The sequence below is a fragment of the Podarcis raffonei genome, chromosome 10, assembly GCF_027172205.1.
Source record: "Podarcis raffonei isolate rPodRaf1 chromosome 10, rPodRaf1.pri, whole genome shotgun sequence".
NCBI lineage: Eukaryota > Metazoa > Chordata > Lepidosauria > Squamata > Lacertidae > Podarcis > Podarcis raffonei.
Window position 1 is genome coordinate 57065269 of NC_070611.1, and position 127109 is coordinate 57192377.

Genomic DNA, 127109 nt, shown 5'->3' on the forward strand with positions numbered 1-127109 from the left:
GGTTGCCGAGCCTCGCTTCGTGCGCCAAGCGTGGTTTAAATGTCCCGCCGAGGAGGCGGGGCGGAAGCGGGCCGGTGCGCTCCTTCTCCCTCCCGCGGCGCGGCTTAGCGTCTGACCGGCAGGGGGAGGCGGCAGAGGCGACGGCGGGACGGTGCCTAGCGGGGCTCGAGCGCCGGCTGCAGCCTCAGCTGACCGAGGAGCGCCGCCGCCGCTGCCACTGCTGTTGCCACTACCGCCGGCGCCGCGTCCTCGTCTTCCTCCCGCTCGGCGAAGGAGGCCGCCACCCGGGCGGACTTGTGCCATGGAAGGAGCGCGGCTGCTGGTGCTGATGCGTTAGCGGCGCTGCCCCTGCTGCTTGGGATCCTGCCCGAGAGAGATCGCGGACGCCGGCGGAGGGATGAGCGGCAGCGCGGCGCCCCCCGGGCCCGGCTCGGGCTCGGCGCCCTGCCGCTTTGCGCACTACTTCGTGCTGTGCGGGATCGATGCCGACAGCGGGCTGGAGCCGGACGAGCTGGCGGGTAAGCCGAGGAGGGAAAGGGAGACAAAGACGGGGGCTGGGGGGGGGTCTGACCCTGTCCCCGTTTCTCCTTGCGAGGCACACAGTCCCTGCTCGGCCCCGGTCCGCCGCTGCCTTGCTCCTTCTCTCCCTAGCGCCTCCCCACGGAGCCTGCTCGCATCCCCTCCCCTCCATAGCTGTGCGCTGCTCCTGAGGATCGGGCTGCTGCTCCGCTTGCGCTGCGCCCACCCCGGCGGAGAGAGCAAAAGACGACTCGGTGGCTGCGTGCGCGCGGTCTCCATCTGCGCCCGGGTTGGAGCGCGGGGGTCTGCGCTTTGCGCCGGCCAGGCCCCGCGCACACGCCGCCCGAGGCTCCATTGCTGGAGACTTTACTTATTGTGTTCGCAGCTCCCTTTTTGTTTTTATTTCCCTCGCCCGCTCCCGCAACAGCTCAGGAGGAGCCCTCCTCCAAACACCCCGATGGTGCTCCTTTCCACAAGCGCCTTCCGCATTGCTTTTCCATGCACGGATCTCCAGATCTGAGTAGCCAGCCTGGCTCTCCCTGCCCCTTTCTTCTTCTTCTTCGTCCTCCACCCGCTTCCCAAAATCGTGATGCTTCCAGACTGCAGTGGCCAGGTTCGGTTATGTCACTGCCAGGAGGACCCACGTTTCAGTGCAGTCCTCCTCCTCGCGGCTCTGGCTTTATTCCCTGTTCCCCACCCCCCAGTGCCCTGTGCTGCCACCAGGCCTTAGATAATGTGCGCTTGCGAAGGTCTTGAATGTTGCAATCGCCTCCCCTTCGAATGACCGCTATCTTGGGTCCAAAGAGCAGGGAAAGCTACCTTTGTAACTACTTTGGGAGACTGCAGTGCTTTCTTCTGTTCTCTGGAGGGCTGGGAAAGGGTTGCTTTAAGCCACTCTGCGCTGGGATTAGATAGCCAAGTTAAAACTCCTTGTTGCCAGCAGACAGAATGATGCTAATTAATATTTCAGTTTTGTATTTTGGCTGGCTAGATAGTTACAAATGGAAAAACATACCTTAAGATGTTTTGTTTTATTTTTTTGTACCATAGCTTTAGGTTTCTTTAAAATATATTATTATTTTTGGAACGGCAGTAAGAGGTATTTATTTACACATTTTGTTACATTTTAATCACACTGTTTATCCAAGGAACTCAAGGTGTTTGGACCCTGGTCTCCCAGGCCCTAGTCCCAACTCTTTAACCATTACACCATGCTAGTTCTTTACATAACAGTGTGAATTATGCATTACAAATTGCAGGTAAGCTTGTGATATTGTTTGGGCCCATGCTGAGGTTCATCACTGCTAATATTACTCATTCTGTGCTAGTCATTGTACCAGGCAGCCTACAAAAGTTAAAAAACACGGCTATGTACACAAGCTTAATCTAGAAAATTCCAGTGAGGAAATGTGTTTAAGAGGCGTCTAGTGAAAAATCCACTCCCCCCCCCCGCTGTCATCCTACAATCCAGTGAAATCAATAGCTCCTAGTCAAAATCATTATTTTGCATTAGCTGCCAATTTGACAAAGCCCCCCCTATATTTTTATCTATCCAAATGCTTACAGACAGCAGACCAGTCTCCCTCCCCCTCATCAGATATCTGGGTATATTGTCCTTTTAGCTGGAATAGTTTGCTTGAGAATGATTAAAAAACGAGTCTCTCCATCATCCCTAATCCTGAAAGTGTTTGTTGCATTCTGCTAAAAATACTGCTCATATGATTTAGAGTGATTTCAATAGGATTTGTCAAAAATAAATTGTAACTGGTTTAAAGCTGGAGAGACGCCAGAGGCTTTTCTCCGCATAGCTAGCTGTGGAAGTAGGAGAAAGTCTTTCAAAATATAGAAAGGGGGTTGTAAGAAACTACAAAGACACCTTTTAAAAACAACCTATGCTGGATACATGGCACTTGCATCTCTGAAAATAAAGTAGGTTAAAATTAAATTGTGCATCTCGTTCAGAAAACTCTCCAGATTCTGCAGTATGATGATTAGCCAATAAAGAAAAAGGGAGAGCTGTATTCAAACTTAATCGGGATCCATTTGTATGTGAAATAAAAGTAGCTGACTATTGTTGCTAAAGTGGTAATTCAGGTATAGAGAATCTGTGGTCCTCCAGGTATTGTTGGACTCGAACTCCCATCAGCCCCAGCCAGCATGGCCAGTGGTCAGGAATGATGGGAGTTGTAGTCCAGCAGCATCTGGAAGTAAACAGGTCTCCCCACTCCTGAGCTATTTACCTGCTTACCTTTTGCATGAGCATTGTGGCCAATTCTGAAGCTGAATTTAATAATTTTAGTAAAGTTTTTGGAATGAAAATAGCTTCTGCTCTGTACTTGCCTTAATTCAGGGTTATTAACTTGACACAAGGAAATTCTGAAATGCTTTTTATGATATTTGTCTTGACTAGGCTGACTCATGATGGTGAACTGTTCTTAAATTTTCAAAAGCAATGGATATAAAGAATTCTTCAGCTTTTGCTTGAAGTTGAGATCAGCCTCATTTAAATTCTTTGCATGCTCTTTAAAAAAACTAATTTGCCACATTGAGTGAGCTGGTGGCGAGTTTTCATTTAAAGTCTTAATTGTACACTTGCTGTGTGGATGACATTTTTGACTTGAAACAGGATGGTTTCAGAGTACTAATACCTGGTAAGCAATCAAATGATTAGGGCCATAATCATAATCAGTAGCCCCTGATTCCATTGAGAGGATCCATGCATAAACAGGAATCCTTACCTGAATATAGATTTCATCTGTGTTCATTGCATTCAGTTGGATTTGATATGGGATAAGGGGTGATTGTGTTAATGTACCAGCACAGAAATTGCTTCCCCATAGTCTTCATTAGGAAAAGTTAGAAGTTCTTTGTGTTTTGGTGCAATTAAGTTGCATGTAACTTTGCTTTTAAAGCACTGCTGGAGCTGAATCTGGGTTATGTACTTGAAGTCTCATTGAGTTGTTTTTTTTATAAAAAAGCAGTAATTAGCAAATTGTTTCTATACAATTTTTGAACTTTACAATTGATTTGACATTGCCATTTTGTATACGTTGCACATTGTAACTTTTAGTAATTTGATGCCCATTTATGTGATGAAATGATCTAATGCAATGTATACATCTGTGACGGAATCAAAGCTATTGTAATAAGGTTTTGGTTTCCCACCTGGAGCCTGAGTGTGTGTGTGTTGGTCTCAATCTCAAATATGGCTTCCGTTTACATACATGCTTGTTTCAGAAATAGAACCCTGCTGGTTCCTCTAGCATTGAAGGTGCACCAGGGTTGATTTGCATAGTATGACCTTTGGGAGTTTTAACTAGAGTAATTTCCAATTCCTCTTTCTGAAAATAGGGGCATTTACATGGTGGTGTTGATTAGGAAGTTCTCACTGCTTGTAAGTGTGAATAGTCTTGTTGCTGTTTCCTGAACTGCAAAAGAAGATTTGCAGTATCCTGAAGGCTAAATGCAAAGAAGCACAGCAGGTATCTAAGTTGGAGAACCATTGATCTAAAGTTACCTTTTATATGCTAACTTGCTTTCAAACTGATGAGTAGCAAAGATGCTGCTAGATCCCCCCCCCCCCTGCTGATTGTCTTTGCCAGGTTGGCTTATCAAGTTGGATATTACAGTTTTGCAGAATGTGTACAGATGTCATTAAGTTCATTACATTCCAAAACTTTATAATAGTTGGCCTTCTGAAGTCAAGTCAAAGGCCACGATTCTATCGCCAGCTGCTTTTGAAGTTCAGTAAATGGTTTGTGCGTCTGACTGCTGTTCAAGATTTCTTTCCATCATTTGCCCACTTAACCTGGCAGTAAGCTCCATTGAACTCAATAGGACTGACACCTTAGTAGACTTGTACAGGATTGCACAGTTAGTTAATAAAGTGTGTGGTTGGTTAAGTGAGAACCAGAAAAAACTTCTCTTGAGCCCCGAGAATTTGGGGGAATCTCCCATTAGTCAGAATAGGAAGAACTGGGCTGCCTTGACCAGTGGTTTGACCCTGTATAAGACAACTTCATGTATTCGTGTTCTTGGTCCTCCCACCAAAACATCAGTTGCTTACAATTGTACTGCAAGCTTTAATTGACTTAATTGTTAGATTAATCAACTAAATGGTTGCCTTTCAAGGAAGCTGAAGACAAGCTTGCTGTTTGCTTAAAAGTACAGTTTTAAAAATATTGTTTAGCTATAAATGCTTTTAATGTATTGATAGCCACCATGAGAGCCATTCCTAGCTGGTTGGCAGGATGTCAATTTCAGAATGAATGGATGAATAAATAATAAAGCTCTAGTTGATTAATTGGCCTGGCAAATTTAATTGGCGGGGTTGAGATTCAAGGGCACACTTGGGTTTGTTTGTATTTGCAAGCTATTTTTGATTTATTATTGTGTAATGGGGGATTCAAAAGGGAAATATTGAAAGCTCGCTTCCAATAGAAGTGTCCATATTAATGTTTTCTTTATTGCATATCTTCCTCAATGTGCACGGTGCTTTGCAAGCCCTAATGGACAGGTTCCTACATGAGAGGGCTTGCAGAGCAGAATCTGACATGGGAGGCAGTGGAGGAGAAGGAAGGGAAGGGAAGACAGTATAAACAATAATAGGTAGTTATTTCAGCTACTGATGAGCACAAGGTTCCATCTGGGAATGAGTGAGTGAAGCCTTGGAACAACTGCCACATCCAAATCCCTGAGAGCTACGGGTGGCCAGGGTGGGAGGTGGAGTCTTCTCTTCCCTACCCTTTCATTGTTCATTCAACTGCAGTGGTTGGCATAGTTTCAGGGCATGTTTGGCATCATGCTGGGGGAAGAGGAAGCTGGGTCTGGATTTGGGCCTTCACCGCCTGCAGATCATGGATGGTGGGACTGTGGCGGAGAGCTGTGCTTTGTGCCAGGGTCCCTCTGGTGGCCCTTCTGCTGAATCCTATAGACTCTTAGCTTCCTGCCCCCCTGCCCCCGAGCATAGGATTGGCCTCATTTATCATTTACATCCTTTCCATGAATCCTGGTGATGGCGGCTATTCTAGATAATAAATAAAACAACAATGAGACAATTAAAAAACACCAAAGGGTTATTCTCAAAGCAGGATATGGGGACTTAGGGGGGTTAGAAGATTAAAACAGATCTATTTTAATCTATTTTTGTTGGCCAGATGAAACGAAAATCTTGCTCTAATTCTAATAGACCTTGCACAACTTTGGGGGACTGTGTTATAACGTGCTTGGAAAGGAGTCGTGCTTTGACACTTCAGTTGCTGACAGGCAAAGTGAGTCAGCATTCCACCGTTATCTTGAACCAGGTGACCTCTGCCCTCCATGACTGAGGCAGTGAATGGAAGTTCATGTTCTTCTAGCATTGTCATTTGTATAGGGGAAAACAGAAATTAGCACTTAACTTTTGGAGGAGACCGAACGCCTTGTTTGAATAAGAAATCCAAGGTCCATTTTGCAGTTAATGTTTTATGAACCTACAAAGCTGAATCACTGGAGAGGCAGCCAGCATGAGAGGCAGCCAGCATGGTGCCCTCAAATATTGTTGGATTACAGTTCCGATCATCCCATACCATTGGACGTGTTGGCTAGTTGGGTACTCCCACTGGGGTCTCTTTCTTATACCAGGAAGAATACCTGAGAATATTTCAATAGGGGATTAGAATTGGGAACTTAAGCATGGAAAGTATATATTCCCCCACTGAGCTGTAGTCCTTCCTCCTGACATCTGTTTGGAAACCTAAAGAAAGAATTACAAAAGATTATAGTGTCAGTCAGTGCTGTCAAAAACAAAATTAAATTAAAAAGTGTTCTAGAAACTTTAGTGATAATAGATGTGCACCCATGTATTCTTCAAATAACTTTTTGCGATTTTCTGTTGATTTCCCATCCAGGGTCAGTTAGCTTAACTTCAGCAGTAGAATGGCATCATGTTCCTTCAGCCTCTTCACTGAGCCAATCTTAAAATGATTTACTGTGACATGAGCTTTTGTAGTCTGCAGTTTGCATCATCAGATGCATTAAGTGGACTGTGGACTTCTGGGCTGCAGCACCCTGGAGTATAAACGGGGGGGGGGGGGGAGAGAAGAGCAAAGGAAGTAACGAGAATGAAAATACTGCATCCTTATGGTTCAAGTGTCAAATGTGGTTATTTATCTGACTTCCCTACTGCCTCTCAATCCATAAGGATCCACCAAATAGCTTTCCTAAAATAAAACAATACTGTACAGTAACAATGGAACTGCTTCTGTTCCTTCCAACATATGGCATGGCTTTCGTGTAGCATATTCTACACCCCTCCACACCCCTTTTTTTTATGTCCAAGGGCAGAAAAGGAGGAGCCTTTGGCAGTTGCCTTGGATAGATTGCTGAGTGATTGTTAATTTATTACAATGCTTGCAAGGTGTGAGGAGGGACAAAGTCTTGCAGCATTTTAAAGACTGAAGACATTTTATAATTAGTGCCTTGCTTCTTTTATTTAAAGGGCTTATACGCTACTTTTCAGAACTGTCGTCTGACAAAACTGTCAGCAATCACTAAGATACATCTATAAAAAATGATTTAAATACAAAAACTATTGTATCTAATTACAATAAGACCAAATAACCACAGACTAAAACAGGCTAAAACTAGCATCGGGTGCATGGTCCAACCATTCTAACTGAACTGTTGACCTTGCATTTTCATCCCCAAAGTCCGTTCAAAAAAAGTACCGTATTTTTTGCTCTATAAGACTCACTTTTTCCCTCCTAAAAAGTAAGGGGAGATGTGTGTGCGTCTTATGGAGCGAATGCAGGCTGTGCAGCTATCACAGAAGCCAGAACAGCAAGAGGGATTGCTGCTTTCACTGCGCAGCGATCCCTCTTGCTCTTCTGGCTTCTGAGATTCAGAATATATTTTTTTTCCTCCTCCAAAAACTAGGTGCGTCTTGTGGTCTGGTACGTCTTATAGAGCGGGAAATACGGTATGTCTTTAGAATTCAGAGATGGGGGTGGAGGGCAGATGTTTTCCAGAAACCTCTCCCCAATCCCAGAGGTGTCCATGGTGCCACTACATATGAACTCAGTATATGCTTTGTATGATAGAGCACCAGAGCTTTATTAGTAGACAACTATTATAGAGCACTTCTTGGACAGATGCTTTTGACTCATTTTTTTGAAATGTGGGAGGCAAGGTGGGAACTTGTTAATGAAGCACCCCTTTTCATTGTCCTTAATTTATTTTTAAAGTGGTACTCTCTCCAAATGATGCATATATCTTTCAGCCTGGTTGCCAACTAATTTTTTTAGTTGAGGGCCATCTCTAGCTGCAGTCTCCAGGAAGATCACCCCTGTTCCTCACTTTATATGCCTTTCCAGATGCATAGTATCTTCTGGTGGGAGATAATCTCCTTGATTATGTGCTTTGTGTTCTTTTTTCTGCACTTTTCGTGTATGTGTTGCTGTGAGTCCTTTGATGTATTAACTAGCAACAATGCTTTGCCTTGGTTATCACTTAATGATTTTCAAAAAATGACCTACAGGTTGCTCAGAGATGAGGACCTGAACATATGTTCTTATGTTCTTACAACCTGATGTTCTTAGGACCTTGTGGCCCTCCAGATGTTGTTGGACTCCTGTCAGTCCCAACCAGCATGGTCAATGCTTTGGGGTGGTGGGAATTGCTGTCCCACAACATCTGGTGGGCAACATGTTTCCCTCCCCAGGTAGCTCATGCTTGTCACCAGAAGGGATGGAAAATGGATGGCTAATATCATAATAGCATGGGGAAAACTGTTTTGCAAATATATATGTTGTTTGAATATCAGAAATGCAGTTTGTGCAGTATTCTGAGTTGCAGGCCCCTTTTAGTTGAAGTTTGCTTGAAGGAAAAGTTAGGATTAGAGCTGAAAGAGGAAGCGGGAAAGAGCACCACTTTTCCAACTTCCTCCTTAAGTTCTAGGAATTTTTCAGGAGACCAAAAAGTAACCACCATCGCCAACTCATAACCAAGATGGAAGTCATTTTTAAGGGAAGGAGGAACAGGGGCCTTGTGGGCACAAGAGTTCCATAATGGGGAACTCTGCCATAGATGCTGGGTATTGAACTTGGATGCCTTGAAGTAATTGCAGGTTTCTGGAGACTATTTGTCTAGTACCCAGTTGCTTGCTTCTGTGCTTGGTGCTTGTCATACAAACATGGTGTCAGTGGTACTTTATGCTGTCAGCACAGAGAGCATCACTTATTGGAGGCAGTTGCTATTCAGGCTGTCTTATAACAAAATTACTTGACCCACATATAAAGCGGCATCTCTTGTTCAGAAAGCTATAAATTGCTACGACCAGACTGGGAGGAATGACTGCACCTCTTGCTGTTCCATTTTCATCAATAGGATGTTGATTCTTGGAGCTCTTAGCAGAATCAATAAAGATGCTGATAGAATCAGACAGTGTAATACATTTCTTCACGCTTGACATGTTGTAATTTAAGATTGAAATGCCTGTACCTGCAGTCTGCTGTGTTCTTAGTTTGAGGAATTCATTTTACCTTCTGAGTCTGAATTTAGAACTGAGTTCAAAATTTGGAGTAGCAGTACTGCTTTCATTGAACTCTTCTTACCTGCATCTGGGTCATCACCAGGACAATTGTTCTGTCCTGAATTAGGGTGAACTTATACAAATACCCTTCTAAACTGGGTGTCCTTAGTAGTCTGGTATGTGTGACTTGTATGAACTCGCATGATCAGAGCCATGTGACTGAAAATGTGGACAAGCACATACAGAATAATTTTTGTGTAGCTGCTCTTTTCAGGTTCCTTTCTCTCCTCTCTTATCCCTAGCCTCTTCCTCCCCTCTTGCTGGCTTATTTAAAATAAGTGCAGTGAATTCCCATAATATTACAGAAGTGCCTAGTCTGGTCTCCAAGCCAATAGAACAGGGATGGAGAACCAGTGGCTATCCAAATGGTGTTGGACTCAGTAACTCCCATGATCCCTGAGTTGTTAACCTTGTGGGCTGAAGCTGATGGGAGTTGGAGTTCAACACTAGTTGGAGAGCCACAGATTTAAGAGACTGGCTAAAGGCTACTGGAATCTATGTCACACTTAGGAAATCTGAGCTCTCCCTGTCTGATCATATTAAGAAAGCGTCCATGTCAAAGTCACAGTGAATTTAGCGGGTCTTGCTCCTAAGCATTAAAGTTCCATGGGGTTGTCTTCATCTGGAAAAATGACCCTGCTGAAACTCCATTCAATCCCTTGACTCAGCTCATAAATAGGCATGGAATGAACTTCTATCTTTTTAGCTTTCTTCTAAAATTTGCAATTGAGGTTAGACGTGTACGAAGGGTTAACCACCTAGAATGATCTCAGGTAAAGGCACTTGAGGGGATTCTTTTGCACTGGCCACAAAAACGATACTTTGCCATTGTTGGTTGCTGCAAGTGTTAGGATGGCTGCAGTCTTTCCCAACTTTGGGTCTCCAGCTGATTTTGGACTACAACTCCCATCATCCCTAGCTAGCAAGGTCAGTGGTTAGGGTTGATGGGAATTGTAGTCCAAATACAGCTGGAGACCCAAGGTTGGGAAACAATGGGTTAGAGTGTGGTGCTGAAAGCACCAAGGTTGCAGGTTTGATCCCTGTATGCGACAGCTGCATATTCCTGCATTGCAGAGGGTTGAACTAGATGATCCTCCGAGTCCCTTCCGACTCTGATTCTGTGACCAGCAATATACATTTGCTTTAACAGCCATACCTGAGGTGGAGTCTAGCTTATAGTTACTGAGAAACACTTTGCTAGGGCACATTGACATTGCTACCACTGTTCAATAACAGGTTCTCCTTGACGCTTCAAGCAGGTGATTGGGGTGGGGGAGTGTGGAGTTGCTTCTTCAAGATTTTTTCATAGTTCAGTTGTTCTGTTCCCAGTGGTGTTTGCTCTGCATACCAAGTACGTGGCGATTAGTTTGAAATGGGCACCTTCCTTTTCTTGTGCATCCTAAAGACATCACTTTTGATGCTCTTTTAAATCTCTCTTCAAACTAATTCCCCGATTAATAATGTCGGGAACCTGTTAACACAATGACACATCTGAAGAGTGAGCTTGAAAGGTATTTTCTTGCCAGTACTCCTGCTATGTAATATAAACATCAAGGATAACCTCAGTATAAATGCCCCTGCTTTGAAAGAGTTTTTGAAGTTTCATTTGTCACTGAGGCGGGATGCTTGTTCTTGGAAATTCCTGAGAAGAAATAGTGTCTCTGGCTATATAGAACTTTTTTCAGTGCTCGTGTTGTACAGAAATATTGCTGTAAGGGAAAAATGTCATTTAGAAAGAAGAATTCTTAGGAAGGTAGAAGCCTAGTTTCAATTATAAAAGGGTCTGGAGAGTTATCATAAAGATTCCTTTTTGTAGAAAACATAACAAGCTGTGACACGTTGGCCAATTTATGGTGAGATTCTTGGGTAGTAGAATCCCCTTTTCTTAGGCTTTTCATGAGTTGTGTGTTCATAGCTTTTGTGGGCTTTTCACGTAACAGGGAAACTTGAGACCATGTTGTATTGATGGAAGATGAGAAATAGGTGGCCAGGGGAGTTGCGATCTTTATCTGGATTTTTTTGAGGATTATCAAGACTGAGATTTTAAGCTGACAACGGCTCCTATTGCAAAAGTGTTTTAGTTGCATCTTAGGTCATCAGGTGCCATCTTAGGTTATCTGCAGATACTTTCATTGGCAGCGCAAGGCCTGCCCACTAGGAATGTGAGAACTTTGCTGTTGATAAATTATTATTATGCAATGATGAGATAGATGCTGTGCATCTAAAGGCCATTGGAACACACAATTTGAACATCCAGCTTCTGGGAAATGGAGGTCTGGATAGAAAGCAAAAGAAGAGACAATCTGTAGTCAGCAGGGACTTGTTACCTTAACTGGTTGCTCTCACTTGTGAGCTGACCTCACCTGGAATCTTTACATGTCTTTACTAAATAAATGAAATGTATGGGCTTGTGGAGTCACCTGGGAAACTCTGACCTGTTGGTGTAAGGAGAGTTCGGTAGTTAATATGATTGACATCTGTTCTTCTAGCTGGTGAAATCCCTGCCTGGTATCCCTCAGACCGTCAGTTTAAGACTTTGTATGGGTTAATTCATCACAGCTGTCAGTTTTGGTGGGTGCAGCCACAGACTAACCATGAGTCACTACTGCAATGTGGTGGCTGAAATGCCTAATGCAATCCTAGACTGCATCAGCAGAAGTATAGTGTCAACAGAAGTAACAATACCGCTGCCCAATCCTCATAACCCCCATGAAATTGGAACAAAGGTCTACATTCAGCCCTGTCGCTGCAGGTTGCCCATCTGTGGTCATCTAGAAGAACATCTGGGTGAGTTCAATAGAATTTTAGTAACAATCTGCCTAAAATAAAAGGTTGTGTAGATGGCAGATCAAAAGTTATATTAAAAGGGATTGAAGATTTCCTTCTGGGACTTTTGATGATAAATATTTAACAACATAAATGGAAATCAATTTAAATGGTGCACTTGGCAGATAGTGGGTTTTTGTTTTTTTATGTTGCTTTTTGGAAACTGTTTATCCAGAACACTCAATATTCAGTTTCTTTGTAGACCAGGCATAGGCAAACCCAGCCCTCCAGATGTTTTGGGACTACAACTCCCATCATCCCTGACCACTGGTCCTGTTAGCTATGGATGATGGGAGTTGTAGTCCCAAAACATCTGGAGGGCCGAGTTTGCCTATGCCTGGTGTAGACATTTGATATTTCGACAAAAGTACTACATTAGTAGGTTCTGCACAATTGCCACTCATCTTGATGAAGGACACAAAGCACAGATTTCCATCAGATTGTTCTCAAAATACCTTCCTAACATATCTGAGTTTGTTTAGCTTCCCTTTTTTGTTTTTCAGACTTTCACAGGTCTGTCACGGTGCAATGAATGTTATCATTCAGTAAGGGACATTTGACTCTTTTGTTACATGGAGGAATTATTTTAGGACAGCTATAACCTGCTGTTTAAGTAAATGTTAGCAAAACAGCTGTTCTGTTTTGAAATTGATTTAGTTTAGGTGCGGGGGACCTTTGGCCCTCCAGATGTTGCTGAACTGCAGTTCTCATCAGCCCCAGCAAGGATGGCTAACAGCCAGGAATGATGGGAGTTGTATTTCAGCAACATCTGGAGGGCCAAAGTTTCCCTGCACCAGCCTTAGTGAAATCAAAATATATCCATTGTATGTCAAAAACACACTGTCCTTTCAAATGCACATGTTTGTAGACATGACCTATATGGCATTAAAAGTCTGAATATTGGAAATAAAATGTGCTGTTCTTTTTCCTACTATGTCTCTCTATCTGCCTGGGTGAAACTCCAGTGCCTTGTAAAATGTATAATTACCACTTTATGGCAACACAAGCAAACCTACTTATTAGCTTGTGATTATGATGATGTGCATAGTCTGCTGCAAGGGGGGCAGGAAGCGTACTTTAGTGCTTTTCTATAGTGACAGCCTGTTTATAGCCCTATGTACAATGTACAGTTAAAGTAGCATCATGCCACTTTAAATAGCCATGGCTTCCCTCCCCAAAATCATGGGAGCTGTAGTTTGTTAAGGGTTACGCGAGTTGTTTGGAGTACCCTACTCCCCTCACAGAGCTACAGTTCCCAGAGTGGCTTAACAGGCCATCCTTCTTCCAAAGCTACAGTTCCAGGACTCATTGGGGGAAGTCCTGAATGTTTAAAGTGGCGGTTGTTGGCATCCATTTGTCTCAAGAGACAATGGAGTGCGCCTCCAGGGGTGAAATCAAACTGCTCCTTAGCAGCACCAAAGTGAGCTCCCTGGGGCCGAAGCCTGGGCAGTGAGTATGGAGGTCAGACGACAAGACCCCCCTCTCGGCATCACTGATGTGGTCCAAAGGAAAACGGCAATACCTTTGGCACCAGCATGGCTGCAGGAGTTGCCAGAAGGAGGGGTACAAGGCACCATCCAACTACCTTAGGGACTCCATTCCAGATTTGTGTAGGGTTTACTCCTTCGCCTTTTCATCTCCCAAAGGTATCCTGCAAGGCAGTGGAGGTTTAGGATCAGAGTTTCCCTTCTCCTAGATGGGCTGACTTCCCAGGTTGTTGAGCCCCATCTGCCCCTCACTTCTTCTACAGCCTGTGCAGAAACCACCTTCTTCACCATTGGACTCACGATTGGTCTTGTCCACTCATTCTGCTGGAGCTTGTCTTTGCATGCATAGGAAGTCCCTAACTCACCAGTCAGCTACCCAATTGGTTTATCTGGCCATTTGAAGCTGTTCCTGGGGTGTGGCTGCTGTCACATGCTGACAGCTTATAGGAGCCACAGGTGAGAGCTGTGTGCGGGGTGCGGACCAAAGGTGGGCAAACTACCCCAGAAGGAGCATGACGTGTCCCCCACCAGAGATACTACCCATCCCCTAACACCCCATACAAAGAGGTATGATACTGCTTTAAATGTATAGTGCAGATGGGGCCTAACTAAAGAGAATTTCCTTGTCTTCTCTGTGGCCTTTTTGGTGCCTAATAAAGACTTTTTTGATGTTTATCCAGGCTTTTAAATTGCATGAAATCTAGGATGTGTTATGCTTTCTTGGTAATATATATTGCTGCCTTTATTAGTTGGTTTTTAATCAAATGACATTGCATTTTTAGCATGTTTTGTTTTAAAGCCGCCCAGGGGAGACCCAGGGACAGTGTGTATCTCCAAGACAAACTTATTTTTTAAAAAAACAAAAACAAACTTGGAATATAATTGCCATTCCTTTAAAGATTCAGTTTGGGGACGGGATGTGTATTCCCCCCCACCTGTTTCTTTTGAATGTGGGGAATCCTGGCTGACATGTTCTTAAGCATGGAAGTAAGTAACCTTTTCAGGACAGATGTCTTGGGTGCACAAATACATAAAGCCAGCTGAGTCTCTTGCTCTGCCCTTAACAGCAGGTGCAATGCTAGTGAGAGAGGTTGTCCTCACCATGACCGCAAAAAATGTAGTGCCCTGATTAATTCGACTGTTGTGCCCTCCAGGAGGAACAAATGTCTTTGTAATGTTTTGTGTATTCTTGGTAGATTCAAGACCGCATCAGAACTAATGCAACAGGGAGCTGTTTTTTTTATTAAAAAAAAGTCTTTGAAGCAGATGGGGAAGGAGAAATGTTTCCTTCTGATTTCCCCACCCCCCACCCCACCTCCCCAAAGGAGAAGTCTTTTTGGAGGTTGCCAGGTCCTTTGTCTCATTGTCACTACATTATGAATATTCATAGTAGCACTTCATTGCCTAAAAGGATGCTGCCCACAGTATTTCAGGAGTTCACAGGAAGTGACAGTAATTAGTAATCTTTCCTATATTTCAAATATTACATTATTTTTTTTTTAATAGATGTGACTTAGGGATGCAGTCGTGCAACTAGGTTTGTTTCAGAATCCACGCAGTTGCATAGCTGAAAGGATTTTGAATGTGCACTTTTAAAACACAGTTTTATGCATGTTTACTCAAAAGTAAGTCCCCAGGAGTAAATGGTAAATAACTCATTTGAGGTCTTTTATAATAAAGCAGTGTAAAATTTTATGAAATAAGTAGGTAGATAGTCCCAATGTGCCATCATTATTCCCCTGTAAGTGTGTTCTCTGTAAGTGCTCCCTGAAGGAATAGCCTGTTCATGATTCTCATGTGTCGCTACACTTCTTAAGTTGCTGATCTTGTGTACAGGACCATGTTTAGGAGACTGAGAAGTGCATTGCTTGTACTGGCCTTTAGAACTAAACCTGGTGATATAATCTGGGCAGAAATTTATCTTACTGCTTGCATTACTCTGCAATGTGTAAGTCGTATTGTTTGCCCTCATATGTTCTTCAATATTTGTTTCCCAGATGTGGTTGCACTATAATTTCCATCATCCCTTTCTGTCGGTTGCATTAGAGCAGGCATAGGCAAACTCTGACCCTCCAAATGTTTGGGACTACAATTCCCATCACCCCTGACCACTGGTCCTGTTAGCTAGGGATGATGGCAATTGTAGTCCCAAACATCTGGAGGGCCGGAGTTTGCCTATCCCTGCATTAGAGTTGTAATGCAACATACATATGAAGGATACTAAAGGTAAAGGTAAAGGTACCCCTGCCCGTACGGGCCAGTCTTGACAGACTCTAGGGTTGTGCGCCCATCTCACTCAAGAGGCCGGGGGCCAGCGCTGTCCGGAGACACTTCCGGGTCACGTTGCTAGCGTGACATCGCTGCTCTGGCGAGCCAGAGCCGCACACGGAAACGCCGTTTACCTTCCCGCTAGTAAGTGGTCCCTATTTAACTACTTGCACCCAGGGCTGCTTTCGAACTGCTAGGTTGGCAGGCGCTGGGACCGAACAACGGGAGCGCACCCTGCCGCGGGGATACTACTCTGATATAAACTCTTACTGAAACTGAGTGAAGTTAACCCCTGGTAAATTACTCCTCCGTGTTATCCCCCTGCTTCCCCCCCACCAGAGTGCTTTTTCTGACTAAATATATTCTATTTGAACTCTTGACTTTCTGCTACTTGGCAACATACTCGTCAGTCTCTGATCATAGTGCAGACGTTACACTTAGCCATGGTTTGCACTAATCATAGTTTGCTGTCATATCTTTGGTTAAGATCTTCTAAGATACAACTAGGTTTTAACTTGCTAAGCCAGTCTTTCCCCTGAAGGGTATTATAGAGTGAAACCAAGGCTTGTGCCTTTGCAGGCAGAGAACCAGGGAAACTCTCTTAACCATGTACTGAATAACCATGGCTTGCAAACCATGGTTCTGCACTCTAAATTGCAGCTAATCCTTAACCATAATTTTATGTACAGTGGTACCTTGGTTTACAACCATAATCCGTTCCGGAGGTCCATTTGTAAACCAAAACAGGTTGTAACCCAAGGCGTGCGTTCGCCAATGGGGCCTCCCAATTTTTTTTGTTCATAATCCAAAAAAAACCCCGGGTTGTAATCCAAAAAAAGGTTGCAAACTGGGACACACACTTCCGGGTTTGATGTGTTTGTAATCCAAAACGTATGCAAACCAAGACGTATGCAAACCAAGGTACCACTGTATTTGGATGGAATTTTTAACCATGGTGAAGACAAAAATTAACTATGACTTATTGTTTATGTCTGCTTTGGGTCTGCTTGTTTATTTCATGCAGGACTGAGTTTGCCTCTAAAGAACCAACTTTCAGAAACAAATGCTCTTAACCACTAGTCGCAGCATCTCATGAATTGTGTTTAGCCTATTACCTATGATGTCATGAGTTCAGCTGTGCTGTTTAAGATGGAAACTCAATCTGTCAGTGTCTGCAGCTGCTGTTCTAAATAGAACGCCGTTGTCATGTGATGAGCAGCATGGCTGTCAAAACATGTCGAGAGAAACGGGTAACACAAATAGTCCTTGTACATAAAATATTTATGGAGGGAAATGCAAACTTTTGAGCAACCTGGCAGGCAATTGGCATTGTGGAGATTAAAGCGTTGCAGCATGAAGGTTAAGGAGAATGTAGTGTGTAATTTTGTTCAGTTCTGCTCCGGAAGAATGGGTGTGTGGGAAGGGGATGAATCTGCATGCTGATTTCTGTTGGGCCTTGACTCATTCAGTTTCAGCGCACAGCCATTGCCTTCCACCATTGTTTTCCCGCTGGAGTCTTTGTCTTCGAGTTGATCACATTGCCTTCTGTGAGTCCCTGGACACGTCTGTATTTAAGGCAATAAACTGACCAGGCTGCCAAAGTGGTGAATCATTCTATGCATAATGGTAAACAGCGATGCCATACCATTGATTTATTTCTTTACATTCACCCTTCAAATTGCTAGTTCAGTGGCAACAGCTGTGTATTTTTTGGGGGGGGAAGGGAAGGAATCAAATACCCCAAAAGGAATCTGCTTTAGCCAACAAACCTGGAAGTCAGATTTTTAAATATTACTACAGACAGACAAAGGTTTGTTAACTCCATGCTTATATAATCACAAAGAACTTAAAAATGCATTTTACGGGTATAACTGTGGGCCAAATGCATTGGGTGCTCAAATTTAATAGAGCGTGATTAATGGTTGGGGATAATGGGGGTTTGTAGTCTAGCAACATTTGAGAGCACCACATTGACTACACCTGGCTAAGGCCACTTTTGAAAGTTCCATGGAAGTGAAAGGGATAGCCAGTTATCCACCAGCCATTTGCCTTTCGGCGAATTTTTCTTGGTCACCGTTACATCAGCTGCTGTTCCCTTCAGAAATGGCTCCCCCTCATTTCTTGTGTGGCTGCATTTCACAGTGGGATTCTACCACTTGGGATTCTACCACTGAGATGATAGCCATGGAACTTCTGTTTCATCTAGGAATGGTGGTATTTATTGCTTCTTACACTTCATAGTAAGGACATAACCAGTATATAGGATGCTTACAACAGAGCAGAAGGCAGTAGAGGATGCTCATTACTGCATCCTCGACACATACCTCTCTGATGTTCGCACATGGAATATTTTGTGTGTACAAATAGGAATAAAAAGCAATCCCTGAAGCAGTAATGTAGTGGACTGCTGTCATTGTATCCTGCGTTGCAGCAGATCCATCAGTGAACAAGATGTTGTAGTAGAGGACTTCCAAAGTCTATATGTACCTTGCATCTATTAAAAAAGCCTGCTTGCTTCCAGCCTTATCAAGTAAGGGTTGGCAACTGCAGATCTCTGAGCCAAATCCAGTCCTCTTATAAGAGCTTTGTGACCCAAGATACTACCTCTGTAGGTGCATTCTCTCACCCACCAGCCCCGGACTGGGGGAGAGAATGATGCACAGGAAGAGAGGACATGTAGCATGCAGTGCTAAGCTAAGACAACCATGGCTTAGCCCAGAGTAGTGTTGCAGCATCAGGACTGATGGAGGTGCGCTGTGGCTGCAGTCTTCACTCCAGGAACTCTCGTTTGCTTGCCATGAGGATTGAGAGGCAGGAACTGTTCTTCTATGAGGAACGGTTACAGCATTTTGGAGCAGCGCAACTCTAGAAAAATATAAGTGCATCAGTCCAGTGGCTGTTAAACTGGGTTTGAAGATTGGTAATGGTGAATAAGCTTCACTGAAAGATTGTTTTCTTGCTGCTTTTGATTCCACCGCCACCCTGCAATGTATAGCTGTCAGGAAAGTGTCTGGGTAAAACATCTAGGATGCTGTCTGTCTGTGCAGAACAGTCCTGAGGCCAAATGGTTCCTGTCCAGTGCTGCTAATGAGGCAACACATAGATAACATCTTTGAGCAAACATCTTTTAGAACCCTTACAGCATTCTGAGTTTTTAAATTGATAACTAAGCTGTTGAAGAAACAAATTGAGCATTCTACAAGCTGAAAAATGTAGGAGCTTGATTTTAAAGCTCTTGCAATGCCCTGTGCCCTTGGATAACTTGCAGACCAGTTTCTTCTTATGCACTGAGTGAGTTTTGCAAGCACATTCTGCATTTTGCAGCTTGCAGGAGTTTTAAAGGTTTTTCTGCACTTGTTATGCCAGATTCATTTGTCTGGTTCAGCATAGTGACAGAAAGAAACAAAATGAATTTGTTAGGGTCAGTGCTTCACAATGTGAAGCTTGACTTTGATAGGCAACGCGGCCGAGTTTGCACTCCAAACAAAGCATCTGTAGGACTTTACAGGCTGCCATCTGCTTTTGAAAACCTTTGTTAGCAAGGAGCGATAAAGCAATCTGCACACAATTCTTTTCTTTCTCCCCCCCCCCCCCCGCTTGAATGTGGGGAGAATTATTACTTGCGAGTCTTTGTCTGTATGAAGTAAATCTTAACTGAAGACTATGCCAAGGGGGGAGACTCTCAAAATAAAAGAAAGGGAGATTTATATTTGGCCAGTTTTGCTTGTAGTTCATTGAGTAGATACTCAATTTACCCACGTCCTTTTTTTTTTTTTTAAAGCAACAGTATATAGCATGCTCTAAAATAGTCATTTGAAAGCTGCTCAGTTAATATACAAGGGGAAACGATCCTATTTCCAGGCCACACCCAAGATGTCTTCCCAAGTAACCTTCACACAGGTCTACTTTGCACATAACATGAAGCCAGCATGTTTTAGCAGGAACAAGTCAGTGTGTGGGTACCCAGAAGGAAGATTGCCTCCATTTTGTTCCTTCCTGGGCGCTGCTGCGCTAAGACGTAATTCAGCTCAGTGTTGCTTGCAAAACTGGGCTCATAGTTTTTCTCATACAAATTCAGGGAGGATACGGTTGTCAGCGCAGCTAGTCATTATGGTTCTATGCTGCATCTGAGATCATACAGGATGCCTTTCAATACCACTTCTCTGGGTAGAGGGTAGTGGCAGTGGAGGGCTAGGGCAAGTGTGGGAAACATCAGCCTGCTGGCCGAATGTGGCTTTCTAAGCTTTCTCTGCCTGGCTGTTGAGACTCTCTCTAGGCTACACCCCCTGCTTGGCCCTGCTACTCACCCTCCATGAGTGTTTTTGACTGTCTGGAATGTGCCCTTCAATTCTGATAATGCATCTTGCATTATCAGTGTGCCAGTGTTACAAACTGGGATATAAAAGTTAGGAGCCAAATGGCTTCTGCCACCTGGGTTGTGGGCACCAAAACAGAATGTCCAGTTGCCACTTTGGGGGTGGGGAGATCAGCAACACTTTTTATTTATTATTTTGATAAGCATGAATGAATACACAATTCACATCAGTAACACATTATTAATATCACATTTTTAGCAGAAATGGTTAATGCATGTTTAATTTGCTGTTTACAATAAAAATATTGATACGATACTTCAGTTTTCAAAACACTCTACTCTTTATTGTTAAACTCCTTAACATATTGTCAGGAATCTTGAGTGTCAGCCAGGTGCAAAAAAATGGCACCCAGACTTTTTGAGGTGCTCGCAATATGAATAATCTTTAGGCACAAAATGCGCCTGGCGCCCTGCTAATTTCGAACCCTGGTGTGTGCAGAAGCTAGCCTGCCGTACAGAGGTAATGTTTCCATCCATTGCTCCACCTCCTTTTGTCTCTGGCCCTGCCCACCATAGGCATGTGACCACTGGAAGGCAATGGGACCTTTGGGGTTAAAAAAGAGATTTCTCAGTCCCTGGACTAGGGCATCCATGCCTTCCTTTTTATGCCTTCCCTGGGCCTTTTGTCTCCTCTGGGAAGTCAGAGTTCTGGTCTGATCTAGCAGGGCTGCTCCTAGGTCCTTAAAGAAGGGCCATTTCTTAGTTCAGTTACACAGATTTTTAAGGATGCTTCCATCCAAAAGAGGTGGGCATTATGTTTTACCATGCAATACGGGTAATGATTCTTAAAATGAAATGCTATGCCTTGCCTAATAATATACTGTACATTATTTTTGTGACACAAACTGGCTTAGCTCCAGACATGGGAGGCTGTTGCAAAGAAAAGTTTCCATCATTTGCTGCGGAAATGCACAGTCTTGGATTTAAAGGCTCCCTGGGGAATGGGAGTTTCTATTCCCAACATTTACACAAATGTGCAGGGCGGACACACTCGCCCCCCTCCAAGGCACGGGAGACCTTTTGTGCAATTACACAAAAGGTCTCCCATATTTTGTGCAATTACACTGCTTCTATCACACAGTTCATTGCTCCAAATGCTGAAGCAATCTAATAATTACTCAGTTATTAAATCATTGTTGGTTTACCACAAATACGTTTGAAGGTAAGGGAAGTTGCATCTTGTAGCTGATGCCCAATAATCACGTCCTCAAGATGATAATTTGAAATATTTCCTTCCTTCAGTCAAAATCTCTGTATCTCATGGATGAGAAAGTAAGTGATGTGGCTCTCGCTAAATGTCTAAGCGGATTTGTCTAGATATGTGCCGTGGAGGGATTAGCCCATATATTAATTCTTCTGTACTTAGATAGTCCAGTGCTAAATCTTTCTGAAGGTTGAAACCATTCTTCAATGGGGAGGAGGGAGGAATTCCTTTTTCTGTAGTGTGGCAGGTGTGTGTGTGTGTGTGAAGGACCACAGGTTCCCAACTCCTGAGCATGACAGGATGTTGCTCGTTCAGACAGAAGAGACTAGGAATCCAGTTTGCCTATCTTTTCAACCAGGTGATCTGTGAATTCTCATTTCTGAATCAAAATGGTACAGTAAGTGGAACACATAGAGAAAAGAGGAAACTGACAGGTGTTGCATTAGAGTCAGGAGCTTGGAATTTCCAAGGTCCTATTTCCCAGAGCATATTGTTATTGGTGAATAGTAACATGGTGCTTTTTTAAAAAAAACCTTGGGTATCAATTATCCTATCTCAAGGAAAGATTTAGGCTAGATAGGGTTCTTAGACTTTCTATCCCAAGGGCCCACTTGAAGTTGGTTAGAAAAAGCAGAGGCCTACCTGTCACAAAATGGTGGTGCAGAGATAAAGCCGGTCACAAAATGGTGGCAAATGGAGGCAATCAGACTGGCAATTTATTGCTATCTAACCCATCTTTGGAAACAGCTTTTTTTGGGGGGGGAGGCCGCAGCCTTTTCCATGTAGCAAGGAGTTTCGTGGCTCAGCCTTCCTCAACCTAAGGATGGACCTTTGTTCTGGAGGTATGTTGACTCAGCCTTCCCAGTTTAGGCAGAATTTGCTGATTTAAGACTCTTAAGTGGATATGGCTTTTTCTTCCCACCCTACATGCCTCTCAAAAATATTGGCACAACTGGGGGCAGGCCAGGCCAGTGATGAGGCCACTGGGCAGGCTGTGGCACTGAAGCCCACCAGATAGTGGCTCCAGGCCCACTGGTGACTCCAGGTTCACAGTTTGAGAAACACAGGGCTAGATTATGGGGTGTGTTTGAACCCTATGCTGCACTTTCACAGCTGGCACTTGAAAATCTGACATGCTACTGCTCTGCACCAACACATCAAATGCCTCTCTTAGGCTACTGTCCACTGTGGTAGCTAGATGAGGACTCTCGGATGTAATTCGATCTTCTCTAGCCCAAGGTAAAGCTGCATTCCCATGGAATTCAGATATGGATCAATGCATTGCTTGCAGCATGGCAGGGGGAAATGAAGTCATGGTTTCTTTCTGTATTTCTTGTGTAGCTTTTTAGCACGGCAAAATCTGGCCACAATAAGAAGTTTTAAATCAGCTTAGTGAAAGCAAGGCTGTAAATGCATGTGGAAAAAACTATGGATTGTAGCTTTTTCACATATCGTCAATAAGGGACAGGAAGGCTGGCGACATGTATCATCTCCATCACTTAGCTAAAGCAGAAATGCAATTACAAGAATGTTACCCATGGGAGCATCATATGGCTTTGACAGTCCTTGGAGGGCATGAGTTCGGAAAAGAAAGGATGGATTACTTTGTTCCATAAATCTAGCTTCTGAAGTGTGTTATTGATCCTTCACTTAACCTTTTTTTCCAGAACTCCCATATCTATTGGAAAACAAATGTGGCAGAATGGAAATTACTCATTGAAAGCAGCAGGCAGTCGCTGTGACGTCTTGGTGGGGTGGGCTTTGAGTCTTCCGTAATATATGGCTTAAAGCATCTTGTCTGCCTTTTATCTCTCTTGTTCTGATGGCTCTAATTTAAGGGGTGAAACACACTGTCAAGTTTCTTTTTTTGGTTTTCAAATAGGCGCTTGCGATCTGAGCTAGTGTGGTGCATTAGCTAGAGAGTGTCAAGCTACAGAATGAGGACACCTGGGTGAAAATTCCTGCTCATCTGCAGAGCTTAACTGGGGAATCTTGGCCCAGTCACTGTGTCTCACAACTCTTCGTTGCTGTGAGGATAAGATGGAGGGCAATGACCATGTGTACACATTTATTTGGGTTTTCTGGAAATTTTTGAATGAGCTTTCCACAGCCCTAAATCCAATGATGTTCTACTTTGACTCATTTTCTTAGTTCTGTCTACTAAATGTATATGATGTTAATTTCACATATGGTGTAAATCAGGGGTCAGTAAGGTTTGCAGGCCATGGGCCAGATCACTCCTATGGAGATCGTCCGTGGGCCGGACTGGCGCAGCGTGATGCCGGAAATCGCACCTGCACAGAAGCGATGTTCGGCATCTGGACATGCGCAGACGTGATTTCCGGTATCTGTGCGTGTGCAGACGCCATTTCATAGAAAGTAGAACATTGTCCAAAATGTGTCCCTTTTCCCACCACAGTCTTGTCGTGATTGGAACAGTGATAGCCAACATGGTGCTCTCCAGATGTTGTGAACTGCAGCTCCCATCATCCTCCACCATTGATTGTGTTCGCTGGGACTGACGGGAGCTGAAGTCCACAAACATCTTCAGAGCACAACTCCTGGGTGTATAATTCTTAAGGGAACAGGTTCCTTCTTGGGAACCAGACCTGGCAAGCTGAGCATCCAGCTCTTTGCCAAGAAAACCATGGATCACATGAGTGACTCTCATATTTTCATAAGTTCTGGAATTTCCATAAGTTCTGGAATTTCCGCCTGTGGCTGGGGAAGATCCTGCCGTAGAACAGACACCCCTTTTTCCTGATCTGATGACCAGGAAACCAAGATCACCATACACTGAAGTTCAGTGCCCTCCCTTCACTGTGAGGTAAGCACAGAGTGTTTAAATATCTTGGCTCCAGGGCCGTCTTAAGTATATCCGGTGCCGTGGTGCAAACATCCCTCCAGCGCCCCCCCCTCTATTTCCCAGAGTTGCTGACCTTTTTACCTCGCTGCTAGCAGCTTTGCGGGGCTGGAGGAGGCGGGCAGCGGCTGGAGGGTGGCTTCTCCGGCGGGGAAGAGGCGGAGGCTCCGGGCGCGGTGCTGCTTGGGCGAGGCGGGCGAGGGCGGCGAGCTGATGCCGGGGGGTGCCACGTCCAGCCTCTTCCCTGGCCCCCTCCAGAACTTGGCGCCCCGGTGCCACTTGCCTCTATGGGCAAGACTCTTGCTCTACTGTAGAACCAGTTTTGGCCCCTTTACTCCCTCACTCCTTGGCAGTGGGGCCTATACATGTGTGTCATCCTCCTTCTTGTTGCATCACTGGGTGCTGGAAGGCAAGGTGCAGAAAGGCAAGTATCTGGTAACCGAACTGGTACTGCAGCTGTTCCTTGGACAGCCGTGGTCATTCTAACCACTGTTAACAGACCAGAAATGCTATGTCTGCACCAGGCTGTTGTTAAAACGGCAGTGTTTCTCCTTATGGGGGATTTTTAATGGTAATTAGTATAATACATGCCAAGCTTTCCTCCCCCCCCCCACACCCCTGAAACCATGTTTTGATACAGATGCACAGATCTAGATATTAATGCAAAGCTGTTATATCTCTGCATGCACTAGAAATGTTGACAGCCAATTTTCACTCTTCCCAGATTGACAAATAAATGTCAACGAGCCGCTTCCCCCTCTTCCACCCTGCTCCATAGAGGTTTAGCTTGTCAGTTTGTACATGACAACCAGGAATGTAAAAGCTGCAATCAGCATAAATGTAGTTTAGCTTTGGAATTAAAAAAAGTACAGTACAACATTTTTAAAGCATAACATTCTACCTCTCAAACATACTGATTGTGTTGGTCACATCTGGGCAATGTAAGTTCCTTCTAACTTGTAAGGAAATGTTTTTGCTTTCAGAAGATTCTGTTTCTAAAGTAGCTTGTGTTTCTTTTTCCCATTAACTTTTAATTTTATGAAAATTTAAAGCCTCAACCATTTCAGTTAGTCCCTTTAAGTTCTGTTTTTGTAGTGTATTAAAATTGGCACTTTGAAAAGCGTGGTTGATGGCTTTGTGATCTAGTCCTTGCAGGGCTAACTTTCTAGAGACTATGAATCTTGAGCAGTTGTCTGGTGAAACTGTGGCTGAGTCACCACAGCAGTTAATACAGGCATATAACAGATGCAAGAGTTGCTTGTGCCTACTCACTAACTATTACGGTTTCAATAGTTGGGTAATTCATTAGACTGCTCAGTTGAAAGCATAGCGACTGTTGAAAAAGGTGCCCCATATTAATTGCTCAGCAGATAAAAACGCAGTACAGTGGTACCTCGGGTTACAGATGCTTCAGGTTACAGACGCTTCAGGTTACAGACTCCGCTAACCCAGAAATAATACCTCAGGTTAAGAACTTTGCTGCAGGATGAGAACAGAAATTGCGTGGTGGCAGCAGCATCGGGAGGCCCCATTAGCTAAAGTGGTACCTCAGGTTAAGAACAGTTTCAGGTTAAGAACGGACCTCCAGAACAAATTACGTTCTTAACCCGAGGTACCACTGTAGAAGCACAAAGTGTGTATTGGTAAACACAGATAGCCAGTGTCATCTTAAGAGGAGTTTGCAGCCCTTGTAAAACGAAATCTGTATTGGTCTCCAAGATGCTTCAGTGCCATTTGTTGAATAACATAAAGACTTTATTATTTATTCCATTTTGATGGAAATTTCTTTTTCATACACCAGCAACTTGCTGTTTGTTTGAATGACAATCATTTGCTGTTTCTATCTCTGAGAATTTGCCTCTATCAAACTTGGGAAGATTTGCCCTTCAGTTAATCCTGACCTTTCTATACTTCAGCCTGGTCTAAATGCGCAGAAGAGAATTGTAAATCTGGCTTCCATTGCTGTTTCTATGACAACTTTGGGAGGTTTCTAAACATGTCAGGAGTGCCCCAAAATTGCATCTGTATTGTGACTTGATATTCGTTTTAAATTGGAGTGTTTAAGGTGTCTTTTTGATTTCTGACAATAAAATGAGTACTCTTTTTATTGAAGCCTCCATCTAGCATTCCATTATATGTTGCACTGAAGTAAACATAAATAATTGTGTAGGGCTTGGTTCATGCATTTTCTCTGTATGGGGCTGTTTCTACATTCAACCCTTGTGCATAGTTGAGTTCTGCATACTTCTTCAGCTCTATGGGTAATTACATTCCCCCACTCCTAGCCTGTGTCATTCACACTTACATGGAGAAACATCCAAATGCATTAGGGAGAGTTAGCATCTTGAGAAGAACAGACCTTTTCTCATTGGTGGAGAATGCAAATATTCCACACCTCTCCCGGCTTCTATCAGTTTGAATGGATGTAGCTCAGCAAGAGTGCATCACGTGGTTCCCCTGATAATGTTATCAGCTTGGATATAATTGGGATTTTTTTCCATGCACCATGTAAGCTGTCTGCAAACAGGTTTAGTTTCCCCAAAATTTTAATAAAATGTGTGCTGCATTTATCTTTTTTTTTTTTTAAGCCAGCATCAATTGGTGCCTAATTTACTTCTTCACTAACTAGCTCAAAGTTGTGCTGTGGGCATATTGTAGTCCTGCACAACTGATAGTTTTGCACACATGCACCCCCACGTTTTAATCCATACTTATTGCTGACAAGCAGGGTGGGGAGTGGCAATGAAATTCCGTGTTTTGATGAGAACATATTGGTACCTACTGTGATGCTGCCTGCATGGGCTTCCCTGTAGTAGTAGTAGTAATTGGAATGCTTTGCGCCCGCATTTCAAAGTGAACATATGTGAACTCTGTAGGCTTAGGAATATTTCCAAATCTAAATCATGGAAAGCAGCTTGGCTTGATGTGAACTAATCTGTTATGTGTGTGGGATTTCTTTGTCACATTGGAGTAAAAAAAAATGTCATTTCTAGGTTATTTACATTTGGAAAAATGTGATGTGCATACCCCCCCCAAACCAAGGGTCCATCTTATTCATTATTCTGCTCCCCCAGTGGCCAACCAGATGCCTGTGCGAAACCCTCCCTGTAGCAGCAATACATGTGTGAAATTATGGGAAGAGCTTTCTGCTCTGCATGCAGAAAGTCCCAGGTTCAATCCCCAATATCTCCAGGCAGGGCTTGGAATGTCCCCTCCCTTTAAAAAGCTGCTGTCAGTCAGTGTAGACAGTACTGAGCTAGATGGACCAATCGTCTGATTCTCTTTAAGGCAGTTCCCTGTGTTCCCAAGTTCTGCAAGTACATGGGCTGAGTTGGTGGTATTTATCATTCCTGTCTGCTGGGTATCTTCTCTCCTAGCAGAATCTCAGTGTGGTCTGCAGTTATGGAGAGAGGGCTGGAACAACATGCCTCCACCCGCCCAAATTTGGGGTGGCACAGTGTGGAAGCAGCTCCCCATACATACATCTGGAGAAGTGCATGGGTGAGGTCGTGTGCTGGCAGTACTTCCATTTGAATGGTCAAAGGAGGGGTGTACAATAATGACATGCCTGTTGTGACAAGACTAGGAAGACATTTTTCTGGATTTTTCCTTCCCTGAAGGAAAATCAGTTCCTCTCTGTGTATGAGCTGTTCCGCTGCCGGATGTGTACCACTCTGCAAAATCTATATATTTGCTCAATTCGTTTGAGGGCTTAAATGTGATTCGACGACTTCTGCTGTCAGATACTTGGGTTTTATTGTGTTTTATTTGCACACCGCTGCTAGCTGAAGATTCAGTCTCTTGGTTTTCATCTGTCCGCTTTTTAAGATGTGCCTTCACTTGCTTGTGCAGGCTTTGGTTAGAGAAGTAACACCATCATAAAATCAGTCTGCCTTGCCCTTGACTACTGCTTGAAAAATTTAATCAAATCTAGAGAATTCTCCACACCCCAGACTACTGGGAAAACGATATGCTTTGGTCTCTGCAATAGAACAAGGTATATGTTGCTGGGTACCAGACAATGGCATTGATATGCAACAGGTAAAGTTCACTACCCACTTGGTGAGGGCAGAAAGTTGGAAGCGTGATGCACTTTCCTACTTCCTCTTTCAGCTCTATGTGCTTTTTAAGGCTCAGATTAAGTTCTATGGGAGCCAACTTTTTCCTTGGAGAAACGAAGTGCCCGTTTCCCTTTTCTGTCTCAGGGTGGAGTAGGGCTGATGTGGCAGATTACGAGTTTCTTTTATTTAATGAAAATATTAGATTTAAAAATCAAGATATCCAAGCAGTGCGCAAAAAGAAAGTTGATATGAAACAATAAACTACTGTATGCAGATACTTTACAGCACATGGCTTCCCTCAAAGAATCCTGGGAACTGTAGGTTGTTAAGCTTTGTGATGGGGAAACTACAATTCCCATGATGCTTTGAGGGAAGTCATGTGCAATGGATGTGCTTTAAATGCATGGTGTGGATCTGCCCTAAGTAGAAGTGTGCTACATCCGATTTTTTTCTTTCATCCTTTCCTGTTTTATAAGTTTATAGTGTTGTAGCTGCCAACTCTTTGTAGGCCAATGACTACACAGTTGCAGCCAGCTAAAGGGGTGTGTGTCTGTCCTCTTTTAGAAGGCTTTTTAGGCATGCTTGGGGGGGGGCTCACGAGCGTTTGCCTCCTGCGTGGTCCGTGACAGTGATGGGACCTTCTGCCTAATAAGTTGCATTGTGCTTATGTATTTGACTGGCAGCTTTCCAGAAGACCAGTGGCAGTTCTGCTTGTTGCTGTCTTGGTAGATTCCAGTGGCTTCTCTCTCTGTATGCCTTCTGAATATCTTTGCTTTCCTTACTGAGCTTTCCCTCCTTTCCTTTCTTAAATGTACACATTTTTGAACCACTCATTAAACTTTTCTTTGACCCATCTGATCCGTATTAGTATCCTTATTAATTTATTAATTTTCAACTTTAATTTATAAATAAACAAGATAGGCGTATCCCTGAGGAGACAAGCTTTCTTTTCCCCATCCCTTCCCCACGACATAACTCTGCATGATGCTTGCAGCCGTGAAATTTCAGAGAACCATGTTGTGTTTGTAAATAGTTGCTGAAGAACTGCAATTCATTCTAACACTGTTACCACTGGATTAAAGCCAATGGATGTTACTTTGTGACAGCGCTCTTCTTATCAGTTGTGCTCTCTACACTTAATGGGTTAGTTTATTTAATGCATTTTTTTTTTTTTGCTAAAGTGTATACTGTAAATACCCTTTAGCAAAAATAAAAAATAGTATACTGTAAATGGGACGTGGATAGCGCTGTGGGTTAAACCACAGAGCCTAGGGCTTGTCAATTGAAAGGTCGGCGATTCGAATCCCCACAACAGAGTGAGCTCCCGTTGCTCGGTCCCTGCTCCTGCCAACCTAGCAGTTCGAAATTACGTAAAAGTGCAAGTAGATAAATAGGTACCGCTCCGGCGGGAAGGTAAACGGCATTTCGCCAGAAGCGGCTTAGTCATGCTGGCCACATGACCTGGAAGTTGTCTGTGGACAAACGCCGGCTTCCTCGGCCTATAGAGCAAGATGAGCGCCGCAACCCCAGAGTCATCCACGACTGGACCTAATGGTCAGGAGTCCCTTTACCTTTACCTTTATACTGTAAATACATTAAATAAATTAACTCATCAAGTGTAAAGAGCACAACTCATAAGAAGAGCGCTGCCACCAAAGGCCTCTTGGAGCACCCACCAGAAATCAGTCACAAGATGGCCCCTACTCTCAGGTTCACAATCTAAAGAGACGCAGCACACAAGGAAAAAAGAATGGGAGGAGAGAGGGGAAAGCAAGCTCAAGCAGAAATACTTCTAAGTTCCTGTTCTTTTAACAGTTATATGGGCTCTGGGTGTCTTTCCCTTGATAAAGAATGGTTCTTCAATGGAAGCACTCTTCTCTCCCAGATCAGATCCAGGAGCAGGGCAAGTGACCGTGTCCGACCCTGAAGAACAAGGCAGCTTCTGCCACACAGTTCTTCCTCAGGCAGCTGCCTTGATTCAAACAGCCTGTGCCCTAAGTATCAGCAGCACAAGCCTCTTGGTGCTATGGGAACTAGCAGTGAGCTGCTGCCTTACCCAACAGCTGGCTCTGCAGAGGGGGAAGCTTATCCTTGACACGGATCACATGCTTCAGGGCTTTCTTGTTTAGATAGACGATGGCGCAGAGCCCACGTCTGTGTTTTTAGACTTCTTATTTGCAGGTCTCTTTAGAAAACAAACAAACCATCAAACAAAAGATTTTCTATTCTGGGCGAGCACTTCCAAGGTGTGCAGTGAAATGCCTTCTCTGCCCCTCACCCCCAAGGTTTGCTTTTAACTTCTGCCGATTATCTCTCACCCCAGCGACCTGACTCCTAGCACTTTTCAGCTAGGAGTCCTAGTTCCTAACTACTACAGCATTTTCCATGTTTGTTGCCGTCCTTTTGTCTCTAATTTTAGCCCAGGGTTCTCGTGCGTGGAGGGCGGGGTGACGGCAGCTGTCGGTCTGGCCCCCCATCCTGCTCATTCTCCTTCCTGGCAGGGACCCTACGCCCAAATGGTTTCAGGACTAACCTGGCATTAGGCCAGATCCGGAGGCTTGCAATTGCACGGCGTCACCAGCAAAGACTGGGGAGAGGCAATCGCATGCATGAATAACGGCACTGCCTTGGATGCAGCTCTTGTGCATCAGCTGGAGGAAGGAAGATCGGGTGTGGGGCACTGCTGGAAGTATTTTACTCTGCCTGCCTGCTCTTGAGTTGCCAGACCTCTGTGGCTCCCCAGTGGGCTGACTCATAAACAAATATAGCCTGATCTGTGGGGCACGGCAAATGGCAGCACCTTCCACAAAAGGGCAGCTTTCTGTTTGGAGAGTGTTGGCCTCTTCCACTTCAGCTTAGCCTCTTGTTTGGTGTGTGCCAAGGGATGGCACTTTCGGAATGTAAATTCTAGCCTTGCTCTTCCTTTTAGTGTGCCGGTGGAGCTGGCCGTGCCAACCGAGACAAGGATCTGGGCACAGAAGGAAAGCTGCGGCTGGGGATAGACTATTAGTATGGATGTTTCATGGAGGGATTAAGAGGACATACTAGCCAGGAAACCGTATACAGTAATGATGCTGTAGCGAAACCAGATGCCTCTTCATATTTTAAGCTTGTTCTTTTGAAGAGCATGAGTTCCCCCCATGATATTTTAGCAGAGAAGCTGGTAAATTGTGGGCTGGATGATGTAACTGTTGCGTGGATTTGTAGCTGGTTGGCTGACCTAATCCAAAGAGGGCTCACTGATGGCTCCTTGTCATCCTGGGAAAAAGTGACAAGTGGGATGCCACAGGATTCTTCCCTGGGCCCATTGTTGTTCAATGTCTCGTATAAACGACTTGGACAACGGCATTGAGGGGATGCTCGTCCAATTTGCAGATGACACGAAACTGGGAGGGGTAGCTAATGTCGTGGAAGACAGAATTGGGATTCAGGATTAGAGGACTGAGCCCAAACTAACAAAATGAATTTCAATAGGGACAAATGTCAGGTTCTACTCTTAGGATGAACCAGCTGCACTGGCTTCTGTTCATTGCTCTTTTTCTTTCTTCCACAGGCACCAATATTTTTATGGTTTTTATGTGAAGCAGCGTTTGCCAACCTGGCACCCTCCAGATGTTTGGACCATGGCTCCCCGCAGCTGATGGGAGTTGTGGTTTAAAACATCTGGAGGATGCCAGCTTGATATAGCTGCCTTATAGCACTGACTTATTATCATCCATCTTGACTTCTTTCTTGCTTTCACTTCTGGACTTTTACACTCTTCTCAGGATTATTCATTCTATAATGCTCTTTTAAAAACGTACAGCCAAAATCTGCATGTTGCAGTGTGTTTTATTTTTTCTACTTAGACTGCACAAAATGTTTGAAGGTTGGCAGCTGTTCTAGAGCCTACCACATTAGCTTATCTGGACATCAACATGCACCTATGAAGATGAGACTTGACACAAAGCTAGACATTTTAAACAATACTCAACTGGAAGCAAATCTGATTGTAAACTGGTCCGGGCCTGGTGTTCACAGACCCAGAACCAAGCTGTTGACAATCACTGGCTATTGACAGTCACTTCCTTTCCTTTTGAAAGAGCAACTTAGCGAAAAGAAGGGAGATGCTCCAGCAACAGGGGTGTCTGGTGACAGGAAGGGATTGGTTTGTTTAAAAGGAGAGGTGCATTTGGTCACACAAAGCACAGAGGTGCCTCCCCGTTTGAACCCTGAAGCCTTCTGCAAACAATGGTATTTGCAACAGATTTACAGTTATGATATGAGATTGCATAATTTGTAGAGGCTTTGGGATTCTTTGTACATTATTCCGCCCCCCTACAATCAGTGAAATATATCACCAAGCTACAGCATGTTGCTCTTGTAAAAGCCTAGTGTTTTATGGCTGCATGTAATCTACGTTTTGATAGAATCTAGCCTTCATAGCTAAGTTCAGCATTGCCCTTCAACTACCAGCCTGAGTCTTCTTCAAACTTGGGCTTTTGGTGTTGTTGGATTCCAGTTCCCATCATCTCTGATAAGTGGCTAAGCTGCCTGAGCATGACACAAGGGGACCTAAGGCAGAACAACTCTGTAATACATAGAATCATAGAGCTGGAGAGTTGGAAGGGACCACAAGGGTCATCTAGCCCAACCCCCTGCAGTACGAGATTATGCGTCTCATGCTATACCAGCTGAACTATCCACATGTTCTTTTAATTTTTTGAAGAGTCCTCTCAAGTTCTAAACATGAGCAGAACGGAGCAAACTTTTCTAGTCTGCTGTATTTGTTTGCACAACCTGATTATTGAGTGCAGACTCTTTAAGTGCGTTTTTGTGTGTGTTTTGTTTTAGCTGTGGCACAGCACCACTACGTAATGGTACGCCTGACAACCAGCTGTGTGCACCGGTTACCTGACCATAAGTAGCTACTGTAGTTATCAACCATTATTTATAAGCACACTGATTATAGTCATTACCTTGAAACACAAATGATAATCACTGTAATAGAAAGCTGGTGCAACACAGTGGCTTAGAAAGAGTGAAGGAATCCGTATTTCCTGACGAATGGGAGATCTGAACTTGCCCTGTGACCGTAGGAAAGCTCACTCTGTTCTCAAGGTTGAATCCCTGCCTCCCGCAGTACAAGGTTGGTAAAGTGTGCCTACCTTAATAGCTTGTTTGTAAGGATTGGGGTAATTGTAGAATTTTTGGAGTTGGAACGGGCGTGTTCAACCCTGCAATGATAATGCAGTTCTCCTTTAATCTAGTTTTTAATAAGTCTGCATTTTGCTGTTGCTTGTGGTTGAGGGACTGTTTGTTTATCAGGGACTGTTTGTGTGTATAGAACTCAAGAGTTTGTTTAGGCCCTTTACAGATTTCAAGTTGCTTCATAAACATTTATTGCAGTGGTCCATGTGTCTTGGGAGTTTTGGGGGTCATTTCACCAATATTTCAAATATGTGCCGTCCTAGTGATATGCCTTTCTGTGCTCCTCGGGGAAGGCGCAACATATTGTCTTGTGCCCCTGAGCAACGTGTCATTTTATAGGGCAGCTATAGGGCAGTTTTGGCTTTAATTGTCAGGAGGTAGCCAAAGGATGGGCAGATGGCTCATAGTGTCTGTATTTAGGTTTCTTGGCAGCGAGCCAAACTTGACAGCTCAGTTTGTATTAAAAATACACAAAGAGTTTCAGATCTGGGGAAAAAAATATCTCACAGCTGCAAAGTCTGGGGCAGTTGTTGGAACTGATAAATATTTACAGTGCTTTAGAGGCTTCCCCCATGTGTATTGTGCGTGCACATAAATGCGTTCAGGGAACAAACAGGCAAATCCCTGCAGTCAGTTCTATACCCAGACAGTTTAAACCCAGAGCTGTCATCTTTCAGAAGACGGTGTTAAGATTTCCATCAGTCTTCCCCTCCAAGCTTCCTGTTGTGCAGAATCTAAGACCCTTCTCCAGGAGGCTTGGAGGAGAATGACAAGGGAGAGAGCAGTTTTCAGTTGTGGCTCCCCCTTTGCTGAACGCTGTAGCCCCCGGTGAGGTCTGCCTCATGCCTATACTGGCATGTTTTCAGTGCCAGGTAAAAACTCACCTATTTTTATTCTCAGGTTCTTGATTGAATAGAACAATGTTATTTGCTGCTAGTTGTGCTGCCCAAGATCTTGTTGTGCTGCTGTTGGGTGGATTTTTATGAACTGCATGTGTTGTTAAAATACATTATAATAAAAAACATTCTTAAGAGCAAGCAGATATGTTGCTTAGAGACCTTGTTTGGGTAAGAAGTGGCAGGTTCAATAAATAATAGTAATAATAATAATAATAATCATCATCATCATCATCATCATCACATGTATATATGTGGTAACCTTTTTTTTAAAAAAACCCACTTGCCTATGCAGAGTTCTTTGTGGTCCAGCATGTTGTCGAAAGGGTTCTTAACCCCAGTGCTAGCCCCTTTGTTGTCCGCCTGTCAGCAGTCTTTGTCCTAAAGAGAAGCTGTGCTGGATCAAGCCAAAGACCAGGCTAGGCTGCATCCTGTTTTCTCAGTGGCCATGCAAGGCCTAATGCAGTTGCCCTCTCTCTGCTTCTGATTCTGAACAACTAGTGTACAAGAGGTTTACTGCTCTGGCAGTGGAGGTATCTAAACCAGGGTTCCCAAACTTGGGTCTCCAGCTGTTTTTGGACTATGATTCCCATTATCCCTGACCACAGGTCATGCTAGCTAGGGATGATGGGAGTTGTAGTCCAACAACAGCTGGAGACCCAAGGTTGGGAAACCCTGAATTCTAAACGAAAGGCCCCGAAATAATCTGATACTAGGTTATATTAAAGATTACAAGTTCTGCTGCATGTCCCAATTGCAGGACATCATATGGCTTAGGGCAGGGGTAGGCAACCTAAGGCCCGTGGGCCGGATGCAGCCCAGTCGCCTTCTAAATCCAGCCCGCGGACGGTCTGGGAATCAGCATGTTTTTACATGGGTAGAATGTGTCCTTTTATTTAAAATGCATCTCTGGGTTATTTGTGGGGCATAGGAATTCATTCATTTCTTTCCCCAAAATATAGTCCGGCCCCCCACAAGGTCTGAGGGACGGTGGACTGGCCCACGGCTGGAAAAGGTTGCTGACCCCTGGCTTAGGGACACTTTGGTCATAATCTATCCGTGCTGTAGAATGCCCTCCTCAGAGAGACCTGCCAGGCCCCTTCCCCTTTGCTATGCTGAAAAGGCATGGCTATTTTTTTTATAGAGCATTTTGTGGAGGCACTCCATAACAGTGGTCTGCTGTATCTTACACAGCTCTGTTGCTGGTGGTTTTTAATGTATATGTTGATTTGCTTTATTGACAGAGGTGTTGTTGCTTTCCAAAAATAGCAAGGCTCGATACAAATATCGCTGAAAAACAAGTGTATTTTTAATCTGTCTGGCACTTTGTAAATTGGTTGTTTCACGTTCTCTTTTTATGTGAGGCTCCTTTGGAAGAGTTTGGTATTTAAAAGCAGGATAAAAGTGCCCTAAATAACTAACTAAATGATATAAATAAATAAGTAGGTAGTCTTGCTGCAAACACTTCACTTCTGCTACCTACACATTAACCATGAATAAGCCACCCTAAAAACACCCCAACAGTTCATGATATCCCATTGTGATATGTCAGGTGAAGGTGTGAATGGGCTTTGTGGGAAGTAACCTCTGAAGTAACCTGGTTTCTTGTATCCCACTACATTGGTGGTTTTTAAAATGTATTTTTTATTAATTCTTTGGGGAAAAAATTTATCACATACATAACTCCAAACTACAGTTCTACCCCACTACATTGTTGACATCTCCTAGGATTTTGCTTTTAAAGAGAATTTTTTCCTAGATGAGTTGAAAGGGCTTGACAGTCATGCCTAAGCTCACACCCTTGATTTTAACTGACATGCCGATGGAGGGGAGGAAACATTGATGTGCTGGCTGCTGGAATAAGCAGTGACTGCCTTGGAAAAATGGTTCTTGAAATGTAGACTTAAGAAACAGGGTGTGGTGGTGGTTTTTTTGGGGGGGGGGTCATCTCTAGGCTGTAAGCCTTTTGCAATCCTGCTTGATTGTTCCACGCAGAGATTGGATAACATTTGGAGAAGGGCTGTAGCTCAGCAGTTACATAGCTGTCAACTTACAGATTTGAAAATAAGGGACCAGGAGCCTTGAAAATAAGGGATTTTAGTCGGCCAGCTCCCGAGCCAAAGGCAGAAAACCCAGCCAGTCCAAGCAGCCAAACGAAGCCTCAAGTGGTGGTTCCCACAGCACAGCAAAGCGGCAAAGGGGGTGCAGCAAGGAAAACCACCGTCACCTTTCCACTGGGAAGCACTGAGCAAAGGCGAGTCCCCAGGCAATGCGGCCGATTTGATTGGCACAAGGCATGCAAGCTCCACCCCCCAGTTGTTCTTAGACTCCTTATTGGGTGAGCAACACAGCCAAGAAACACAGTTGGAGACTCCCTCCTCCCTGGCTGGCAGGGAGGGAGAGGAGCTGCTTCCTTTGAAACCCGGGAAATTTAAGGGAAATCATCAATAAGGGACAACAGCAGGACACTGCGCTGGGATAAGGGAGTTTCCCGCCAAATAAGGGACGGTTGACAGCTATGAGCAGTTAGCATCTGCTTTGCATTTGGAGAGTCCCAGGTTTGATTCCCAGCGTCTTGGGAATGTCCTCTGCTTGAAATGCCGGTCAGAATGGACAATGCTGAGCTGTTAGGTAGCTTCCTTTGTTCCTCATGCTAGGGTTATTTCTACTTTATTCCCATATTTTATAACCTGCTTTTTGCCCTCTAACTGGAGCCCCCAGGCATGTTTATGAAACTACAAACGTATTTTCTGAATATTGAATGCATTCACTAACACGTTGGGCTGAAAAAGTGGCTGTGTTCAGAGGTACTCATTGCATCTTGCTTGCAGCCTGTGGTTTGGAGCTGACCAGGGCTGTCAAACTCAGCAATGCAGACCATGGTTAGCTGTGAAAAGGAAAGGTGGGAGAAGAGGGGGAAGAGGAAGGAGCATGTCAGTTCTCAGAGCAATCCATGGTTTGCTTTGACAATGCTACAGCTGCACAGTTTCTCCGAACTATAACTTCCCTCCTCAAATATAGACTGGACAACGTTTTAGCATATTTAACATGTTTCTGTAGTAGAATTTTAAGCACCAAACCACTTCATTTTCATGAGTGTTGTACATCATGTACCTGAACTGCTTATGTAGGTGCTAGGATTACCAATGGTGATAGACAGCATCTTTTGTCTCCCACTTCCATATTTCCTCTGTGGCTTTTGTCTAGTCATAAACAGAAAACAGAATATATGGCTAGTATGGGTGTGACAATATAAGCAAGTTTCTCAAGCCTGTTATACAGTGGTACCTCGGGTTACATACGCTTCAGGTTACAGACTCCGCTAACCCAGAAATATTACCTCGGGTTAAGAACTTTGCTTCAGGATGAGAACAGAAATTGTGGTCCAGCAGCGCGGCGGCAGCAGGAGGCCCCATTAGCTAAAGTGGTGCTTCAGGTTAAGAACAGTTTCAGGTTAAGAACGGACCTCTGGAACAAATTAAGTACTTAACCCGAGGTACCACTGTATTAGGGTTTGAGGGGGGCAGTGGGTGGTGTTGTGAAACGGTGCTGGACCTGGACTTCAAATCCTTGCATTTATGTTTGAGATCTGTTTACAGATCCATTCTCTGCTTCGAAGCACATTAGGTTGCCTCCGACAGAGTTGGGATCCTTCTCAGCCTCAAGCTACCTCTTGCCTTACTGTGAAGATAACGAGGGGAACCAGATGTGATCACGCTGAGCCCCTCAGGAGGAAAGGCAGAATCAGGCTTTGGGGGATTAGGTCATAGGTCAGCCAGAGGAGATGTGTTGATGGCAGCCTCATAAAAGCTAGTGTCATTCCTGGATTGGAAAAATCTCCACTTGGAGGTGGCGGTGATAAAAAGGCCACCACTGTGAGCATTAACAGTCTGGAAACATTTTGAATGGATTTATGGCAGCCGTCCAGAAATGGCCTGTGCTGCAATTTTATGGTTCATGTCAACAAAGACAATCAGTTAAATGAAATTAAACCCTGCTGTTGACTCATAGCTGTATAGTTCTTCTGAATTAACTGTGCATGCAAAAGATTGCAGGTTCATTACTTGGCAATTCTAGGTAGGGGTGGGGGAGGGCTGTAGCTTGGTGGGGGGGGGCATCTGCTTTGCATGCAGAAGGCTGCAAGTTCAACCCCCAGTATCTCCAGGCAGGGCTGGCAGAGATTCTGCCTGAAACCCTGGAGCGCTGCTGCCAGTCAGTGTAGACAATATTGCGCTAAATGGACCAACAGTTTGGTCTGGTTTAAGGCAGCTTGCCTATGTCCATTCCTTGTTTCCTATGATACAAGATAATAAGATTAACTTTGGGTTGTTCCAGGTGATCATCCCTCATGAACTTGCCTTCTTGCAAGAGTGACAGTGCTGTCTCTTTTAATGGGTATGTGTGCTGTATCGAAGCTTCACTCCGTGGGTGTGCCTTAAATAAAACGTTAGCAATCCTATGCTTAGAATGCTAGGACAGAGAGGCAACAGAAAGGAAATGTCTCAATTCCATGCGTGTTTGGCGTGGAGAAAAGAGAGGCTGGGGGCGAAAAGAAAATTGCTCTCTCCCATGCTTAGAATTCTGAAAATGCCAGTTCTGCACCTGCTTATTGGTGCCTTTTGGTATAAGCCTTGCGTGTGCCAAGAGTATTATAAAATAGCTTGCAGCTAGCAGTCGAAATGCAGTGGGGGTGGGGCGTTGAAGCCGATATATGCATGAAGTGGAAGTGATCGTAGCTCTGAAAATTATGCATATGATACGAACTGTAATTGAGCTTTTAGTTCCTCAAGGCAAAGCACAGTTTATGTATGTTGGGTCTCTATTCTGCAAGCAGCCGTGTTGTTTGTGCTTGTGTGTGGCTTTCACTTGAATATTGTTCAGCTGGAATCTTAAGGTTTGGTCTACCTTTCAGATTGCAACACCGCCCCCCCCCCTTGAATGTCTTTGTTATTCTGCTGGCATTTGGATGTGTAGCTATATTAAGAAACCAAAGCTCTTGGTTGGTGTAACGTTACTCTCCAGGCAGACAGTGGAGATCCTTCAATTGAGGTCAGAAGGTGGAGGATGGGAAGGAAGTCTAGAATAAAACGCTCTTCTCAGATTGTATTTTTGAAAAGCTGTTGTTTAAAGCAGTCAAATTATTCTCTGCTGGAGACAAAACACACACACGGAGAGTAATTTGAAAAGGATTTCATGTGCTCTGTGAATTGTGTTATAGACCCAGTGAATCAAAATATGAAGAGTTTTATTGTACTCCGTGAATTAATATTCATTTTAATGGGTCTTGCTGATCAGTTTACTTTAGGGATTTGCATAACTTGTAGACTCAAGCAATCACAGTGAACTCCTTGCGTTAAGTGCATGAATACTTCATAGCAAAATGGGGCAGCCCCTTATTTATAAGCCCAGTAGACCAACATTTGATATAACTGAGCTCTTGGGGAATGAATGAAGGAGCTTTATTTGAAAATATTTGGGTGTCTTGTTCCTAAGTGTATTTGTAGGTCTTGCCTGTGCGTGCCTCAGTTCTGTGTAGAAGCTAATCAAAGAGGAATGGCTTGCGGTAATGAGATCTCGGAGGCCATATAAACACAACCATTTTTGTCTGTCGTTATAGCACCATTAGTATACTGCTCGTGTATTCATTTCCATCAGCAGTGCAGGTTGACACTTCTAAGTGTTCAACCTGTTCTGTCTCTCTCTCACTTTTCTGTCTTTTTTGCAGAGCAGATGATCTCTAGTTTAAAAAACATGAAATGAATTAAAGAGGGCTGCCCAAATGATTAGTCTGGCTTTAGCCAATAAACTTGACCTTTGGATTTTAAGTGTTCATATTACAAAATCAAATCAAGGAGTATTTTTTTATAATTCTGAAGGAAAGGGACAATCTATTTAAAAAGGGGGTGCCTATTTGCCCACTAAGTACCACTGAAACAAAAGGTCTCTGTAAGCATCATCTCAAAAAATCTGGAATGCACAAGAGACTGTTTACATTGGCTCAGCCTCTCCTACACTGAATGTGCCCCCTTCAACAAGCCCACATTTGGATGCGAGAATCAGACACCCACCCTGCCATCCATTCTAAGCAGGTGGTTTCAGGTTGCTGCAAAGATGTGCAAATCTCATGGGCTGCATAAATTTCTGTCAGAACTTAGCACCATAGTAAACCCAAATCGTATAGCAAAGAGAGGTGGAGTTTGCAATGTGTCTAAAATTATGCATATTTCTCCCAGCTTAACCCACATCTTTAGTACAGGTAGTGCGTTCCATTTTTGCCAGTTGTGGCGAGGAGCAAAATGCTGCAGTAGGTGCTGAAGCTCTGTCCCTGACCACGGAAAATATAATGCTCTGTTTTCTCAGGTTTTACTGGGCTTTGCCCTCAAATTTTCATGGCTACGTCTTTTTGCTGCTGCTGCGAACTAGAAACTTTTTTTCCAAATGGAACCTCTGGTTCTCAGATTACTCAATTTTCATGTAAAGATGGCCCGTATGGAATCGTGCAATTGGTCCAACTAGCCTAACACTGTATATGGCGGGGATGAGAAACCAGCTCCCGCAATCCCTACCTGTCAGCCATGTGATTATGTTTTGTGTTTTCTTTGTTTGGTTTCTTGTTATTGAAAAATTGAATAAATACCAAAAAGGGGGAGAGAGAATGGCATTACGTGTAGAAGCTTTCCTTGTTCTAAAATACTAATTCCTTTTCATTGCTGATTTTAACATCTCATCTTTTGTTTGTAGATGGGGCAGTTCAGGTGTTGGCATAGCCCATGGTGGCAACCCACACCTGTTGAGAGCGTTGCTTTTAATACTAACTTCCAAGTATCATCCAGTCGCCAGCCTCCAGAACAATGGGCAGGCATTCTCCTTGCAATTTTGAGATCGCCCAGTTAATGCTGCCTCCTGGTATCCAGCCCTTCTGTTTAACCCTGTCATTCAGGGCCCAGGGATGGAGAACCGTATCCCACCCTCCACACATTTGGGGCTGCAGGGAATGCTGCCTTGGGGAATCCTTGCACTTCCTTATTTTCTCACCAGGTCAGGGAACCTTTAGATTTCCAGACTCCAGCTCCCACCAGGTCTAGCCAGCATGGGAAATATTCATGGATGATTAGAGTTGTGCTCCAACAACACCTAGACACTCAATCCTGAAATGGCTTTCCCATGTGCTGGCCAAATGCTGTACGTAAGTAAATATTCCCAGGGTATTTTTGGCCACTACATGGTAGTTTGATCACCATAGTACCTTTCTCATAGTAGGTGTTCCTTTAGTCCAGGCATAGAGAGTGTGTAGCCCACCACGTGTTGTTGGACTACATCTCCCATCATCCTCAGCCAGCGGGGCCAGTGGTGATGGGAATTGTAGTCCGGCAACATTTGGAGGACCGCAGGCTTCCTATCCTTGCTGTAGATGATGTCACTGTTCCGTACATTGGTAGGGACGGAGAATCAGTGCCTCATGGGTGGCTTCTGACATACTTCTAGCATTAACTTCTAAACTGTACTGTACTGCACTGTAGCCTCTTAGAACACAGATTAAGGATCACTTGCTTAAACTTTATAGAATGCTTCCCCTTCATTGATGCTTGTGTGGAGGCAGCGATATCTGAACTACCCTCTAGTGTGTTCCATTGCTGTTTACTATCACAGACAATGCACAGCCCATTTGGAAAAGCAGCACAAACAAATATGAAATGATTGAGCACATTAAAAAAAACACCTATTGTTTGTCTTAATTGGGTTCCTGCAGGAGACTTTCCTGGTGGGCTGAGCTTTGTGTGGATATGTGTGTGTGTGTCTGTCTGTCTTAACATGCATTGTTCCATTCTTTTGCTTTCTGTCAGAAGCAGTGAAAGGAAATATTGCTACTTCATGGTGCATGTCTCCTTTTCTTAACCATGTTTTTGTGTGTGTCTGCACTTTCTATTCATTTTGTTCATACGTGCTTTTTGTTTCTGTTGTGTTATGTAGTCTTATACCAGTGGCTAGAAGCCGATCGTCATGGCAGGAGCTCAGATACTGCAAACAGAACATCAGGTAAAAAAAAAAAAAAAGATGGCGGATGCTTACTAATTTAATCTCCAGATTTCCTGTAATCACATCCATCTTGCACTTTAAATTCAATTGAATACTCTTCCTTTGATTGGTTCGATCTTAATTGATTCCTTGTAATCAATAATCAATAAATCTATTATTTCCCCTCCCACCACCCTGTATGGCAGATGTGGTTATATGCCAGAAGAAGACAATCTTTTTCTTCGGTCTGGAAATGTCCCCTACAGCTACCCTGAATACTTTTTTGGATTTCCTGTGAAAGGTCATAACAAGTTTGTTTTGTGCTTTAATCCTGTCCTCCTACCTTCAACCCAAGTTCCCAGAGTGGCTTTCAGTGCAAAAAACTGAAAACAGCATTGAATTAAGAGCAGCATCAGTTCTAGCAAAACATCATTTGCCTAACTAGATAGAAATTGAATCAAGATTCCCCACCCCCCAAAATTCTGGTACCAAAAAGATTACAGATTTTGATACCAGGTGTACCTCTCCAGGCGAAGAGTTGCAAAACTTTGGCCACCATCAAAGGTGCCACCTGCCTCGCTGACAGTAGTGGAATCTGGAAAAGAGCCCTTTAGGCAAGCATCTGAGTTTATAGGCAAGTTCTTGTGGGAGGATGTAAGGTGCATAAAGTAATGTTTTATCTTCTGGAACAAAGATGGCATGCTTTGGCATGCCAGCTACTGGGGGGAAACTGCGGGAGAAGGAAACTGCTCTCACATTCTAACAGTTCCTAAGGAATGGTCTGCAGTAATAACTTTAGACTTCCTTTTCTTCTTCCTTGTTTCCTTGTTCCTGCTTTTAATCGGCATCCTATTCCTGCATTGATTACACATTTCAAATACTCCCAATGTCCAGGTTCCCAGTAGATTTTCAAACCCATTTGTTTTTGGGAAAAGTGAAATATTTTAATGTTAAGCATATTTTAATCCTGATAAATATATTGTCTGCAATATTCTTGAAGCACTGTCGGCTACTTATCTAAGAACACTATATGATGCAACTTTAATTTACAGCTTAATGGAGACCACTTAGCTCTCCATATAAAACAGAGAGGTGCTAATTTAACAGCAGCATCCATAACATTTAGTTACACATTTGTAAGCCTAAATTGCCCTAGATTTTGCAGGCAGACAAGAGAAAGGAGTTAGCTAATTATAAATGTTTATTTTGTTCATTTTTTTCTTTCCTCCAAGGAGCTTGAGGTAGTATACCTGGTTTTCTCCCTTCTCATTTTATCCTCAAAACAACCCGGTGAGGTAGGTTAGGCTAGAAGACAATGGCTGGCCAAAAAACAGGGTCTTGGGGAATGCTCACTATGCACAAAAGAGGAGCCCGATGTGCACAAAGGACATCATGTTCTTTTCATACCCCCTGCACATACAAAACTTTCATATTGGCATCAGAGTCTCTAAATAAATGATGATCTTGCAGTATTTTGCAGAGGGAATGACTTATGGCTGCACAAAGTTGCTGCCCACCGGCCCCCTTCAGAAGGATGAATACAATATATGCACATTCAGCTGAATGCAAGGAGGTTCTTCCACATTGGTTCCTGAGCACATAGAGAAGGCTATGTTTGTGTGCTCAGGCAAACATGGGTCGGTTTCCCCTTCAGACCTTTTGCTTAGCAGGTGAAGGTCAGGGTGGGTCCCACGAGGACACTGGAGCCAGGGCATGAGGGCTCCCTGCTCCATGTGTCCTTAATGCATGGAAGAATAACTTCAGAAGGTGGATACTGACTAACAGTAACAAGTATGTTGCATTTAAGAAAGTCTTAACTTTAACAATGAAATCTGACTTGAAAGCCAGTGTAGCACAGTGCCTAAAAGTGTTGGACTTGGACCATAGTAATGTGTGCAAATCTCCATTCACTCTGGATGAAACTTTAACGGACACTCAAAAAATGAAATGTTACACTAGTAAGCCAGTATTTACCCTTATTGTTAGCCTAATTTTACAACATTTGAAACTTCTAAATCGGAGAATCCACAACACAGAGAGCTTGTAATAAAAAATACTGTATTATATATATATTGTCAGACATTCACAGTTCTGTTTTCTGGAGTCTCCTTTTTAGTAGAGTTTTCCCTTCAGCTTTATCTTCATATATTCACAAGAGGAAAAAATGGCAACAGATTAATAAAATACAACTTTATTGCATCACACACATTATTATTTCTTCAATAATTTCTAGCCCTATTGCAGGTCTGCGTTGGGTGAAATCCTCTTATTGTTTTATGCTCTGCAGTTCCCATTAGTTTGCATATCACTCAGAGTGCCACTGCAATGGTAATTTATTATAGTAGTTCTCTCTTGGATTAGGACGTAAAGGCTTACTGCCATAATACTGTCTATTATGTGATTTTAGAATGAGTGTGAGTGGGACACAGCAATATTTACAAAGGCTTAGAAAGCAAATAAATTGCACCATTTTCTGTATTTCAGAATATGAGTTGGAGTGCATGGCTGCAATCCTGTGCACAGTTATCTAGCCAGGTAGTCCCAGTGAGTGCATTCAGACTTACTTTTGACGAATAGTTTTTCATTTCCTGCATCTTGCCAAATGTGAATTAAAATAAGTTACTGAGCCAGTGCAATTTGTAAGTTAATATTATAATTATTAACTTATGACACCCCCAAGACATGCATTCCTCACCTTTGCAGGTGCTTGAAAACGTCTTTATTTTTGCAGTCCAAAGTAAGCAAAAGTAGAACTACTGGAACTCTTCTCAGTGTTTGGCTTTGTGGATTATAATTTTTTCAGCTGAGAAAGTAATTCATTCCAGTGATATAGTTATCCAGCAAAATGATTTTTTTTCATCTTTAAAATTTCAAAATATGCATGTCTCAAATACCTAGAAAAACCTACAATTATATATTAGACACCAAGATCCATATTTATTGCTATGAAGGTGGTGGAGCAATGCTTGCTCCAATTCTCATATGAGTTTTCCAAACTTCAAAGCACTGGCTGCCCTACACCACAACATATGCACCAAGCAGATAAGTCTACATAACTATACAATGTTGCTCTACAACAAGCAGTAATCTGCACCATTCGTTGCAGCGTTTTCAGTCCTTTGATTGGCAGCCTGTATACACATGTGTATTTCTCTGTGTTGTATTTAGTCCTCCTTTGCAATTGCTTTTCCAAACTGGGCCTTACTACACATTGCATCTTTTTGTGTTAGTAGCTATTATTTTTTCTAAAAAGCAAAAAATGAGCAGGACATTTTTGTCCAATTTAAAGCAGAGACAGGAAAATGTATTTAAATGCGTTGAGGTGTATATGTTCTGGGAAAATAACAAACTGAGAATGGCTTTTATGAGTCTTAAAATATGTTTACTTATAGGTGTATATTCTAAACAGATATATTTCTGAAAAAATGAAAGTGGTGAATTTGATGAGAATCATAGCTGGAGATGTGTTTATTGTACGTCTTTGCTTGATGGGAAGCTGTTTTATCGTGATTTTAATATTCTGTTGGGAGCTGCCCAGAGTGGCTGGGGAAACCCAGCCGGATGGGCGGGGTATAAATAATAAATTATTATAATATATTATATTACAGCCTTCCCCTGGCATAAGTGTATTACAAGATAAACATTGGCTTGCTTCTGTGTGAAGTTTCAAAATGATCCTAACCCGCAGATTGTACCTTGCTGAGTTGAGTGAGAAGTTCAGCAGTTAACGACAGGCCATTCTGTAAGGGCAGGTATGGTTTACTAGAAGTTGCTAGACTACAGTTCCCATCCCATTGGCCATATTGGCTGGGGCTGATGGGAGGTGGAGTGATAACAGCTTCTGGGGAGCTGAAGTTTCACCACATGAACTATGGGGCTTGAGTGTGCCTTATGTCTAAGGTGCATTTTTAATGTAGTTTTTATGATGCATGAGGATTCTGAGATAAACTTGGGTACTCCTGAAGAAATGTGGAACTACCCCAACAGAACCTAGTATCTTTCTTGTAGGTGATAACAAGTATTCATTGTTTTCTATCTAGCATTTTACAGTTGGGATGGGGAACCTGCAGCTCTTGGAGATGGGGAACCTGCAGACGTTGTGGAACTCCCAATTCCCATCAGCCCCAGGCAGCTGGGACTGGGCACAGAAGTTAATTTAGGGTCTTGCCATCAACCCAGAGCAGAGGAAGGGTAAGCTCCGTTGCACAGTAGAAATCTGTTCCACCAGCAGAGAGGGGGGATCCACCAGGACCATATAACACTGGTCCTGAAGGATCTTCACTGGCTCCCAGTACGTTTCTGAACACAATTCAAAGTGTTGCTGCTGACCTTTAAAGCCGTCAATGGCCTCTGTCCAGTATACCTGAAGGAGCATCTCCACCCCCATCACTCAGCCCGGACACGGAGGTCCTCCTCCGAGGGTCTTCTGCTGGTTCCCTCACTGAGAGAAGCGAAGTTACAGGGAATCAGGCAGAGGGTCTTCTTGGTAGTGGTACCCTCCCTGTGGAACACCCTTACTTCAGACGTCAAGGAGATAAAGTATTACACAACTTTTAGAAGACATCTGAAGGCAGTCCTGTATTGGGAAGTTTTTAATGTTTGATGTTTTACTATGTTTTTATATATGTTGTCAGCCCCTAGAGTGGCTGGGGAAACCAAGCCAGATTGGCAAGGTATAAACATTATTATTGTTATTATTATTATTATTATTATTATTATTATTATTATTATTATTTATTACTACTACTACTACTGCTACTACTACTACCACCACTACTACTACTGCTACTACTACTACTGCTGGATATTGTGCTATACTTTTGGGGTGGGTGGGGAATGAGGGGCCAGCATTGAAACTGATGGTGCTTAATTGAATGCCCTTTACCTTGTTTCTCAACCAAGAAGAACGTAGTGGGTTCACTTTTCCTTTCTGAAGTTCCCATCTCCTGAGGTTTGGTGCTATCACTGTCTAGGGCCAGCCTGAGATATTTTGCCACGTGAAGCAGGTGGCATAAAGCACACCACCATAGGCAAGTCTCCTGCGCAAGCCCAGTTGAGATGAGCTGTGGTCTCCTTATGCAACTTCTATTCAGTTGCACTTTCTGCTAGAGGACTCTGGTGACGCCATACCTGTTAGGCATTACAGTGTTCAACATGGAGGTTTTCAGAAGTGCAAATAGCATCTGCTTGTGGTGGGCTGATAATTATCACAATCCTACCAAGTGACTAGAGAGAATTCAATGCTTTCCTCCCTAATGGTGCCAATGGGGCATTTCCTGGGTTTAAATCACCTTGGCTGCTTATTAGGATCCTAATACTTTTCAACCCCTTTCCCTGATGCTTTTCTGCATTAAAAACAACAGGGCTGCACGGTCAGTGCATAGATGCAGTTAACATGGTGTCTGTTTTGGCCCTTTGTAGAGATGCTGAAACTTCTAGGTCTCATTGAGCAGGAGTTTTTTGGAGTGCCTCAGTGGACCTTTCTACCAGCTTTTTCTTAAGTAGACAAACATGAGCATTCCTCCCTTGTGATGGGGAGCTGATCCCTGGATCACATTTTTCCACATTTGTTTCTTATTGCAGACACTGTTGTATACCATGCAAGTTCATGTGTCGCCCTTCTTCCGCTGATCTTTTCGCCACTATGCCGGAGATTAGACTGAATACATTAAACTTGGGCAAGAGTATTAAGTTGCCAGTTTGGCTCACAGCCATTCTACAGCAGCCCCTAATGATGATTGTGAGTTTTCAGCACTGCTTTTTGTAGCTTTAAAATGCACCCACATCAGTTCAAATTACAGAACCAAGTTAACTGAAGGAAGAAACGGCTGAATGCATCTTGTGCACGTCCTTTAGACCTTCCTTTTCTAAAAGCCGATGAAGTAAAAACATACATGTCCTTTCCCTCTGTATTTTCTTCTTTGATCAGATGTTGAGCGGGCCAGATGTATTGCAAACCAGTTGTTGTAACTATTGTGGCTTTTTTTTTTATTTGTTACAGGAGAAAACTTTGACCAGAGCCCCTTAAGAAGAACTTTCAAGTCCAAAGTCTTGGCTCACTATCCCCAGAACATAGAGTGGAACCCCTTTGATCAAGATGCAGTCAACATGGTATGTAGAGAAGACTCCTTCCAAAGAGAGAGATCCTCCTTCCATTATTTTTCCCATCTCTGTTGGAAGGCTGGTTTCTCTTGCATGCTTCAGCCTTACTCTCTTTCTATCTCCTTCAGCCACAGTGTGAAAAGTAGGCTGGGGGAAAGTAGCAGCTTAGGATTTTGGTGTAGTGATTGTTTAAGGCTGCATATCAACTTGCAGTCCTCCTCCCCCCCCTTTTTTTTTTAATGCGCCGAGACCCACTGAGTTCCATGAGGCTTAATATTGCCGCCTAAATTTAAGCAGAGAAGCTTTGGGTTAGTTTTCCCTTCTGTTTCCTTGTTGGCTTTTAGGCTGTCACACTGAACTGGTTTTCTGTTTGAAAGTATTCCTTTCAAAAAGAGTACGATTTTCAGATTATCCTTTGTCAACTGCTATTGGTGGAACACTAGTTTTGCCAGTGAATATTACTATTGTGTAAAGCAGTATTGGGCAGAATTCAGGCTTGGCAGAACCTACTGTTTTGCTTTGTTTACTAGATGCCAAATTTAGAGCTAGGTACAAAATAGTGGCAAGGGATTTATTATTGGAATTACGGAGCAATCTGTCTGTGAAGCTTCCTCCCTTACTTCTTTGTGGTCCCAAATGCATTCAGAAATTCAGCATGCCTCTTGTGTTCAGAGCCACCTGGTGATCCCATCTACATTTCAAGGTTAAGGCTCCTCTTATCAGCAAGCACAGACATAGAATCATAGAATTGTAGAGTTAGGAGGAACCCAAGGGTTATCTAGTCCAACCCCCTGCAATGCAGGAAAGCACCCATGACAGATGATGCCCAACCTCTGCTTAAAAACCTCCAGGGTTTGTTTATTTATGCTCCTGACTCTTAAGCAGTCTACTGCCTCAGACTTTACAAGCCTCCTTCCCTCTTCCCTGTTTTCTCTTCCTCCCGTTGTCCCCTTATGTAAGCTCTCAGTTCACCACGTTCATGCTCATTTCCCCTATTCTTGCTTCAGTCAGTAATACCCATGTAAATACAGAAGTTCACTGTGTAGTTTTTATTCTGTGCAGAATGGTCTACAGCAGGGTCAGCAAACTTTACCAGCAGGGGGCCGGTCCACCGTCCCTCAGAGCTTGTGGGGGGCCGGACTATACAAATAATCCAGAGATGCATTTTAAATAAAAGGACACATTTTACTCATGTAAAAACATGCTGATTCCCAGACCGTCCGCTGGCTGGATTGAGAAGGCGATTGGGCCAGATCCAGCCCCCAGGCCTTAGTTTGCCAACCCATGGTCTACAGCAGGGGTCAGCAACCTTTTTCAGCTGTGGGTCGGTTCACCGTCCCTCAGACCATGTGGTGGGCCAGACTATATTTTGGAGAGAAAAAATGAACGAATTCCTATGCCCTACAAATAAACCAGAGATGCATTTTAAATAAAAGGACACATTCTACTCATGTAAAAGCATGCTGATTCTCAGACCATCCGCGGGCTGGATTTAGAAGGCGATTGGGTTGCATCTGGCCCCCAGGCCTTAGGTTGCCTACCCCGGTCTACAGTCCTCATCAGAACCAAGTCGAAAACAGAACAGGCTACTTTAGGCCTTCTTCACTTCCTGACCTATTAATGACACCATTCTATATGATGATGGGGTGAAAACAATGTGCTAAGATAAATAATCCTTATGGAGCTGCTTCTGCCCCAAATCTTGTTTGTTGTCATTTTAAGGGCTGGGGAATAAAAGCCTCACTTAAGAGAGCATTTCTCTCTCCCCTGCTAACAATAACCATAGGCGGTTGCTAGCTTTTGTTGCTCTTTTTCTTTCAGTATTAGTTTTGTCATTGCCTTGCTTTTCTGCCTGCCTTTTATATAAATAGCAATTGGTGGTCTTCCTTGGAGGCGAATGCATGAGCTTTTTTGAAGGTTAGCCCATGGGGGAAATTTCTGGGACTGCTGGATGCTAAACGGATTGCAAATGGCTTCTGAGAAATCTAGTTCATGGAAAAGGAGATGGGAAGGGGGAATCCTTTTACTAAACTGCAGCTCTCCATTTGTACTGAACCATGCAGGATGTCACACACGTTGAAAACTCTGTTTTCTCACATACAGCAATGGCTGCTTTTCGTCCTGCACTTAAGTTGTGGGGAAAATCCCAGGTGACTCATGTCCTTATCCATTGGCAAATGTAAATGTTCCCAAGCTGTTGGTTCTTATCCTTTCTTGCATATTCCCCACCCCCGCCCTGGGAATTAGTATTAAGTCCTTTCTATGTGACTATTTTAGGATCTATGAGCCTGGAAACGTAAGGGTGAGTAAGTCATAGCCCTGAAAAATGGTAAATCCTGCCGCAATCACTACCCTTGCTTGATCTACTCCCTGCTGGCAGAATATTATTGGCTAGAATTACAGCTGCCAAACAGTCTAATGAATATATGTTCATTTAATGTATTATTTCTTGGTTTGATTCCATTTGTGAATCACATCCCATATAATATCTCAAAGCATTTTCACAGGAAAAAAAACATCAATGAAAATGTGTGTTTATGAATAGACATGCATTTTCCTAACTTGTAAGTGTACTTTTGACAAGAAAGAGTTGATTCCTCACTCTGGACAGTGACAAGACCCTTCTGCAAGTCCCTCTCACCACAAATCCTCAGGAGGACCACAAACAGAATTCCTTCCCCATCATTAGGATTGCGTTCTCTGGCACTAACTTGTGCCCTCAAGCTCTTTAGGGCTTTATAAATGATTGTGGCCACAATCTTACAGGCAGTCCTTGCTTTGCAGTTACTAAATGCCCAACAAGACTCCGTCTCAAGGTTGTGGGTTCAAGCCCCACGTTGGACAAAAGATTACTGCCTTGCAGGAGGTGGGACTAGATGATCCTCGTAGTCCCTCCAAACTCTACAGTTCTGTGATTTTGTATGTGTGTTTACTGTGGGTGTACACATCCCACAGGGGCTTGTGTTACACATGACCTCTCTCTCACATACACACACCCAGGCACATGCAAATTATATATCAATATTTTGAATCTGCTGTTAAGTGGCAGACAAGCCCACATCATATACCTCAGTGAGGCATTTCCAAATTTAGGCTTCCTTCCATAGATGTTGTCCAATATACCCCAAATGTATTTTGTTGTTGTTGAATCAATCTCAATTTTAAATCTAGCCTGGAAAATCTCTGATTGCAAGATGTGGTGGTAAAAATGCTGCCCTGTGAGCATTAACAATCTGGAAACATTTTGAATGAATGCGTGGCTGCCATCCAGAAATAGCCTTTGTTGACATGAACCATAAAATTGTAACACAGGCTATCAGTTAAATGAAATTAAACCCTGCTACTGAGTCATAGCCATACTGTTCTATGCATTAACTGTAAAAGGGATTTTGAGGACCCAGTCTGGATGACTCACGGTGATGACAGTACTAGATCTACACTTGTACGTCTCACTGTTCTGCTTCCGGTGCCAATGGTTGAGTTGCATTTCACATCTGGTAAATCAGTAATTTTAGTGTTCTCTGTAGTATTCTCACTCGGCATTGAGTGAGAATAATGGGATTTTACCTTGTCGCTGCTGAATACAGTTATGCTTTGCCTTTACCTTTACCTTTACAGTCAGTGGTGTCCAAACTTTTTCCGAAGAGGGCCAGATTTGATGAAGTGAAGGACTTTTTAAAGGATTGAAGTTGTTGAGATTTTTTAGGATTTTACCCCAGGAAATAAACTGCCAGAGGCCGGATTAAACCGACCAGCTGGCCGTATTTGGCCCCTGAAACGGACTTTGGACATGCCTGCTTTACACCTATGCTTCCACTACCAAAATTAATAAGAACATACATTTCTTTGTAACTTGTATAAAGCTGCTGCAGCTATTTGTTCCATGGGGAATCCTGCTTGGGTTTTCCTTTCTTCCTTTTTTCTGATTCCAAGTTTCCTTGAACAATTCAGCTTTTGCTTGCTTAATTTTTTTACCAGTAAATTTTGCTCCCTTTTAAGAATTATGTGTACTCCACATTACTGACAAAGGAAATAGAGGAGCTCTTGTTCGCTGCTTTATTGAGATACTCACATTCAACTCATGAGGCTGTAAATGAATTTATGAACGGTGGCAAATGGCCGTTGCAGTATAATTGTGCAAAGTCATTCCGTTTGCTTCATAAAAATTACAAATTAAAGGCAATGTCCTTTTGTGCTTGAGGCTGGGAATCTTATTTTCAAGAGTGCAGATTTTTTTTTAATTAACTGGTTTAACAAGATAGCTTTCTCCAACTTCTTCTGCCAGAAGCATCTCCTGTGCAAAAACCCTCTTGAACCAAACAGGAATTATACAAATGGCGTGAGCTCCTGGACATTGCGTTGGGGCCTGCACAAGAGAAACATCCTTGTGGGTTATACCAGGTGAAATTAGATGAGCTACTGATGTGTTGTGTTTCCCCTCCCCACTCTTCTTGCAGTTATGTATGCCCAAAGGGCTATCCTTCAGGACTCAAACCGATAACAGAGACCCCCAGTTCCACTCGTTCATCATTACCCGGGAAGACGGTTCCCGCACTTACGGGTTCGTACTCACCTTTTACGAGGAGGTCACCAGCAAGCAGATTTGCACAGCTATGCAGACGCTTTATCAAATGCACAACGCAGAGCAATGCAACAGCGTCTGCGCCTCGTCGTCGTGCAGCATGGACTCCCTGGCAAGCAGCCTCGACGAAGGTGACTCCACGTCGCTGGCCAAGATGCAGCGCTACAACTCCTACGATATCAACAGGGACACGCTCTACGTCTCCAAGTGCATTTGCCTCATTGCTCCCCTTCCTTTCATGCAAGCCTGCAAGAAATTCCTCATCCAGCTTTACAAAGCAGTCACCTCCCAGCAACCTCCACCTTTACCCCTGGAGAGCTACATCCATAACATTCTTTATGAAGTGCCCCTTCCGCCTCCAGGAAGGTCTCTCAAATTCTACGGGGTCTATGAGCCTATCTTTTGCCAGAGGCCTGGGCCTAATGAACTCCCGTTATCCGACTACCCTCTCCGGGAGGCCTTTGAGTTATTGGGCTTGGAGAACCTCATCCAGGTTTTTACGTGTGTTCTCCTAGAAATGCAGATCCTTCTTTATTCTCAAGGTAAGCTGACTTAACTTTTAGTTCAATCAGGTTGCTGAGTTTTCCTCTAACTTGGCCACACGAATGGTAATAGCGGGTGGTGTTTTTCCCCAGAAACAATGTTTTTAAAAGAACAGACCTGAAACAGCCAAACAATATATTTTAGAGCCAAATGCATATATCTTAACAGAGTGCTCTGCATTCTCCTACAAATTTAGTCTAAGCACCAACTGAAGATTCACCATCGTTGCAAAGGCTGTGAGTGTCTTCCAAGAAAATTATAACCTTCAGGAGTACAGCAGTTTCTGTGGAAAGACATTGTTTATTTTTGGGTGTTAACCCTTTTAACTGCTTAGCTCAGAGCATTTCACACCAATATTTTTCTTAACATATTTTAAATAGTTTGCAGGGTCTTCTGGACTGACTTTTAAAAGCAATTACCTCACTTTTTAATTTTTCTTCTGCATCTGAATTTCTGTGCTGCCCCTTTGAAGGCATGTGTGTGTGTGCATGCATGTATTTTATTTGCTTATATATCGTGTGTGTGTCATGAATATTGTGGGAAAGTGTGTGTTCCAACATTTTCAAACTTATCCTGTTCTGAGGCTGTTAGTACAGCTTCCTGAGGATAAGTGACAAATGCTACCAGCACAAGATTGCTACCAGAGAGGGGTGAATTAAATTGTTAACTCTGCAGAAAGGAGGAAATCTGTTTCGGATGTGTGCCTGCAAGCAATTTAAGAAGAGTTTGAATTCTCCTGGCCTTGCAGTTTAAGCCTTTTTCTGTTCATGGGCATTTATTTGTTGTTATTTAATTTAAAGATTCATATTCTTCCAGGGCAGTTTACAAAAACAAAATACTACATAAAATTAAAACATAACTAAGAACTAGGGGGTAGGGGAGAACTAGGGGGTAGTGGAAGAATAAACATTTCTTTGCCTGCATTGAAAGGACAGCAATGTTGGTGCCAGATAGATGAATTCAAGCAGGTTTATCCAATGTGCTGCCATCCAGATGTGGGGCTACAGCCCCCATCATCCCTGTCTATTGGCCATGCGGTCTGGGGACATTCCATTGGCTACCCCCTAATTTATTTATTTTGCGTATTAAATGTGTAGCCCATTATTCCTCCCAAAGGAGCCCAGAACTGCAACCACCAGAAAGTTAAGATAGAATTAAAAATAAAACAACAACAAAATAACTATGTTTTTAAATAACATTTAAGAAGAAAAACATCTGAAACAGTTTTTACAACAAATAAGGTAATATATACATTAAAAAAAAAACAACTCTCCAAAACTTTTTCCATCTTTTCACATTTTGGAACATTTTTCTTTTATGAAATTGGTGATAAGTGTTCAGGATATGTGAGGAAGAGTGTGCATGATTGTTGCTTGCCAGACCTTATGGGAGGAGCCACATTTTCACATTCCGCCACTGGGGAAAACTCACTTTGTGGTTTTGTAGGACAGAGCTTTCTCCGTGGTGGCACCCTGTCTTTGGAAGGCCAGTATTGTCATCCTTCTGGTGCCTGGCTAATTCTTTTTTAATTTTCTGAGGCTTTCGAAGTTTTGGTATGTATTAATACATTCAGATCCTGCCTTTCCTCCCAGGAGCTCAAGATGGCATATGCAGACCTCACAACCACCCTGTGAGGTAGATCAGGCTGAGAGACAGTGCTTGGCCCAAAGTCACCCAGTGAGCTTCGGGGCTGAGTGGTCTCCCAGGTCCTGGTCCAGCGCTCTTAACCCCTACACCACCTTGTCCCTTGATTAATGTTTAGCTGATTAGTAGTTCAGCCTTCTCAGCTATTTTTAGGCGGCTGTATTTGTTCTGATGACAGGGACACGGGTGGCGCTGTGGGTAAAAGCCTCAGCGCCTAGGGCTTGCTGATCGAAAGGTCAGCGTTTCGAATCCCCGCGGCGGGGTGCGCTCCCGTCGTTCGGTCCCAGCGCCTGCCAACCTAGCAGTTCAAAAGCACCTCCGGGTGCAAGTAGATAAATAGGGACCGCTTACAAGCGGGAAGGTAAACGGCGTTCTGTGTGCAGCTCTGGCTCGCCAGATGCAGCTTTGTCACGCTGGCCACGTGACCCGGAAGTGTCTGCGGACAGCGCTGGCCCCCGGCCTCTTGAGTGAGATGGGCGCACAAACCCTGGAGTCTGGCAAGACTGGCCCGTATGGGCAGGGGTACCTTTACCCTTTACCTTTTATTTGTTCTGATGTTGAATTTTATTATGTGTTATTTGTATTATTTGGGTGTTTTATAACCTGTATAGCTGGATTTATTTTCAACAAATAATTAAATTGTTTATTTGCTGTTCCCTTTCAAAAAGTACATTTTCCTAAGCTTCCGCCCTCCTGAGAAGGCTTCATTGTGCCAGAGATAAAGAGGGAGTCTGGGCTGCCAGTGCCGCCCCTTAGCAATTTTAAATTCCTGGCTGAATACTGATCAGATTGTTTTTCTGTGCTGAAAGCCTGGCAATATACTCTGATGTAGATAAGGCATAAAAAGAGATAATATACTTGAGAGGCAGTGGTTTTTATTTTGCTCATTAACGCTCCTCCAGCAGAGAGGTAATAAATAGGAAGCTATTCAGCTAATGGGAGGCAGTATAAAAGTGTAGACATGGCGCACATGCATTTAGAATGGATTTGACCTGTGTTTCCAAGCTAATACTTTTAGAGGCCATTTGAAACTTAGTTTACAATGGTAGCTTATCTCTTCTAAAGTCATATATAAAGCTGTGTAAAGTTTGGATGCGGGTGGCGCTGTGGGTTAAACCACAGAGCCTAGCGCTTGGCGATCAGAAGGTCGGCAGTTTGAATCCCCGTGACAGAGTGAGCTCCCGTTGCTCGGTCCCTGCTCCTGCCAACCTAGCAGTTCAAAAGCACGTCAAAGTGCAAGTAGATAAATAGGTACCGCTCCGGTGGGAAGGTAAATGGTGTTTCCATGCGCTGCTCTGGTTCGCCAGAAGCGGCTTAGTCATGCTGACCACATGACCTGGAAGCTGTACGCCAGCTCCCTCGGCCAATAAAGCGAGATGAGCACTGCAACCCCAGAGTCGGTCACAACTGGACCTAATGGTCAGGGGTCCCTTTACCTTTACCTTAAAGTTTGGGAACGGAATACTTGAGAAGAGGGTTCATTTCATTCCATATGGCACCCTGGTGGAGTGCTCTTAGTAAACATTTCAGTATTTCTTTTGACCCCTTTGGACCATGCGCTTGTCAGTCAGAGGACTTTTTCTGTTGTGGGAAAAGGCACAAGACCTGTCCTTGTTAATCTGACTGTGTGTGTGTGTGTGTGTGTGTGTGTGTGTGTGTGTGTGTGTCCCCACATGTGGACACACACACAATTAATAGATGTGAAGGAGTCTAAACTGTGGGAATCCATTCTTAATTAACCAGCTAGAGTTAATATGAATACAACTCAAGAAGAGAAATTCAATCACTGTTAACGCTGGTGAGCCACTTGACCATTTTCAGTTGGGATACATTTTACATTCATGTTAAACCTTCACTTAGAGCCCCCTCCCCTTCAGAATCATTTGCACTTTCTAATATGGAAGAAGTAGTCGAAGATCAGATTGCAATTGTTGGAACAGTATTGGGTAGCATCAAAAGAAGAACACTTTATATCAGTTATTGTAGAAACATCCTTTCTGGCTAGAAACTTAATAGAATACACAGGAATAAAATGCTGACAGGGTACTGGTGAGTTTGAGAGTACTGGCTTGAAATCTTGTTTTAAAAATAAGTCCTAGGGTGCATTTCACGTTTGTGTAGTTAGTTCTGATTTTCCGTCAAGGTGGATTTGCAGGCTGCCTTGCTTCCTGGAGCCTGCTAACACGTGAGCTGAAAATTCAGCCTAATGAACAATTGTGAGCAAAAACGGGCATGACAGCCATTGCTCCCCTTGCTGCTGGTTCCTTTCTTGTCCCATCTGCATATTGCTGTTCCTCTGGCAATTCAGCAGAGCAATGTACATAAATCCGCTTTGCCGTTCTCCTGGTGTTCATCTTAAATTCACTTTTTAAATTTTGTATCATAGCTGGATGTGTCTATTAAAATTTCATAGCTTTCTTTGTGTAATAGTTCTGGAGTTAATATTTCAATCCATTTTAAACAAGCAGCGAGCTCGTGCCACACACTTAAATCAAGCTGACGAATAGCTGCAAAACGTGCTCTGTGGGTTTAAGAATTGCTCTGCACTTGCCATCTGTCTAATGCTGATGTGTTGATGGCTTTTTAAGAGGAACGATATAGTAATTCTGTGTTGGTTTGCTGTGTTTAGACTACCAGCGTCTGATGACGGTTGCAGAAGGGATCACCACGCTGCTGTTCCCATTTCAGTGGCAACATGTCTACGTCCCCATCCTCCCAGCCTCTCTCCTGCACTTCCTCGATGCTCCTGTACCTTACTTGATGGGCCTGCAGTCGAAGGAGGGAACAGACCGTTCCAAACTGGAGCTTCCCCAAGAGGTGACTGTTGCACACTGCTGAACCTTAGGGCTGTGTGCAGTGCTGAATATTGGCAACCTGAGTTCAGGATGCCTTCTTCTGTTGTTAAAACTTGCCGTGAGCTATATAATTCCACATGGGTATTCCAGGTTTTTCTGTGCATTTGTAGCAAACCCATGGGCTCTGTATTTGGACATGGGTCCTCTCTGGATAGGAACATCAGAGTAAGGCTTTAGGAATGCAATCTAAATACTGTAACTGTTTCTCTTTTTACTCAATCCAAGAAGAAGACCTCCCCCTTTTTTATACAAACAGCAAAAAAAAAGAAGTCTAAATTAACATTGCCTTCTACTGATAAGAAATAATAATAACTATTACAATAATGAAAATGCTAAAAGTACGTTTACTTCCCCTTTTAAACTTCTATTCTGGTTACAATTATTACTATTCTATAAGAATCTATTATATCCTTTGCTGTTCCATATATTATTTTATTTCCCAAATTCAACCTAACCCCGCCTCCCCACTGCTTCCCTTCACCTGTGTGAGATCTTCCCATCATAATATATATTTTTTCTAGTTGCTTTGATAAAATAGAGTAACTTGAAAACTCTTAAATTATAATTACTTCTTTTGTCGTTACATGCTTAACAATTGCCTATTAAGAGTTCTGCTTTAACACCATATTTCTTCATGTATTCCCCTATGCATTCCCATTCTGTATAGAATTTTTGATTGGAGCAGCCCCTGATTGCTGCAGTCATTTTTGCCATCTCGGCAAACTCACAAATCTTAACTAGCCATTCTGTCATTTGTGATACTTTTTCTGTTTTCCAATATTTTGCCATAAGTATTCTTGCGGCTGCGGTTATATACAAAAATATATTCCTTTTGTCCTTGGGTATGTCATTTGTCAATAAACTCAGTAAGTATGACTCTGTTTTTTTTGAAATAGAGCTCCTGAGGATCTTTTTGATCTCCTCATGTATCTCATTCCAAAATTGTCTTACCACCTTACACCCCCACCACATATGGTATAATGTCCCCACTTCTTTCTTGCACTTCCCGCAGAGATTTGGATGCTTTTATAATTTTTGCTAATTTTACAATATCTCTTTAGATGCAGCTGTGGCACAAAAACACTGTCATTGTTTTCAGAAGTTTTTTGTTTTTTTAAAATGGTCTTTCTGACTATTGGGCTATGAAGAAGCATATTCCCTGACTAGTTTTGTACCATTTGTTGTGTGGAAGTAGCTCCATCTACCCAGCCAAGCCCCAGTAGCATTGAATTGCCTTTTCCCAGTTTGTGTGTGTGTCCCATTTATTAGTGCTGCTGGCCAACACCAGTCATTTAATTTAGTTTATTACTGTTGACAGCTGTTTCCCTGCATCTCTTCCTGTTTCTAGCGAGGTGGTTCAAATATATATTCATGCCACTTGTTAGGATTTTATCTCAAGTGCACAAAGGTTTTATTTTTAGCCCCAAGAGTGTGGAGCTTGGCCTGAACAATGAAAGGAACACTGAAATGAACCTTTGTTCACTAGTATTCGTGTGCCAGAAGACGGAATGGTTTTATCATCTTGTGGAAAGTGCTGTTTCAAAATGCCACCATTAAATGCAGCCCCTCAGCTCCTCCCCTTCTCTGTTACCTAGAGTCATTTTTCAGTGGATGTAGGAGTAGAAAGAAAAGACTAAAAATCAGATACCATTAACAGTTTCAGTCTGCCTTGCATAAAAGACGACTTCACCTCCCTAGTGTATGGGAATGTGCAACATGGAGTTGAGCTTATCTTGTAGATCCTCCTTGTACACTCAATTTATTTTGGCATTTTATCTCACCCTTGTTATTATTGACACAAGGGTCGACTATAAAATAATAAATGCAGGTCCTTATCCTCACAATATAATATGTAAAACAAACAGATAAAGCTAATGCTCAAATAAACTAGAATGCAGTTTTATAAAATCTCAACACCTAATGCTTGGGAAAGTAATTAAGCTGACACCAAAAAGATAACACCGTAGATGCCAGTTGAACTTCTGAACCTTGCAGTCCTTCCCTGCTTCATGTCCTGTTTTTAAAATATATCTCTAAGCATATGAGGCAGCTAATTAATGTAATTTGGGGATTTAGTTCAAATTCCTGCCTTTTCCTTCCTGTGAGAAGCGCATTGCAAGTGGACTTCTTCAACACACCCTAGAGAAAACAACCGAGTGCTGGTACCAATTAAATATCAGTTCAAAGACTGACTAGAGTGAGTTGCCGTTGCCCTTGTGAATATCTAGGTCTCCTGTTATGCTACTTTGTCATGGTTGGTACATCTGAGGCCTCAGCTCCCTTGCGGGGAAACAAGCTGGATTCAGCACAGCAAATTCATGAGCAATGAATTTCAGACTAAAGCTGAGTCGTGGGGGTGGGGAATAGTAATCTCTTCCAAGGCACCACGCTTTATTTTGAGGGTTTACAGGTTTATGTAAAAGTTGGATTACATTATATTTCCAAACAAAAGATCCCTGTGTATGTGGTGAAACCATTGTGTATATTTTTGAAGGCAGCCTCACTGTTGGACAGGTGGCAAACATTTGGGCACTACTAGAGGGGAGCCAATGGCTCATTCTTGGATTTTCTATATTAGTACTTAAGTGGGAGAGAATATTTGGATTCAGCTGCCTCTGGCATGGATATTTTGCCCATACCCCAATCAGTTGGAAAGGTTTGTTTTGTTTTGTTTGTTTAAAGCCTTCCCAAGGATTTCCCTGTAAAGACATCCCTGCCTATTCAAAGTGACTTCTGAATATTTTATGTGTGCTGATGGGTTATCATTACCTATGTATTTCTTATGTTGCCGTTGTCGATGTGATACTTGAAGTTGCATTTTTTAGTGTGTTGATGATTAGTATATTTCAAACACTTTGTCTCCAAGAGACTATTTCACACCCCCCCAAAAGAGACTATTTCTGTATTAGGCAACTAATACATTTAATAATAATATTTGGCTTTCCCCCCCTCCAGGCTAACCTCTGCTTCGTGGATATCGATAACCACTTTATTGAGTTACCAGAGGAACTTCCTCAGTTTCCCAACAAGCCAGATTTCATCCAGGAAATCTCCGAAGTTCTGCTTCAGTTTGGAATTCCCCTTGAGGGCACCCTCCATTGTAGCGAGAGTGCCACCAAGTTTAAGAACCTAGTCCTCAATGACTTGGCCAATGACAAAAAAAATGGGAACGTACCAAGCAACACCATCAACATGTATGAGTTGCTCAAGGGCAATGAGACTATTGCCCGCCTCCACGCTTTGGCAAAGAGAACAGGGGTGACAGTGGATAAAATGAGCATCAACATTCCTCTGGAAGAGAAGGAAAGGAATGTTAAGCTCCAGTGTGAAGACGGGGAGCTGAGGGACTACAAACTGAACGTTCAGCTACGAGAGGTCTTCGCCAACCGCTTCACGCAGATGTTTTCTGACTATGATGCTTTCGTCATTCAAGCGGCGCAAGACAGGGAATCGTGGCTGACCAACAGGGAACAGATGCAAAATTTTGACAAAGTAAAAGCAGCCAAATATTTTCATTGTAACAGTCAATTCAGTTGCCTTGCCTTTTGAAGGCTCGGTGCTCAGTGGTACAGCACATGATCTCATTTGCAGCGTCCTAAGTTCAGTCCCCTATCTCTGGTTTAAAGGATCCCCAATCCTTTAAAGAGAATACTGAGTTAGATCAGCCAAACGGTTTGGCATTAAGGCAGCTTCATGTCGATCGTTATATTATGTATTTAGATTCTCTTCCCATTCAAAGAGCAAAAGCTCTTTTCGAATTTTGGCACCACAAATTGCTTAGCAAGTGTAAATGGGGATGGCTGTTATTTAGGTCAGGAGTGAGGAACCTATGGCTTTGCAGATGTTGTTGGGCTCTGTTAACATCCAGACTCCCACCCACTCCCACATGGCCAGTTGTCAGGAGTGATGGGAGCTGAGGTAAAGCAGGTCCCCTCACCCATGATTTAGATGCAGCCTGGTTTTGTCTAGGCCTTGTTAGGTGACTGGTTTATTTTTCTTACTAGAAAATACTTCAATTGCATGTTGAGTAAGAGGAGGAGTACTTGAGGAAGCAGCTGATGAAATAACTTCTCAGATTGATCCAAAATGATGCTGACATGGATTCTTCTCCTTTTTGAACCATAGATTTGGTGTGGAAAATTTATCAGAATCTTGTGGGATTTCTTTATTGCCAGTAATGGCAAAGGCGTCCTTCCTTTGTTCAAAAATATATATATTTATGGAGTAGTCTTTGTGACCAAGTCAAAGGTATCGTTTCCATGGGTGAGATATTTGGCCCTGAGTATCTGCCCTGAAAAAAGTGCCTCTCAGCCAACTATGGTAACCATTCTGTGTAATAAGAATAAAAAGTAGCAAATAGGAACTCTAGACTGGTGAGACATTTTGGACTGGAGATCTTGGTGCAATGATGTTTTTTATTTTCTTATCTCTGACACTGTTTGTCATGTCACATTAAACCATAGTTTAAAACTAACTATGGTTAAATGTGAACAAGTTCCCATGATGCTCCTCCCTCTCCTGTTCTGGCTGCTGCACTTAAGATGAACAGACCATGGTCTGGCTTGTGTCCTCTGAACTTGGGCTTATGAATTGTTTCCTCCAAAGAATCTTGAGTATTAAGACGAGAACAGATCTTTGTTTCTGCTTGTAGCTTTATGGGAGGAAACAAACCACAAGTCTGGGTTTGGATGACGTTGTACGCCAGACTGTAGGCTGTTTCATTCATAGTGCAGCTTGAGCAGGGAAGGAGTGCTACAGAACTGCCTGAGCTCATTGGCATTAAACCATAGTTTCTTTTCAATTTGGTTTAGTGTGACATGCCAACTAGGTCACTGTTTGCTATTGGGCTATGCATGCTCCCTGTGAAAGTATGCTTGGGACATAATTGGACAATTACTGAAATGGAAAACAAGTATACTGCAAGGTGTAACTTTTTATTTTGGGTTCCCTCAACTCTAGGCTTCGTTTCTCTCTGACCAACCTGAGCCTTACCTCCCATTCCTCTCACACTTCATTGAAACTCAAATGTTTGCAACATTCATCGACAATAAAATTATGTCCCATTGGGAAGAAAAAGACCCATTTTTGCGAGTGTTTGATTCCCGAATTGAGAAGATAAGGCTGTATAATGTCCGGGTTCCTTCACTAAGAACGTCTACATATCAGAAGTGCAACACACTGAAAGAAGCAGGTATGTACAGGTCTATCAGTTGTCAGTGTACAAGCTTCAAAAGAGAGAGAGAGAGAGAGAGAGAGAGAGAGAAAGAGAGAAAGAAAGAAAGACCAGCTACTCAGAAGTTGTATTTTACCCTATTTGATTTAGTTTATGATATTAATTTGCTTTAATTTATATCCCTCCTTTGAGTCCCTTTCACCACCTTTGAGGCACCTTACAGTGCAGTAAAACAAAAAGGAGCAATGCAAAACACCTCAAGAAAAATAAAGCATTAAATTGGGTTAGTACAATCTGAGAGTTCATGGAAACCAGCAGGAGAATCGGAATTAAAAATCTAACTTGCCAGCCCACCCCCTAAAACCTTCTAAAATAAAAAATGTTGACTGGATCCATTTAGAATGTAAAAGTCCCCATGGAGGGATTTAGCTGTGCAATTCCTTTTTACCTGTGAAAGCTATGCTGGTGTCACTGAAGGTATTTGTTGCAGCTGGCTAGATATGATCTGTCAAACTGTGTTGTTTTTCCGTTTTCTTTTATCTTTAGAAATGAAACACTGGGATTTAAATAGCCAAACAAAAAAGTTTAATTTGTGTTTGAAACCATTTTAAATTTTCAGGTCTGCTTTTTCTTCGGAGGCTAGTTTCGGTTGATATGGTGGCACCAGAACCTCATGCGCTTCAAGTTGATAGTAGTATCAAGTTTCCTTCTGATCTCTTAACCCCACAGATCTGAATCCAACACCCAGTGTTTGACTAACACACAGGCATGGAATCTTGTGTTCCTTCACCTCCAGCGTTTTGCTCCAGTTTTTCACCAAGGAACAGAGTTGGTTTTGAATATGGACATACTGATATTTCAGCCCACATTTGAGAAGCAGCTTCCCTCATTCCCATTTAGCAATGATGACTCAAGCGATATGCTGTCGGTGAACATATTTTTTATGAGTCCCTAATAGTAAGCATGGTCCTGTCTACTAATGGCCTCTGTTCTTGTCATAGCTGTCAACTTTTCCCTTTACTTGCAAGGAATCCTATTCGGAATAAGGGAATTTCCCTTAAAAAAGGGGAAAGTTGACAGCTATGGTTCTTGCCTCACCTATATAGACTGACCACAACTTACCTCAGGTGTGCTGGCTCCAGAGATAGATCCTGCCTGTGGAAGAAAAGTTCCTTGGTTTCAGTTAACTAAAAAAGAAATTGTTTGTGTGTTAATTGCTATTTTCAGCTCAGGCCATTGAACAGCGGCTGACGAAGATTGATCACACTGCAATCCATCCTCATTTGCTTGATATGAAGATAGGCCAAGGCAAATATGAACAGGGCTTCTTCCCTAAGCTTCAGTCAGACGTGCTGGCAGCTGGGCCTACCAACAACAAGTAAGCTTTTGCAGCCGTAATAACCCCTTGGAATGCATGGGAATAGTTCTTTCAGTGCAGTCTCTAGGCTGCTTTGCCACTTTAGGATTCCCTTCCCTCAGTCGCTGAAAAAACCCCCAGCGATACCTAGATATGAGCTTGTCCCTTCCCTTTGGCAGCATTACTCCAGCTGTTTTGGGCCTACAATTCCCATCATCCCTGACCACTGGTCCTGTTAGCTAGGGATGATGGGAGTTGTAGTGCCAAAACAGCTGGAGGGCCAAGTTTGGCCATCACTGCGTAGCGTACCTTCTATGAGGCTTTCCCGTGAAGAGTATCCAGTAGCTTCAGGTGCTGCAGCCTGTGCCAAATCACTTTGAGGATATATTGCAGAAGCCTTGTGTTAAACACACTGGTTAGCTACAGGTGACCAGAGATTTCATGTAGCTAAGTTCTATGTGGGTGAGTGAGTAGACTGGCTGCAGTGGAAGAGAAACTCCTCCAGCCGCAGCCTGAATGGAAATGCAGGCTAGCTGTAAAAACTGCCTTTTAACCAAGTAGGCTAGCAGAAGAGGGACAAAGTTCAGGTATGGGGCTTCTCTTCCTCTGTGGAAACACAAGCTTTTATAGCATCTTAGCACACTAGAAAAAAAATTACAATTTACATGCTAGTTGCTATGGGCTTATTTACAAGGCTATATTATTCCAGTACTTTATCATCTGCACTGACGCTTCCTGTTATCCCCTGGACATTGTATTTTGTTCTTGCCAGTTACAAGCTTTGTATTTGGAGCTGAACTATAAGCACTTAACCTGTTACAAAATGTTGATTTTTCAAGTTCCAATCAGAGTCTCCAGATTCTCTTTTTCTGGTAACAAAAGGAGTTATAATCAAGCAGGAGCAGACATCTTCATTGGGTTTTCTTTGATTGATTTTAAACTGCAGGTTAACTTAGAGGGAATCGGAACACGTATGCTGTGAAATCAAAGTAATTAAATAAGCTCTCTAATACACTAATCTCCACTGATTATCCTGTAATTCTTTGTAATTACTTACAAAGGAGCATAATGCATCACATGTATTGGTTTGGTAGAGCAACCAGCAAAATGAGCACAAGAGCCATTTACATCTCTGAACGTTTTTGCAGATGGAGTAAAAAACCCTGGATTTTTATCTTTAGCAGTGTCCTCTATACTGTACATGAGGGAAAATGATTTTGATACTGGCACCCCAATTGTGGAGTACCCTTCCCTTGCAGGTTTAATGGGCACTGATCCTGTTGGGCCTCAGCACCAGTTAAAAACATGCTTGTTTGCCCAGGCCTTTTGCTGAATTATTACTGATGAAAATGCCCTGACTGATTTGTTGTATTGAGGTTATATTAGTATTTTTATATAGCATGGTTTTATTAGGTGGTATTCAACCAGGTTTTATGTTGAGTAGACCCTCAACATAATGGACCTAACTTAGTCATGTTCATTAATTTCAGTGGTCTGCTCTGAGAAAAACCTAATTGAATTCCACCCATTATGTTTTATGCCTCTTGTTTATTATATTGTATCCTGCCTTGGACTTGGATTTAATGAAGAGTGTGATGTTTGGGTGTATTCATTCCAGTGTAGGAAAGCGTGGGGAAGGGGGAGTTAATGCAGGGAGAAGTTCCTGCCCTCTTTTTCTTTTAAGGAAACCAGTAAGGGGCACATTCCAGTATGAAGATTTGGTAGTATTGACTTGCTGCCCTGGAAGAAAACTTGTTTCTCCTTACCAGGCATCTATAACAACGTCAGAGCACTAGTATTTGTAACACTTATGATCTCAGCTGACTTTGGCCTTTGTAAATGTGTTTAAATGTAGACATTCTCTAAGAAGGCCCTTAGAAGAGCTGAGATCCAGTGTGGCCTGGTGGGTCTGTGAGCTTACGGTAGGTATTCTCCTGCAGCTGGACAGGGGAATACCTAAGACAAACCCTTTCCCACCTAGATGGCCTGTGGAAGTCTCTTCCAGTTGGAATTCATTTAATTGTTCAGAAACAGATGAGAGTGGGGGCGTCCAATGCTGGCATCCAGCAAAATGTGGGCATGAACAAGTGGGCGTGTTCAGGGTAGGAGAGGCTGAGTCAGTGCAAAGAGAAACTGAGCAGGAAGCCCAAAGAGTCTCCCATGTGCTGTGGATTTTTGAGAGGCTATTTAGTGAGACTTTCCATGGCCATCATAGGAGACTCTGGTTGGGCACACAAACATTTGTAAATGCCACATTGGCAACCTCTGACCAAGCCAGTGAAGAGTAACTTGGAATGTCTCCATGGCATCCTCTCTTCTCTTCATTTTCTCTCTGTCACCATCTGTCTAGTTCATGGGTTCGCAACCTAAGGCCCGGGGGCCGGATCCGGCCTGCGGACGGTCCGGGAATCAGCATGTTTTTACATGAGTAGAATGTGTCCTTTTATTTAAAATGCATCTCTGGGTTATTTGTGGGGCATAGGAATTCATTCATTTCCTCTCCAAAATATAGTCTGCCCCCCCAACAAGGTCTGAGGGACAGTGGACCAGCCCCCTGCTGAAAAAGTTTGCTGACCCTTGCTCTAGTTTGTAATGGACCCTTTTGGAGTCATGAGGCTTGTATTAGAATATTAAAAAATAAATGGGTCTAAGTTAATCATGTCCATTACATTCAATGTGTCTGCTCTTGAGCTAGTACCTGTGCTAACCTTTTACCCCTCCAGAATTGGCATGTAATGGTTTCTTACAACTCTTTCTTTCTTTCTTTCTTTCTTTCTTTCTTTCTTTCTTTCTTTCTTTCTTTCTTATAACCTCAGTCGGTGGGTGAGTCGAAGCGCTACAGCACAGCGCAGGAAAGATCGCCTCCGGCAACATTCAGAACACATTGGTTTGGACAATGACTTACGAGAGGTAAGTGCTGTGGTTAATACCAGAGACACCCAATACTTGTTATCCATTTAGGGTTTGGCTGCATTAGCTTTGTCAAAACTTAAGAGCAAGACCTCCGCATAAAGCATGTACCTCTCCCCACAAAAAAGAAAAAAACCTGGGATAGGAGCAGATAACAGGGTCCAGGTTCCTGGAAAAAAGAATTACAGGGCCTCCTTAGTGGAGGTTCACTTCAAAAGCTGAGATCCCATCTTCCAACCATCTCTATCTAGAAAGAATTGTCCTCTCCCTGCAAGCCTAACATGTAGACTGGCTTCCTTTCTTGCTTCCCCAAGGGTCTGTTCTCTCAAATCAGAAATCATTGCTCTCAGTCGGTTGTATTTTGAGATAATTGTTAGCCTCTTTCTATGGTTGCACTCCCTTGCTCTTCCAAAGTGCATCAGTATGGCTTCAGGGAAGAAGAAGGAATGCTTCTGGGAATGGGAGATGATAGGGATTTAATTCCCAGGAGGAACTTGCTTTAATGTCCTCCCTTATCCCATAAGATCGCTAAATCCATTCAATTTAACAAAAGGCTCAGTTTTCAGAAAGGATTACAGACCCCCTCTGATCCGCTTGTCCAGTGTGCTGAACATCAAAGCAACTCCTGAATTATGCATTTAAATGAATGCTAAGCTTCCATCAACTTAATTATGGCCTCTAGTTGTACTGAGGGCCCCGTGTGCATATAAGGCTCCTCAAGCTGCCTCTAGTTGGCAGAGCCCCATAAACGCATGGAAGTCTTCTTCTCATCGATAACAGTCCTTGGGTAAGTTGTCCTTGGGCATGCAAGGCAGTCTTACGGGACCTTGAGGGGTCTCTCCTTTTGAGCTGTGCATGATGAGCTTCTGATTCCACATCCAATTCTGTAGACAGGAGGAATGCTTGACATAAAAGGGCACTCCCTTTCTGTGCAGAGTTATAAACACGTAGAACTCTATATCGGGGTGGAAGTGAGTTATGGGCAAAGTGGGGGTACCATCAAAAGTGTCAAACTGCATTATGTGTACTGATTGTGATATTGCAGCTGTGTGTGTTTTTCCCCAACCATGTTCCGCATCATTGGCTGGTGGTGGTGTGGAAACACACAGCCTGGTGACATGACAGTGTAGGAGAAATCTTCCTGCAAGTTGTGGGTGAGACGTAGCAGGCCAAGGTTGCCCGCAATGAGTGGCTCTGGCCTCAGAGCCCCAGATTGCAGTTCTTTTCTGCCTTATACTTAGCAGTTGACTTACAAATAAATCTTTCCTGGAGATTAAGTGCTTGAGCAAAACAAGCACGTTTTGCTTTGGTTTCATCCCAGCAACTTGTGTGCGAGTGGCATGCTGCTTAGCCTTTTAAATGGGAGCGTGCCAGATTTATAGCTGCACCTGAAGGTTAGGGATTCCTGCGTGGCTTGTTAAAACACCATACGTCTTTGTCTTATTCCTATTTATCTTTTTTTGCCCATTTGAAACAAGCAGGAACAACACAGGGTTTTCGCGAGGACCAAAGTCACTGTGCTTCTTTCTTTTTAGTTACCTTTTTATTCTTAAGGCCATTTGGTCCTTGCAACATTGCTGAATTCTGCATCCAGTACAGTGAGTGCAGTTTTAGGGAGGGCAAGAAACCCTGCATTTTATACATACCCAAATGTGAAAGCTTATTCTGCTGAAACAAAAGGAATGTGTTATTTGTGAGTGTTGATGCTATCGAATGTGATGGCTCAGAAGCATTTCCTTGTGACGTTTTATATGAATTGCTTCCATGCTTTTTGATTTCTTCATCCCTTTACTGTATTTACTCTTTCTTTCTGTTTTTGCTTTGACTCTTATGCATGCATGTTCTGCCGCCTCCTTTTTCTCCATCTGCTGCTTCTGCCATTCGTTACATCCACCTTCCTCTTAGCCTTTGGAGGAGTTCTTGATCCGTCAGAACTCACTGGCATTCTGGGAGTGGGATCAGGGCCCACCTCCTCCTGCACGGCCACCTAAAAAATCATTCTCTGAATGTTGTCTGGTATGTTTTATTTAATTTTGCCCAGAGCTGCTTTCCTTCTCACGCTAACCGCTGCTTTTTTGGGTAGAATTCTGTGCACCCCTCTATAGCAGTCCATAAAGTGTGGTTCTGTTCAGGCAGATGATTCTCGCAGTGCTACAGGGCCCTGACTTGTGTTGGTTTTACAACAGGAGGCCTAAGAAAGATGTTCAAGTTCAGCCTCTCATTTTCCAGAACAGTTTGTTGGGCAGGCAAAAAAATTGAGATGCATGGCCAGTCGGGTCCTGGCAAATGCAGAGCTAGTTCTTTTTGTTACATCTAAAAATCCTGATTCCCATATTAATATTGTCAAGGTGGCTTGCAAAGACCAAGGCCATATAGGTGGTCATTTTCTGCTACTTATCTGAATGGAACCACACTTTGAAAGATGACTACCACCTTTCCTCGTCCTAATCCTCACCCTTTTCTCTAGCTTGTCGCTACGTTCTCTCCACTGTTATTTTTCCAAAGCAGTTGCTGTTTGATCCTTGCACAGTCACTTTATTTTGAAAAAAATAAATACTTAAAATGGTTGTTGCAGAACCTTGCTCAGGCTTGTGAGCATTCTGATCTTCTCTCTTTGCCTTTCTCCTTTGCATCTCTGCCATCAGGGGTGCAAATGAAGAGGGGCAGAGGATCATCAAGAGCTTTTTCAAAGCCATCCTGCTCTTCTTCTTTGTGCCTCCAACGCAGGCATCCCCAAACTCAGCCCTCCAGATGTTTTGGGACTACAACTCCCATCACCCCTAGCTAACAGTGGTCAGGGATGATGGGAATTGTAGTCCCAAAACAGCTGGAGGGCCGAGTTTGGGGATGCCTGCTCCAATGTCATAGGTGCAAGGTAGAAGTGTGGAGAGGATCGCAAATCCCTTTCCCGCAAAAGGATTCAGGCAGAAGCCTTACTGTGCTTCCCCTTTCATCCTCCAATTATCGGGGTGTCAGATGTGTCGCAAGAATATGAGGGTGCATCTCTCCCACCCCTCAGTATGGCCAGCCCTGCATTTCATCAGGCTGAAGCAGTGCATTTTAGCAGATCTGGGGGTACAGTTGAACAGCAGTAATATCTAGGATATCTTGTGTGTGTGAAGATGTGGGCTTTCTGCCTCAGGCACCAAAATATATTTGGTAGTCTGTTGCATTCGACTCCACTAACAGGCAGAAAACAGATGTGAGCTGTGTAGCCAGTTTGACAGCCCATGCAGTTCAACTGCAGGCTATCTTTCTCTCCCTACCTGTGTATTTATAAGGCTGATGCCTACTGAAAACCATCTACACAAAATTTACTGTTTGTGCAGGTATTATTTCCACGTCTCTGACCTCTCACTTCCACCTTCTTGACGTTTGAGGGGGTGGGGGGGATGACCTTGGCCCCACATATTATTTTTTGTTTTATTTTTAGTGCAGAGTTACTTTGTCGATTAAGGAGGGCAGAGGTGTTTGTGCTGTGTTTTTGGTGTTCATTCTAGTTGTTTTTTAATTATCATTGGATTAGAAGTACATGCAAGAAGCAAGGACCTTGGGGAAAAATCTGAGGCAGCCCAAACTCTCCGATCTTTCTCCTGCTGTCATTGCTCAAACAAACTGGAAATTCGTAGAAGGTTTACTCAAAGAATGTCGAATGAAGGTAAGTATTTTGAGCGTGTGTGTGTGGTAAAAATGTGGTTTGCTGAAACAAAGACATCTGTGTTGCGAGGCGTGGTTCCACTCCCCTCATTCAAACCCTTCACTGTGGAGTGGCAGCATTGCCCTAAAAGAATGCCCAAATTCTTGCGAGTGTACTATAGTTTCCTGTCAAAATGTGTTGGAATATGGCTGTTTTTTATGGTTTACTTACTATGAATGGGATAGGAAGTGGTTTGCATGTAGAGGACTAGTATTTTCCCCTCTTGTGTTAGACAGCAGAGGATTATCCCTTGGGAGAGTCTACAAATCTGATCATCTCACTGGTTCTGCACATACTAAGAGGGAGTCCTGCTTTGTAGCTTATTTCACATAACGATTCAACCAGCCTCAGTGAGGTTCACATCACTAGAAATTAAAGCAAAGCATGATAGATTATCCAGTTGCTCTTTCGCTGCCTTTTGTTTACTAAGATGATTCTAAAGCACCTTTTGCCAAATTTGGGCCACTTGCAAAACCTGAAAATAGATCACAGGAAGAAAGGCAATAAAGCAACAGACAGCAATTAAAATCAGCATAAAAATCAGCTCAATGGATTCCTTGGGCTACTGTTCTGAGTTTCCTTGCTTTGCGTAATGATGCTTGTAAATCCCTTGCTTGTTTGCAGACTAAACGTATGCTGGTAGAGAAGATGGGCCATGAAGCTGTTGAGCTTGGACATGGAGAGGCCAACATTACGGGTCTGGAAGAGAATACGCTCATCGCTAGCCTTTGTGACTTGCTGGAAAGAATTTGGAGTCATGGGCTACTGGTCAAACAGGTCAGTGTCTTGGAAGACACAAAGACCCTCAGCCGCTATACTATTTCATACCCCCTTTTAGGACTAAGCTGTCACTCATCTTAGAGTGCTTCTGGGAGCGTATGATGTTTGCCTTACACTGCTAGACAATTGATTCACCTAGCCCAGGACTCTTGTCTGCTCTGTCAGTGGGTTGCTGGTGCCTCAAGCAGTTACCTGCTTTAGCCCTGATACCTCATGACTGGATGAAACCATGTATGTTGTTGCATGGAACCATCTCAGTAAAGGAGTCTTGAATCCTGAGTCAGACCACTGGTCCATCTAGGTCCATATTGTCTTCTCAGATTGACAGTATATTTAATCCTCTCGATCGGAAATGGTTGACCTGCACCTATCAATAAAATATTACATCTTTGGAGGCAGCTGTAAGGTGTTTGTTAGTGCTAGTGCTGTTTTTATACCCCCAGCAAGCTTATTAAAACATTTTGGTCTTTAGTATCTAATGGAATTCAGGCATTTTATTTATTTGCCAAGGTTTCAGGTAGATGCCTTTCCCAGCCCCTGCTACCTAAGGTCATTTTAAATGCAGATACTGAGAGCTGAACATAGAATCTCTTTTTATGCAAAATGCGCTTACCCACCGAGAGCTATGTTTCTTAATTGGTATGGGCTTGGGGCTTTTTGTTACATGGGAGTGCACTCTTTAGGAAAAGCATCATGATCAAAGCAGCCCTTGCACCTTTGTAGCATGGGTATCGGTGAGTTTGTGATGCAATATAAGGAATATAAGTACTTACACATGCAGCTCTAACTTTGTGGATTGGATGAATGGGTTGAAGTACCTAGAACCATAGAACTGTAGAGTTGGAAAGGACCCTGAGAGTCATCTAGTCCAACCCCCTACAATGCAGGAATCTCTACTAGATCCATACATATAGAATCATAATCAGTCTAGTTAATCAGTCAAAGTGTTATAGGTTAGCTGAATGCCATGGTGGTGATTGGTTCTGATGCTGGAGTCCAGATATGCAGGGCTCCAAGCCCCATGTAAATCTACAGGATAGAAAGGTGCAATTCAGAGCGTGGCCTGCGTAGTTCTTCCATTCATAGTTTCACTTGCTGCGTGGCAAGAGCCATTGTGGTGTAGCAGTAAAACTGTTGGACTCTGATACAAGACTCTCAGGTTCAAACTTCTGCTGTGAAGCTTATCAGGTGGCCCTGGGGGAAGCCACTCTCTTTAAACCTAACCTGCCTCTCAGACTAAAATGCAGTGTTTTGCTCTGCAGGGAAATATAAAAGTGACACCATAAAACTGATTTAGGTATATCTGCACTGTGCAGCAGGAAAAAGCTGCAAATGGTTTCTAAAAATCTGTTTTGTTTTTAAGGGGAAATCTGCATTGTGGTCCCATTTAATTCAGTACCAGGAGAGGGAAGAGAAACAGGAGCAGCTTGCAGAATCCCCAAGTGAGTACAGAATACTTTGGTCAAGTGGTTTTCTGCAGCATCAATAGCTGAACCTTATAAAGGAAATTTTAACTCAACTACGGGTGATGGCCAAAGAAGGAAGAGAAATAAATGTACTCCTAAAATTTGCTAAGCACCTGCAGAGATTTTGTCTTGGTGTGTTTTGCAGTAATTTCTTCTAGGACTTGATCCTTTGGATCAAAAACTGCTGAGTTGCCCTTATCAGTAAAATATTACAGAAGCAGTTGCGTTATTGTTTGTGGGTTGGGTGGTCTTGTATACCCACAGCAAGCTTATATGAGAATGTTAACTTGTTCTGAAGTATTTAATGGCATTTAAATAGGCTGTTTGTTCCCACAATTTTGAAGATGAGTTTTTGCTTCTGGTACAGCTGGAATCAGTTGACAAACACAGACTGTCCACACTGGCTGGTGCTGATGAAAGTTGGGAGTCCTAAGAACCTCTTGGAAGGCCACACATTCCTTCTCTAGTCTCTTCCATCCTTGATGCTCTTCCTCTCTCCCCCACCAGGAAGATGGGAAGGAGTTGTCCATATTGGCTGGGAGAGGGACAATAGCATGGAAAGATGGCAAATTGGAGGGGGATAAGAGTGGAGGAGAGAAGGGGTTGCGGGATGGGAGGCGATGATAAAAAAAAAAAGACCTAAGGAGGAAGGATTGGAATGAGAAGTAGAGTGTTCCCTTTACTCCAGCTCTAGCCTGTAAAACTTCAATGACATATTTCTGCTTCTAATATATAAAATTTTGTGATGTGTAGCTATTTAATGCTTGGAGCTAGCCAGACTGTTAGGGAGGGATCTGTGTGTTGTTCATGATAATGAAAAGGCTGAAGAGTAGGCACTGAAATTAGACTACACAATTGGGCATAATATGCCTTTTACATGATGGTAATAACTTGCATAATTCCAAACACTTTATCATTTGCATTTCTCATGTGTAAAAAAACACACAACAATGACGTTTGCACGGACAGGCTTGTGTAGCTTTTACAATTGTAAAAGTGGAAGCATTTTTTTCTGATTCTTCTTAAATCTACAGAGTCCAGCTCTGGATTAACTAAAGGGAAAAGTAACCAGTAAGCTGCCATGATGTAAAACTGTGGCAGACATGTAGAAATGTCTTTGCATGACATCCTTCTGCTCCTGGTGGAGTTCTGAAAGAGGCTTAGGATTATTTCTGCAGCTTCCTGATAATGTGTCGCTAACAAATTAATGCAGCTTTCCTCCCCCCCCCCCCACTCCACAGTTGCCGTAGGGCCAGAACGAAGGAAGTCTGACACAGGGCTTATGTTACCTACTCTGAGAGTCTCGCTTATCAGTGATATGAGGTATGAGATTCAATATGTAAAATGTTGGCTTAAAATGTTGATACCACAGCCTAAAACTGAATCCTGATGCATATTACAGCTCTATGGCCATCAAATATATTTTGCCTTGGGGTTGCTGTTTTTTGCAATACTTGGAGCATGGAAAGAATGAGTCAGGGAGAGGAATCTTTTCCCGCACAGCTTCAGGGATGTGATGTGATATGTCAGTATGGTGTAGTGTTAGATTAGGCCCAGGGGATATAGGTTCTGATCCCCACTCATCCATGAAGTTCACTCAACAAATCCCAATTCCTTCACTTGCTGGGGAAGCCAAACTGTGGTTCCATGTGAGGTGGGGGCAGCAGGCACCCTTTTCTGTGACCGTGGGGTATTTGTGCATGCTAGGTTTTAAAAAAAGGTACCCCTGGACGGTTAAGTCCCGTCAAAGGCGCCTATGGGGTTGCGGCGCTCATCTCGCGTTTGTCCACAGACAGCTTTCCGGGTCATGTGGCCAGGATGACTAAACCGCTTTTGGTGCAACGGAACACCGTGACATAAACCAGAGCGCACGGAAACACCGTTTACCTTCCTGCCACAGCAGTACCTATTTATCTACTTGCACTGGCATGCTTTTGAACTGCTAGGTTGGCAGGAGCTGGGACAGAGCAACGGGAGCTCACCCCATTGCGGGGATTTGAACTGCCGACCTTCCGATCGGCAAGCCCAAGAGGCTCAGTGGTTTAGACCACAGTGCCACCCGCGTCCTACAACCAGCTGGGCAGGAGAGCAAGGGTAGGACTGGTCTCTAGGAAGCCAACCAGAATCCATTCTTGGGCTTCTGTGGCTAGGGCCTGGGAGTGACAGAAGACATTGCTCAACCTAGTCTACTCCTAGGGTTTAAAAGGAGAGCCCCATCTCGTTCTCCTTATCTCAGTCCATTCCAGATAAATAGTCTCCCTCCCACACCAGAACTACTCAGTCTTTCAGAAAAAGAAATGTCCTCTTTGAAAACAGAAGTCCTTGAGCTAACAGAATGACTTTGCTGGGATAACCCATTGTGTCTTTGTACTGAATATTTAAAGTATCCTTGCCAAGAGTCTGAATGTTACCATCAGCCCCAGAGCATAAGGTGGCTGTAATACGTTTCAGTTTTGTGTTATCATCTGTTGTGTCTAATCTGCTTCCCTGAGCATATCTTTGCATGCAGAGGAGAGCATGCTGGGAGCAAAGTTTCCACCCTTTGGGTCTGAGTGGAAACAGCCGTCAATGTCCACCTCCATTTTCTTTGGCAAGGTTAGGGAAATTATTTATCTGCCTGTAGTGTTTTGGTACTTTTAAATGGAGCTCATGATCAAAGATGGGAACAGGGAGGCAACCGCTTTGATATAGTCCCCTATCAGAAGGCTTTAAATAGCTAAGCTGAATGTTTCAGCACGATGCGGGTGAATAATGTGTGTGCATCGCATTTCTCAAGGACTTCTGATCACATGCCCAGTTGTGTTGTGCTGGGAAGGCTAAGAGCTGCCTGTCAGAGACTGAGCCAAAAAAATGAGGGGGCTGCTTTGCAGCAAGTGTTGGGAGCGCCAGAAGCAAGGCTCTTTTGTAGTTATTTGGATGGTTGCAGTGAGTCACTGCTCAAGGAAGGGGGGGAGGCTGTGGGAGTTGTTAACAAAGGACAAAGGGAGCTGTAGGGGATTATCTCACTGCTTTGAAACAGCCTGCCCGAGTTTCAAGGGCTCGCTTTAGGTCTTAATTGTGTGAGGAGTTGGGAACCACAATAAATTTGTGTCATCCCAGGCAAAACTATTAACTGAGGTCAGGGATGTATGCGGAGCAAATCCTGGCAGGCACTTTGTTTTTGAAAAGCTGCAGGAAGCAATGCAGTGTTTGGGGCTGTGCAAATATATTGTAGCGTATTGCAGTTCTGGCATGTGATATAAGCAGCCTTCTCTTCTTAACTGTTGCAGCTCAGCTGCTGCTGCAGCAACAACAACAACACAACTCCTACCCATGCCAGCATTTATCCCTTCTGGAACTGGGGTAGTGATGGCAGAGGGAGCAGCCATGGTGTGTAGCCTCCTAATGTATAGCCAGTGTGGTGTAGTGGTTAGAGCAGTAGACTCGTAATCTGGGGAACCGGGTTCGCATCTCCGCTCCTCCAGCCTTGGGCTAGTCACACTTCTCTGAAGTCTCTCAGCCCCACTCACCTCACAGAGTGTTTGTTGTGGGAGAGGAAGGGAAAGGAGAATGTTAGCCGCTTTGAGACTCCTTCGGGTAGTGATAAAGCGGGATATCAAATCCAAACTCTTCTTCTTCTGTGTGACCCAAAGCTTCTCACATAGTTATGTTATTCCCAGCAGGCCTTGGTGCAGCCTGGTACCTGCACAACAACTAAGAAGTCTCATTCAGAGGTCTGCTACCTCCTCCCCTATTAAGTCTTTCTAAGAACTGGGAGGAAGCATGTAACACCTGATCTGTAGTAACATAGATGAAAATATGTAAGTGTACATGCAGGTCATTCTAGCACGGGTTTATGGGATGGAGAAGGTAATTGGCCCAGTCTCTGAACTATCATTTTGCATCTGTCTCTGATTGACCAACTTTGGTTCCAAAAAAAGAAGGAAAGTATCTCTTTCAAGCTTGAAGTCTTCTCACACCAGTCTCAGTTACTTAGCTGAAAATCCTGCAACATATAAAAAGTGCGTTTCTTTCTTTCTTTTTAACTTGTGGGTTTCTTCATTTTCCTTCAGGCACATTCAGAACATGAGTGAAATTAAGACTGATGTTGGCCGAGCTCGAGCCTGGATACGGCTGTCCCTTGAAAAGAAACTTTTGTCTCAGCACCTCAAGCAGCTTCTTTCCAACCAAGCCCTGGCAAAGTAAGCAACGTGGTTGTCACGGATCAGTCCTTTTTAGGGCCCTCATCTGAGGCAAAAAAATTCTGGGTACATTAAACTCAATATATAGGCTTGCTTCTGGATAAACGCATTTTGGAATGTGTTGCAGAGCTCTTTGGTTTCACCTGGGTACTGAAAGCTTCTGTTTTTGGTGCTTGAGGTAGCATGGTTTCATGGGAGTTGGGTGTCCCTGTTCTAGATCATCAGCTCCAGCAAGCATACCCAGTGACAATGGGACTTGTAGTTCAGCAATACCCAGAGGGCCAAAGGTTACTCATACCTGCTCTAGATGCTTAACGCTAGCCCAACATTGACCAACCCGCTGTCTTCCATGTATTTTCAAGTCTTCAATTCCACAGCCATAGTAGGAGTTGTAGTCTGAAACATCTGGAGGGCACTACGGTGACAAAACATGTTTTGGTCACTCCACCACCCTGAACCATTGGACATGGATAGCAACCAATTATGGGGAGACAACTCTGCATTTTAACAGATGTGGGTACAAGGCTAACAAATGGCTGCTTTACAATATATATATGTATATATCTATATATCTATATATCTATATATCTATATCTATATCTATATCTATATAAGCCACATACAGTGGTACCTCAGGTTACATACGCTTCAGGTTATATACACTTCAGGTTACAGAGTCCGCTAACCCAGAAATAGTACCTCGGGTTAAGAACTTTGCTTCAGGATGAGAACAGAAATCGTGCTCCGGCGGCATGGCAGCAGCAGGAGGCCCCATTAGCTAAAGTGGTGCTTCAGGTTAAGAACAGTTTCAGGTTAAGTACGGACCTCTGGAACGAATTAAGTACTTAACCTGAGGTACCACTGTATGGCTTTGGATCAGGGTCGTTGTTGTCATCGTCCTTAATAGTTCTCTAGACAACATGCAGTTTAATCAATAAAATCACTTAATGAAGTATAAAGACAAACCATTTCTTCCATACAATCTACTGTGCGTTGTAACATAATTCAAACCCCCCACTCCACCACTTTAAATGCCCTTTTGAAAACAAGTTAGGTGGCTACAAGGAATAAGACTGTACCTAGTATCAACAGAAAGACAGAGAAAGCCATATATCAAGAACTGAATCATCCTTCAAAGTGCTTTGTTTAGAGTGGTCAGTAGCCCAGCTTGGTATAAGGCCATTTTAGCCCTGGCTGTGCAAACATTTGCTTTTTTCCTAACAAGCTCGCAAAACTTACCTAAATTATTGCATGCTGGCATATTAAAGAAATGAAATAAAAACCGGAACTATTGCATTTTTTCATTATGTCTAAGAATTAACAGAAGAAGGAAAAAACATAGACAGGTGGTTTTGTTTAGATGGTGCAAGGACAATAAATCTACTTTTGCCTTTAGTTTTTTCCCCTCATCCAGCACTTCCCTGATATAGTTCTGTTGTTCTCAGGGGCATCTAAACATCTTCCCTGTTACTTGCAGGAAATTGTACAAGCGTTATGCCTTTCTGCGCTGCGAAGAGGAGCGGGAACAGTTCCTCTACCACCTCCTCTCGCTCAATGCTGTGAATTACTTCTGCTTCACAAGTGTCTTCACCACCATCGGTGAGTAGGGTGGAGTCTCATCCTCAGCTTGAGCTGCTGCTGTGTGATAAAGGAATAACTGTGGTCGTCTAACAAAGCCTGAAGTCATGGCTATTGCGATCAGCACTGCTCCCCATCTGGTGTCAAGTTGCTATCTCTTTGCACAAACTGTAGGCGTTCACCTCCTTTGCATGCACACCCCTCCAGATCATGATAGAATTCAACTCCGATCAGCACAGCCAGTGTGGCAGTGGCGTAGCGTGGGGGGTGCAGGGGGGGCCGGTCGCACCGGGCGCAACATCTGGGGGTTAGGGTTAGGGGGCGCAAATCCACAGGTTAGGGGGCGCAAATCCACGGGTTAGGGGGCGCAAATCCACGGGTTAGGGGTGCAAATTACTTGCCTTGCCCCGGGTGCTGACAACCCACGCTACGCCACTGCAGTGTGGCCAAAGGTCAGGAAAGATGGGAGTTGTGGTCCAGCAACATCTGGAGGGAGCCAGGTTTTGCATCCCCATTCAGGGTCCTCTTCCACTGTTGTTCCCACATTATTCGTGGAAATATATGAAAAGTTTTGACCCATGTCGTTTGCCTTTCCTGCATGTTTACACAATATATAAGTGAAAGAGGCATTGGTTGCCTTTGACATAGTGAACTGCCCTGACACCTCCAGGTATAGGGCGGTGTATAAGTTGAATTAATAATAATAATAATAATAATAATAATAATAATAATAATAATAATAGTGATCAATTCTGTAATTATGGCTTATATCGGGGCAGAGAACTTGTGACACTCCATATGTTTTCAGACCACATCTCCCATCAGGCCCAATGGCATGGCTAGTGGACAGGGATGATGGAATTTGTATTCAAACAGTTATCTGGAGGACAGTATTATTAGCAACCCCTGCCCATGAAAGATGCTATATTTGAGGCATTGTGAGAAATTTAAATGGCAGTCCCTTGACCCATCTGCCTAATTGGAGCATCAGGAAAAAATGTGCTGAAAGGTAGTTCAGGTTTGATAGCGGGATAGATTGATAGGCACATGGGGGGGGGCAGGTGCCATATACATCTCAAAGCTGCACCAGTTTTATGACAGTTCGTTCAATTTTGCCAGAGAGGTGGAGGCACCAAACTTGCATCTTTACACTAATGGCAATGTGTACAGCAAAGCTCTATGGAAATAGAACAGCAAGTATGAATTTTTGCCTCCTGACATCCACCCTACCTTCTAAAAATAGCAGCTAATTCCTAAATTTGCTTGCTCTTTAATTTTGGTTGTGCAGTCATAGCAACACCTAGCGGCTACTTGCATTATTGCATGATAAAAGCTGAACATATACATAGCTAATTCTGTGCTGAAATCAGCAAGGTAAGAAGCACAACCTATTGACTGTCCGTGGGAGGGGGAAATAACCATGCAGAAAACTTTGTCACTTATTTATTTATTTATTTATTTATTTATTTATTTATTTATTTATTTATTTATTTATTACCAAAACTTGGCACTTTCCCAAAATACTGTAAAAGAAGACCCCTGCATTTTAAACCCCACCCCCCAAATTGAACAGTAACTAAAGCTCAAATCAGAACTGATGCTGATTGCAAGAATGCAATTAACGTGCACGTTTCTTTGTTATGTAAAGAGCAGCTGCAGGGAAGCCTGAGCAGCCTCCAGGAGTGGAAGTTACTCGTCTCTCTCCTTCCCCACCTCCCTGCCAAAGTTTGCATTTCAAAGGAGGCTCCATTGTTGCCAGTGGAGGCTTCCCTTTAAAATGCAAAAAGCAGCTGCAGAGAGAGAAGCGAGGGAAGAGGATTAAACCTGCAGGAGCCAAGGGCAAAGTGTTGGCTTACAAAGAAGAGCAGAGATACGGGGCGCTTCCAAGTGCTTCTGAACCCAGGAATGTGTTTTCATTTAAAAAGTTGTTGCTTAACAACAGGGAGTTGGAATTCCCTGCTGATCTACTGCAAATCCCAGAGATTTACCCGGAGATCCCAGTCAGCCCAGTCAGCCTATCTCTGCAAATGACACTGTTCGCTTAAAAAAACAAAACAACCTTGATGTATGCATCCTGCTACATATTTAGTAGCAACAGTGTTGTTCCTAGTGCGCCTGCAGTACTGAATTTATAATATGAAGCCACCCTTTTCAATGTTCTTTCTTTGCTATTTGCAGTGATTCCATATAGGACGGTGATAATCCCCATTAAAAAACTCAGCAATGCAATCACCACGTCAAACCCATGGATTTGTGTTTCGGGAGAACTGGGAGATACTGGAATAATGCAGATCCCAAAGAACCTTTTAGAAATGACATTTGAGGTGAGTTTCGTGCAGGAGAAGGGAACCTAAGGCCCGGGGGCCGGATGCAGCCCAATTGCCTTCTCAATCCGTCCCGCGGATGGTCCTGGAATCAGCCTGTTTTTACATGAGTAGAATGTGTGCTTTTATTTAAAATGCATCTCTGAGTTATTTGTGGGGCATAGGAACTGGTTCATTTCCCCCCCCCCCCCCAGAAAAAAAAAATAGTCTGGCCAACCACAAAGTCTGCGGGACAGTGGACCAGCCCATGGCTGAAAAAGGTTGCTGACCCCTGGTTTAGTGCATTGCACTTCCGCCCTGTTTTCAGATGTTGGTTGCTGCTGCTGTCAGAAAAGCCTGGTTTAAAATTGCGACATGGGTAGAATTTTAAGCAGCACCCAGTGGTGCTTTTTAAAAGCCTGCAGATATAACTTGATGACCAGCAAAAGCATGGAGCTTTTTGCTGCAAAAGGGAGCCTGCTTTGCTCTCTGATAGACAACCACAATATATTCTGGTCTCTCGGGGAACAGGGAAGCTTTATAGCTCCTTGTCACTTTCCTTTTTAAAAGCTCAGTAAGGATAATGCTTGGCGAAGAGATCGCCATTTCTCTGCATTGCTCATAAGATGGCGCACTCTCGTGATTCTTTGGGGACCCATTATGTTTTCATTGAGAGTTATAAACACTGGAAATGATTAAGGGCTCACACGGAGCTTCGTTTTGTGATGGTGGCTGGTATTGTATTGCGGCACCAATTTTCATAATAAAAGAGGCTGAGTTCCCTGAGAGTACAAGGAGTTTTTCCCCCATCACAGCTGATAGTGCGTGATCCCTGCTTGGTGCATGGCATTTGGCCATGGTCAGAAGTGCCTCACCAGGTACATTTGTACCGTGCTGGCCTCCCCTCTCCCTCCTGAGAAGCAACAGCAATCTGTCTTCTAGAAATCTAGCAGAGCAGCTATGGCTCATGTGGTGAGTTGCCTCTTGACTCAGCTCACATTTATCAAGCTCATTTTGGTATGTCCTTGTTTACCAGAGGTGTGTAGGGCAGCAGGGTGTAGGGCCCCCAAATTAGATGATGATTACTTGGCTATGAAACACACTGTTTGATCTTGTGCCAAGTCACTATCTCTCAGCCTAACCTAGCTCACAAAGGTTGTTATGAGGATAAAATGAGTGGGGGACAGAATTATGTATGTTGCTTTAGAGTCTTTGGGTTTATATGCTTGTGTTTGACATACATAAGGCTGAAATGAGCATTGTATCTGTGCTGTTAGATCAGCAGTGGTTCATTCACACACTTATAGGTCATTGCTTGATATTGCAGTCTTTTAAGTTAAGAAGATTCATATGTGGACCAGATCGCATTTGGTCTGATTATAACATTTAGTTATGCTTGGATCATCTGCAATATACATCCAGGGGCTTTGAACTATAGAGACCGCTCTGAGGGAGCAAAGGCTGCCATATTTTGCTGCCTGATTTGAGAAATGAAATAAAATGGGGTGATTTTGGTTGTGTTTATACTAAAAGTAATTAAGCTTGTCCTTTTCTCTTTTCAGTGTCAGAACTTGGGGAAGCTAACTACTGTTCAGATAGGTCATGACAACTCAGGACTGTTAGCCAAATGGCTGGTGGATTGTGTCATGGTCAGGAATGAAATCACAGGGCACACTTACAAGTAAGTCTGGAAGAGTGAAGGAAAACATTATATTAAAGGCAAGCAAGGCTAAACTCTATCTTATTTAAAGTTGAGATGCTAAATATATGAATACGATCACTTTCACTTACTGCTTTGCAGATACATGTCTACTCAAAAGTAAAGTAAGTCCCATTGAATTCTATGGGGCTTACTCCCAGGTAAGTGGGTATAAGACTGCAGTCTTAATCATACTTGCAAATTAGTTCACAAGTTTTTTTAATGTGGGATTACCCTAGCCCTACAGTGACCCCATTCATATGAACTGATGCAACAAGAAATCCCCAAACTTGGGGTTTAACTGTACGTTAGAGCTTATGTGGTTATACATAGAATCATAGAGTTGGAAGAGACCACAAGGGCCATCGAGTCCAACCCCCTGCCAAGCAGGAAACACCATCAGAGCACTCCTGACATATGGTTGTCAAGCCTCTGCTTAAAGACCTCCAAAGAAGGAGACTCCACCACACTCCTTGGCAGCAAATTCCACTGTCGAACAGCTCTTACTGTCAGGAAGTTCTTCCTAATGTTTAGGTGGAATCTTCTTTCTTGTAGTTTGGATCCATTGCTCCGTGTCGGCTTCTCTGGAGCAGCAGAAAACAACCTTTCTCCCTCCTCTATGTGTCATCCTTTTATATATTTGAACATGGCTATCATATCACCCCTTAACCTCCTCTTCTCCAGGCTAAACATGCCCAGCTCCCTTAGCCGTTCCTCATAATCATACCTTTCTGACTAGAACACTGAAGCCAGTTCCAACTCCATTTTGTGACCCCTTAGGTTCCCATGTGGAAGATGGTTGGGGAAGGGTGTTGATGATGGTAGCCTGGAGAGGATTCTCATAGGAGAGTTGCTTTCAACAGCATCGGATGAAGATCTCGGGAAGCAGTGCCGAACCCCACCTCAACAGAAATCCCCAACGACAGCCCGGAGATTGAGTATCACTTCTCTCACCGGGAAAAATACAAGTAAGACATAACTTCTTGCGGTAACACCATCAATGATGACATTTTTAACAATTCCCTTTTATCATTTGAACCTTCGAATCTCTTGAGACTGAATTCTGCCCTCCTTTCTCCCCCCCCCCCCCCGCTCCTTTTTTCTGCAGAACCCAATGCAGGACAGATCCAGGAGGGGATTGGGGAGGCTGTGAACAATATTGTGAAGCATTTCCACAAACCTGAAAAAGAGGTACCTTCTCAAACAATTGCAATTATATTAATGTTTGCAAAGGGGATGTTAGCAAACCTCTTCCACTGGCTGCTGGGGTGACAAGAGGGTTATGTGGAAGAGGCGCAGAATCTTGATCAAATTATAACATTACAAAATTTCTGGATTCAGATTCATCATTGTGGCAAGCTTTGGAGTTCATCACCTAACTGCTCATTGTTTGTTAAGTGATCCTGCTCTTGAAGCAGACATTCAGCAACTGCCATTACCACCCCACTCTTTTTTATAAATGTGTTCAGAGTTTCCTGGTGGAAAGCATGAAATTAAGATGGTATCTGTCTTTCAAGCAGTTCAGGACCACATTGTTTTTGCCCACAATATTTGCAGTGGATGCAAAGGGTTTCTGAATCCATTCAAAGTTTAAAAAGCAGGCCAACTAGATTACAGAAAAGGAAAAGCAGAATTTAACAACCCCAGCATTTGACATGATGTTCAGATATTTGTTCCCATGTGAGCAAATGGGATGTAGACTTCATAAAGCAACTTTTGCAGCACAGAGATGAACAGGCAGTGACTTGGCCATAGCTCACTGCTGTAGCAAATCTCTACCCAACTCTAGATCCTTCTTTCTCAATTAGAAGAACATGCAAGTAGCTCCTGCAACAAAACGTTGGAAGTGTGGATTGGATCTGCTCACTGTTTTCATTCATGCCTTCCTCCATATCTCTGGGCAGATCAACACCACATGTTTAAAACACATCCAGTGCACTTTAAAACCCCATGACTTCCCCCAAGGAATCCTGGGAACTGTAGTTTGTAAAGAGTATTGGAAATTGTAGGTCGGGGGGGGGGACTACAGCTCCCCCACTTTTTGGGAGAAGTTGTGGGCTTTAAATGGGTACTGAATTCACTTTAAATGTTTGGTGTAGATCAGTCGTGTATTCCATCCCCTCTATCTGCCCCCAGCAAACCCACCCAGTTAGCATCTTGTGGTCACTGAGCACGGTCAGTCCATACTGGGCTATTTGATATCCCAGCACCCCTCCTCCCAGTCACCCTGATGCTTTGTAAAGAGGGGTATTTTTTGTGTACTTCTGCAAACTCAAGGTTCCCCCAAGTCCACTGACATCTTTCTCCTGTGATTGGGTGGTGTAATTTTGGCTAAACGGTGACCAGTACTCAGAATACTGTGGTTGTTATTAGTATATATGAGGAATAAAGAATCTGGGGCAGTGCCAGTTGTTCTTGCCTGTCGTTATCTTCTTAGCCCTTGCAGCAGAGTAAATCTCTCAAGTATTCGGAAAGGGAGCTGCATCAGCAACAACGCTCTCCCTCACCCTGGTATCTACTGGCTCCAAAACTGACTCATGAAATGCAGCTTTTGCAGTTCACAAGTGCCCCATCTCTGAACCCAGATCACCTAAGGTGCAGACATGGAAAACCAAGTTGCGCTCATCATAACAAGTCTTGAAAGCTGATTAAAAAGCATCCGTAGCTGGGGGGGGGGGTCAGAAGTAGCTTGTGTTGGTATGCCAGTGTTCACAACCATTATTTCTCTTTCTGTAGAGGGGAAGCCTCACTGTTCTCTTGTGTGGAGAAAATGGTCTGGTTGCAGCACTGGAGCAGGTCTTCCACCATGGTTTCAAGTCTGCTCGTATCTTCCATAAGAATGTCTTCATCTGGGACTTCATAGGTAATTGGCACATTCAGTTCCATTGGGGTTTATGGGCCCAATTTCCTGAAGCCCACACGTTTGGACTTCATGTCATTCTGGTGAAATTGAATGCCACCCATCTCTAACTGGTGGCTGCTTGCTGAGAGAACCATTTGGCCAGCCCTACTGTTAGACCATTGGACAATGTGGAATAGTCCACCTTGGTCAACAAGTGGGAGAGCTACTAACAGACTAGCAAACTGGCAATTACTTTGTTTTGCTTTTAAAGTAATAAACAGCTCAGAAAGAGGGGGAAAGTCTTGTACCATCTCTTGCCTTATTCTCACATTGCTTTCATAGTGTGGGTCATGCTTCTTGATGGACAGGTATCTTGCCACACTGGTAAGATTTTAAATGGGAAAGGAAATGGCACACATAGTTGCCTTTGCTACTTCCCACACCACAGCTGCCACTCCCTGAAATTCACAGAGACATTCCATATGCAATGAAAATTGGATTTTTCTAGGCAGGTCCATATCTTCCTTTGTTTGAACAGGCCTGTATTTGCCAAGTGACCCTTAACTTGCAAGACAGTGTAAAGCAACAGAATGTGCGAAATGCCTTCAAGGCAGTCATTACCTCTGAATTCATGGATACTGTGTGTTAATGTGTTAGGAATGCACTCTGAGGCAATAAATTAGCTGTGATTCTGGAACTGCCTAGGCCAAATTGTCACTCAGGAAATCACTTCAGACATAATGACAAAATGGTTACTTTAACTGTTCCTCATATAATAGTAATTTCAAAGTCCTAATTGCCATGAATCTGTGGCTTCTAAACGCTTAGTTACTGAAGAAGTTGTGCAATCACACTCAACTTGCACAACTGATACAGAATTGTTTTTCGTGGTGCAGGTTTTGGATCAAGCTGGGTGTTCTTAAAAGTTTAATACTTTTTAAAAGCACAAATACAGCCCTGCCCCTAGTTACATAGCTTCAGTGCTATGTGTTACTGTGAATCCTAGCTTCTGAAGGGTGTCACTCAACAAAATGGCAGGTTGAAAGGGCTGAGAGATTATTTGCATTCTACATTCAGTGAGCTTTTGTTCTCTCTCTCTCTCCCCCTCTCTCTCCTCCTACCCCACCATCCACCTTCAGAAAAGGCAGTTGCCTACTTTGAGACCACCGACCAGCTTGGGGACAATGAAGAGGATGTTCTTCTTCAAAAATCCTCCTGCAAAACATTTTGCCACTATGTAAATGCCATCAATACGGCACCACGGAACATAGGGAAGGACGGCAAATTCCAAATTCTTGTTTGCCTTGGAACTCGGTACGTATGTCGTTTGCTCACAAATGTCTTCTAAGATGCAAAAGTCTCCAAAGCTGTTCTCTTCCTTAGCAACACTCTGAGGTCATGGGCAACTCAAAATGGGCAACTGAGACTGCATGTGGCTTGCCCAAAATCACGGTGGCATCATTAGAAGCTGGCTTTTGGAGCCAGGATTTTCCCAGTAATACCTCTAATATTTTTGACTGGAATCTATTTTTAAGCTCCTCCTCTGTATACATTTGTTAGATCTCTTTTGAGTTCTTTAGTCTGGATATTTGAGCAGATTTCTGGCAGCTACCGGAAGCTGCTATAGCACTTACTGTAAACTAGCTGTAAAATAGCAATTTTGCCTTTTATATGATGTGCACAGATTATTAGGAAATGTATGTTAATTGACAACCATCTCTCTCAGTCCATACAACAGATACATTATATTATTTTATTTATTAAATTTATACTGCCTATCATCCAAGAATCACAGAGCAGTTTACAGTCTATGTCTCAGGGGCTTCTGATTCATCCAAAGGTACCCACCCAGTTCACAAAAGATGCTGATCTCTCTTGTTGCCAGCTTCAGCCACTTTGCATGAGCAAGATAGCGTCCTCAACAAACAGTTTCATTACACTGGGAGAATCAGCAGTTAAACACTCTGATTTCTTGGAGATGTGTCTTTCTGACACTGACACAAATAACTTGTTCCTTGCTTCTCCGTGGCATTTGATTTCTTTTTGAAACAGGCCATCTGTTTTGAGGCAACAATAATGCAAGTGAAATGGGTCTGCAACTCAGCAATTGAGCCCTTCAGATCCCATCCATTGTTTGGCCACATTCAACGTAATTTTCAGAGGCTGAATCAAACATCAAATATTATCCTCTGATTTGGAAAAATGTGCAAGTGCTCTTAGCAGCCGCTGCTGCGTGATTACTTTCAGTTTTGCTTTCCGCTGTTCTTTCCTCATGATCTCTTTTCTAGCCCGATGTTTTCAGGTGCTACTTTTGGGAACTCTTAGCGCAAGTTTGGGGAACCTGTGGCCTTTCAGATGCTTCTGGACTCCAGCTCCCATAATCCTGTATTCCTGGCTGTTCTGAGACTGATGGGAGCTGCAATCCAACAGCTGAAAGGCCACAGCTTCGCCATTCCGGTCTTAGTGGGATAGGATACAATGATTTTAAATGCTTCTTCAAAAAGATTCCTGCATTGTAAGGAATTGAACTAGATAACCCTCGTGGTTCCTTCCAACTCTACAATTCCATGATTCTGTGATTCACTGATATTACCATGTAGCTTCCAACAAAACCAACATTCTGCAAGTAATTACCTAGCAAAGCATCTTTAAAAGTACCGCTGCTCTCATCTGTGTTGGTTGCTGTAACCCTGGTTTAATATGCCAGTGTGCTGTGAAAGCATCGTTTGGCTTCTCAAGTTAAACTTTTTGGGAGATACCAACAAGGCTTGCTTTTCACCTTGCACAAAGACTCGAGAGGTTGGGGAAAGTGCCTGAACAGTGGTTTGCAATGGAGATTAAGCTTACCATGGTTAATGAAAACGGTTGTTGGAAGCACTGCATCAAACCATGGCTTTGGGCCCTGTCTGGCTGCCCATCTGTAATAATGGTTGAGGGATTTGCAGTGGAAGAAAGGAAGGAAACCCTTAATTAAATGTTATGTCTGCATAAAGTATATGGATGTACCATAAATTGGTTGATGATACAATTTCTTCTGCAGGGATCACTTCATCCCACAGTGGATTCCCTTACTGGCGGAGTGCCCAGCCATCACTCGGATGTACGAAGAGAACGCTCTCCTGCGTGACCGCATGATGGTGAATTCTCTCATCAGAGTCCTACAGACATTGCAGGACTTCAGCATTGTCTTGGAAGGGTCACTCGTCAAAGGGGTGGATGTGTAGTGTATGGCTTTGCAGACGCGCTCTGCCTCTCTCTTCTCCCAGGCAAATGTTGAATTTGGGAGAGGATGGATCTGTTAAAATGCAAATGCTGCTGGTATTGCCCCACTGTGTGTTTCAAAAAACAGCTTGTTGATAGGTGAGAGTAGGGGTTGTGGGCAGATTCTTTGCTTGTGTAGTTTCCTTACTGGTCTGCCCCAAAGCCGCAAACAAGCTACGCTGCAGTATTGTAGTTTTCAAACCAGAGGTTTAGTATAAAATAGAGTATTTTCGTGTGTTCAATGTGTGTAAATAGGCTACCTTACTTCAGAAATATTACCAATATGGAACTTTTCTTAGAATCAGTGTTTTTGGGGTTGGGGGAGGGAAGGAAATGTAGCCTAAAACAACTTTATAGGGTTGGGTGAAGGAGGGAAGCATCTCTTGCAAGTATGGGAAAAAGCCACTCCATCTGTAAATATTGTACAAACGTAGCGCGGGGGGCTTTTTTGCATATTGCAGAGGAACAACTGAAGACTCTCTGGGGTAGCCACTGCTGTATTCTTCTTGTGAATGTATATTGTTTGCTCTGTTCCCTGTATGTGTCGGGGGGTCTCGTTATTCCGTTTAGATCCAAACCTTTGTTTGTGTGCATCCAATAAGCTGTGAATCATAGGATTCTGGATCCCCTCCCTGACTTTTGTCAGTCAGTGCAAGTGGTGCAAAGGAAAGTCTTCACACTGGACATGAGAAGTTCTTGTGCTTTGAACAGGGATCCACTGGATTACAAAAAGAGGAGAAAAGCTGTACTAGAGCGTTGAGTGGTTAACTGGCCTTTCAACTCTCCCTCTCTCTCTCTCTCTCTCTCTCTCTCCCTCGCTCCCTCGCTCCCTCTCTCCCTCTCTCCCTCTCTCCTTTCCCCTCACTCCCCATTTGGAGTTTGGAGTTCTGTTGCAACACCTGCTTCAGGAGACATTTGAAAGGGGAGAGGAAGGCAATCTCTTATCACAAACATTTTCTGCATGATTGTTTTGGAAGGTTTAAAATGTCAGCAGCCTCCCTGCCCTGCAACTGTCTTACTCCAATGGGAGGCTGCTTATAACCTTTTAATGCTACAACTCTTCCCATGTAAACAGAAAGGGTCCATGTATAGCAAGGTTCTCTAGGCAAGACGACCAGGATGTGTGGAGTAGCCATGTAGAAATAACCTCCCATGCAGTTAGGTAAAGGCTCCCCTAAGGGATGATGCTTACATTGCCTTAGTGGTCCAGTAGCTACTTCAGCATTTCTCCTTTCCATGGCACTCGGGTAACAGAGGAAGCCAGTAGGTGCATGGGAGGGCTTGGCAATGGTACCAGCGTAGCCCTACCTGGGAGCAATGGTGGCACAGGGAAGTAGCTGCATGTCGGCTCCTCCTGTGTGAACTCAGCATTGCTGTGATGCCACAGTGGCATGTGAAAGCATCCCACTGGAACAGCGGTTTGTGCACCTCGTAATGTAAGGCACCCCTTGGTTTTGTGCAGAGGCAACAGATACCCAAATCTAGAGGCTATCCTGACAAGTGGATAGATGCAATATTTTGAGAAGCAAAACAAGTTGCTTTAAGCAGACCAATTTAAGTAATATTCTGCAAAAGTTAGTACTGGATAGTGAGGCAGCACAGATAGCAGATGTATCATATAATATTCTATTCCCCCACCCTCAACTGAGAGAGTCCAAGAGAGAGGGCCCCTTAAGACTGAAGCAGGTGGAAAACCCAGAAAGCAAAATACACTGTATTTGGGAAAGAAACCAGCCAGGAGAATAGTGCGCAAAGCCTCTATTCATTTCATTAAACAGATTATATTCCTAAGTAGTACGCTGACAGGGAATTCTCTTAGGGCGTGATATTAAGGGTGAGACAGTATGTTCAGTGACAAACACAGGGCTTCCAAGGCTGGGGTTTGCCATCAGTGTGCAAAGTGGCAGAGGGAGAGGGGCATTTGCAAGGGAGAAATGGCAGAGAGTTGCTTCTATTAGAAACTTGCATCCTGCACACAAGTCGAGGAAAAATGGCAGGGAAGGGATTTGTGGGAGAACATGGTGGATGGAAGAACTGCTGCCAATTTGTACTTCAGCAGCAGCCCTGACTTTCAGAACCCTGTATTTTGATGTGCAATGTGTCTTTCCACCCTTTTTCTGGCAATGATACCTGGGACCTCCAAAGGCCCTTCACCTGTGAATTTGTTATCCAAAAAAAGAGCAGAAAGCTGGGAATGTTAACCATAAACCGTAAGAAGATTCTGAGCCAACAAGTGGCTTGCACGCATCAAGATATTTCACCAATACCTCTGCTCCCTTGAAAAGTTAGGTGGTACCTTTGGCCACAACATTTGCTGAAATAGCACATGAATCCCAATGCATGAAATTTGCCCTGGCAACATAACTATGAAACATGAATGCATTTGAAAATATTCACCAAAATTTCAGAGCACATATTTGGGGGTGGGGAGAAATTTCCAGATAATCCTCAAGCAAAACCAGCTTCCTTTTTACCCTAACCATGTATTTACCTCACTAAGTAACCCCAGTCCGATGTTGATGGAAGACATGTTCCTGCAATCTCGGACATGATTTTAAATATTTCCAGAGCTAACTGTTTTGTGGAGTAACATGCAACCCCATTAAAAACTGGAGAAGTTATTTGATCTTTCATTCCTTTTCATTTACTCTGCTCTAGTTAGAAGAGAAATGGTTATTGCATTGGAAATCCAAGTATGTACAGTTACTAGATATATTTGATCCTTCCTCGTTTTCCTGTAATTTCCAGATAGCCAATACAATTTGGCCTTCACTCCCGTTTTTCTCAAGAAACAAATGGTGGATTGTTTGTAGTTTTATCTATATTTTGCCTGTTGATATTTCTGAAAAATTCCTTTGTACTAGAGCTAAGAAGACTGAGCTAAGAAAAATGAGGATCTGGTACAGAACCGAACAGGAGAATAAAGGAATTGTCCAGATATCAGTGCGCTTTGCTTTTACATGTCTCAAAACTGGCCCCAGTCATGGATGAAGTCCCACGTCTTGTTTTACTAAATGACAGTAAATAAAAAGCAATATGTTACTTGGATGGCTGCATTCATTCCAGAAGAATCTGAGTCAAATTGGAGACCTGGATTCCTTAACTGACTACCATCTTGCATCTACTGGTTTTCTGTACTATCCCCTTTCTGCTTTGACATTCATTTCATGACATGGGGAAAATAACCATTGATGCAGATAAAGAGGGACACCCGATAAAAGGTTTTTTGCCTGAAATTCACAGCGGGTCTCTATCCACCTCTAGCATGTGGTTCTGGACGTCTTGCTTCACAATATAATTTCTTTCTGTAAAGCATTTCATTGGAACTGGTGTGAAAGGGACTCTCTGGGTGTCAAGTTTCCTTTTAGGCAATAAAGCACTGTATAAATGTGTAGTATTATAACAACCTTAAGGTATTTCTGAAGCATGAGATTGATCTCTGGTAGATTAATTCTATTTGACATCTTCAGGAGTGCAGTTCTTCCGTTACATTTGTTTTATTCCTGTTGTGTGCAACTTTTTTGTTTAAGAAACAATTTTGATCACTTGAAACAGGTTCCCCACCCCTGTTGCAGTTTTAAGAAACTGTTCCAGTTTCTTTAAAAGAGTGAGGAAGACTTTAGTAGTCGTGGTTCTCTGGAATTTAATGTACCTTTTGAACATCAGTATTAATGAGCTTTTGTTGATTTTGAGAAACCCAACTTTTTAAGGCAACTAAGGCTTTCTGGTAACTTATCAAGAAAAAATTCTGTGTTGAAGAATAGCAGCTCTCAAAGCACTGTATGTTCTTTATAGCATTGCTAAGCTAACATAGTAAGAACATTTGAAGCTATGAAGTAGAATTGCAAAGTAGATCAATAATGTAACACAGTTTATGGGTCTTTGAGGCAAACCAGAATGTGGTTGTCTCAGAGCAGAGGAAACCCCACCACTTCATCTTTCTAATTAACACTTTAGCAGCCCATTTACTTGGAGGTAAATGCCATTATTTTTTTAACTGGGATTGATCTCTGAGTAAAGATGTTTGGGATGGGGCTGTTAGCTGCTTTTTCTGTTTAGAGCAAGTTTTAAGAGGTGGTGCAGTGTCATAATTAACATTGATTTTCCTCTTCCCAATCAAGTGAAGGTGCATTTCTCATAAGGAGACGTCGTATATTACACTTGAAATGTATAAATATACCTGACAGAGTTTATTGAAGAACTTCTTCTGCCCCCCACCCTTAAATATCTTCAGAATATGTTGCTGTTTTATCTTCACGTTATTCATAAATTAATCAGGACTGGATAATGTTCAGGAAGTGAATATCAGTAAAAGTATTGTTATTTCAAGCACTTTAGCATACATATCACAAACTGACGTGGGTGTTTTTTTCCAGGGTTTGGATTACTATTAAATGCAGCTTTTCATGCAATGGTATTTACAAATAAAACTGAGAACAACAATGTGTCATGTGATGCTTCATTGGGGGGGTTGGCTGTTTCCGTTTATATTTTGATTATGTATTTTGTGATTTTATATTGTAATTTTATCTTGTGAACCACCTTGAGACCTGCGGGTATAGGATGCTATGGAAATTATTGTTATTATATTTTATTTTAATTAAGGCCAATAAAATAAAAATACTTTGTAGAATTTAATAGGCTGAACTGTGGAGGTATAGCATCAACACTATTTTTAAGGATTGGGGTATGCTGTCAATATTTATTTTTCTCGTTTAGCCCCATTAAGTTCATTTTCTACTGTCCAGAGTCTCAAAGATGTGTTCTCCCAAGTCCATATGCCTGGCATCTTTGCACTCCTGTCACAGCGACATCTACACTGGCTTTGTCATGTACACAAAATGGAAGATGCCAGCATATGAAACAATAGGCAGGTATATTTAGAGGGTGGAGGGGTTAAAATGGCAAATGCAGACAATCCTTTTTTTATATTTTTTTAATAAAATATTTATTGAAGTTTTACAAAAAGCAGAAAATTACCAAATAAAAAAAACAAGAGAAAAAAGGGAAGAAAAATACAAAGAATACATAGAGAAAAAGATACAAAATACAGAAAAAGTAAATAGAAAAAATTAAAAACAAATCAATTTTTTCATATCTTGAATTTCGTTTGCTTATTTCCCTGATCTCCTCACACCTCCCTTTTTTGTATTCCCGTTCCCATAGTTAATTCAGCAAATCCTTACCCTCTTTCATTTATCTTAATTCTATATCTCAACATATTATAACTATATATTTTCATCTGTTATCAATCCATTTTTACATTTTCTTATTAACCTTGTTGCTAAGGCCGCTTAATTTCAATCCAGCATCATTTTAACATTCATTAATTTTACAATATTTCTGCAAATAGTCTTTACATTTCTTCCAATCTTCTTCCCCCAACTCTTCTCCCTTCTGCCAGTCATTTCCGCCAGTTCCATATAGTCCACAAATGCAGACAATCCATTTGGGCATGAATAGAGACAGTAATTTCCTTCCCATTACAGTTGTTAATTGACATAGTGCAAGTTTGGTTGTATTGTTACCAATTACTACTTTTGTGAAGTAGTCTGTCCCAGACCAAAGTGGAAAATATTGCAGAAGTAATACCAGCTGAACAAAAGGCATCTTGTACCCTAGCTTTGCTATTACTTCTCACTTTGAATTTTATTTGCAAGTCTTCAGGGTTGGCACTCTTGTAATATTTGACTGGTTGGTTGACCAAAAGACTGCCTAATATTTAAACACAGTCTTACTATTGTCTAATTTTCCATTAAGCTGATGATGCTTGTAGAATTGGTCTGCTACCTACTAAGTGCAATTGCCTTTAAAAAGTGGTGTTTAGATTTTAATGGTTGCATTAAATTTGCTTTTTCTGCCCGAATTTCATTTTTTTTAGCATAATGTAACTAGGCTGAACTCCATGTTCCAGAATAAAAGCCAACAGGAAAATCTCTGCAGTTAATTGTTCACAATTTATGTAAACCCTACCTATCCATGTTATAGTTACAATAATACCGTAGTTTTCTGTAACTAGCATGCATTCCAAACCTTGTCTGTCAGGGACTGCCAACCTTTTTGGACCAGTGGGCACGTTTGGAAATTTGAGAGACTGCAATCCTTTGTCTACTCAGAAGTATACTCCACTGCATTCACTGGGATTTACTCCTTACCTCTTGCCCACAAGTCTCCTTGTCCTTGCCTTCCAAAGTAATCACACTTTCCCCACCCACATGATGGCTGTGATAAACTAACCAGGTTGACTTCTCCCACCACCGAAACACAACAGCAGGTAGTGGACATGAAAATACTTGTTGGAAAGGGACCCCGAGGATCATCTAGTCCAACCCCCTGCAATGCAGAAGTATGCAGGTGGCCCATACGAGGATTGAACCTGCAACCTTGGCATTATCAGTGCCACACTCTAACCAACTGAGTTGTTAAAGGAAACACACACATTAGAAGCACAAGTGAAAATAAAGCATCAACCATCTCAGTTTGTTTGGTATGACTTCAGCCCTAGATAGTTTTGGTAGAATTGGAAGTCCGTATGCAACGCTTTTGATGGCCAGACTGGGCAGGGAGTTCTTTGTGCTCCAAGGGGCTTTTAAACTCCTGTTTGGCAAACGTGTTTCACAAATGTACCTGCTGCAGAACAGGTGAAGCGACACTGTGTGATAAAAGGTAAAGGGACCCCTGACCATTAGGTCCAGTCATGACCGACTCTGGGGTTGCAGCACTCATCTCGCTTTATTGGCCGAGGGAGCTGGCGTACAGCGTCCCGGTCGTGTGGCCAGCATGACTAAGCCGCTTCTGGCAAACCAGAGCAGCGCACGGAAACGCCGTTTACCTTCCCGCCGGAGCGGTACCTATTTATCTACTTGCACTTGGATGTGCTTTCGAACTGCTAGGTTGGCAGGAGCAGGGTAAGAGACTTGAAATAGCTAGCTAGATATTTAGCACATTTAGAAATGGTTTCTCCTTGATATTAAAATTAAGAGACCGTGAATCAGGACTGGGTGACGGATGTCACAGACTGGCAGCTATTAATTAGATATCCAAAATCTGTGCTCCAACACTACTTGCCTACACGCACAGTTATGTATTTTATTACATTTGCATCCCCTTGTCCCCTGTGCAGTAGGCTGGTCCGAGAGATTGACGTGTCCCAAGGTCATCCAGTGAGCTTCATTGGCTGAGCCGGAATCCCAGGTTCTAGGCGCCACGCCACACCTAAGTGAGAAGGCTGGGAGCCTGTGACACTTATGAAACTAAGGCAAAATGGACCTCATCATTGCCTGAATGGGAGGCTACAGGAGAATCAGTGATGGCCGGTGTGTATCCGGGAGGAAATCCTACACAGGAAGCGTTGGTGCTCTCACATTCCAAACCAAACCTTGAAGCCTCGCATCTGTGCATGAAGAGTAGAAAATGGGCTGAGAAAGGGAAGCGAGCTCATTCATTCATTCATTGCCCTACAAGATGATTTATGTCCTTTTACCCGAAGAAAATCCTGAATGGGCAGCGAGAGCATGAGCAACTGCGGCAAGAGACGTTCCTTCCCTAGCTTCGCTTAGAATCTCCCTCCCGCAAATCTGGCCCCGCGTGCGTGCAACGTCACTTCTGGCGTCACAATGACCGGGACCTCCCCCGTGCTTTTCCTTCCCATGCTTTTCGCTCGGCCCTTTTCTCCCTTAAAAGGACAATGGTACGCGCATGCAAAAGAGCTCGATTGAGGAGTACGGAGTCGTGGGAACCGCGCATGCGCACACCGCCTGGAAGTTAAGCCAATGACTCCAGAGCTTGCATCTCTCCAGACGCAGGAGCGAGACAACGAGACCGCGCAGAGAAGGAGGGGGGAGGAAGATCGCTCCGCACAACCCAGCACGCTATTGATTCGTTGGAGGTAAATCCTTTTAAATGTTCGTCGTTTCCAGTTGGGAAAATATAGATTTAAAATAGTAGCCGTACATCTGAAAGACGGGGAGCGGGGTCGGACAAGTTTTGTGCTCTTTTATTTGTGTGTTTTAAATTTTTTTAATTAACCTGCCTTTCTGCAAGCAAACTAGTTATCAAGAGGATGTCGTATATATGCAAGGGGGGTGTTTGTAGGTGAGAGGGTGTGTAGCTGGCGTTATTCTCTGGAATGCTTTGCATTTTGGAGAGGTATCCTGTGGCGGAAGAAACGGGGGCAGCGGAACGCTGCTTGTATTGTTGTAGGTCGAGCATGTGGCGGAGTGAGGAAAACAGTTGTAGGATGAGTTTCTCTATCTGTTCCACTACCCCTCCCAATTGAATCCGGTTTGTTCGGCACGACCGTAAAGAGAACTTGGAAATCGCTGGGTGTTTTAATGCAGTTAGTGCTTTGGACCGCGGTCGGGCCCCGGAGCGGGGAGTTCCCAGTTTTAAAAAGTTGTTTGTTCGCTCCTCTCTCGTAACAGAAAGGAAGCGAGGTGATTGCTGCAATCCCGGCTACCCTTCACAGTGGAATGAAAGTTAATGGGTTTCTACTTCCGAGTAATAACATGTGGGATTTGGGGCAGCAATTTGCTGTGCACGGCGTGTTGGCGGCGGTCAGATTTGTGTTGTCCGTTACAGCTATGGACGCGGGACCGGCGACAATGGGAAGCAAAAGGGAGGGGGAGGGGGAATAAGGTTTGCAACAAATCCCTCGAGGTCGGCTAAACCGGCTTAGGATTCGAGGCGAGGTTTGGAATGTTGGCGACGCGGGCGTTCCATTTCCGAACGTTCCCCGGGGTCCGCGTTCCTTTCTGCGAGTGATACACCTGTAGATCGATTCCGCGAGGGGAAAGTTGCACCGCGTTGCATGGCAAGCGGGTAACAGCCATGGCGGTGTCGGGGTATGTTTCCTCGGAGGAATGGGAAAGACAGCAGGACAGAGGCGGGGCGGGTTGCCCTTGGGGTGGTTTGCCCATGCCTTTTAGAGGCGACTCCAGTTTCAGCCGCAACTGCGTTGCTTGAAACGAAGGGATCTTTTGTTTTTGTGCAATCTGTCAGGACACGTGCTCCAAGCTACGCAAGTCGTTTAAAATTGCAATCCTAAAGCTACTTACCAGGGGGTAATCCTTATTAAACAAAACTGGACTTCTTTCTGAGTTGACATGGTTAGGTTTGTGGTGTTAATCTCGGGTTTTTTTAATATAAAAAATTAAACAGCTTTTTATCAGACTACCATGTCATAAACCATCTGAGTTGGGTGGGTGGTAATGCGGCCTGCCACTTTGAAAGCAGACACTCTTTAAAGTACTGTACTATATACAACTTTGATCGGAACTTTTGTTTTTTAACAGTCGCCTCGCTGCACATCCGCCTCTCCCCGCCCGCGCCGCCGTGCAATACGAGTCTTGTTTTCCTTTAAAGTCGACCTGGAACCTTTCCTCCCTTTCCCGTGCGTCTCATAAGTGTAATCTTTTGTTTTCGAATTCCACTCCGCGGAAGCAAACAGCCCCGGCTACTACCTTGTTTGCCGCATGTAGGCAAAACAAAGGGCTTATACAGAGCATGTGGCTGCTGGGCTTTGCAAACGGCGCGGCGCGCGAGAGGCGGGGCGGGGGGGGGAAGGCGGCGCGGCCGCACCAGCAGCGCTGCTTTCTATCCCTTCGACACAGAAACACGCACGAACCGTGTTGCATCCGAAATCGGAGCAGAGAAATACGCACGAGGTCGCATCTGCTTCTTGAGGACTTTTAAAATTTTTATTTTGATGTTAAGATACTGCGTGCGCCCCCAGTGCAAGGTACCAAGCCGCGTGCAGGGAAGAGGCGGCGGAGGAGGCGTGTTTAGGTGGCTCAGGCAGGAAGCGCCTTCGAGGGACCCAGCGGAGTGTTGGAGCAAACACATGCTCTGGTTGCTGCTGCCTGTCCCGGGCTGTAATGTCGCTCGGTCATTAATTAACTGGGAAAGTGAGAGAGCTGGAAGGAATAAATGTCACGTTTGCCTTGTTGGTACACGCTTTTGTGCCTCTGTGCGGGGTTAAAGCGCGTTTCGCTCTCCCCTCGTGGCGCGTGTTTATGGGAGGTCTCGCCGATCCCGCTTTGAAGTCGGAACTGTTGCCATGTTTGAATTACGTCAGGGCAAAGCCATGAGGAGGAACCAGTTCCTACCATCGCGGGCAGATCGCGCGCTCACACCCACCCGATGTGCAGGCAGGAGCTTAGCGGGGCGCCGGTGGGGGGCGGGCGGCATTAGTGAGCAGGAAGTGCTGCTGGTCGCGGCGGCGATGGGATGGAGGGGGCGGGTGGGAACCTTTATCGTCTCTTTGGTTCTGCGAGAATGCGAAGGAGTAAAACTTTCCCTGCTTACTTAATGAGGGTCCATTCCTTTGCTTTCCATCTCCCACCGTTTGTGTGTGTGCGCGCAGACACACACACACACAAATTTGGTGAGAGCGCCAGCGCAACCTGCTGTTTCTCATTATAGTTTTAATAAAAAAGCGTTCGAAACTCAAGTCACTTCGCCTGGGATGCCACTTTCCCTCTTTCTGCGTGGGAGGCGTGCTCGTGGGAGGGTGGAAAGCTGTGCTCTCGCACATTTTTTATTTTTATATATATATATAGATATAGAGAGAGTGTGTGTGTGTGTGTGTGTGTGTAAAATCCGTGCCAGTGGCTATGAAGACCCCGATCTCTCGCTCGCTCTCTTCCAGCCCCCAGCCCCCCCCCGCTTGCGCAGAGACTACCACCAGTAGCACTGGAGATTAGTCGGCCTCTGGAGGGGGGGGATGTTATGACGCTTCCTTCCATGGCAGCCCCTTACTGCAAAGCTAGTCGAAAGCGGAACAGGAAATGTGGACAGCTTTTGATTGCCTTTTATTTGTTTTGTGTGTGTGTGTGTAATGATTTGCAATGCCTATGCATGAGTGAGTCCCTTCTCCCACCTCCCTCCATCGTTGGCTTCTTTTAGCCATCAGATCCTATGAGTAAACAACAACAATATCCTCTCTCTTGTCCAGTTGCACGTTTGCGCATTACATGGAGAGACCTCATGGCAGTGGCTGAGCTTGGCAGGTAGATTGGCACATTCTCCTCTGGCATAAGCATAGCTGTGAATGTTGTTGCTGCTGCTGCGGCTTCTTTGCTGCTTCCAGAGAGTGTGTATACATATTTTGTTCCTGGGCAAGCAGAGTTCCTTGCACCTGTGCCTAAGAGAGATCTCAGAGCTTGGTGTCTCTCTGATCATTATGGCCTGTTTTGAAAAGTAGGTCGTCCTTGGCTGAGGTGGGTGTGGGTGGGTGGTCTTTGCTGGAGGCTGGGCTTACCTCTCCGCGGTGTGTGGTGTGGTGATCTTCTTTTGCACAGGGTTTCGTTTAAAAATGGCTTAAATGCTTGGAAACTCTTTCCTACTTTAATCACTTTATATATATGCACGCATGCAGCTTTCAGTGTATGGACGGAGACACTTGAGGGTCTTTTAAAACATGATTCTCAAAGCCCCTTTGTATTTTCCCACCTCTTTTGGTGCTCATTTACAATACAGTATTTGAAAATGTATAGAGGGGTCCTTAAGAAGCTCTCATCTAGTTTTCTCCCTCGCACAGAGAGGAGCATTCACATGCGACTTTCTATACTACAACAGAAACTCAAAGGTCATTTTGAGTGTTGTGTGGAAAATGCTATTATTCTTATTCAGGTATTAGCAGCAAGGTAGGCATCATGGGCAGAAATTAAAGGACCTCTTTGGTAAAAGAAAGTACAGTCATACCTCAGGTTACAGATGCTTCAGGATGTGCGTTTTCGGGTTGCGCACCGTGCCGAACCTGGAAGTACTGGAACGGGTTACTTCTGGGTTTCGACACTCGCACATGTACAGAAGTGTTAAATCGTGCTTTGCACATTTGCAGAAGCACTGAATCGCAACCTGTGTGTGCACAGACACGGCGCTGCGGGTTGCAAACGTGCCTCCCGCACGGATCATGTTCGCAATCCGAGGTACCACTGTACTTATTCATACAGTGTGTAGTTAAAACTATGGAACTCCCGAAGGGGGTAGTGATTCTCACCAACTTGGATGGCTTTAAAATAGGATTGGGCAAGTTCATGGGGGATAAGGCGATGCTGTCAGAGGCAGTAGGGCCTCTCTATACCAGTTGCTGGGGTTTGCAGATAGGCAAGATGCTCTTGCACTCAGATCCTGCTTGAGGGTTTCCTACAGGCATCTTGTTGGCTACTGTGAGAACAGGATGCAGGGCATCAATAGGCTCTTCTAAGTTTGGGATTTAGGCTCTTTGAACTCCCTGGAGTTTCATCGCAGGTAAACACGTACAGAATTGGGCTCTATGTATCTCCTCATCTCCAAGTACTTGGAACTGTGTTTGCTTAGGTTCATCCCCTTTATAATCTTTGGATTGCATCCAACAAAGTTGTCTCATTAGTGCAAAGACTTCCACCAGCGTGGTGGGACTTCCTTGCCCGGCAGGCTCCCAGAATCTGCTCTGGAGGGTGTGTGAGGAGGCACCACTGAGAGGGAGAAGAAGCCCCATTATGCAGACAAAAGACCTTGCTCCAGGAGGACAGTGTCATTGGATGCAACCTTTTCCGTTCTCTAGCATCAGAAATTAAATTGTCAACATCTCAGCAGAGGGACCTGGCTTGCTTTGCATTTCTGTTACTCCATGGAGATAAAGTGTGGGTAACTTGCACCTCATTTCAACAGCCCTCTGCAGGCAAGCAGTTCAGACCTCTGACAAGAGCAATCTGTCTCCTGATGGCCCACCAGGGAAGAAGGGAAGAGAAGGGGGCACTGGAAAGAGGAGAGGGAGAGAAACAGGGAGTGGACCCACCCATTTTTTCCACTTTTGTCCCTTTGAGCTCCTGCCCCACCCCTCGCAGATTACTCCCAAAGGAATGCAGGAGAAAAGTGGCCTGCCCTGTGTTTTATAGGCCACACCAATACATTGCAAGGAAGTATTGCTCAAGCAATCACAGATAATCATTCTACACCCATTTAAACTTCATTGAATAAGCGAGAGAGAGGCGGTTATCTCTAACAAACTGTGTGAGTCCAGAGTTTTAAGAAATTGTTCTTGCTACTAATAGCATTACCTAGCCGTGCAGTCCATGCTTAATTCCCACAGGATCAACCTTGTGAAGTAACTTGCTGTTGATTGAAAGGCTGAGAGAGAGAGAGAGAGGCTTTCCTGTGACCACCCAGGGAGTTTTCGATAATGAAGCTTCGTAATCTGGTGATCTTTCGCAACTGAAAGAGCAAACTTGGGCCAGTGAGGAACCTGGTAAGAGTTTTAGCACATGGGTTTCTGGATCTGCAATGGCGCATTCTCTCCTTGGGATGGATGCTCCTTTTAAAGCAGGGCTAGTCTGAATTGATAATTTATTTTTTCTACTAGAACCCCATTGATCCACCTTGGAGGTCTCTTGAAGTTAAAACACGGTTGTGTTGCATGGTCCTGAGTGTGCACCCTTGGTGAAGGATGTAAGCATCTTGCTGGATCAGGCCACGATCCACCTAGTGGCAGAGCATGGGCAGGGCCCCATATTTGATCCCTGGTATCTCCCATCTGTGATGGTCTGGGAATCCTAGAAAGCTTTTGCACCGGTTGGTGTGGACTCTTAAGCAGCAAACCCACAGCATAGGATCAGAATCCTGCTGAAATAGAAGTGGCTTGAAGGGAAGGCAGATTCAGGTGTGCAATCTATCTTAGTCCTAGAATAGTAAGCCTTCTATATATTATAGGATTTTACCCCACCCACTAGTATGCTGACATTGCTAATTTGTTTGAGGGATGGGAAAAAACAATACAGTAATAATCATTGATAAGGGGACGCGGGTGGCGCTGTGGGTTAAACCACAGAGCCTAGGACTTGCCGATCAGAAGGTCACGGTTTGAATCCCCGTGACGGGGTGAGCTCCTGTTGCTCGGTCCCTGCTCCTGCCAACCTAGCAGTTCGAAAGCACATCAAAGTGCAAGTAGATAAATAGGTATCGCTCCAGTGGGAAGGTAAACGGCGTTTCCATGCTCTGCTCTGGTTCGCTAGAAGCGGCTTCATCATGCTGGCCACATGACCCGGAAGCTGTATGCTGGTGTTGTAAATAAAAATATGCCCTTTCCCCTTATGGGGTATCCAAGAGCCCATATAGAGTCCTTACATAGGTTCCCTATTGGTAGGAGAAAATAACAGAGGCCAACCAGAGAATATTGAGAAGCAAAGCAGCTAGTAAGCTTGATCTTTATTGATCTGTTGCAACAGGGTACTCCCCTCACACGCAGGAGAGGAGGAGGACCCCCAAAAAATGCTGTGCAAGGGCTTATAAAGACTTTTGAAATTCCCATCCTCTAGATCCAGACCACCCCCAGAAACATTATGCATTCATCACAGAAGGGTGTAACCTAAGACCACCCCTCAGATACATCCCACCTACATCACAGAAATTTAAATGTTGTTTTTCTCCTGTCACAGTTTATCTCCTGTCTGGCAAGTTACTTGATTGGATTTCCCGGGGAGCCTGGCCATTCTTTTGTAGTGGTAAAATACTTCTCACACCTTATTCATATCTTAAATGTGTCCTTAAGACAGGATTTGTGAGGAAAGAGACAATGGGGAGACTTTTCCAGTTTGACCTTGCAGAGAAAACATTTGGTCAGTTTAGGAATCAAAATGGTTCCAGGTTGGTCTTCCTGTGTTGATCTATGTATGTGCAGTTATGAACATTACCATATATCTAAGACCATAAAATTCCTATCACACCGGCTCCCTCGGCCAATAAAGCAAGATGAGCGCTGCAACCCCAGAGTCGGCCACGACTGGACTTAATGGTCAGGGGTCCCTTTACCTTTTAACAGTCATTGATGGAATTGGGAGAATCACAATCCCATATTGAGATGGACTGTGTGTGTGTTTAAGAAGCATTGCTTAACATAGTTTTACAAGTATTGCATAGAGAGCATTTAGATTTGCATCAGGCCTAGTAAAATATTGTTTTATTGGACAGTCAGTGAATACGATTGCATGTATCCAACCCAGATGGTCATGGGGATGAAGCAATTCCCCTGTCAAGAAAGGCTGCAGCATCTGAGACTTTGTAGTTTAAAGAAAAGCAAAGAAAATAAAATTATGGATAGAGAAGCCAAATGAATTATACATTCTTGTATAATGTACATTATGCAAGAAATAGCAGGGTGCAATATAACTAGGAATTCCTGCAAATACCTTCCTTTGTGCTATTTGGACAAAAGTAAAACAAAACAAAAAACCCTGACACTCTACTATTGCAAGTCTACTAATCTATGCAGGAATAGTCAGAACTGGAAAAAGGACAAAACACCTCCTGTAAAGAAATAGCTAAAGAAAGTATGTGATGCTACTTAACTGAATTATCAAAGACGAGAAATGATTAACTTCCAAGAAGATAAGTTTACAAAAAGATGGGTCTTACACTTCTGGAACAAACTTAATTTGTGCTAATATCCCCCCCCTACAATTACTACTTTTTAAAAACAGGTTGGAAATACTGGTTTAAAAGAATATATAAGCCTGTACAGATGCATATCTTTTGTAAACTTCCTTCTGTTGGAAGATAACGAAGTAAATAATTTCCGTGCCTGGAGCCAAGGAATTCTCTGTCAAATGGGAGGTTTGTACTGTGGCTTGAAGATCAGTAAAAGGTTGGTGGGAGGGAAGGAAATTCCTGAGCCCAAGGCTGTCCATGATATTAGCTGCAAGGGCTCTGCTCCTTTTATCCACTTGCAGATCTTACGTCCAGCAGTTTGGGGCTGTGCTTGGTATCATCCAGTTTTGAGGGAGAAATGGGAATAAAAGTGCACGTAGATAAATGACAGGCAGCTCTATGTCCTGCCTAGTATGATTTGAAGTTTGGTGGAGAGTGGCCTTGCATAGCGTAGGCTTAAGTTAAAAATAGTCATCTGCCAAAGGAAGAAGGGCCATCACTTGCCAGTGGGAAGCAGCAGACTCTGTTTCTGTGGCCTCCAGTTGTGGTTCAGTTTGTTCATTGTTACCCTTCGTTCTCAAAATAAAGGCTCCAGGTGTTTCCACACATGGGTGTTTTTCTCCCAGGCAAACTGTATCAAGGCTTATCTCCCACGGTTGCATTGCAGAAGGGTTTTGGCAGATGAATTGGCCTTGTGAGAAAACAGATTATCAGGAGGGGGTGGGATATAAGGCTCTTTCATGTAAGCGTGACTCTTGCAGACAGGCCGGCATGAAAGCAATACAGTGGTACCTCAGGTTACATACGCTTCAGGTTACAGACTCCACTAACCCAGAAATCTTACCTCAGGTTAAGAACTTTGCTTCAGGATGAGAACAGAAATCGTGCTGCGGCGGCAGCAGGAGGCCCCATTAGCTAAAGTGGTGCTTCAGGTTAAGAACAGACCTCCGGAACGAATTAAGTACTTAACCCGAGGCACCACTGTAGTCAGTTTTGAAATTGCCCCTAAACGGCTGGATCTGGATTTGGAAATGAGCACCAGCATTCAGCCCAAATTCCTAGTTATGGTTTGTTTTTGTTGCCTGTAGATCACTTTGAAATCTAAACTTGGCATTACTCATGTGTGTGCAATCATAAAAAAATAGAATGGGCCACGACTGGGCTGTTATGAATGAGAGAAGGATTATAAAGCACTTTGGGAGACTAAACATTCCACCGTAAAACCACCATAGAAACAGAATATTTCTTTTATTACCTTTTCTGTTTTGAAGTCCACTGGCTTTTAGTTGCAATGCTTAATAGCTTCCCAAGATGACCCACCCTTACTTTCCAGAGATAAATGCCCTTAATGTACATCGGCATATTTGTTCCTTGTCCTTTGTGGTACACACAGGTGTGGGGAAAAAAACCATAGAATTGTGGAGTTGGAAGGGTCCCAAGGGTCATCTAGTCCAACCCCCTGCGGTGTAGGAATCTCAGCTAAAGCATCCCTGACAGATGACCATCCAACCTCTGCTTAAAAACCTCCAAGGAAGGAGAGTCCACATCCTCTTGTTTCAGGCTGAAAGAAGCCTGAGAATCTGTTCTGACCATTTGCATGGTCACTCTGCCAAATAGCTGCGTCTCTGCAAAAGGTTGTAGGATGATTCCAGGCATTGGGGAGCTTAAGAAGCTTGCCTTGTACTGAGACAAATGCTTTGCCCATCCAGTTCAGTATTTTCTACACTGACTGGCAGCAGTACTCCGGGATTTTGGACAGTAGTCTTTCCCAGCCCTTCGTGGTGATGCTACAGGTTGATTTTGGGTCTGTCTGCAGGCAGAGCCTTTGCTTCAACTACAACCTTTCTCCATAACTGGGTGGGCAAGAGAGTTTAAGGATTTTGGAAGTAATTGTTTTGTCAAGAAACCGCAGAAAAGTACTGGTGGCTGGTGGATCACTCTGGGACTCCCATTTGCTCTCTAGGAGTCCTGTCATTAAAAGGTATGAGTTAAATTCCCTTGCAAAAGTGTGCCCAGAGCTCAGTAGAGCACCACTCAGTAGAAGTCTTAGCAACTGAGGCATGGTATCTTAAATCAATTTCAGCCTTCGTATTAGCTATTAATTTAAAGCGCAAGGTCTTCAAGTGCTGGTACGACTTTTTCTTTTGCCTTTTAAACTCCTGTAAAAGGCTGTGTACATTGATGCCTCTGTTTTATTAATAAGAACAGTAGCAACAGAACTGGCTGGCAGTGAGATTATTAGAAAACAAGTGATGTGGTGTATTTTCCTCTGCATTCCGCGCCCCCCCCCCATTTCTAACACTTGCACTCTTAAGTGTGTTTGTTTCGTTCTGTACAGCTGGATAATTGTAGCTTCCTCTTGTCTGAAGCAGCACAGGGCATCAAACTTGGTTTGAGATCCCTTTCTGAGTGAAAAGGCTGATTTCTTTTGTGAGAAGCTAATAAGGTTTTTTGGTTTTTTAAAAGTGATTTTAACATTTGAAACTTACACTCCTATTTCTTGCTCTGCTCCAACCTGTTCTGTCTAGCCCAGCTCCTGTGCAACAAAGCAAGCCTATGGCTGCCTACACCCCAAAGAATCCCGGGAACTATAGTACCTGTCACAGGGCTGCAGTTCCCAGGCAGTCTTGCAGGTAAACTGGTTCCAAGCTGTTAAGGGCTTTATATACTTGAACTTGGCCCAGTAGCAAGTCGGCAAGCAGGGCAGACCTCTGAGTAAAGGGCTTACATGCTGACAGGGTCTCAGTCCTGGCAGCGATTGTGCAGCAGCATTCTGCTGTATCTGCAGCTTCCGGTTCCTAAATACACTTAGTTGGAAACAAGTCTTCAATGGGACTTGCTTCTTGATCAAAGCATGCTTGGAATTGCTGCCAGGGGGCAGCAGCTGTGCAGATTCACTGTGGACAGCAGCGCCTGATGCAGCTCCCAGTCTTTGCCAAACCATCCCCTCCGAAAACAAAGCGCAGAGGGTAGGTATAAAATGAAGTGGGGACTTTTCCCCCAGCCCAGGTGGCTGTTTTGCCTCCTTCACAAATTGGGAGTACATGGGACCAGATGTAAACATGAGCTGAGCAAGAAATGCGAATGTTGATTTTTGCACAGTAGGCTGGTTTTTTTGCTCTCCTGTGTTCCTCTCTATCCTCCTCCCAGATAAGCAAGAGGCAGTTCAGGGTCACATCACAGCTGGGCAGAAACAGTGGAAAGGGGGAGGTAAAGCAGGGCTGCCAAAGGCTGTGACTTGGGAGGGGGTGTGGGATGGGGAGAGCTACAAGGGCCAGGCAGAGACCTGGACCACATTCAGCCCCTGGCCCTGAAATTCCACATCTCTGATACAACTGGCCATAAATTCCAGGAGGAGTCAGCCATCACATAGGGCTTAATTGCATGCAAGGAGGGGGAGTTGGGGCTCCAGAGGGAAGGTAGGATAAGAGCCCCCTTGCAAGTGATCAGGGTGGACTTTTGTCCCTTCCTAGTAGCCTGCTGAGTGGGGAAGAAGTGAAAGAGAGAATGGGGCTCCAGGAGAGGGAAAGGGGTGGCACCACCCACCACTGGCTTTGCCCCTGCTCCAACAGTTGACACGCAGCACCCTTGGCACAAAAGGGATTCTTTGCCTGTGAAGTAGTTGCTGGTGAAAGCGAGAGAGCTCCTTGGAAGGAAAGGGGGTATATAAATTAAAGAAGTAAATAAAGGCCACACCCACAGGCCGCTTTCTGGTTTAGATTCTGGTGTGAACTGCAGGCTCATTCCTGGCCAGATGAAAACTCAGCCTTGTGAATCTGGATGGAAGCTTTTCTTACAGGTGCACAGAAATTAGACCTGTCAACAACAGAAAGCCTTGCCAACTTTGTCCTTGGCATCTGTGTCACTTCCTCGGTGGCCCCCACCCTCTTGCCAGTCCTCTGTGTGACCAGGCCCAGTCCTTAGTCTAGCTTAGTCGTGAGGCACATTCCTTGCATGTTCAAGGCACGAGAGGCGATGGCTGGGCTTCCCAGTTGATGGAACTGTGAGGTCAGTGCCCCTTCAGTTGAGATGGTACATGTCAAGGAATGTGCCTCTGGCAAATAACTGTGCTTCTGTATTCTTATTTAATATTGCACTTCTGTGAAATCTGCCGCACAGTGGCAAGAAGGATGATACTCCCCAACATGTTTGGTAGGAGATACGTAGAGGCTAAGAGGTTGGATTTACTGTTTGCGACAGAAAAGGGTTGGAGGTAGTAGAGCCTGAAAAGACTTATTGTTTTATATTTATTTTATTGAGTCATTTTTGTACTGCTTCCCACTTCAGTCTTGAGGCAGTGCACAAAAATTAAAGTCTGATACGTTGCATTGTATTATTATGGCTATAAAACATGCACAGCTGAAATGGGCCAAGAATTAAAGACCCATGTAAGCACCAGCCAAGGCCAGGGGCTATAGAAGTATGGTTTGGATATACAGTCCTGATGTTCGGAGGCCCCAAAAGGTCATCAGAGATGGGCACTTGTGCAGGTCCTGAGGGAAGTATGCCTACCGGTATTTGGGGCCACCCTGTACTTTTCTAGCACAATAGCAATAATAGCACGGAAATGTAGTTTTGGGGTTTTGTTCTTAAAAAATCAGGAACGCTATTGGTGGGCATAGATTCCCATTCTGATTGGTTTTCCTTTGAGTGGTGTATGCCTGTTTTTCTCCCTTCCACATTTGAAGCCAACGAATCTACCTGAAATAACTTTTGAGACAGACTTGGTGACTTAGAATGCACCTTTTTACGGGGCAACTTCCCCCTTTTTTCCTGCATTAACCGCAGCCGCTTGGGTCACCTTGTTACATGCCTGGCTGAATTTCCTGTGGTGTCCTCTGTGTTGAACGAGGGGGCGACACAAACACACGTGCTGCTGGCGATTGAGAGAAACGGAAATGTGTCTGAGACACCTGTCCTTATGGGAAATGGTGTGGGACAGGGATCATGAATAATGGATCATCTCCCACTGGGCATTTCTGACTGCGATGCGGTGTCGGTTTGCAGAGTTGTACATGGCAGATGTGGGGGGTAGAGACCACAGCTGCCTTTTAAATGTTGCCTACCCTTGTTCCTTTTTGAAGCTTGATCACCTCCTTTCTTTTCCTTCCCAACCTCCCTCATCCCAACAGGTTAAAGAAGGGAAGAGAAGATGTTTGGCTTCCACAAACCGAAGATGTACCGGAGTTTAGAAGGTTGCTGCATTTGCAGAGCAAAGTCTTCTAGTTCTCGCTTCACTGACAGCAAGCGTTATGAAAAGGACTTCCAGAACTGCTTTGGGTAAGAGCTGGTGCCATTCCAGTACTGTGTTGGGTTTTCTGAGCCGAAGGCTGTTACAAAATTCAGTGAAGCCTGAGAACCAAAGGGGTGCCAAGTTGTGTGCCTTTCTCTCTGTTGATCTCCTTCTAGTATAACCAAGCAATTGAACTATTTTGTGTTCTTCTCACAGTCTGCATGAGGCCCGATCAGGAGATATTTGCAACGCTTGTGTGCTTCTGGTGAAAAGATGGAAAAAACTGCCAGCAGGATCAAAAAAGAACTGGAATCATGTGAGTTTTCCATCTCTCATCCTGTATCATGGTAGGAGTAGCCAGCCTGGTGCCCTCAAAATCTTGCTGGACTAGACCTTCCATGATCACTGATCACGATGGCTTGGGTTGGTGGAAGTTGTTGTCCTGAGCGTTTCCTTCTTAATAGCCATTGTGTGTACAACATGTGTAGAACAGCTGGTATTATGGTTCTGCCATTGCCTGCCTTAATGTATGTTATGACTCATAAGGCATTAATATATTAGATAAATAGGACTGGGAGGGAGAGTTGCATAAGCCACAACAGGCCCAGATACAGTTGGACTACAACTCCTCTGATCCCTAGTGAGCTTAGCCACTGGTCAGGAATTGATGGGAGTTGTAGTCCAGCAACATCTGGAGGGCATCAGATTGAAGGACACTGGTTAGCTATTCCTTCTGACTAGAGGTATGCTGCACATTAGATAAGAAGCAAGGGGCAGAAGCATCATCTCCCAGTGCACTGGAACAATTCAAAGGGCGGGTGCGGATTTCTGGGTTGCAATTTAGTCAAATTTTGCTCCATTTGCATAATGTGTACAGTTCAGAGCATCCAGCTTTACTTGACACTGAACCTGAAAGGTCTTGGGTGCTGAGTTTCAATTATTATTCTTTTATTATTTATTTTAAAGCACAGTAGAGCCTGAGCAATGTAAAGCAAACTCTTGCGTGCAAATCAGCACACAGCTGCTTTCCCCATTTAAAAAAAGGTTTTGCAGTTTTTACACCATTGCTTATTGCTACAATTCATCAGATGAGAGTCGATGAAACAAACTTTTTTCTTGCTGTCCTTTTCCAGGTGGTGGATGCAAGAGCTGGACCGAGTCTTAAGACGACATTGAAGCCAAAGAAGATGAAAACCCTTTCTGGCAGCAGGATGAAGAGCAATCAGATAAGCAAGCTGCAGAAAGAGTTGAAGAGACACAGTATGTTAATCCTATCTGCTTTTTCCATTAATGGGCTTGATTTGGTGCAGCGGGCCTTGACTCTGAATGGCTGTACTATATATCACAGGAGAGGGCCTTTGGTGTATAGAGGCAGTATTAAATTCAAAAAATCCACCATGTTGGCTACCCTGGAATACTCCCTCCTAAATCTCTCTAAGAGGCTGGCTTAAAATCTTGCTAGTTTCACAGCCTTGCTGTATTTTTTTACAGTATGTGTCTTGCTTATTCTTGGACCTGAGCAAAGGAACATTACTGGAGGACTTTGAAAGTATCGTTTCTGCAGTTCCAGTGGCTTAGTTGCAGCGTAAAATTGGAAATTCAGTCAAGCTGAAAATCCCTCCCAAACCTGGCTGAATTTGAGACCTCGGGGATAGACATATATCTATTTTAAACCATTTTTATCACAAATGAGTCAAAACACGTGACTCCCATTTGGCTGGTCACTATCTCCCACCCTGTCTGTATGTACACAATCTTATCCCAAAGGAATAATTCATATTGCAGTTGTTTTGGGGATGGAAATGGGATGACACCACCCTTAGCAATCCAGAGAAGAGCAAGATAAGACATTATTTTAAAAAATAGCAGCAACATCTTTACTTATTTAAGTTATTTATATACCACTTAATTACCAAAGTTTCTAAGCCAGCCTGGTGCACTCAAGATGTTTTGGACACCAGCTTAGCAAAGGCTCTTCTATGCGGTGTACATACAAATTAAAAGCATACAATGCACAAGCTTAAATTAATAATCAGACACATTTTAAAATCCCTGCTGAACTGGAAAAGTCTTTGTCAAACCTCTGACATTCAACAGGAAGTGGGCAGGAGCCGTCTAATCTCAGCCAAGAGGGAGTTCCACCAAATTGCCCTCAAAGCACTGAATGCAGGCCTCCTGGTGGATATGAGCCATGCATCTTCAGTCAATGGGGACCACTGGCAGGGATTCCCCCTAAGATCTCAGTGATCCAGGCAGGTCTATAAGAGACCAGGAGGTCCTGAACCCAAGTTAAGGGCATTGTAAATCAATTAAAAAACCTGAATTTGAACCGCCAACCTTTTGTGGGCAGGTGTTAAGTGCTGGCAGTAGTCTGTCCCCACCAACAGTCTAGCAGCAGCATTTTGCACCAGCCAGAGCTTCGAGGCCAGGCCCAAGGGTAGCCCTACATAGAACTCGTTGCAGTAATCAAGTCCCAAGTTACCTTTGGCCAGCTGTCCCTGTCTGAGAGTGTTGGTAGTTAGTGCACTAGCTGTAGCTGGTAAAAAGCACTCTTGGCCACCAAAGTGACAAGCATGGATCCAGGAGTTTTCTCACCCACAATAGGTAAATGGCATGTTCCGAACTTCCAAAAGTTTTATCAAATGGTTCCCTGCAAGATTTGGGGTAATAAGTACAGTGGTACCTTGGTTTACATACGCTTCAGGTTACATACGCTTCAGGCTACACACTCCGCTAACCCAGAAATAGTACCTCAGGTTAAGAACTTTGCTTCAGGATGAGAACAGAAATCGTGCTCCGGCGGCGCGGCAGCAGCAGGAGGCCCCATTAGCTAAAGTGGTGCTTCAGGTTAAGAATAGTTTCAGGTTAAGAACAGACCTCTGGACCGAATTAAGTACTTAACCTGAGGTACCACTGTACAAGAGGGATTAAATACTAACAACCCCGAAGAGAACCTAGAAGAAGTGTAAGCATAACTCAAGGGCGGAAAATGTTTTCTGGCTGCCGGGCCAGATCTTTCTCACTCCAAACCCTAATGGGGTACATTTTCAGAGATCCAGCACAGAGCTGTTTGCAAAGGGGGGGTGTTCAAACAGCTCTACGCAGCTGTTAGAACCTTGCTGCAGGAGGGGGAAGTGGTTTCCATTGAAACGGCTGTTAAAATGGAGGGGAAGATGTCAGTGAAAACCACTTTCCCCTCCCAAAGCAAGATGTGCCCTCTCTGTCTTGCTTAAACAAAGGGAGACTCGGGAGCTCAACTTTAAGCTCCCAATTGTTTTTTGGAAGCCATGTCAGTGCCTGCTGCACATCTGAGGTCACATATCATGTCATGGGCCAGGTGGATGGGTGTGGTTTGGGAAAAACAATTTGGTGAGCCAAATGGGACCCCTGGTGGCCCACATGTGGCCTGTAAGCAAAAGTTTCCCCACCCCGGACATTGAGAGTAGGTGGACACTTGGGTAGTCTCAGTAGTCCGTGGAAATGTTCTGTACGTTTTCTTCATCATATGGACCAGAAACTTTGAGATTTTGAAAGTTGAGATTCTAAAGAAATAAAAGACGTATGCAAAACTAGTTTAAATGCACTGTTTTCCCTCTTCCTTACAGACTCTGATGCCCACAGCACTACTTCAAGTGCCTCTCCAGCCCAGTCTCCCTGCTATAGCAATCAGTCTGATGACGGCTCAGACACTGAGATGACCGCTGGCTCCAGCCGCCCTCATGTCTTCTCCTTCTTAGATCCCATTTACTGGAAAAGGTAAAAACAAAAGGAAGCCTGAAGCAGAATCAGCACACTCCTTTAATTCATGGTAGAAATCTGCACTATTTCCGAAGCACAACTAGCTACACAAACATGACTCTTTATAAAACTTTTTAAAACAATGCTTACAGCAAGACCCTGCTTGAAGGCGGCTCACAGTCTTAGGTTTAGACAAAGGGGAAAGTAGACAGCGGGAGGAAAACACAGGAAGAGGCAGAGGTTAAAAATGCACATAATTGCAATAAATGTAATCTTAATTACAAGGCTCTTTTGCTTCCGTTCGGTTTAGCAATTAGGGAGCACTTGCAGACAGCTGATGACTCAACATGGTGTTTAGGGATGTAAATAAAGTAACTGGATAGCATGCAGAGCATGAAGTGGGTCACAAGGCATCTTGTTGTTCTCTTGAAAGCAAAGCCAGAGTCCTGGGGCTGTTTCTCCTCCCCCCCATTAATCCTCTCTTAGAGGGAAATGATGGATGCAGTGACAGTAGCCAGCAGTTGTATTGATCTCCAAGTATCTCTCTTGCTTTAGGATTAGCTAGTTGCTGCATATATGGTGTAGGCTTGTATTGCCCAGCAAAGATATGTATAACAATCTGTGATCGAGAAGTCTGGGAGTGCACCATTGATTTATGGCTTTTGCTGCTGCAGGGTGTGATGATAGCCATTAATTTGGGTGGCTTTGAAGGGGGATTAGACAGATTCACAGAGGGCAAGGCTATTCGTGGCTATCAGGCATGCTTGCTAGCTTGTGTAACACTGAAACTTGTTGACATCCATTGAATCTGAATTGGAAGATTCAGGACTGAGAAAAGAATGTACTTCTTCATGCAGTGCATATGGAACTCACTTCCACTGGAGGCAGTGATGGTCAGCTGTGAAACCTTTCATTGTTCAGACAAGAATTTTAGGAGTAACTTTTTTCTGATTTTCTGGTTAAACTGCTTTGAGCCTTTGTAATCTCATTGAACACCACTTAGATTTAATGCTGCTTTACCTTGCTGTGATGGTTTCATTCTAATCTGTTAGCTGATTTTGATTATTATTACTTATATTTTTATATGCCACATCAAGTCCATCTTTTGTCAAAATTGAGACATGTATGAAATGAAATCCAAATTTATCTTCTTTTCTCTTGAAGGCAAAAAATTTGCTGTGGAATTATTTACACAGGCCGCTTTGGAGAAGTTGTTATAGATGCTCACCTCTTCAAACCCTGCTGTAGCAATAAGAAGTCCACAACTGAGAAGCCAGAGCCACAAGGTCCCCAGTCTCCAACCATCTCCAACCAGGAAGAGTGGTGACTTCCACAGCAGTTGGTGTAAAAAAGAACCTCTTTTTCTCTCTGGAAAGGCTTGAAAGTGACTTTCTCTTCACTTTAGAAGCCTGCTATGCTGCCAAAAGACCCCCCCCCCCGTGACCTTCAACGGTTTGAGGATTCCATTTTTTTACTGCCTCAGTTCCACTAATTCAGAAACCTGTTCATATCTCTCCCCCCACCCCCAAATGACTGTAAATAATATTTAAAAGGCTCTAAAATCCATAATTGAGCTGAATGCTGCTGCAAGTCATCTTGGTTCAGCCTCTTTCCCCACACATCTCTTCTTCAGATGAAAGGCCATAAAAGAGAATTAAAATATGTAGTGTGTTTTTCTGAAAGAGAAGTAGTGCTCACATTTTGGCATGCTAAAACTTTTAGCCAGTAACCTTTTCTCCCTGTGAGGAAAATACTTATTACTCTTAGGCATGGACCTGGGTTTGCTGAAGTTTGTACAAGACTTCCCTGCTCTGTATATGTTGTAAAGGTGGGGAGCTCTTAATTTTTACTACTGATGCTTCAACAGGGATAAAAAGTTTTGCCTGTCCTGAACCCCAAGGCCAAGGGCTCATCTTTCTGGCCTAGTAAAAGTCTGTATGTGAAGGGACTGAGCATGCAATCAGTCTTTGGCAAACAATAAAGTTTTGAGACTGGCCCATTCATTACCTTGGTACTGGAACAAGTTAACTTTTTTCTCTCCCCTGCCTGTTCCAGTGTGCAGTCCATGTATGATTTATGCATAAATATTACAGACAACGTTCAGGGAGATGAGGGGCTCCTTCATGGTATTGAAGGGACACCCTTTACAAATGTTGGCCAGTTGTGTAGGGCTGTGATGATAACACAGTATATATACTAAGTCCTTCTTTTCAGTACCTTGGTATGGGACCAATTAAGTGTATATTATAATTTGTGATTGCTATCTTTACCTGTCTAGTTCCACACCTTGATAAGGACTGAGTAAAAATCTGTCAAAAACTAGTAAATTGCAACTGGGAACAGCAGTCAGTTTGTGCCTGGCAAGGTAAGAGGAGGTTTTATAATCCCAATCCAACAGCAGAATGCAAACAATGCAGTAATCACTCTTCATTTTATACAAATTTTATTATTAATAATAATAATAATTTTGAAGGCCAGTCACAAAAGCAAGCCCATTCTAGCACAAGCTCAGGTTTAAGATTCCTCTTCTGTATTTCTGCACTGTTTGATTAGCTTGGTTACACACCCAAGGAAGGAAAATTCCAATAATAACAAACCCACCCACATCCTTATTATAAAGTATTATCTAAAGAGAGAGAGTTCTAGGTATGCACGGCATTTGTTGGCAAATAAGAGAAAGCGTTTTTATTTCAGATATATATCCTGTAAATGTGTGCGTAAATTACTGTGACTTCTCTTTTTTAAAACAACCACAACCACCTAGTATTGTCTAGTTAGAGCTATTTCCCAAGTTCACGACACTAAATGTGTATAATAGCCTTCATGTACGAAGAGCCGTCACAGGCTGTAGTCAGTGTCAGTCCTTGTCTATGATCTTCTGGTCCCGGCTGCAAGTCCTTCCTGTTACCCCTCCTTCCCTCCTAATCTCCCAGAAGTGCCTTCAGTCCTTGTTCCTTCTTCTCTTGTCCCCAGCCTTCAACACAAAACTGCACAGTTAATTCCCCCCACTGCCTGCTTGTCCCGTTTTGGATTTGCTTCTTCCTAAATTCTGCCCTAGCACCTATGGGCAAGCGGGCGTCTGCTAAGACTCCCATGTTTCCCCCCATACTTTCTCAGTCTGTACTGTGAGAGGGGAAAAGGGGGTTTCTTAAGCATTGTCACTGTAGTATATTAGCCGTAGGACAAGGCACTTGGCTGAATTCAGTTTTTCCCTGAAATCTCAGCCAGCATAAGAATTAGAATATTGTTTGCTTTGTTTGAAGATGAGATTCCCAAGATTCTGATAAAATACGCCAATTGACCAAGGAAAGAGTTCTATCAGCTTTGGCAAATAATGGCTTCCGCTGTAAGTATGCTGCTGTATTTAGCTCATACGGATTTCTCCTTTTATTTGAATAGCATGAGAATTTTGACTTGTTTTGTGCAGTGCACTACTACAAACATAACTTTGTCCTTTTATACTTTTTATTAAACAAAAAAATCCTAAGCTGATGCATTAGGAAAACAAAATCTGAGCTATTCTCTTCCTACCTTGTTTTTAGGGTTCCCTTAATTGTGTCCCCCGCATTTGTAAATAGGAGAAATATTCTAAAGGGAGGATAAGATAGGTCTTTATTTGTAACTGACTAGCTACTTGGCAGTTTTGCTGGGTTGGTAATCTCTGAAGGATTCATATAGGAGTCCCAGATATTTTTCCCCTCATCAATTTACATGTTTAAGGTTTTATTTTTTTGTTCGTTTCTGGGTTGTTGTTTTTAGTAAGCGTCAATTGTTCTGTGCATTTACAGCTACAGTATGAAACAATGTACTATGATATGGATCATCTCGTCTACTTCTGTATTTATTTATTTATTACTACAACAGCAGACTGCTTTTCCCTCAGCCTCCTTCCTCCTCCTTCCTATGTAGTAATGCAATATGAATTGTATGTAGTTATGCACTTTGTATTAATGTAGTAGAAATCTATGGAACCTGTTTTTATACTTTTTATATTGTTCATACACTTGTAATCCAAACTTTTTTTTTACACTAGGGTAATTAATAAAAAAATAGACTTTATTTAGAAAAATAAGCATTTTTCTTCCTGACTTAAAAAACACACACTTTGATTTATTGATTTCACCATTAAAGTGGGTAGGAATTGCAGGAGAATAGGGGCTGTATAGATTCAGGGGCAGATCAAATACTAATGCTGCTTTAAGAAGTTGTTCATTTTCAAGGATGGATGGAATAAGGAAGAACATTCCGATTCTTCATTGGTAGCCATGGGAAGTTAAGAGAGAACTTACTATGTAACATCATAAACCTTTATGGGTGAATATTCCTGGTATGAAAAAGATTTATAAATCTCAGAATGTTTTCCACACACAGTCCAACCAAACGTCTTTTTTTTAAAAAAAAAATGCAGTGTCCCTCCTGTTCACTGTCACACTTGACAGCTACTTTTACATTTTTAAAGAGTTTGTTTTGTGATTCAGCTAATCGAATCAAGTAGCTAGTTTGATGGCTGCATGACACCATGATGTCAATCAGATTTGGATGTGTGATGATGTTATGGGCTGAACAAGGAGAATCCCCCCCCCCTTTTTTTGCAGGGATCTTTCTCACATATTTCTGCAGAAATGAGGATGAGGTATTTCACAGAGAAACACTTCCTTCAATTTTTATCTCCACAGTAAAATAGCCCAATACAGTCATACCTTGGAAGTTGAACGGAATCCATTCCAGAAGTCTGTTCAACTTCCAAAACATTCAGAAAGCAAAGCACGGCTTCTGATTGGCTGCAGGAAGCTCTTGCAGCCAATCGGAAGCCCTGTCAGATGTTCGGCTTCCAAAAATAGTTCGCAAAACTCACTTCTGGGTTTGCGGCGTTCAGGAGCCAAAACATTCGAGAACTAAGCTGTTAAAAAACCAAGATACGACTGTGTTCATTTTGCACCCTGACCATGGCTTTACCAGCATAGTGTAAGACAGAGTTACTCTGGCATTAATTGGTTGCTAGAAGTTGCACTGAGAATTCTCTGTGCCACAGCTTGAGTTATTGTGGAATTAATTTCACATGTATGAATATATTTGCTGCTAGCCAATTAGCATCTTTGATGTGTTTTCTTTGTGACCATAGTGAGCAAGTAACTCCCTAAGCAGAATAATAATGATTTCTATAATTTCCAATTATGATTTGTGTGGGAATTAAACAAGTTCAAAGTGTCACAGGAAAAAATTGTTGATCCCAATACTTAGCTGCTGGCAAGAATTTCTGCAAAGCCTATGAGACTTGAAATCCCCTCATGTCTCAGTATTGTTGCTGCTTCTTAGAAGTGCTTTCAATAGTATTTTGTACTTAATGTACATCTAAAACAGTTCAGAGCAGATCTTGTCATTGGTTCATGTGGGATGTTGTTTAATGTACCCAGAAGTGTTTCTCGAGTCTAAATAGAGGTGAAATTTTTATGTGATATAAATCAAGTTCTGCATCCAAAAACCAGATGGCTATATTGATATATTGACTTCGGCACAGCAGTTGTTCTAAGCAACAACCAGTATGCCTCCCATTGGGGATCTCAGTCATGACCTCTATTGGTGACCTTCAGGAAAGTTACACTATCTCCCCTCCATCTGGGGAGGGGTTAATGCAGATCTACTTTACAAGGTTGGTGCAAAGATGAACAGGGTAATGTATGTGAAATGTTCTTGAGTACTGTAATTAGGGAAAGCATTGAGCATTAATTATTATTACTCCCCTGACCCCACATTATATTTTGACAATATTACTGTGCACATTTATGCACTCTTATCTAAGAGTATGCCACATCAAACATAGTGGGCTTACATTTCTCTTTAAAATGTTTGTATTGATTTTTGCATGTAAGAAAAGGAAAACAAGACAAAACAAGTTCAACAATACAAACAAAAACAGAAACACCGCAACAAATGAAAGGTGCTGAAGTTCAAGAACAAAATGCATGTCACAGCTTAATTGAGCTTTCATCACCCAAGAAAAATCATATAATATATATGATGAAACAGTACACCATTGGTGGGTTAATGGTGGTGGTATTTACGAATTCAATACAGATAAAGAAGCAGATTTGATATAAGAAATAAAACACTCACAAGACTGCCTGAAACTTGTCCATCTTTGCAGATCTACTGATAATTGTGATCTTCCAAGTAATGGGGCTTACTTTTGAGTAGACTTGGACTTAATAGTGCAAACTGTACAAGTGTGATCTCTTAGTACAGTGGTACCTTGGTAGTCGAACGGCTTGGCTCCCGAACAAATCAGCTCCCGAACGCTGCAAACCCGGAAGTGAGTGTTCTGATTTACGAACGTTTTTTGGAAGCCAAATGTCTGACGTTGCTTCCACAGCTTCTGATTGAGTGCAGGAAGCTCCTGCAGCCAATCAGAAGCCACGCCTTGGCTTTTGAACGGTTTCAGGAGTCGAATGGACTCCCAGAACGGATTAAGTTTGAGAACTAATGTACCACTGTATCTGCACATGATTGCTGTGAGCCACAAGATGGAGTTGTTTGCTTAAGAAATCCTCAAGGTCTCAAGTGTGTCTGGGGTTCTTGTGTGAGTTTGAATATTAACAGGACAGAGGATCGAGTCTCTGTGAGCAGATGCACCCAAATATGTATGTGCTTACTCTCAGCTAGCCAAGCTGTATTTATTTAGGCTTTAACGGGTTCCCAAATAATATAATCCATTTTAAGGCCCATCTTTGACCCCAACTAATTTTGGGGCCTAGGGCAGTTCACGGGCCTCCATGGACGCTGACCCTAGGCCTAGATATTATTTTTAAAGACTTGTTCAGAATAAAATGCTATGGCTTCATTGAGGTTCATGGAATGGATTGAGGCAGATCTAAACTTCTCCTTATATAACATTAAACAGACATCAGAAAAATTAAGGGCTGAAAATACTCTAATAAAAAGTTGCATGCTGCTATATTAAGCGCAAATTGTTTACGGGTAGGGAATGTAATGACCCGTGAGTGCACGTTTATCCTTTCTATGATCCATTTGCTCTTAAGGTTCTAGGAAAAAAGCTCCTTCTCCCCCTGACTGAATAGTCAAGTGTCCTGGATTCTGCTTTCAGTAGATGCTTCTTCATTTGAGCCAAGAGGAAATAAAACATGCCTATGTCTCTCCATCTTTGCTTGTTCCTACACAGCACACAGAAAAAGCTTGACACACTGAATAATCATGTGAAACCTCAGAGATCACAAGTGAATGACACACATACTGAACCAAGAAAATGCTGGAGGCTTTTTGAAATATAAAAAGTGGATTCTAGTTACCTAACAGTTATATTGAACTTGCAGAAAGGCAGTTGCATAGACGAAATAAGCTGAATTTCAGAGTCCTCAAAAAACCCTCCCAAATGCTAGCTTCAGGTAGAGGAAAGTTTACGACGTGTCCATTAGGACGTGGGTGGCGCTGTGGTCTAAATTGGTGGTTCGAATCCCTGTGACATGGTGAGCTCCTGTTGCTCAGTCCCAGCTCCTGCCAACCTAGCAATTCGAAAGCATGTCAAAGCCCAAGTAGATAAATAGGTACCACTCCGGTGGGAAGGTAAACGGCGTTTCCGTGCACTGCTCTGGTTTGCCAGAAGCGGCTTAGTCATGCTGGCCACATGACCTGGAAAAACTGCGGACAAACGTCGGCTCCCTCAGCCAGTAAAGCGGGATGAGCGCTGCAACCCCAGAGTCATCCACGAATGGACTTAACTGTCAGGGGTCCTTTACCTTTTATTAGGGCTTGATTCTGCTCTTAGAGACCCAAGTGCAACAGCTCTTTGGTAATTTGGATCAGTTTTGAAATAGTTACAGAAATCTCATTGTGCTGTGCAGTTGCTAACTCCCTCCCTGTTCCCCAGGTAGGACTGCTTGCATGCTTATTTATAACAGTCATAACCTGCCTTTTGACAAATGACCTCAATAAGGGTTATAAAAGAAAATCCATTTAAAAAGTATAATAAACACATTGAACTCTACAATAGATGAAACAATAAATGAGCAATAACAGCAGCTTAACTCAGTAAAAGACCACAAGAATTGGGCAGATTTCTCTGCCACCTATAAAGTAGCAATGAAGGTACGAGGCAAACATGCCAGCAGATGAAATTAATAGCACTGGAGCACCACCCACAGGAAAGGTCCTACTTTTGATAGCCCTCAAACTTCCACAATTGCAACTGGATGAGTAAGAAATCAATCCTTTAGTATAGCAGCATCTACACTTGGCAACTCCCCGTTGACATCTGGCAGGTGCCTTCACTGTACTCTTCGGCACCTGCTTAAAATATTTTTGTTCAGGCAAGCCTATCCAGATATGTAGATGCTGATAGGACCTAATCCTTTTTACTGTTCATTTTCATTATTTTTAACAGTTTTAAAGTGTTTTTATTACCATATTGGCCTGAATATAAACTGCACTCCCCCCCCCCAATTCCAACCATGAAAAGTTAAAGTGCGGCTTAAATTCGCAACCTTACAAAAATTGGCTTACTCTCCCCCAGATGGTTTGTTGGGAGGCTGTTGACCGGTGTTGGAGGGTCAGGGGGTGCTAAGTGCCAGCAATGGCTGCACCCCCCTGTTCATTGCAGAAGCATTGGGGAGGCTGGCACGTGGCACACTTGGGGGTCCAGCACCAGCGCCTGCTTGTGGAGCAGGGCGCCGAGCACCATCCTGCCCCCTATCCCCTATTGAGGGTGGTAGTGCTGGGAGGCGGGCATGCCGCATGCTCGGAAAAAAGTGTCGGGCTGGGGAGCGGGGTGCTAAGCGCTGCCAACGCCCCCCAACCCACTGGTTGGTTTGAGCATCAGTGCAGGCCAACCACTGTGACTTTTCTTTTTCTTTCCAATTTTAAGGGAGCGGGTTATATTCAGGTATTGTCTTTTTTTCTTTCCCCCCCTTAAAGATGCGGCTTATTTGTGGGTGTGGCTTATATTTGGGCCAATACAGTATTTAGGGGAGAAGGTTTGGGAACCACTAGTATACAATATTCATTAAAAACTGCAATAAAAAACTTAAAAATGATAGCCATGAAATTCTCAAAATATAGATAAGATCAAGCTTTAAAAGCAAATACTGTATACAAACGGGTATTTGGGTAGGTATTTCTAAGTAAGCACCCAAAGCTGTGCAATGAGGGCACCTGCGTAACATCAATAGGCAGGGAGTTCCATGGTACAGGTGCTACCACACTTAAAGGTTGATATCTTATAGGTGTGGAACAAACATTAGGTGTCACATCTAAGTAAAGGTAAAGGGATCCCTGACCATTAGGTCCAGTTGTGGCCAACTCTGGGGTTGTGGTGCTCATCTCGCTTTATTGGCCAAGGGAGCCGGCGTACAGCTTCCGGGCCATGTGGCCAGCATGACTAAGCCGCTTCTGGCGAACCAGAGCAGCGCACGGAAACGCTGTTTACCTTCCCGCTGGAGCAGTACCTATTTATCTACTTGCACTTTGACATGCTTTTGAACTGCTAGGTGGGCAGGAGCTGGGACTGAGCAAACGGGAGCTCATCCCGTCACAGGGATTTGAACCACCGACCTTCTGATTGGCAAGTCCTAGGCTCTGTGGTTTAACCCACAGCGCCACCCGCGTCCCTCACATCTAAATGTATGGTAATTAATCCTGCACAAAGCAAATGGTAAATCATTGTTTAGTAAGAGCAGTAGTGTGGGGCAGGGGAGGGGAGGGGTAATAACTCTCTCTGTTCTTTTATAGTGAGTTGAACCAGGGCTGCTGAAGTGCTCCAACTATATCTCAGAGGATCTATCCATTGATGGGTGGCCACCCTACTAGAGCAATATTAAGTGGAATCATTTTTGATACCACAGTACTGAGCTAATTCTCTTATTGGTGCAAACAGAAATGGCATCTAAAAGATCTTCCCATGTAATGAGATGCCAACTGAGAACCAAGGGCTTGGCCTCATGCGCCCAGTTAGAGATGCTGGCATGGACATGATTGGCAGCAGGAACTTTTGTAAGGCAAAGGCAAAGATTAGCAAGGGGACACTCATGGTTGCATTTTCTAATTCCTCTTGGAAAGCTCTGCAATGATGTAAGAGCTCTTCTTTGTGCTCCTGACAATACGGGCCTCTGTCACTTTTGTTCCAAGTAAGTGGCTGCTGGACAGTTTTGCGAACACAGCAGCATTCCATTTTGGCAGGCCTCCATTATAGAGCAAAATAGGAAATGGTCACAAAAGCACCTACAAACATTGTGCATGCAGGACAACTTTCTTACTATGTTGGCACATCCACGTCATACCCTCATTCCTGCTGCCAACTCTGCCCTCTGATATTTCATTCATAAAGCAACATGTAGTATTTATTTCTATTTGTATTGGGACTGTAGAACTTAAAACTGGAAATACAATTCTTTGATAAAACCAAGGAGTGTTAAACGTAAGCCCAGGAAGGGCTGAACTGAATTTAATTTCTGAGTTTATTCTTTGCAAAGAAATGCTCAAAGGTGACGTTTGACTTTGTGCTGAAATTGAAAAGGTAAAGGTAAAGGTACCCCTGCCCGTACGGGCCAGTCTTGACAGACTCTAGGGTTGTGCGCCCATCTCACTCAAGAGGCCAGGGGCCAGCGCTGTCCGGAGACACTTCCGGGTCACGTGGCCAGCGTGACAAGCTGCATCTGGCGAGCCAGAGCCGCACACGGAAACGCCGTTTTACCTTCCCGCTAGTAAGCGGTCCCTATTTATCTACTTGCACCCGGGGGTGCTTTCGAACTGCTAGGTTGGCAGGCGCTGGGACCAAACAACAGGAGCGCACCCCGCCGCGGGGATTTGAACCGCCGACCTTTCGATCGGCAAGCCCTAGGTGCTGAGGCTTTTACCCACAGCGCCACCCGCGTCCCGCTGAAATTGAAAGGAATCCAGTAAAGAGCTTTCCCAATGATCTAAGGCAGGGGTGGCCAACGTCCGAGAGACTGCGATATACTCACAGAGTTTAAAACTCCCTTCTGGGGGGTTCAGTTCAAAGAAGATGTTGAGCTTTTATTAGGAAGGAAAGCCGTGTTTTGTGGTTTAGGTCATTTTAGGGGTGCAGGACAAACATGTTGAGTTTTTTTTTAGGGGAGCCAAAGTTTTTTAGCTTATTTGGAGGGAGCCAGTGATCTACCACAGATATCCAGTGATCTACCGGTAGACGATCCACCTGTTGGACATGCCTGATCTAAGGGATAACTGAGGCTAGCTAGCAATAAGAGCACAGTTATTGTGTACATAAATAAAATATTAGAGATCTGTGATACAAATACTCTGGAAGCTAAATAACTTGTAGTTTTAGCAGATCCCTGAAATGTAAAGTAGGTAATATCTCTGAAATTTCATGCAGGTCCTTTCATTCCTTTAAAACAGTGGTGGCCAAACTTGGCCCTCCAGATGTTTTTGAGACTACAACTCCCATCATCCCTAGCTAACAGAACCAGTGGTCAGGGATGATGGGAACTGTAGTTCCAAAACACCTGGAGGGCCAAGTTTGGCCACCACTACTCTAAAACAAATATGAATGACACGGTTCATTAAGATCATTGAAATGTGATGCGGAACATGACTCCTCAAAGAAGAATCTTTCAGAGAATCTTCAGCCACCAAATTCAGTTCAAAGCCTTAGTTTAACAATAGATGTCATAAGCCTCAAACTCTGTATTACCAAGTCCATAAAGCTGATTGCCCATTCCAAAAAGCTGTATTGGTCACATTACAGTTTCCTAACATTTACCCCAGGAGTATATCAGTGTAGAATACAGTGGTACCTCGGGTTACATACTCTTCAGGTTACAGACTCCGCTAACCCAGAAATAGTGCTTCAGGTTAAGAACTTTGCTTCAGGATAAGAACAGAAATCGTGCTCCGGCGGCGCAGCAGCAGCAGAAGGCCCCATTAGCTAAAGTGGTGCTTCAGGTTAAGAACAGTTTCAGGTTAAGTACGGACCTCCGGAACGAATTAAGTACTTAACCTGAGGTACCACTGTACATTAGAATTCTCCTTCTCAGGTTGTGTAATAGATAAATCTTTTAAAATTTATTTGAACCCTAGAGAACAAAAATATATGGCTTTATTAAGGCTTCAGCTTGGGAGGGTGGTAAAAACCTGCACTTTTGCTTAAGTCTGATTTACACATGTAGCTGAATGAAGCTATAGAAGTGGTGTACCATGTCAGGCAGCGGGCAAATCTGATGATCCTATATTGGGGGTCACTAGGCTTTTGGGACCCAGTGCACACATTTTTATTTTTTAGGGAATGCCATGGGAGGCACAGCATAACAAAAAATTAGAGACAGCACAGTCATGGTTAAGCTTTTCCCATACTATGCTCCTATACTTAAAAAAGTCTTAACCTGTTGAATTTCTGCCAGCCATACAGCTGTTAAAGGTACAAGAACCCTGATTTTCACCAAAGCCAGTCCTAATCCAAAAGCTAATCTGCATCAGTATACATGCATACAATTGTACTGTAAGTTAACTATACAGTAAATTCTTACTGAGTGTCTGGTCTTTAGCTCCTACACAGCAATAAACATGGCTAAGCCTCTGGAAAGTTTTCACATTTGTCTTATGGGAGTTGGGGGCAATTCCTTAACATCCACTCATGTTTATTGAGCAGTAGTATTTGCAGAACAAAACTTCCAGGAACTACCTGATATCCAATGAACCCACCACAGGAAAGATGCATTTTGGTTGCTAAGGAAAGATGAAAAGCCAAACCACAGAGATTCCAAGGATTACTATAAAATAAGGTAGAAAAAGGAAAAGTCCTCTAAAGTGGAAAGGACTAGAGCCACGCCCAGGGATTCCTATTGCCTGGTGTTCTAACAACTCATGTATCAATTTCAGCTGGCTTTGCTCATTGGCTAAAAACCGTGACAGGTGAGAGCAGTCAGCCTAGCTCGTTTCACAGAAATCACTCAGCAGAGTACCAGTACGTTTTGCTTCATAACTTGCTTTCTAGGAGAGATATAGCTTTACTTATTTCTAATGAAACCTTAGAATTTGAGGCCCCTCAAGTGTTTCATGAGTGTCATAGCACCCATGGGCATTAAGTTGGCATCCCCCATCCTTTTTATTATTATTACATTTGTATCCCAGTTTTTCTCCAAAGAGCTAAAGGTGGCATACACACTTCATCACCTCTCCATTTTATCCTCACAACACTCTGAGGTAGGTTGGCTGAGAAAGAGAGAGACTAGCTCAAAGTCACCAGTGAGCTTTGCTGATGGGAGACATCATTTAGCAACATCTTGAGAGCACCAGGTTGGCAAAGACTACTTTAGATAGAAATGTTTTACCTGCCTCAGCAGAGGGTTGGACTAGATGACCTTTGAGGTACTTTACGATTCTGTGATTCTACTTCAAAATATTATAAGCCAGCCCAGTTGCACTGAAGTGCTGTTCTGCTCTTAAGCTGAATGGGACCCTGGGCATCTGCCCACAAAGCCCTGCCCTAATGGCACCACTG

The 127109-nt window shown here is 43.5% G+C and overlaps 2 protein-coding genes across 4 annotated transcripts; both read left to right on the forward strand.

Moving 5' to 3' along the window:
- The first annotated feature begins 257 nt into the window (after window positions 1-257).
- Window positions 258-93690, forward strand: DENND5B (DENN domain containing 5B). Of its 3 annotated transcripts, none has more exons than XM_053407377.1 (22): window positions 258-518; window positions 42230-42295; window positions 48276-48385; window positions 52834-53500; window positions 57775-57962; window positions 60956-61492; window positions 62960-63191; window positions 64401-64551; window positions 67347-67440; window positions 70967-71098; window positions 71762-71914; window positions 73281-73359; window positions 74625-74706; window positions 77436-77564; window positions 79042-79163; window positions 81321-81466; window positions 83008-83126; window positions 83925-84112; window positions 84253-84335; window positions 85881-86007; window positions 87126-87300; window positions 89027-93690. In XM_053407377.1, the coding sequence occupies exons 1-22, from the start codon at window positions 398-400 to the stop codon at window positions 89208-89210; spliced, it is 3885 nt and encodes a 1294-aa protein (XP_053263352.1). In that variant the 5' UTR covers window positions 258-397; the 3' UTR covers window positions 89211-93690. The 3 variants fall into 3 exon arrangements, with proteins under 3 accessions (XP_053263352.1, XP_053263354.1, XP_053263353.1); XM_053407378.1 differs by lacking the exon at window positions 258-518 and adding an exon at window positions 1003-1132; XM_053407379.1 differs by lacking the exon at window positions 42230-42295.
- Window positions 93691-96960: 3270 nt separating this feature from the next.
- SINHCAF (SIN3-HDAC complex associated factor) lies at window positions 96961-117695 on the forward strand. The gene is made up of 6 exons (XM_053405476.1): window positions 96961-97135; window positions 109785-109932; window positions 110102-110201; window positions 111019-111145; window positions 113491-113641; window positions 114788-117695. Exons 2-6 carry the CDS (start codon window positions 109805-109807, stop codon window positions 114948-114950), a joined length of 669 nt encoding a protein of 222 aa, XP_053261451.1. The 5' UTR covers window positions 96961-97135; window positions 109785-109804; the 3' UTR covers window positions 114951-117695.
- The last annotated feature ends 9414 nt before the right edge of the window (window positions 117696-127109 follow it).

Excerpts from the sequence above, each read along its gene's own strand:
- DENND5B (XM_053407377.1), top strand. The coding sequence starts at position 398 with ATGAGCGGCAGCGCGGCGCCCCCCGGGCCCGGCTCGGGCTCGGCGCCC. Across the intron at positions 519-42,229 it reads GGAGCCGGACGAGCTGGCGG|TCTTATACCAGTGGCTAGAA; the intron begins GTAAGCCGAGGA and ends TGTGTTATGTAG. Across the intron at positions 61,493-62,959 it reads AGATGCAAAATTTTGACAAA|GCTTCGTTTCTCTCTGACCA; the intron begins GTAAAAGCAGCC and ends CCTCAACTCTAG.
- SINHCAF (XM_053405476.1), top strand. The coding sequence starts at position 109,805 with ATGTTTGGCTTCCACAAACCGAAGATGTACCGGAGTTTAGAAGGTTGC. Across the intron at positions 110,202-111,018 it reads CAAAAAAGAACTGGAATCAT|GTGGTGGATGCAAGAGCTGG; the intron begins GTGAGTTTTCCA and ends GTCCTTTTCCAG. Across the intron at positions 113,642-114,787 it reads GATCCCATTTACTGGAAAAG|GCAAAAAATTTGCTGTGGAA; the intron begins GTAAAAACAAAA and ends TTTCTCTTGAAG.